The sequence below is a fragment of the Cupressus sempervirens genome, chromosome 7 (genome assembly GCF_028749045.1).
Source record: "Cupressus sempervirens isolate cs-2001-9-10 chromosome 7, ASM2874904v1, whole genome shotgun sequence".
NCBI lineage: Eukaryota > Viridiplantae > Streptophyta > Pinopsida > Cupressales > Cupressaceae > Cupressus > Cupressus sempervirens.
The window spans coordinates 275,029,551-275,173,729 of NC_143124.1; the positions used below are offsets into that span (position 1 = coordinate 275,029,551).

General features: G+C 34.3%; 3 pseudogenes across 1 annotated transcript; all 3 read left to right on the forward strand.

Annotated features, from left to right (window-relative positions):
* The first annotated feature begins 7,458 nt into the window (after positions 1-7,458).
* Positions 7,459-11,951, forward strand: LOC149546478 (L-type lectin-domain containing receptor kinase IX.2-like; annotated as a pseudogene).
* Positions 11,952-40,107: 28,156 nt separating this feature from the next.
* On the forward strand, positions 40,108-89,398 carry LOC149546479 (L-type lectin-domain containing receptor kinase IX.1-like; annotated as a pseudogene).
* A 37,850-nt stretch (positions 89,399-127,248) lies between these two features.
* Positions 127,249-130,150, forward strand: LOC149546480 (L-type lectin-domain containing receptor kinase IX.1 pseudogene; annotated as a pseudogene). Its single transcript, XR_016353737.1, has one exon. The product of XR_016353737.1 is annotated as an L-type lectin-domain containing receptor kinase IX.1 pseudogene (transcript).
* Positions 130,151-144,179: the final 14,029 nt, after the last annotated feature.

Consider the following 144,179-nt stretch of genomic DNA (forward strand, 5'->3'; position numbering starts at 1 on the left):
TTGTTATGCCAAAAAAAAAAATCTTTAAATTAGTTGTTTTCCTTACTTGGAATTAATGTAGGCTTTCAAGCCTTTTTATCTTATACAAGAAAGCATGCTATAAAAAATCTTGTCATTTCTTGCTTTGTACATTATTTCTATTGTTCTAAGCTCACTGTGATAAGAGCTAGTTATTTAGCCCTATCAGAGAAGTGTCTTTATAGCCATTTTGGATGAGAGGCAAATAGATATTGCTATGCTAAAGTAGTCTCCATATAATTTTTATGACTCTTATATGAGTACTAGGCATGAGTTAGTCATTGGAGGAACACCATGAAAGAATGTTGTGAATTGTTCTCATATAATCCTACCTAACCCGCTCTACTAGTACCTATGCATGATAGAATGACTGTGTTTTTGTCTTTTATTTTCTAGTAATACATGGATTTCTATTTTTCATATCTCTTTTTCCTATAGATATGTTACATATTTAAATACATTCTCTTTTAAAATATCTTATTTTATCTTTATACTCTACATTGAGATTTAATTTTAATCTTGTCCTCTTGAACAATACTCAGCCAAATCAACATTTTATCGTACACATCTACATAAGACAGGGACTAGAACAACACACAACCCTTGTTTTAGAAATGATGTGGTAGACATTGACATCTTTCCCATTTATCTCCACAACTTTTACAGTCCCTTGTTGCGATTTATTACCTCCTTTCATTTTCTATGATGAATCATCTCTAGTCGCCCCTCCCCAATCCATTTAAACATAATGGTTTTCTCTGTGTGACGATCATAAAGATTCATATTGGTCAATACAAATAAAATTAACTTTAGTGTAGGTAAGAATCTAAACACATCTTATTTGAAAAATCTTGAATTTCATTGTACTCAAGCTTAATATATAATAATAATAAATCTTAGAAATTTCCAAAAGAAATTCCTTTCATTTCAAAAATCATAGATTGCACGTGATAATATTTCTGTAAAAAAATCATGGGATAAAGAGTGAGTGTATTTGAGGAAACCGTGGGCTTCAGTCACCATTATAGGGGTATTGGACGTAGTGAGATTCAAGCTCAGGGTGAATGCTCTGCATTTTTCTAAACCAAGCCTCGTCTTCCTATGCTGTTGCATCCGAAACTATTAGAGGTCTGAAAATTTAGGCGTCTTAAAATGTCGGCAACGAAACATCACAATCTCGGAAGTGTGGAACGTTAGAGTACAACAATGAAGTAAGCCGATCTACTAGGAAATGTCTATACCGACATCAACACGGTGCGACAAGTTCGTGGTGAATGGTAGGGAATTTTTGTCTTTTTATATTACACAAACATGTTTTTCTTAACATCATCAACATTTAAAGAAAACAATTCATTCCATCCATATTTTGTCGATGTGAAAATTTTAAAGTAACACTATATTTTTCTCTCTTATTTGCATATACTCTTTCTTCTTCTCTTTCTCTTTTTTTTTTTTTCCTTTTTGTCTTATTTTGAATTTTTATTGTCTTTTTTTTTAATGGAGATTCAGCATTTTTGTTATCCATTGCAACAAATTCGTCGATCTAGGCCTCATCCTTTTAGATGTCAGGAGCCTTGCACTCAACAAGACTTGATCCCTGGTGGACTCTTTGTGAGCTTTCAACTTCACCAATAGACCAAGAGCCCTTTGACTTACTATCTAGTTTTTAATCTTTATGAATGATATTTTCATTACAAATCTTTACTTTTAAGGTTTGTGTCTATTCATCATGTTATATGGTCAAACACACAATGAGTAAATAAAAAACTTTGAAAAATAAATTATGATTTGATTTTTACATATAAAATTCTAGTGTTTTCACACTTGCATTGCTTTATAAATCTCATGAATCATTATTTTCAAGTACCATGCATTTATACAATTAAGATATAGTAAAATTAAATTTCTTAATTTAAACTTCTCTATAGTTAATCATCAAATTTATTTCTAAATGAAAATAAAAAGAACAATTTTTATTCATTTCACATATATTCATTTACTAAATAACATTTTCTAATTTAGACAAGAGCTACAACACAACCGTAAAAAAAATAAATTTTTTTAAATTTAAAATTTACTTATATTTTTATTATCACTAAATAAAGAGAGATAATAATAAGTTCAAGTTTTTAAAGTTCTTAAAATTAAAAAGAACTATAAATTATATAATTATATTAATTATGAATTTAATTAAAGATTAATCTATGGAAGTGAAACATAAAAATTTTACGGTGATATTTTAAAAATAATGTTTTATTATTTTTTAAATAATTCTGATTAACCAAATATATTTAAATTTTAAATACACATATTTTTTGTAATTATTAAGTAGAAAAATAATTACAATTAGTTGTTTAATATCTTAAAAGCTTTTTATATTTTGAATCTTTTTAAAGATCTCTACGTCATTATAACTAAAATTGAGCCTCAAATATTTTATAAAATAATGTTAATTATTAATTAAAAAATATATTTATCTAAAATTTAAAAATATTGAAGATTATATTTCTATAAACAAATACATATTTTTCTAAAAATCTATGCAAAGTATAGACATTCAATTTTCAAACTATTGTTTGAAAAGCTATGAGATCCCATAAACAAATGGTCATGAATGATCTTTTTAAAGTGTACAACATATGTTTTTCTTTTCCCTCATTTCAATAAACAATAATGTGATGGGTATAGTGGGTACATCTCTTCCATTCACAAACAACCTCTAATAAAATTAGGGATTCAATAGCCTATGGAGTCTGTAGCTAGAAAACTTGGAGCCCAAAAAAATTAAACTAATAAAAAAGAACAAGTTCAAAAGAAGCTGAAACATTTACAAAGTATTTTAACAACAATATTTTTCTACATGCTCAAGTTTGCAATCACATGCAAGTTGAAAAATCCTTTCGACTTTTATTGGAGGATACATGCACAAGTTCACAATCTTGGGGCAACAAAGTATCTATTCTAACTATTGATAGAGGTTGCATTAGGTTACACCCTCACCTTCTCTAAACCCTAATTAAGCTCAAAATTTTCAAAAAAATGCTCACCTTCTCTAACATGCTCTTCTATGTAGACTCAAGTAGAATAGATGGGTCACTGAACTACTTATTGCACAAAACAAAATACCCAATTCATTTCCATTAACATAACCAAGAAAAGTCCAAATGAAGTGCATTCATTCATTGCATTGCAAAACGTGAAACATCCAATTCATTATCATCATATTATGAAAAGAAAATAGTTATCATATCTCAAAACATTCTCCTAGCTCATGCTTGGCCCTTCCCTTCCTTGGCTCCTACTTAGCTCTTCTTCAAACACCATTGCAAATAATCTCACTTAAGTGCCAAAATTAATTATATGTAATACAATACTACTTACAATAATATTGCATCAACATTGATTTGTACTTTTTGGGAGGTCACCCATCCCAATACTACTCTGGCTAAGCTTGCTTAATCTGCAGAGTTCATGCCTCTCTGGTCTGAACCCTCCATAAAAAAAAAATTACCATATAGAGTTCAAGCTATAGACAAGCTAAAAAAAAATTATGTGTAGCTTGAAAATCACAAATCAATTGAAAAAACTCAATCAAAAATATTAACTCTATAGAAGCATGGACTAACAACAATATAAGGAGTGGTTTGGAATATTCCTTCCCCGTTGGCCCTCTTATTTGTAACAAACAAATTTTCTTAACTAAAAAGATAGAGCTATAGTATGAAATAAGAACATATATGAAAACAATACTTCAACCAATTTTCCAATGTGATCATCTTTAATTTCATTTCATGTGAAATTAACTAAATTAACTTTCAACTGAAAATCAACCACTTGAAATAACTGATTTCTATCATATTTATAGAAAGAACTTAATCATTAACATTAATTCTATGATATTCAATTTTTACAAGAGAAAGTAAATGCATAGTAAAGAATGGTATGAGAACATACAAAATCTAATTGGAGAGTCTCGCAAAGGTTGTGCAAGCCTTGACTTTTGGATAAGAGGAGAAGCATTAACTTAGGCTTAAACTCCCAACTACATATCATATCAATCCCCACACAATCTTTTGATAAGAAAGACCCTCCTTACACTAGGGCTAGGCTTGGGGCACTATTAGTCTAGTCATCTGAGCAATATCGGTGTTTAGAATGTCTGCTTAGTTATAGATAGACATGTTTGATTAATTGGCAGCACTGACATCGCGTGATCTACAGAAGGAAAACATGCCTTTAACAACCTTGGCCAAGGTTTTCGGATGGGTTTCTAATATCTGGTCACCACCGCTCGACTTGACAATAGGGTAATTGGATGGACATGCATGAGCTACTGAATAGTTCTTTAAAATTAATAAAATTATCATATAAAATTTGATTCCATTTTCTTGTTCTTGCAGAATTTCCTTTCCACCTCTCTACCCTCTTTCTTGGAAAACTAGCCAAGTGAGTCCTAGGTGTCTAATCATAGAAGATATCAATTCATTTGCTAAAACTCAGTTGATGGAAACAATATTTTGGTACTGGCATAATCCAATCCTTAAGACTCCAGAACTTCACTTATGAAAACTTCAGACGATTATATTTCAAATTTGAAAGACCAGCTAGAACAAAGAGGAAACCATAGCATGACATGTGTATTTGGTTCAAACGTGACATGGTGTGCTTTATCGAATGTGCTATTCAATAGACTTAAATTACATCAAAGCCAAGCATCATTATTTGAAAATCCTTGAAACTATTCTAGCATTTATACTTTTGAATGCAGTACATATACCAAAATAAGATTAGGAAAACTAATCACATAAGCTGATCAATGAAAGAAATGGATATTTTCTTAACTCCGAATGGCCAACTCTCAAAGTCTGATTTTCAAATGCAGATTTTAGATTCGAAGATGATTCAAATGATAAGAACAAAAGCTCGGATATTCTTCAATATCAGTTGCACGAAATAAGCAAAGAAAAAGGAAAGAGAGAATGCAATTAGAACTACAAAATCGAGTGATTGCTCTCCAATTTATGTTTGAGCATAAAATCATATAGAAATAATATAGAAGGCTTAAAGGAAGTTGGGACTCTTGGTAGTAGTTATAAAAAGATAATCAGCTTCTTGGTTGACCGATTTTAAAAGAAGATGCCAAGTGTACTCCTCATCTCTTATAGAGACTCATAATTATGAGGAAAGAATTCGAAGGCCTCCTAATCAAAATAATTATATATATATATAATAATGACATCATATTATTATTTTGTCCAAGGTTATACCTATTAGGATACATATATCTAAATACATGTATACTTGGGAGATTATTTTATCTTCATATCCTCCTAAGGTATACACATATTTATATATGTATATTAATAGAGATGAGCTTTATATATATTTCAAATAATGACATCATATTATTATTTTGTCCAAGGTTATACCTATTAGGATACACATATCTAAATACATGTATACTTGAGAGATTATTTGATCTTCATATCCTCCTAAGGTACACACACACACACACACACACACATATATGTATGTATGTTAATAGAGATGAGCTTGAATAATTTAATACTATGGTGGCACCATACTTTTATACTTATGTGCACACACACACACACACACACACACACACACACACACACATATATATATATATACACAATAAAGTGATAAGAATGTCAACATAAACCATTAAAGATATGTATTTTGATTATGTTAAAATGTTTAATGTTTTATTGATTGTCCAATAGCTCATATGTGTCCAATATATGTACCCTGTTATGCAGACGCTAGGTTCTTACCAAGGTAGTTGGAGGTCATACATATCAATTGGATAAATGGACTAAGGTAGTACTCCATTCCGTAAATCTCATTAAACAATGCTTCTTCACTGCTCTGCAACCACTCGTGCAATATTTTCTACAATAATAACAAGTTCTCATGATAAATCTATATCAACATATAATATAGATAGTAGAAAAGAAATTAGTTAATTACCGTTATTCATAAATAAGCAACTGCTAATTACCATCATCAATGTATGAGAAGTAACGTTTAACTACCTTCATCAACATATGACAAGTAACAACTAACTACTATCATCAATAAATGATTGTACATTGTACATAGTAATTGATATCAACGAATTTCATATCTAACTACTATGATCAATAAATGATTGTACATTGTAGATAATAATGTACAATTCATATGATATCAACCAATTTCATATGAAACAACTGTCACATATAGTCTTTTCAGATATAGAGGAAGAAAAAACATAACTTTAGGGTCAAAATTTTAGAATGTAACATTATTAGTTAGGATTCGGAATCTGTCCTTTTATATGATAGGTGAAATAAAATGTTACAGTGTGGCTCCTCTAAATTGCCCTCGACTTGCTACGAATACGTTCGTAACCTTTCCTTTAAAAGAAACAGGTCCAGCTCTTAAATAAATGTACAGACATTAAACGCTGAGACTCTCCTATGAAATTGTGGTTGTAGCCATAAATTTTTACAGTAAATTTGATAGCTTTTAATTTCTTCATTGCCGACCATCTAGAATTTCCGCCCACTCCTGACCATAGCCATTTTCTATTCATGACTCTTTTTTTTTTTTATGGAGGGTTCAGACCTGCGAGGCAGCCCAGCGAGGCACGAAGCCTGCAAGCTACCAACCAGCGAAGGCCACCATTAACTTTTAAGTACCCAATACGGGCCCACACGTACCTGAATACTGAACACCTCTTCGGCTAAGAGCCAAGGACTGAGGAGCATCCATGCTGCCAAATTCGCCTGGGGCACGATCCCGGCCCTTGGTCTATTGGTGAAGTTGAATGGCTCACAAAGAACCCACCAGAGATCAAGTCTTGCTGAGTGCAAGGCCCATAGACTGTTCATGACTTTTGACTGATGTACTATAGCCTAGTTTGATAAATCTTTATATCTTGCATGTTATATTTGCATACTTATTTCTAAATCTGTTCCGTCCACTTTTACAAATATATTCCTAAATAAAAAATTGTTGACAATTGTTCTACACCAACAAAGAAAGTTTTTCCCTTGATAGTCACAATTTGTGCTGTTATCGTTGAGGAAGGATCAGTGTTTTAGAGATGCCTAAAGTTTCCTTATTATAAGGGAAGCAGTTCTTGAATTTCAGAATGCATCTTTGATCTTAGTCAAGAAAATTCTGAATTTCTACCCACTGTACCTTAATCCACCCAATATCTATTAGTTGCTGCATTCATTTTTTTCAAGACCGGTCAATCTTTGAATGCACCTTTGGCTGTATCTTTGGAGTGTCTTTCTTAACAGTTTAAATCCTCTCCATTTGATAATAGTGGCAGTGTCCTAGGCAGTCATAAGGAAATACAGTTTCATCTTCTTGTAGAAGCACAATCCATTTCTAACAAAATTTCTAGATCGAAACTGTATCTTAATGGTTCTGGGTATGTCGAAAATACTAGTTGCTATATGTATAGCATCGCAGTGTCTTATATTACAGATCTCAGTTGCAGATGCAGAGAATGTGTCGTCCATAAGCTTCGAGCTAAATGGCGCAAACCATGTTCAGCTGGATGGCGATGCCGTCTTTGTGGGTGGAAATGTGTTCCAACTTACAGACAGCAAAAAGGGTCTAAACGGCGGAAGTGCAGGCAGAGTAGTATGCAATACCCCTATTCCGCTTGTTACTAATTCCAGCTTCACTACGCATTTTCAATTCAAAATCAACTGGACCCATGACAACGAAAATAACCGATCTGATATCGGTGGCGATGGATTTGCTTTCTTCATAGCGTCTCTTACATCTGGTTTTCACGTCCCGTACAGAGCAGATGCCGGATACCTCGGTCTCTTTAGTCCCGAGCAAAATGGTCATCTTTCCAACCAACGTATGGCTGTTGAATTCGACACATATAAAACTGACTGGGATTCAGATGACAATCACATTGGAATTGATGTGAATAACATTGCGTCTGAAGCCTCTGTTCGTCTGGATCAGAGATTGACTAATGCAAAGATATGGGACGCTAGGATAGATTACCGCGGCGAAGAAAATATGTTGAGTGTGTCTGCTCGATCAGAGGGCAAAATAGCAGGGCAATTGCCATATAACATAAATTTGACAAGATATCTTCCTTCAGATGTTGTGGTGGGGTTTTCAGCTGCGGCCCGTTACCTCAAGCGAGATTCATCGACTACTTTCTTGGAACTTCACGGCTAACTTTCTAGTGTTATCTCTGGTTCAACTGAGATAAAACCATCCAAGAAGAGTAAAGGTTTGTGGAAAGTAGGTATAGCAGTGGGCTCTGCCGTTTTGGCTTTGCCGATTTTGATGTTCCTCGTCATTTGGCGAATGAGGGGGAAAAAGCAGGGCATCGGAGAGGAAGAGCAGCTAGATATGGATATAGCACTGGAATATGTACCGCGGAAATTTACATACTCTGAGCTCAGTGCGGGCACCAGTGATTTCAGTGAGGAAAAGAGGCTTGGGCGAGGAGGATTTGGGGATGTGTACAAGGCCACTTTAGTACAATCGGATGAAATAGCTGCAGTGAAGCGCATATCAAAACAGGGGAAAAAGGAGTACCTTGCCGAAATAAGCACAATCACCCGTCTGAGACATAGAAATTTGGTACAGCTGTTGGGTTGTTGCCATGAGAGGGGCCAGCTGCTGCTGGTGTATGAGTACATGCCTAATGGGAGTCTTGACAATTTCCTCTTTGGCGAAAGGAGCGTGGAACTAGAGTGGAGCCGCAGATATAGAATCGCCATTGACATAGCCAGTGCACTTCTTTATCTGCACGAGTCATGGGATGAATGTGTAGTGCACAAGACATCAAATCCAGCAATGTCCTGCTCGATTCTGAATTCAATGCGAAATTGGGTGATTTTGGATTGGCTCGCCTTGGGAAGCATGATCATAGGTTTCAGACCAGCAAGCTGGAAGGGACATGGCACCGGCTACGGTGCGGATGCTTGTCCATCGTTTTGACATGTACATCGTATAGGTGTTTTTTACATCCCTCCTTTTTATTATTACAATGTTTATATTGTTTTTGTTGTAAATTGTAAACGTTTAAGTATGTTTATATATTTTTTATATATAAAATAAATTGAGAGATATCTTTCTTCGGGCACCTATTGCACAAGGGCAATTTATGAAAATAGGTGCTTCAAGAAGGATATCTCTGAGATTATTTTATATATATAATATATAAGTTTGTAGCACTCTCAATGGAAGAATGAAAGACATTATTGTTATTAATCTATAAAAATAAATAATAATTATTAAATATATTATATTTTATGATACATCATAGATTTTATATGTTCACTTCAAAAATATGCTTAATGCAATAGATTCCCTTTGAAATATTTAAAAAAAATCACCGCATAAATAATAATTAATAGGATCAAAATGTATATCTTTATTAAAGTAATTAGAATTAAACTTAGCATTGAAATTATAATTTTCATTTTCATTTTCATTAGTGTTAACATAAGTTTTACCCTTAAAGCTAGATTATTATTTGCAATAGAGCAAAGGTTACAGTGGTACCTTTTAAGGAAATCAAGAGTTAGAGAGTTATTAAGGCTTCAACTTTTATAATAAATAGTTTGTCTATTAATCATTAAATTAAAGTCTTAACAACTCTCTCATGTTTATTTATCTCTCATCCTTTGTACACTATGTCTCCCTCACGCCTACCACCCCTTCCCCCCCCCCACCAACACCCCCCACCCCCCCGCCCCCCTCTCCCCTTCCCCCCCTCTCTCTCTCTTTCCCTCTTTCTACCTCATACCTTCCCACGTTCCTCCCTTTCTCCTATTTCCACCTCTACTTACCATATCCACTCACAATCTATTCCCCCTATTTACCCACTATATCTACCCCATATCTTTCACTCATGTAACTTTATCTCTCAAAATATCTCTTGCATATGTCTCTCACCATATTTCCCCCTATCTCACTCTCATGTCTACCTTGTGTCTCTTATTATTACTATCTTCTCTCTTTGTTTCATCTCTCTCTCTCTCTCACACACACACACACCTTTTGAAATTCAACTATATGCATATGTTTAAAATGAATTTTTAAGATTGATTTTATTTGCATAGAACACTTTCTTGTAACATTCTTTTAAGTTTAATTTTATACATTTATCTTCATTAATTTAATTTTTTCCCAAATTTATAAATTTTAATCTTATTTTAGAATTTGTTATAATATCTACCATTTTGTTCAAATTTTTAAAATCTAGTTTAATTTCATTATTTTATTAGAGTTCAAACTTTATTATTTAATCTCTCTCTCTCTCTCTCTCTCTCTCTCTCTCTCTCTCTCTCTCTCTCTCTCTCTCTCTCTCTCTTTGGGCATAAATTATCCTCTTTCTATATTTACCTCTATCTCTCCCCACTCCCCCTTCTACCTTTCTTCCATCTCCCTTCCCCTCTTGCCATTTCTTTCCCTTAAATACTTCATATATCTTTACATCATGTCTCTTACTCTCTTTCTCTCACACATCTCTCTTTCCCAAACATATACATACATATATCGCCCCCCATAATTACTCTCTTTCCCTCTCTCCCCACACTTCTCTCAACATATCTTCTCCTATTTAACCCCACCCTCCCCCACTCCCCCTCCCCAACTTATCACTATTATCCTCTCTTCCTTCGTTCATTACCATCTTCATCTATCCTATGCCCTAATTATTATATTTATCCCATCTATCCCCCATTCCCTTTCTCATTCCCTCTCTCTTATTACCATATATCCCTAGCTCATGTCTCACCCTATGGGCCCTCTTCTCTCTCTTTCTCCCTCATATATCTCACATGAACTAATTACTCTATTATAAAGTCTCTCTCTCTCTCTCTCTCTCTCTCTCTCTCTCTCTCTCTCTCTCTCTCTCTCTCTCTCTCTCTGTCATGTCCCCAATTTTTGGTGACAGTTCAATTTAATTAATTTAATTAATGGTTGTCCAAGGACGACTAATTAGTTATTTTAATTAAATAAATAGTTATTAAAAGATAACTTTATATTTAATAAAGTTACTTGGAGTATTTAATAAAGTCACTTGAGGGATAAGATCAAAAAAGTTCTAGAAGTCTCTGGAGAGGATGGAGGGAAAAGAATAAATAGGCACCCCGGGGCTCCATTCGAATCAGGCAGTTGATTATCTCTCTTTGATTTTTTCAGATTGTGATTCAATCACGGGTGAATTGTGGAACCTAGGATTTTCGCAATTGTCACAGTTGGCCATTGAGAACGATAACTCTCAATTGGTTCGCAATTTTGAGGGTGTGAAATATCATCCAAATTATTGCAGATTGGAGGTGACACTTAGTCATTTCATCGGAGCGATCATTTGTGGCTTAAGGCCAACTTTAGGGTTTATGCATCACTATTCATTTAAGGATCAACAAGGATAGGGTTAGTCGATATTTCACAAATTATTGCAGGATATTGTTTGACATCAGATTTAAGGATTCAGTTTAATAGAGACCGTTAGCAATTAAAATATTGCATGAAGGAAGAGAACCAGGTTTGCCGCAGAAGGGGAACCGAGGCCAATTAGTAGCCGCAGAGTCTCGGAATCATTTGTGGAAATTGTAGAAGCAATTTGAAGTATATGTTTCATGGAATGCATCAGCTCAGGGAGTCGGATGGAAGGGTTTAGCGTGGCCAGATTTTATCAGCTCTAGGGCCCGATCTGAGGAATTTCATTGCAGATATTCTATATTATGACCGAGCAATATTCTTTTCTATTTCTCTATTGTAACTGAACAGTATTTCTGTTTACCTCTAGTAGTACTCATAATGAAGGCAGTTGTTGGAGATATCAAGTCTTGAGGCACTGCAGTGGTGCCTTTGAGTCAGTACAAGAGGTAATGAATGAAGATAAACGGTGTAATGGAGCGTAATTTCCAATATAATGCTGTCAGAATTCCATTGAGTATAGCGATCCAGCTTCGGAACCAGACTCCGCGCCTCTGACCTGCACATTATTTGCAATATATAAAGTCTTGAGCTCTCACCATAAATTTTCTAACTGAACTGCTCAGCTTTTGCCAAATTGGAAGTCGTTCATTTTACCTGTAAATCAGTAAGTGGCGGAAAATCTTCTTCCATCTTTACTGCAAGTGACACGCAGGCAACACATAATAGCGGCACCCAAAGGAGATTGATTCAGTACCGCTGGGCCACCCGATACCGGACCAGTTTCGCATTGAGCAGGGAGATATTTGGTCCAACATTAATCCTTTGCAATCCGCCAGTTTGGCATCTCCATTGGACGCACTTGACAATCACCATTTTGGAGAACGGTTTTAGATCGAAACCCGACCAGGATTCTCTCACCATTAGCCGTCGGATCACCATAAACATGGAGGACGCGGAATGTTGACCATAAGAACCAGTAACGACATAAGTAAGGGGACAGTCTGGTCTCAAGCTAGTGGACCATTGGGTGATGACTCTGAATCAAATCCTGTTATCCGATTACCAGGTTCTTCATTGCTCAGTTGTAATTCTTTTAGACTTTGTTATTCTTCAATTTGATTGTTAAAAAACAAGGGTGCTATATCTCTTGCAAATTCGTCATTCATAAGGGTTAGCTTTGTCTCATGTATTTGATGAGTAACTACTCTCTAGTATTGTTACTTTAGTGTCTTATTAGTAAGGTTCACTCAATGGTATCTAAGTTTGGCTGCAAACTGCTTGACAAAATGTCGGAATTCTGAAGTAATAAGTTTATTCTAAAGTATAAAGAGTTTTTTTATTTTGGTGCTGGAGTAAGCAATAACCTGTCAGGGTTATTTCAGTGGTATCAGAGCGGTTTTCTTGCCATCCTGTGGGGTGAGAACCAACTTACATGAGTGATCAGCACTCTACTTCAACCAAGATGGACAGGTACAGCACAAAGTCTCCAAGGACACAATCTCGGACAAGTAATAGACAGAGTATTCAGAGTCAGAAATGTGGAAAGGAGGACTATTCAGGTATTCAGGATGAGCTCAGAAAAATCAAACATAACATGTCTGAACTGTTGGTTAAGCACCACCATATGCTTGACAGGCTGTCCGTCCCGGCTAAGGTGAATAAGTCAACTGGATTTCAATTTGGCAAATCTTCTCACAAAGCGTTGACTGATACAATGAGAGATGCTACTAGGAACCTTAATGAGGAGTTCGAGAAACAAGTGTGCAACCAGTTAGAGGCTTCAGTTCGATCACAGGAAGAAGCGGTGAAGGACATTACGCTGATGGATAGTAACTGTCAACCTGACACTCAAGTTGAGACAGTTGAATACGAGCTTTCCAAGGGTGATGTCTCAGATACTCAAGGTAGTTTGGTTCCGACAAGCAATGATTACAGTAAGGTGAGTTCAGATGATGATGAAGATGTCATTGTGCATGGTGATGAGATACCTGGTGAAAATGAGCAGACATCGAGCATTTATGATTTTGCTGACAGAGAGTACCAGGCTCAGTTAGATGCTTCGTCACATGAGGATGAAATTGGTGGTACTTCACATGATTGGTCCAACCAGCTGAAGGTGAGCAAAGATAGTATTATGGCTTCTTTATCTCATCATGACAGGATGCGGGAGATGTTAGAAGAGCACATCCAGATGATTCAGTTACAAGGAAGACATAAGGGAGTTCAGGCAAATTCTTCCTGCTATGACTTACATGCAATTGGTGAAGGAATGGGGACGACGAAGCTGAGCTATTTGCATCTTCTATCAGACCGTGATCATCTTCTAAGCCTTACCAAAGATTATTCAGATGCCTTGAGGAGGAAGGAGGAGGAAGTTGTCAAGTTTTCTTGCGAGCTTGAGGACATTCGAGCAACTTTGGCATTACAGGACTGGGAGAGACATGGAAATAAGCATGGCATGGAGCTGGGCTTAGTTTCATCTTACATGCCTGACATTCAGCTCCCTGCAGCAGACGGATCATATATGGTAGCTGATAATGTTACGAGTTCATCTTGCATTCACATCCAGGATACAAGGACAATGGCAGACAGGTATGTGAAGTTAATTGGTATTGGTCACATTACTCAGGTAAGTAGTTTGCTTGAGTTACCAGCTATTCCTTGTTTACGGATATGGACTCAAGAATGTTTTAGCAACGTCTGGGATTCAATTGACTGGAGAACACTTAATGGTAGCAATGATTGTTTAAATACTATCATGGACTGGATTAGCAGAACACCCGGTGTTGTCTTTCTTCATGCCAGCAGCCTGACCGATGTTGGTATTAGTTTTTATGCACCGTTGTTGGGTTTGGTTCATATTTCCAGTCGACCATCCTTGCTGAAAGGTGTTGAAGGGTTTTCATATTTGGAAGCATGTACAGATGAGTCCCAGGATCGTTTTGACCTTGATGACATCCGAGAGAATGAAGTAAACAATTTTGAAGATTCAGCTTCCTTGACAGTTTCTTTAGGTACAGAAGAGCTTGACAGCAGAACTACAGATTTTGACACTCTGGATGTTGATATGAATTTTGGAGTTGATTCGCAAAATATGGATGGTAATAATTCAGAGACCAGTATCTTTGAAGATACTCCTTTAGACAATGTGTCAAAGGGAATTTATAGAAGACGGTATAGCCAGAACCATCATGTGATTAGCCAATTGAAAGTTAGTGAGCGAGACATTGCTATCGCTTGTGAGCATTTTGATACTGCTCATCAGTTGTTGGCGGTTACTGGTTGGGGTACTTCCATGACAGATGAGTCCAGCGGTGGTTACTTTTCTTTGGCAGAGATTCATGCCTTGCGTGAAGCTGTCCGGATTTTGAAGCAGGATTATTTACGATTGGTAGCCGACTGTGATCACTTGGTTGAGTGGGGGAGTACAGCCTATGAGGCACTCTTGGATCGTGAAGAGGAGGTGAGTGAGATTTCCCAAGAGCTCCTAGCAACTACTGAGGCATTAGAGGACACACAGCGAGATCTACAGAAGTCGCAGTTTCAGTTGAAGGAGGTGACCGTGGAGTTGGAGCATTTGCGGTCAAAACCAGCCCCAGACCCAGTTCATTTGACTACTGAGGTGGATGATGGTAAGTACACTTCCGCAGTTACTACTAAGGAGCATATTGTTGAGGCTGACACACATATTCAGGATTTGGTAGTAGCTGGTCCTAATGAGTTTGGGATACCAGTAGAGTCAAGTTTCCAGATTGATTCTTCTCAGATAGTTGATAGTGTGGCACAGTTGAGTATGCCACCCTTACAGGAGGACCAGTTGTGGTGTAAAGGAGAGTATGTTAATGTTTCCTCATATAATTTTTACTGCACTGAACCGTTCATGAAGTATTTGTTGGATAGTGCATGTGTTCAGTTGGACTCGCATAAAGTGACAGAAGGTGTTCTCGTCCGAGATACTAGTGTTATTCACGGATTGGTTGAGAAGATTATAGGGGCCCTTTCTACTATGCTACCTCACAGGGATCTCGAGGAGGGGTTTGTTGAACAGAATGCACGGGATCCTATCCAGCCTACAGTCACTTGGAGTCAGAAAATGGAGCCATCTGTTGATTCCCAGTTCAGTGAAGATGAGCCAGCAGCAGAGTTTGGAGGTTCTTACTGGCATTATACGGTAGGGTACGCTCATCATTGTTCTTTTGACACAGAGATAAAAGATTTTATTTCACGCAGATATAGATTGGCTCCAGTTTCTTATCATCCATTTGGGGATAGATTGGCACCATCTTTTGAAAATAAAACTGGTAGTAGCAAGTTACTCGGCCTGCAGGATCGACACACCTGGAGTAGTTTTTCAGAGATTGGATTTGATGGCAATGATTCAGGTACATATAGTTGTTGTCATATCTACAGTGCAGTTGGGTGCAAGTGTCATTCTGACGGGGGCTTGATTTTTGATAGAGTTGATGTTTCAGTTGGCTTGAGTTCCGCAGAATGGTTTCTTCTACTGACATCTACAGTTGGTTTTCAGATGATCTCATCAGAAGTGTCAGTTGTTTGGATGTTGAGTACAGTTTCTCAGTTACTGGTATTGATGATTTCTCCACGGGAGTATGATGCGGATTGGGATGATACACAGATTTACATTTGGGATCCAGGCAGACTGATTGGGTCATGGTTCAGCCATTGCTTGGGGACAAGCAATTTCAGGAAGGGCGGACTGTCATGTCCCCAATTTTTGGTGACAGTTCAATTTAATTAATTTAATTAATGGTTGTCCAAGGACGACTAATTAGTTATTTTAATTAAATAAATAGTTATTAAAAGATAACTTTATATTTAATAAAGTTACTTGGAGTATTTAATAAAGTCACTTGAGGGATAAGATCAAAAAAGTTCTAGAAGTCTCTGGAGAGGATGGAGGGAAAAGAATAAATAGGCACCCCGGGGCTCCATTCGAATCAGGCAGTTGATTATCTCTCTTTGATTTTTTCAGATTGTGATTCAATCACGGGTGCATTGTGGAACCTAGGATTTTCGCAATTGTCACAGTTGGCCATTGAGAACGATAACTCTCAATTGGTTCGCAATTTTGAGGGTGTGAAATATCATCCGAATTATTGCAGATTGGAGGTGACACTTAGTCATTTCATCGGAGCGATCATTTGTGGCTTAAGGCCAACTTTAGGGTTTATGCATCACTATTCATTTAAGGATCAACAAGGATAGGGTTAGTCGATATTTCACAAATTATTGCAGGATATTGTTTGACATCAGATTTAAGGATTCAGTTTAATAGAGACCATTAGCAATTAAAAAATTGCATGAAGGAAGAGAACCAGGTTTGCCGCAGAAGGGGAACCGAGGCCAATTAGTAGCCGCAGAGTCTCGGAATCATTTGTGGAAATTGTAGAAGCAGTTTGAAGTATATGTTTCGTGGAATGCATCAGCTCAAGGAGTCGGATGGAAGGGTTTAGCGTGGCCAGATTTTATCAGCTCTAGGGCCCGATCTGAGGAATTTCATTGCAGATATTCTATATTATGACCAAGCAATATTCTTTTCTATTTCTCTATTGTAACTGAACAGTAATTCTGTTTACCTCTAGTAGTACTCATAATGAAGGCAGTTGTTGGAGATATCAAATCTTGAGGCACTGCAGTGGTGCCTTTGAGTCGGTACAAGAGGTAATGAATGAAGATAAACGGTGTAATGGAGCGTAATTTCCAATATAATGCTGTCAGAATTCCATTGAGTATAGCGATCCAGCTTCGGAACCAGACTCCGCGCCTCCGACCTACACATTATTTGCAATATATAAAGTCTTGAGCTCTCACCATAAATTTTCTAACTGAACTGCTCAGCTTTTGCCAAATTGGAAGTCGTTCATTTTACCTGTAAATCAGTAAGTGGCGGAAAATATTCTTCCATCTTTACTGCAAGTGACACGCAGGCAACACATAACAGCAGCACCCAAAGGAGATTGATTCAGTACCGCTGGGCTACCCGATACCGGACCAGTTTCGCATTGAGCAGGGAGATATTTGGTCCAACATTAATCCTTTGCAATCCGCCGGTTTGGCATCTCCATTGGACGCACTTGACAATCACCATTTTGGAGAATGGTTTCAGATCGAAACCCGACCAGGATTCTCTCACCATTAGCCGTCGGATCACCATAAACATGGAGGACGCGGAATGTTGACCATAAGAACTAGTAACGACATAAGTAAGGGGACAGTCTGGTCTCGAGCTAGTGGACCATTGGGTGATGACTCTGAATCAAATCCTGTTATCCGATTACCAGGTTCTTCATTGCTCAGTTGTAATTCTTTTAGACTTTGTTATTCTTCAATTTGATTGTTAAAAAACAAGGGTGCTATATCTCTTGCAAATTCGTCATTCATAAGGGTTAGCTTTGTCTCATGTATTTGATGAGTAACTACTCTCTAGTATTGTTACTTTAGTGTCTTATTAGTAAGGTTCACTCAATGGTATCTAAGTTTGGCTGCAAACTGCTTGACAAAATGTCGGAATCCTGAAGTAATAAGTTTATTCTGAAGTATAAAGAGTTTTTTTATTTTGGTGCTGGAGTAAGCAATAACCTGTCAGGGTTATTTCACTCTCTCTCTCTCTCTCTCTCTCTCTCACACACACACACACACTCACTATCTTGGCTCCCTATCTACCATCTATATCTACCTCATGTCTCACAATATCTCTTGTTCACATGTGTCATTATCTTTCACAATCTCTCTCTACATTGACCTCATGTCTCCTATGGTATATCCCCTCTCTCTCTCTCATGTCCCCTTGAGTTGTTATCACCTACTTGCCCTGTCTCATGTATCTTTATGTTTCATTTTCTTTCTCTCTACCTCATCTCTATCATTCTCCTTTTCTCTGATATCCATCCTACTCTCACTATATCCTCTCCCTAACTACCGTATATATAGCCTTTGTCTCAAACCCTCTTTGTCTTCTCTCTCTTTATCTCTTCCCCCTAATCACTAATTACTCTCTTCCACTCTATCATCTCTCTCCTCTCACCAATCATCTCGCTCCTCTCACCAAGTGTTACCCTCTCTCCCCCCCCCCCCCCCCTCTCTCTTCCTCCCTCCCTTCCCCCATACCCAAATACATCCATGTGATTCCCCAATTACTATCTTTCTCTCTGACTCATCTCTCGCCCACCATGTTGTCTCTTTCTACCTCATCTCTTCCCCTCTTTTATCTTTCTCTTTTTTCCCACACCCTCTTAACATTTTGTCCCCTAATTACTATTTATCTCTACATCATGTCTTTCACCCTCTCCCTCTTATCTCCCTCTCTCTTTCTCCCTAATTGCACTCTTTAACTCTCTCCCCTCACTCCTCTCACAATATCACCCCCCTAACCTTTTCACCCTCTATATCTACCGCACATATCTCACCCCCTTTCACTCACATGGCTCTTTACCTCTCACAATTTCTCTCTCTTTATGTTGACCTCATGTCTCCTACCCTATATCCTCTTTTGTCACTCTCACACATATGTCCTCTCTCTCTCTCTCTCTCTCTCTCTCTCTCTCTCTCTCTCTCTCTCTCTCTCACACACACACACACACACACACACACACACACACACACACACACACACACACACACACACACACAATTTATCTCTCTTTATGTTGACCTCATGTCTCCTACCCTATATCCTGTCTCTCTCTCTCCCCCCATTTCCATCCATTCGATGCCCTAATTATTGTCTTTCTCTCCACCTCATCTCTCTACCCTACAAAGTTGTCTCTTTCTACCTCATACCTTCCCACGTTCCTCCCTTTTTCCTATTTCCATCTCTTCTCACCATATCCTCTCCTTTATTACCATTTATCTCTACATCATCTCCCTCCCTCCCTGCCTCCTTAATCTCTTTAAGTCTCTCCTCTCCCTCCTCTCACAATATATTCCCCCTATTTACCCCCTATATCTACCCCATATCTTTCACTTGTGTATCTTTATCTCTCACAATATCTGTTGCACATGTCTCTCACCATATTTCCCCCTATCTCATGCTCATGTCTACCTTGTGTCTCTCATGCCTTCGTACCCCCTCTATCATGACCCCTCTTATTATTTCTCTCTCTCTCTCTAGCTCTCTCTCTCCCCCCCCCCCCCTCTCCCTCTCCCTCTCCCTCTCCCTCTCTCTCTCACACACACACACACCTTTTGAAATTTTACTATATGCATATGTTTAAAATTAATTCATAAGATTGATTTTATTTGTATAGAACACTTTCTCATAATATTCTTTTGATTTTAATTTTATACATTTACCTTCATTAATTTAATATTTTCCCAAATTTATAAATTTTAATCTTATTTTAAAAAAATTTATAATATCTACCAGTTTGTTCAAATTAAAATCTATTGTAATTTCATTATTTTATTATAGTCTAAACTTTATTATTTAATGACTTTATCAAAATTTAGTTATACTAACCATCTTTGAGTTTATAATATTAGAAATATGAAAAAAATATCATAATCTTACTTTATTTAAGTATTTGTAACGAAACTACATCATCCAATTGAAAAATATAAAAACATCTTAGTTTTCTATATACTTTTAAAAATATTCTATAGACTTTTGAAACTATATATATGAAATGACACTTTTCTTATATATATAGAAGTGTTTTACTATTTCTAAACATCTTTAATTTCAATTAGAAAAGTAGGAAGTTTCTATATATTTACTTTGTGTCTTTAAATATTTTAACTTTTTAATATAGTTCACATAAATATTTCTCATTAGCAAAGTGTAAAAAAATAAAAACTTCTAAATAAAAATGCATTTTGTCAATATAGAAATGTTTTTTCTTAATTAGAAAAGTGGGATCTTTAAATGTTTAATATTTATTAAATTGATATTATAATAATTAAATTCTAAAGAATTCATAAAATTGATAGTGCAAATAGATATCAAAAAATATATTATTAATTACTACTTATAAATACATGAAAAATTCTAAATCATTTTGAATATTATGTGTGCTTGTAATTATTGCTCACTCATTCTTTCTATTACTAAGATATTAGTTTAGGTTTTAGAACACACATCAAGAATGCAAATTTAGGCCTGATTGAAAGATTAATCAACATCTAAAATAACTTGTCCCACATTCAATCTCTTTTTGATACAATTCACTTAAAAATCTAAATCAATTTATATACTTCAAACTCTACCCTATGATTCAGATCCTTATGAAGAGGAACATACTTCCAGACTTTGGAGCAAAATAATCAAATGTCTATCATCTTTATTTTGATTTATTTGAAAAATTTATAAAGAAGGAAAGAGAAATTTCCAATTTTAACTCTAAAATAAATAATAAATAGATAAATCCTCTGACCCAAACAACAAACCAGGCCCCAATATTTTACACTACCTTACCAACACCAGAATTGTTATTGCTACTACTTTGGTTGGATTGTATCTTTTCTCTTCTTTTTATACCGATTGTTCCATTGTAGAAATTATCTCTAGAACCCATGCTATTAACTAATATGTTGTGCAATGAATCGTCGTGTAAAGGTTCAATTTCAGCGCTGAATTTGACGTTACTGTCTGCCCTATCAAGAAGATCATAAGATACTTGGAAAAAATATAATGTGACTTCATATTGCCTTCATCCTGGAGATTTCTATCTCCAATTCCTGAAAACCCTCACTATACATGCAATGCTTCAAAATTTTCCTCTTGTGATGCATGTAAGATTTGGGCGGCAAGTTGTTGTACTATGTGCCAAAGGATGGAAAATGATTCTTTGAAACCCTTGCTCCTTCAAGTCAACGACACCACATGAGCTACTTTAAAGCAAAATTAGCCCCTGCAACCCTAACTTTTTCATGAAACCTGAATGGAAACACTTTCCAAGCAATAAAATTGACATGCATTTTTATCATATGAGGAGGACGACCTAACATTGATGATCGACAGTTGAAAATAAGGCTCAAGTTCTATAAAATGCTTGAAATCATTCTTTTTTCTTTGGCCATGACAGAGAATTTCAAAAGAGACAGTGAAGTGACATAAAGCATTATGCAATAGAGATGGAGATGATTAAAGGTGTTAGTGATAGAAGACAAAAAAAATTACAAGGAAAACAATTTGCGTACAAAATTCCATGTAAGAGAGGGAGAATTCACCATTTCCTGATCAATTTTTCATTGTTTGATATGTTTCCCCCACCTTTAGCCTCCTTCTATGTAGCCTCGCTAGAAAGATTTGCTTTTAAACACCGTAGGATTATGAGTTGTATCATTCATCAAGAATTTCAGGTCTCCATCAGAGAAGTGAATTGATATAAAGCGTTGCATGATAGAGATGGAAATGATACAACTCACGCACTAAGGGTCCATTTGGTTGCAAGCATAAGAATAGAAAATTAGAATGGAAATTTGAAATAGGAATGGAAATAGGGAATAGGAATAAGGAATGGGAATGGAAAAGAGAAAATCCCATTCTTGTTTGGTTTGCCTAGTATTTGATTGGGAATATGTTACTCCCTTATTGGGTTGTACAAAATTGGAATTGGAATACAGTTAAGTTTCTATTTTAATATATTTTAGTTGTTTTAATATATTATTAAATTTGGTTATTTATTTCAATATACAAGTTCATTTTCAAGGCCTTGTTCTTCGAATAGGAAGCAGGGATGTCATTGTGCATGGTTGTGTCTCTCAATCTTTATATAGGAGATTGTTAGAGTATGAAGTTCAACAGTCAGATGACTATTCATTCTCCCTCAAATTTTTATATTTGAAGAACTCTTTATAATGGATGTATCAGATATTTAATAACACATTATTTTTTTTCTTAAACAAATTCGCCTAACTACCATAAATATTGCATTATTATATTTCATCTTCTTTACTCTTTTATTTACACTATATGCTTGCAATTTTTGTTGAAAATATGTATTTTTAAATCTGATTTTTTTTTTCATAAATCCATATGTGAAGTACACAAAATCAATTTATAATATAAGTTAACAATACAAATATTATGTAACGAACATGATTCCTTTCTTTGCCAACAGTGGAAATATGTAGAAAGTTGACATTGTTTATTCATAAATAGTGTACAGAAAGGATTTTTGTATCCTAATAATAATATATCCTGTAAAGATTGTTATACAAATAACTCTTCAAAAGTTGTTCCCCAAATCAATAAGGCTTGGTTTTGTAGTTCCAAGATTGAATCCTAGGGGGCATTATTATCTCGTATTAACCAGTGTCATCGATGGAGGAGAAAAACTTCACGTATTTCAAACTCACATGTGCAAAGCCCACCCAAAATAATACAACTCCAAGATCGATTCTAGAAGTTGCAATAACCAAACTGGGTGGATTGATGGCCTTGTCAGGGAAAATTGTTGCTGCTCGCAAGTGAAATGCAAGAAAATAACCTTCACAACAAAGTTGATTTCGTGAAATGGTGAAAGAATGAGCGGGAGTTTTTTTGCGGACCCGATGAATTATACATTTTGCCAAATATTGGGAAAGCAAAATTGGGAATGGGATTGGCCCATTCTAATTACAAGTTTTTTTGAGAATGGATAAAAATCCATTTTGGGCTAAAATAGGAATTCAAAATCCTATTCTCCATTCCCATTCTATGCACCAAACAAAGAATTAAAAACATATTCTAATTTTGTAATCCTATTCACATTGTATTCCAACAACCAAATGGGCCCTATTCTATCAAGACTGTTTGTTTGAATTGTAATCATCAACAAATGCAATAGTTCTTTATAATATATAATTATTTCATGTTGCAAGACATGCAAATGACCATCTAATTTAATGAAAATGTCAAAAAGTTTACATTGATGAATGCTTCCATTGTAGAAAGCCTCTCGGCTTTATTTTTTATTTTTAGATAAACAAAAAGATTTTAGATATATATTTTTAATGTAAATTTTTTATTTTTAAAATATAGAAATAAGATAAATAACATTGATTTTAAATAAGTAAATTATTTATAACAAAATTTGAATATATTATTTAGAATGGGAGATTTTAAAAAATCAATAATTTCTTATATTTATAATCACACTATTATCAATATATTATAAAATTTAATAATTTTTTATATATATTATTAAATACAAAATACTTTACCAATAAGTATATTTTAATATATTTATGATTTCTAAAAATCTTTCATTTATTTTATAAAATTTAATTTATTTATTTTATTTTATTATATATTCTATGTTTTGTGTACTAGTGATTCTATGAGTTTTTTATTTTTTATCTTTATACTATAATTGTGCATCATCTTTAATTTTGAAAGATAATCATAATGTTAAGATATTAGATCATGACCATTAGGCATGTTAATTTGTTATGTTATTATTCAATTTTATTTTTAAAAAATTATAAACAAATTTATTTATAATTTTATTAAATAAAATTTTTAAATGTATGTTGGGCATATCAATCACTATAATTATTATTCTTAAACTCTAGACCTATTGTCTATTGCATTTATTGGACATGAGAGATTAATGAACACAAGCATAAAGTTTTTACTTTTTTCACATTTATTTAACTATATGTTATAGTTACTTCATGAATGTTCCACTTTAGATTTGTGATTCCTTCACTCATATCTTATTTTCATGTTAAATGACTTACATGAATTAGAGGAGTGGAAGTCACATTTTAATTCTTAGATGAATTAAATGACTTGGGTGAATTAGATGAATTAGAGGAGTGAGAGTCTTTGAATGACTTAGATGAATTAGATTAAATGATTAGGTTGAAGTCTCTTTTAAATTGAATTTAAGTTGACCTTTTCACACTAAAGAATGACCTTTTTTAATATTCATGAATTTCTCCTTTTTTAATACTCATGTTATTTAAAATGACTTTCACCTTTTGTATTAGTCATGTTATTTAATATGACTTTCACTTTTTCTATTACTCATGTTATTTAACATGACTTTCACCTTTTTTAATATTCATATTATTTTTTAATACTCATGTTGTTTAACATGACTTAAATGAAATAGAATTAGAGGAGTGATTATTCTAAAAGAATTGATCATGTTAAAGGAATTAAAGGAGTGAAATGAATTAGAGGAGTGAGAGTCCTCATCTTAAATGAATTAGAAATCATGTTTGTGTGACACATTATACGTTAAAATTGTTTCAAAGTTATAGTGTTAAGTTATAGCATTAGAAATATTAAAACTGTATTAAGTTCAACCACACCTTTATTTGCTAAAAAGGATTAGCAGACATGTAGAGATAAAGATATGCAAGGTCTAAAAGATTGTCAAACTTAAACTTCACCACTTGTAAGTTTATTAAATTATGTTTATAAAAAAATATTATTATGATGTTTGTATTGTTGTAAATTCTTAACGTTTAATATAATATTAAATTATTATTATTTTCAAAGAAGATTTTAGATATATTTTTAAATTTTGTAAATTTTTAAAATATAGTGATAGTATAAATTTTTTTTGGAGAAGTAATTTTCTTTTAGTGAAATTTAAGTATTTTAATTAGAATGGAAGATAGAGAAATTCAATTTAAATTATTGTTAATATATTATAAAACATAATGAAATAATTTTACATATTATTAAATTAATTAATTATAAATTTAACAAAATATATTTTAAAGAAGTATATAATATGAAAATAATTATTTTACTTTAGATATTAAAATAGATTATTATTATTTTTATATTGTTGTAAGTTTTGAATTTTTTAAAATATAGTAATTAAATAAATATTAGTTTTTTTAGATAAGTAAAATAGTTATAAGAAAAAATTATTATATTAATTAGAAGGGGGATAGATTAAATTCAATGATAAGGTGACTTTTTATTTGAAAATTTTAAAAACCAAGTAAAATATATCAATTAGTGAATGAAATATTAGAATTATTTTTTTAATATTATTGATATTTCAATCTCTTAACAGGTTTTGGACACTATTTAGAACATGCATAACTATTTTTTAAATAAAACCTTATCACAAATAATAAATGAAATTTTAGTAGCACACACTATAATTTATCATGAAAATAAGATGAGTAAAGGAATCCCAAATCTAAAGTGGAACAATCATGAAATAACTATAACATAATATAGTTAAATAAATGTTAAAAAAGTAAAAACTTTATGCTTGTGTTCATTAATCTCTCACGTTCAATAAATGCAATAGACAATAGGTCTAGAGTTTAAGAATAATAATTATAGTGATTGATATGCCCAACATACAATTAAAAAATTCATTTAATAAAATTCTAAATAAATTCATTTATAATTTTTTAAAAAATAAAATTGAATAATAACATAAAAAATTAACATAGCTAATGGTCATGATCTAATATCTTAACATTATGATTATCCTTCAAAATTAAAGATGATGCACAATTATAGCATAAAAGATTAAAAATAAAATCTCAGAGAGTCACAAGTACACAAAACATAGAATATATAATAAAACTAGCTTAGATATATTTATACATCCATCTAAAACACGCTGAGAGATATCAATCTCAAGGCGCCTATTTCAATAAATAGTTATTGAGAATAGATAGGTGCCTCGAGATTGATATCTCTTGGCATGTCTTAGATAGATGTATAAAGATATCTAAGCTAGTAGCATTTGCAGCGCAACATGTAAATCTAAAATCTATTAAATTTTTAATCAAAAATATTCTTTTTAAAGCATGACGCTTATCATATTCATTATGTTTTATAGTATTGAAATATAGTATATACAATGAATACAATTAATCTCTTTCCAGATATTTACATTCTAGAAAATATGAATGTGATAACTTTAAAAGTAATAGAATTTAAATTAGTAATCTTTCACAAACAAATAAATATTTCACAAACGAAACAAAATTAATTTTAAGGAAAACCATAGCCTTAAAAAACTAATATTTGTGCAAAATTATTGAGAAGCTCAATATAGCAAGAGGACTTTAAAAAGTATTGAGTCTCTTCATTGCCATGGAATTGAAGTTTTAAGAAGTTCAAATCACACCTAAACAAACTAGTATAAAATCTATATTAAAAGAAAATAATCCTTTGTGAGTTCCCTATTTGTCCAAACAATATATGTTGAATGCAATTTATAGATTTGGGAGAGATAAAGGATGAAATCGATGTTGAACATGACACCCCTATAGCTATGAAACATTGTTACAACAACATGGACACTATTACATCTATTACATTGTTACAACAATACATACACTACCACATTGGGAGAAATGAGATTGTGTGAAAAGTATTCTTCCAACATAAAAACATTGTGTGTGTGTGTGTGTGTGTGTGTGTGTGTGTGTGTGTGTGTGTGTGTGTGTGTGTGTGTGAAGTCAATATAAACATTTATACCCTTGTGTTTCATTTCTACAAAATAACCTTCCACCTTTTAATATAAAATAATATAAATCACTATTATATTTTATTATACTCTAGTTAAATTAAGTTAAATAAAATACACAAATAAAATATTTAAAAATAGAAATCTATATTTAATTGAGATTATTTGTTTTTTCTTCCCTACCTCTTTACATTTCACACCAACATTTCTAAGTAAAAAATCCCATATAAATATTGAGGTTGATATAATATTATATTAATGATTCTTATATAAAATTATGATCATTTTCAACAGATCTGGAAAGGTATTAATTGTTCAATTCAGTGATTGTGGATGGGACGTAAGATCTTAAAAAATGTAATCAAATTGTTTAGAGATTAAATAGTTTTTAGTCTCACAAGAAAGAGCCAAAGTTGAAGAAGAAGATACTTAACTAAAACAATTGCTCACGTCTACGCTTATGTCTTCACAGCAAGACACTCCATTATAACATTAATTAGAGTATATTAGCCAAGTAAACAATAAACAAAAGCTTAAGCATACCAATTTCTTATTTTTTCTGCTCTAAACTATTCTACTTACACATCATGATGAAGAAATCTAAATTTTTTTAATCGATGGTAGTTACTGATGAATAAGTCAATATTATCATGTATAAAAAATAATAGTTCATGAACTTTTTTTTAATGAATAAAGCTAAAAGAATAATATATATAAATGTCAATCAATAATAATTTGTGAACTTGGTTCAGAGGAGATTTGAGAGTCTGTGGATGCTTTAGTTATCATTGTTGAAAATTTAATGAATACAAACATCAATTCATATTGGCTAATGGGCCTTTGATTGGGAGATAGTATTATTAGAGTGACGTCTCTAAAAACATTCATGGAATGAGTTTAGGAATTGCTGCTAAATCTTGTATGCCAGATTAGTTTACAAAGACTTAGCAAAGGTTACTATCAGGTTGGACTTAAAGTTTTCTTGCTGTTAAAGTTTTTGCACCTGATGATCTCGATTTAAAGGAGAGCTAGAATTACCTGCTAAGCTAATTATGGTGGGCAGCTGTAATCTGTTGCTAGCTAGGCAAATTGAGTATACAGAGAAATTGGAGGAGCATGAGAAGCAGATGGAGTTGATCGTGTATGAGTGTAAGCAACGAGGTTTCTTTTCACTTCTTAAATGCATTAAAAAAACACAAATTTTCCTAAACTCTAAATTCTGAATTTTCCAACTCTTGTGCATGTATTCAAATAGATGTTGACCATTCAAGCACTACTTGCATCTAGGTTGTCCACATATTTATGCTATACAAAGGCATGCAAATATGGATATGATGTATCTATGGAAGACTCACAACTGTCTCCCCCACTTGTCTATTATAAAACAGCTGAAGACTTTTGTATGCATTCATACTGTCTCCCCCACTTGTCTATTATAAAACAGCTGAAGACTTTTGTATGCATTCATAATACGATAACAAAATGAAACAAACTGAAAACATTAGACACCAGTAATAATAAAACCATTAGAACATATATCGATAACTAAAAGCTCTACTTCTTGTGATGAAAACATTATCATAATAGGTTATGAATTATAGGCCAAAAAGTTTGTGAAATTTATAGACTATTTAAAATTATGATCTTGACTGAATCCATCAGTACTATAGACTGAGTCTTTGTTGGCATATGCAAATATATACGTGTATATTATTATATATTTATATGGATAAGTAATGTATGTGTGTGTATAGATAGGTACATACATAGATACACTTATACATACATATAAGTGAAGTTTCTTGAAGATAATTTTGGCACCTATGGAATTGATGAACACCATGTATATACCATTCTAGAGTCATATTTAGTCACAACATCTCATTAGAAGCAATATAAAAGTAAATGATTACTCAATCTCTAACACTATTCGTTTTTAAAATTTAAACTTTCTAATAAGTGAACAATAATTATTGTATTTAGTTTAAGATTTGATTGTATAACAGTTTTTGCTCCCATGTCATAGATTACATTATGTGGTGCATCATCAAGATGAATGAATATGTAAGAAAACCAAAAAACATAAAGTATTCTTTTATTCTAATAGTAGATCGCAGATTATAATCCATTATCATTGATACAAAAAACAATCATACAATTGATTTAGAAACATTTATTATTCTAGGTAAATTTTTTGGTAAGTAATAGAATAGTTTTAAAAAATTATTCTCAAGAAAATTGTAAATCTTATGATTGTAAGGCTGATTTCTTGGCTCCGACCATGGTGACTTCGATGAAACCCTAATTCTCTATCGAAAAGTGAAAGCCTGCTTCCCATAGATGATTTAATTGACTTTGGATATTCAATTAACTCGTAATCCTTTGGCAGGTCACATATGTCATTAAAGGAAGACATGTTCAAGAAAAGAAATGAATTTGTATTATCGATCTATTAATAAAACAGATAGACAAATCAAGTTCGAATCAGCGGCACTCCATCGTTTAGATGGAATTAACAGAAAATGACTTACTTTATTGTTTCATTCAATATTAGTCGACTTTAAATTTTTTAAAAGTTGACTCATTTCATACAATATTAGTCGTCTTTAAATCTTTAAAAAGTTAACATTAACACGGTCACATTACTTCATTTCCCTCATTCTGCCACTGTAGGTTACGCCTCTCAGTGTAATTAAATTAATAAATTAAATTATATAAAATAAATGAAATATTTTTAGAAATCTTAAATATATTAAAATATACTTATTGGTAAAGTATTTTTTTAATTATTAATATATTTTTAAAAATTATTAAATTTCATAATATATTGATTATAGTGTGATTATAAATATAAGAAATTATTGAATTTTTTTATCTCCCATTCTAATTAACGTATTCAAATTTTGTTATAAATAATTTACTTATTTAAAATCAATGTTATTTATCTTATTTTTATATTTTAAAAAAATTAAAATTTAAATTAAAAATATATATCTAAAATCTTTTTGCTTATCTAAAATAAAAAAATAATATATATTCTAATATTACATACTTAAATGTTTACAATTTACAGGAAAACAATATAAACATCATAATAATAAAAGAGGGACACCTATCTTGTCAGAAACGATGTACATGTCAGAATCGATGGACAAGGCATCCGGCCGGTGCAAATATGTTGCACCGTGGCTGGTGCTGCGGGGACATTGGGATACCTCGCCAAAAAAAATGTTGTCATTTCTTGTTTTGTACATTATTTCTATTTTTTTACGTTCACTATGATAAGAGCTAGTCATTTAGCCCTATCAGAGGAGTGTTTTTATAGCGATTTTGGAGGAGAACCAAATAGATATTGCTATGCTAAAGTAGTCCCCATGTAATTTGTATGATTCTTATGAGTACTAGGCATGAGTTAGTCATGGACGAACACTAATGGAAGAATGTTGTGAATTTTTCTCTTATAATCCTACCCAACCCACTCTACTAATATCTATGCATGATAGAATGACTATGTTTTACCTTTTATTTTCTAGTAATACAAGCAGCGTTTCTGTTTTTCACATCTCCTTTTCCTATAGATATGTTACATATTTAAATACGTTCTTTTTTAAAATATCTTATTTTGTCTTTATAATCTACATTGACACTGATTTTAATTTTAATTTTGTCCTTGTGGACAAGACTTTGCAGAATCAAAACTTCATCGTACACATCTACATAAGACAGGGACTAGAGCAACCCACAACCCTTGTTTTAAAAATGATGTGGTAAACATTGACGTCTTTCCCATTGATCTCCACAAATTTTACAGGCCCTTGTTGCCATTTATTACCTCCTTCCATTTTCTATCATGAATCATCTCTAGTCGCCCCTCCCCAATCCTTTTAAACATAATAGTTTTCTCTGTGTGGTGATCATAAAGATTCATACTGATCTATACAAATAAAATTAACTTTAGCACAGATAAGAATCTAAATATAGCAGTGAATTGTGAATATCTTATTTGAAAAATCTTGAGATTCATTGTACTCAAGCTTAATATATTATAATAATAATAATTAATCTTACAAATTTCAAAAAGAAATTCCTTCATTTCAAAAATCATAGATTGCACGTGATAATATTTCTGTAATAAAATCATGTGCTGTAGATTGAGCGTACTTTGAGGAAATCGTGGGCTTCAGTCACCATTATAGGGGTATGGGACGTAGTGAGATTCGAGCTCGGGGTGAATGCTCCGCATTTTGCTGATCCAAGTCTCATCTTCCCATGTTCTTGCGTCTGAAAATTTGGGCGTCCTAAAATGTCAGCGACGAAACATCATAATCTCGTAAGTGCGGAACGTCAGAGTACAACAATGGAGTAAGCCGATCTACTAGGAAATGTCTATACTGGCATTGAATCAACACGGTGCGACAATTTCGTGGTCAATGGTAGGGATTTTTTGTCTTTTTATATTACACAAACATGGCAGACAATCGGATCTACAATATGCGTTTCATTATACAATTTTGTTTTTTTTTAAATATCATCAACATTTTAAGAAAACAATACATGCGATCCATATTTCTTCAATGTGAAAATTTTAGAGTAATACTATATTTTTCTCTCTTATTTGCATGTACCTTTTGTCTTATTCTACTATCTATTTTTTAATCTTTATGAATGATATTTTCATTGCGAATCTTTACTTTTAATATTTGTGTCTATTCATCCGATTACATGGTCAAACATACAATGAGCAAATGAAAAACTTTGAAAAATAAATTATGATTTGATTTTTACATATGAAATTTTAGTGTTTTCACACTTATATTATTGAACCATTATTTTAAGTACCATGAATTTATACAACTATCACTTGCACTCAAAGGAGCAAGGGGTACGCCGATAGTGATAAAAGGTAGAGATCTATATAAGATGGTTTCTTATGCATATTTTTTTCCAGATATTTATGACATGAAAGGAATTTAAATAATGAAAAAAATTAAACATTATTAATTTGATATGGTTAATTATTAAATCCAATATACTTAAATTCATATAAGAAATGTAGGAGTTCAAACAAAAATCTAAGATAGAAACCATAATGTATATGAGTTACTTTATGATTAATTTTAAGTCTAAAGAGTCTTGTTAAGAGTGAATTCTTATTTGGATGAGGGTACTCATGTATTATTACAACTAAGAAACTTTTAGTTATTATCGTGGATGTTTTTTAATTGCTTGGTCAAACTTTGCATGTTCATCAGATTTTTTTTTTATAATTCAAAAATCATAACAATTGTTTTCCTTTATTTTATTTTATTAATTAACAATTCAAATGAATGTTAGTCCATGCATAAACATTGCATAAAGTTTGTGCCTTTCAGTTTGACATTCCTTTTAGTTTCATCAACTAGGTTCTTTAGGAAGTTTTTGCTTGGTTTTGTGAAATGTTAGAAGAAAGCTCCGACTTGTTAAAAATCACCAAGTTTCATCAGGTTACAATTAACACATTTGAAATTCAAGTTGCATAAACAAAGCATGCTATCAATAATTTCTCCATAAAAAATATATCTAATAATTAGTTTCATTCAAAAAATACATAAACGATTCCCACAATGTAATACACGTCTAATACAATACAAATATGGTAAACACAGACATTAATAGCTGACACTAGACATAAGCAAATATGCATAAATCAGTAAACTACATCACATTGCCACAAGAGGTTTCTTTTCACCATGCATACAACAAAAATATTTAATACATTAGGGAAATATGATACTGAAATGCATAAATGTAGCTAGTTAAAAATTTGACAAAGTATGAACAAATACCTCTCTGAACTATAATGAGAGTTGTTGCAATTGAGATGCTTCCTTTTTTTGATAATTGTATATGGATTGTTTTTCATTCTTGAATATCAATCGAAGGATAAAGGAGGCTCCATATGAAGGTTGTCTAGTGATTTAACTCTTGATACAACTATAAAAGTCAAACCTTGTCATTCTATTTTAACAATATCAATTGTTGTTTTTTGAAGCATCAATTCTTGGGATTTATGTATAGTGAGTGACCATTATATGGATAATGGAAGTTGCCTATGATTACCTATAGTTATAGGTAAACTTTTTGGGACATCTTCGTCCCAAGGTGGGTCATTGTAATCATCAAGTTGGGCAATCACATATACTAGTAGCTCTGGGGTTTTACAACTTAGTGTATACACAATATCTACCACCTCCCTAATTGATTCATTTATAAGGCCCATTTGAATCCAAAGGTTTTTTATTAACATTATTCATTGGACTTTCATAGCAAGAGTTATTTTGGAAGTCAATCAACATCACTATCAAGGTTTGGTTGTAGGTGTATTTTTACTACAATAATAAGTGCAACGGGAAGATTTAGTAATTTAAGTACCTTTTTGTTGTGTAGCCCAACTAAATTGTCTATAGAATAAAGATGCATTGACCAGTCAAATAGGATTTGTTCATAAACACATAACATTGTGTGTTTACATTGCATTAGTAATTCTAATCTTATTCAGTTGATTGTGCATTGCACATGTTTTGCAACATACAAAGAAAGTCAATTTGAGTTTGAGTGTCACCTAGTCCGTGAAATATGACTGTTAATGTTATAACTATTATGAATTGCTTCCCAAAGGTATTTTCCATTTGAGTGTGAGTTATATATTGATTTATCCATGACAGGGCAGTAAAAGCACAAATCTGTGTCACCTTTTAGGATACCAAAACCTATTTTGGTCAAATCTCATTTTTATATCAAAACTCAATTTTTTTCAAAAACTAAAAAAATCCTTTTATAGATATCAAATTAAAAATCATCATTATACAAATTTATGATTGTTTTGATTAGTTATAATATGTTATAATTTCAAAATATTATAAGTCGATATTTCAACATTTAAGAAGATGCTCCATCAAAAAAGGAAAAAAAATAGTAAATCATTTCAAAAAAAATTTAAAAATTATATTTATCTCTAGAGGAGGGAGTCCTCTTCACAAATATGTAATTTTTTTTCAAAAAGGTGTAGATTTGATAGGGAAGTTTTGATGGGATGAAAAATTTGTTGGACTATGATAAGGTTGACTTTGAGTACTTGTAACAAAGAAAATATACATAAAAAATAATTATTCCTTTTTTGGTTCCCTAGCTATACATGTCATCTATAAAATATTTTCAAACCAGAACAAAAAAATATGATTTACAGATACTTATTTGCGAGAACTACACCCTATATTTTTTACACTTAAAAAAGGGACTTCAAAATTTTAAAAAATGAATAAATTCTTACTCAAAAAAATTATAAAAATTATAGGCATAAAATTCATCCAATTCTACCCATTTCATTAGTTTACACCATCTTTAAATCCTAAATACAAATACCATTTTTTTGTCATTAAAGTTGAACTGTCACATTCTAATATCCTATTTCTTTATAAATAGGTGACACTAGTTTGTGCTTTTATATAGGGGGTTGTTGTGCCCATTGTTCCTTGTATGATCATGTGGAGGGGTTGTTTGGAGGAAATATCATTATAATATTCTTTAATAATGAAAAATGTTATTTCTTGTTTGGCAGATAATGGATATAGTGGAGCATGCTCTTATAACATGGAGTTGTCATCTCTTTCAGATGTCTTGTTTAAATACTTATGAAATTCTCTGTAGTGTTCTGCGACTATGGAGGTATAGAACATTCATCCCATATGTTGATAGCAACTCCCATTCATTCATTTGATTTGTATGGCTCACATCCACTTCACTTGAATCACCTAAATCCTCTTCATGGTCAACCTCTATATCTATCAGATGGTCCAAATACCAAACATGGTAGTTATTTAATTTCATTTGTTTCTAATTTGCAACAATGTTATATTTAGTGAGACTAATATCTATAGAGATGCTACGATAATGTGTGTATAAAAGAATCTCACTCCAAAAAAGCATCTCGAATTGTTTAGACTCCTCATGAGGAATACTATAGAAATGAGAAAAATATGGTAATTTCTTAATATTTTCTATCTTTCCACTTGCACCCTTTGCGAGTAGCCAAAAAACAAAAAATGATCTAGCAATTTAATTAATGGCACTAGTTCCATCCCAGTGGGTCATTCTATTTAGGAATGCTACATTACTCACTAGTAATGTATCATCACCTTGATTTATTTTTTTATCTGATGGAGAAATTTATCTCCACATTTAGTGTTATAGAAAGTGCGACTACAAACAAGTAGTAACTTTTGTAGCATATGCCATGTCTTGCCATCAGAATTATGATGGTGAAAGGCTGGGACACCATAATTGCGACATACATGTCGTCACAATTTGGAATCAAATGTAGTAGTGTTTCTTGTTTCTTTCATATGTGCATTAGCATATCGATACTACTCTCTTATTTCCTTTCAGCTTTTGATGTTTATTTTTTTATTTTTAAGAACATGCATTTTTTATATAACTTGTTGGTTATCCATATTAAAATCATATCTAGGTTGTGTATATTGAACCTATCATCATTCCCTATTGAAAATTTTTTTTTCTACACTCATCATGGACCAAGGATGAGCTAGTACTTTCAAACCAAGGGGCTTTGTAGTGACATTCTAAAATGGTACGTTGTTTGTGTAAGCATGTTGCTTCAATAAATTTTGGCTTCGGTAAATTTTATGTTTTTTTGTACATGCCTAATCAATTCTTCATTGTCACCACACATATCTCTAGAGAAGATAGAAGATGTTTCCAAAAAGTATCTTCTTGCAAAGATCGATGTCATGTGTTTCTTCTACCACATGGAGTATGAGGATTCCATGCATTCACATATTTTTCAAAGAATGACCTCCCTCATTATACTTCCTCATAATTCTATCAATCAAGTTTGTCCATGTCATGTGCACTAGGAATCCAAATGAATCCATTTATATGTCTTGATCCATGATGTTGGGCCATTCATATCTATACCTTCAATCTATCACACCAAAGATTTTTTTTTATTACTTATTCATAGAATATTTGGAACCTTTGATGCTAGAATAGTGAAGTGGTATGTGGGTTATTGATAATGTTGTTTGTGTGTTCTATTTTGGTTTGAAGGATAGATGAAAGGTCATTTGGAAAGAGTCATCATAATTCAAGTCATTTCTATTTGTTTCACTAAACATGAAGAAAATAGTAGGGGTTCCTATCTGGTTGATCATTTTTGAAATCTCAATGTGATGTTTACTCCAATACACATGGGTTCCCCTCAAGGAAGATCCAATATGCATCAATTCTTCACCCAATTGAGTGTTGCACAATTGTTGTATGTGCAAGCGAAAGATTTTAATGGTGGTTGGGATGCAGTCATCTAGATTTTTATTAACAAACATAGAAGAGACTCCCTGACTTCGATGTCTCATCATTAGATATAGTACAAAATAGTAGAGCCTTTGGTGGCTCTCAAATCCACTATCATGGTATCTCGTCAATTGCAATACATATTCATGCATCTTAACTTGTCAATAGTGAGATTGTATTGGTAATACAATACCGCTTGGGAAGAGTGTGGGTAAAGCCATATCCAGAAGTCCCTTAGTATTGTATTCATTTTCTAGAGAAGGATCAAGCTTTGGCCAACAAATAAGGGTGCCATTTTCATTCATTTATTTGATGATATCTATCTCACATTTTAAGTCATCCATAAATGATGATGAGAATGTTATGTCATTTTCATTTTGATCCTCACCACATGTATGTTTAAATTCAATTGAGAGATCATGTTCATTGTGAACATCAATAGTATGAAGCATGCTTCAAATGTCTATGCTTGTATCCAAGAGTTGTTGCAGAGACCGAACATCTATTAGGACATTCTTATAGTATGGGTCATATTTGATCATATATGTAATGTAGCCCTAACACGACTTATACTACATAGAGATCATAGTGACTTCCATGGGTGTGGACTCTTCTAACTATTAGGACATCCAAATCTATAATTCTGTGTGGGAGGCATTTTGCTAATGAATTAATATCTTGAGGAAATCTAATCATGTGACCACAATATTTGTATTGTCCACCACAAGCATGGGTTGCTTGCACTATTGTATTTACTCATGCTATGAGCATCTCTTAAACTTGGGTTAGATTTTTTAATTCATCTAATTGTTTTCATGGGTCCATATTATTAGACGTTGTGAATTGATGTCTCCCTTTATCATGAGCACATCTAATGCAAATAGGGACGCACTCTGTCAAAGAGGTGTGCATGCTAGGGTGACTTCATTGCATACTTTGCATGTTTGCATATTTGACAATGCATCTATCCTAGTGGAGAACTTCTTAGAACCTATTGTAAAGTTTGTATCCCTTTGCAACATGACATGGCTTGAATGAATAGTTGGTATCTTAGTATTCATTTCTATATCTATGTCACACTTTTTCTTTTTTTGTTTGTGTTGCATATGATGATGAATACTGATTTATTTTTTATGGTGAGCACAATAATTGCAATCTCTTTTATGGTGTTGATTTTTTTAGTTTTAATTGGTGAGAATGTTCTTTGACAATTTTGAGGGGTGGAGTTCATTATTTGCAAACAACATTACACACTTCATGGTCAATATCATATTAAAATGTCTATGTACAATAAGGCAAGAATAATATCGATGTACTAACATCACTTCTAGATTCAACCAACAATTTTTTAATTCAATTAATATATATCATAAAGAATTAAGTTGTTGCTAAAGATCCTTATTGGACTTTACTAAATGCAATCATAAATATTTAAATTCACCAAATCAATGTGAATTCAAAAAAGTAATAACCCATTGAAACATGTAGTATAATGAGAGGGTGTTGAAAGGTAGTAGAATCATCATCTCTAGATTCAATCACCAATATTTTAATTCCCTAAACATATATTGTAAATAATTAACTTGTTGCTAAAGATCCTCTTTGGACATAACTAAATGCGATCATAAACATTTAAATTTTCCAAATATACAGTATTTTAAAAATGTGTGCACATAGCATCAACATTGTAAGTACAATTATGTACTTGTATTATTAGAGCAACAACAATATAGATATATTTAAGAACTCTTATTTTCCATATCATCAATTTTCTTGAGCAAGAAAGCATTTTCTTTATCAAAATTCAAGGTGTCAACTTTGATGATTGTCAACTTGAAGTGACTTTGAACGAAACTTGAATCATATACAACTAAGATAGTGAAGAAGAACTCTTTGAAACATCCTTCTAAGACAAATGCACCTAGTAAAACTTAAAAAGTGCAAAACAATTTTAGATGAAGTGCAACAAACATTCTACAAATGTTAAAAGTAGCATTCCAAAACTTTAAAAGAAAAAAACAACAGAGAAAAATTGTAAAGAAGACAAAAAGTGGAGAAAGCACAAATTAAAAAAAAGAAAAAAGAGTCGACTATCTTGATAGCATCGGACATATGTTTCTGAATAATTAAAAGAAGATAGAAAGCATTAGCTATGATAATGTGTCACTATGTATTCACGTTTCTTGTATAACACAATTACAACGTTTTTCTTTTACTGATTCGTACAATGAGACGGTGTTTATAAAACCATTTACCACTTTAATAAAATTAATTTAATTAACTTTTAATAAAAAATAAATAACATAATATGTTTATGCCTTATTGGATTAATTTAATCTATTATTTTTGTTCAACAAATGATGGTGGATGTCATCAAAAGAAACAACAATGCTACCATTAAAGAAAAAGCGACTTGCTTTCTGCCAATGCATAATGAAAAATTTAGCATAGAGCACTTTGTAGGGTTAATTATGTTAATTCACAACTTTTAAAGCCTTGAACTAACAATCTCCAAAAATGTACTACATCAAAATGTTAATCTTTTTTTGTCACTTGAACCCATGTTCTTGCACATAATCAACAGTTTCTCATTTTTCAAAAATATTTATTTCTTTAATAAAATTAACTTAATCTACTTATGATTGGCTTATTTGATTAACTTAATCTATTAATCTATTATTGTTGTTCAACCAAAAAAACATCAAATGAACACAACCTACAACATGGACTAAAGAACAAATTTCTCAATATCCTTTAATTTCCCAAATCGGGCACACAAAGGATATTATCTACACATTTACACAATGGATATCCATTCTTCAAAATCTCTACCTTTTTACTTTCCAGCCCCAACAACTCATCCATCCAGTCATTGGCAAACAGCTCTTTAGGATCAAGCTTCTTAAAATTTCACTTTTTCTTAGCCAGTCCATGGAACAAATGGCCACCCAACTTCCCCCAGTGCAGATTCCCACCATAATTCTCAATCAACAATTTCTCAATCTGTTGGTATACGTCCATGCCGAACTTCAAACTATAAGCCTTTTGATCCCTATAGTAAATGACCTCACATGCCACCACATCTTTCAGAGGATCAAGAAAAGCTTCAGATTTCTTGATTGTGTGCATAATGATGCTAGAACCTTCGAGGGCACAGAGGGCATTGGGAACAGATGGTTTCTCTCTCAAGGGCATTTGATCTGGAAATTATGGTTTCTCTCTCGACGACACAAAGGGATTCAGACCTTTGATCTTTTTTCATGTGTGTCCCCTAATAATGGGTGGGAACCATCTTCACCATTCCTTCCCTTGTTTTTTTGCTTGGCGGTCGTTCTACTCTTCCCCCATTATAATAATGACACACACGATTGACAGACTCAAACTATAAAAGAAGAATTCTGCAAAGAAAATTGAGTATCTCAATTATTATTATGATGGACAATCTTACAAGAGGCAGCATGAAATCACTCATAACTATCAGACATCTCATTGACGCCTCCATTGAGAATGAAAAGAAGCAACACTGAAATGTTCTCAGAGCATCTGGATGTTTCAAATGGAAGAAAAATCAAAGAAATTTTACAGATAGGAAAGAAGAAGAAGAAGAAGAAAGAAGCATTTTGCAGCCTAAAGATTTCAGCGAAGAAGAAGATTCTGAGGAATTCTCAGATGCCCTATCTCATGCAGAGGCTTGAAGTCTGGCCGTTGTGAGTGACCTAAATAGCAGTGAAGAAGACAGATCTGACTTAAAAGAAGAGCAAGAATCTTAATGGAGTTTCATGATGGAGCGATTTCTTCCTGCAGCTTCCGCAATGGCATCAAAATCGCCTAATCAAACCAAAGAATCGATGTCTGTAAGGGATTGAGGGCAACAGGGGCTTGTGGAGGAATGGATTCTTCTAATGAAAGAGTGCAATATAAGGTCGCTTGTGGAGGAATTTTGACGTCAAGGTTGAAGAATGCCTTTGCTTTTGCTCCTTCCATGGCGTTTCTTTCACCGCAAAAGTTCGAGAAAGAAGGGGTTTTCAACCGGTCCCATCCACAGATCGACTACTTTTCTGCTGTAATTTTGTAATTTATAGAAGTCACCGGCGGCTAGAAGCATCTTCAATGTTGTAGACGGTGAATTAACTCCATGAAAAATCTGCCCGAATGAAATCAATCTACAGATTTCAGGACGATTAAAAAATCTTTCGAGATACATAAAGATAGTGGAGATCTCAAATATCTAATAATTCAATTAATAGGCCGGTGTTACAGATTTAAATAATATTTTCATTCATTGTTCGATGAGCAGTTTCAAAATACAACTTCTAGTTTTTAAGAATGGACAGGTTTTGTTCCAAATGCTCACTTATAATAGACTATCGACTAATTAAGATATAGTAAAATTAAAATTTGTAATTTAAACTTCTTTATAATTAATCATCAACTTTATTTCTAAATGAAAATAAAAAGAACAATTTTTATTCATTTCAAACATATTCATTTATTAAATAACATTTTCTAATTTAAACGAGAGCTACAACACAACGGTAAAAATAAAATAAAAATAAAAATATTTTGTAATTTAAAATTTACTTAGATTTTTACTATCACTAAATAAAGAGAGATCAATAAGTTCAATTATTTTAAGTTCTTAAAATTAAAAAGAACTATAAATTATATAATTATATTAATTATGAATTTAATTAAAGATTAATCTATGTAAGTGAAACATAAAAATTTTAAGGTGATAATTCAAAATTAATGTTATGTTATTTTTGAAATAATTTTGATTAATCAAATATATTTAAATTTTAAATATACATGTTTTTGTAATTATTAAGTAGAAAATTAATTATAATTAGTTATTTAATATCTTAAAAGCTTTTTATATTTTGAATCATTTTAAAGATCTCTAAGTCATAATATCAAAAATTGAGCCTCAAATATTTTATAAAATAATGTTAATTATTAATTTAAAAATGTTGACAATAAATTTCTATAAACAAATACATATTTTTCTAAAAATCTATGCAAAGTATAGACATTTAATTTTCAAACTATTGATTAAGAAGCTATGAGATCCCATAAACAAATGGTCATGAATGATCTTTTTAATGTGTACAACATATGTTTTTCTTTTCCCTCATTTCAATAAACAATAATGTGATGGGTATAGTGGGTCCATTTCTTCCATTCACAAACAACCTCTAATAAAATTAGGGATTCAATGGCCTATGGAGTCTGTAGCTAGAAAACTTGGAGCAAGAAAAAATTAAACCAATAAAAAAAAAAAAGTTCAAAAGAATCTGACACATTTACAGAGTATTTTGACAACAATATTTTTCTACATGCTCAAGTTCACAATCACATGCAAGTTGAAAAATCCTTTATACTTTTATTGGAGGATACATGCACAAGTTCACAATCTTGGGGCAACAAAATATCTATTCTAACTATTTGACAAAGGTTGCATTAGGCCACAGATATCAACAAACATTAGTTTCAGAACTACTTTGATAAAGGGGACTTCCTTAATAACATCAAACAAGCAACTACAAAACTTTTCATTCAAAATGACAAACCCCAATAGTTCAAATATTTCATCTGGTGTGTTGCCCAACTTAGCAAATCACCACTCAAGGAAGGAAAATTGTCACTCGATCCAACTCCCACTTTGAATCGCTCTTGTGAAAGTGCCCTCCTCTTCTACTATTTTTTGATAAACCTTGTCACCTCCATTTTTTGAGCATACATAGCACATAATACATAACATGGATAGAGAATATTTGGTTTCTATGATGAATTCTAACCATTGATATTCATGTGTGGTTGATGATTTTGATGCCTCATGCAAAGTTTAATGTTGTCAATGTCATACCATTCAGTGGATAGATAAAATTTATTGTTCTAAAAAAATATATTCTCAACAAAACATGATGAGTTTTGTTCAACTCTGACTTATTGGACTTTTAAACATTGTTTAGTTGTACGAAAAAATAACATGACAAGCTTTTAGGTGCATGTCATGATGAATTCCAACTATTATCAATTTACAATAGCCTGTCAACTAATTAAGTTCAAAATCAACTTAGAACTATATTATAAATTTAAATTTTATTATTAAAAATAGGAAATTGTCTTATTGGGATCATTTTTATGTTACCATACACATTTTATTATCTTCAATGCCTTCCTTCTATGGGCTTCAAGCAACCAAATGTAGGGAAACGTGGAGACTTTTGCATCTTGTGAGATATGGAACCAAAGCTTAGTGAAAAAGAGGATATACTTGGAGAAGAGAGCATAGAGAATATAATTCAAGTTTAAGTGAAGTGGTGAGAGTTTGAACATAGGTGGGATGGTTTTTCAAACATTTGGGGATGATTCTCAAACATTCATAGAGACGTTAATATCCTTCAAAATAGATGGTCAAGGGTCACCAGATGGAGAAGAAACACATGCCCACTAGCTACTACTAAAGTCTATTATTCTAGGAATATATAGTACAAGTTGGATGGTGATCATGGGGGTCCTCTACTAGAAACAAGGAGTTGCAACCTTAGTCTTCAAATAGGAACTCACATCTACCATTTTACAATCCTAATGTAAGATGGGATCACTAGAAGCAAGGTATAGAAATTTAGAATAAACTCTAGACTTTTCAAGAGTGGAAGCCCCAACTTCATTCATATTTTCCCAATGAAAAAGGAGAGAAGACCATATAATCCCCCTCTTTCAAAAAAAGGTCTAGTCACAAATGCACTAGGACATCTACAAGAAAAGGAAAAGAATCCTAAGAGGGGATAATAGAATATTATTCACAAATAACAAAGAAGGCAATTTTAAATTCAATTAGCAAAGTACTACATAATCAATAACTTGGGATCAACTCTAATGTAAGAAAAGGACTCAAGATACATAGAAGAAAAAACATAATACTTGAGACATAGCACCCACAATCTCCACTCCATCACAAGAAAGGAAAATTAAGTCCAAACTAACCATTACATTTTCAGAGGAATCTTTATTCAAGAAAGATATGGCCATCTCTAACAACAAGTTATAATTTGTAAGTTTTGAGACTCTAACATGTTATTTATAGAATTTAACAACTGGGCTCCTCAAAATTGGAAATAAATCTCTTCTATTGACTCTTTTAACTTAGATTTGGGTTTATTCATAGTTTACATTTCTAACCAAGAAAAGTAGAGATACGGTCTCTAAGAAAAAAAGGTTGGTTCTATAACAATGAATGACTACATATACAAATTGGAATCCTAACTTTGATAGTTAAAATTGCTTAATCATATTTATTCTAATGTGAATTTCTCTTTTTGACCTACCCATGGAATACAAGGAGGCTAACACTCTAGAGATTTTTGTAAACAAAATGGAGATTTATCTTTAAAACACATTTGTATTGACAAGGAAGAAAACACTATTGTCTACCTCCTCATGAACATGGTAATGGAATAGCCCAAAACAATCAAAATCATTTCCAAGTTTGGAATTTGGGTCCATGAGATCAACTACAAGCATCCATTAATTAATTATGAATCCAACATGGTAGATCAATCAAAGCTAAACAAGTGTAACAAGAGGTTCTTAAATCTAGACAAGGATTTAGTTTGCTTGAATCTAGATAAAATGAAAAAAGACTTGTTGAGGTCTAATATGCAACCTTTCTCTCTCTTCATCTTCCCAAAGATAGAAACAAAAATACAAAAAAATGTGGAATATGAATTGATAAAGGAAGATAAATTTGTACAAGAAGTTACACTTACACTTTGGATTATTTACTAGAAATTGATAAATTATTATCAACCTGAAAATAAAACATTGTCTATAACTTATCATAGAAATTTGAAGAATAACCAAATGAAGAATCAATATTGGGAAGTCAAAGGTGATTTGTGGCATAGAGTCACAATGGAGCTACCAGTCTTATAAAGTCAAATTCTATATCTAGTGAAGGTGTGAAATAGACTGATAATAATAAGGATTTTCAAGAGGTTAAAATATAGTATTTAGCTTATACCGAGTAGAAAAAATTTTCTAGGAGGTGATAGTTTAAAAGTGCATCCAAATTTCAAAGTGGAACTATTCAAAATCTTCTTAGTGAGGCTAATCTATGGACATAGAGCCATAACCATATATTCATCCAAAGACAAATGGAGTACTCTTTCTGAGATAGGTGTATGAAGTTAAAATAAAAATGATATAAAAAACTACAAACCAAGTTCCAACAAAAGATTCCATAGGGTCATCTCAATTAAGAAGTTGTGAAGGTCATACCTCAGGAGTGATAATGGCCACTTAGTTAGTTTAAATAATTGTAACCACAAGAATGGGATATGAAATAAGATCAACCTTCCCAACAAAGAGGGTTAGGAATCTTATACACCACTTTAGGAAGACGTAACACAAGAGATCTCAAATGAATCAAAGCACGTCAATAAAAAGACAATGATATTCATAAAAGAAGATTGTGTGATATGCTAAAGACAATGAAAGAAAAAAGGATTGGAAGGAAGCTTACAATAGAGACAATGGTAGAAAAAAACTCACTCCATCTCCCACAAAAATATTGGGGAGACCCCTACAAAATATGGAGTGGGTAATTAACACCCACAACATTCATAGTAGGCAAGTAGTGGATGTAGGAAATTCGCTAGAGTTTTGGAGAAAAAGAAAAACGACAGTTCCTGCTCTTAGGGCCATGAGTGGGCGTAATTCCTTTGAAATATCATTCAACAAACAAGATTCCCCAAGAGAGAGGAAATGTGAATTTTAAACTAATATATTTAGGAATGAATGGATAAATTCAGTACATTCCTTCTCTAATTCAAGAAGTCTATGACCTATTTGGTTTACCCCAACATCCAGATCCACCTCATGATGATTCAATTAGGGACCCAATGGTTGTGATAAATGTGGTAAGATCCAAGGCTACCCCAAATTGGAGATTGCATTCTCTTTTGGAAGTGGTGTTATCTTTGATTAACAAATATGAGCAAGTTAAAATCAATCACATCAACAACTTGAAGGGAATAGTTTAGTGGGTGGTTTAGCCAAGATGGGTGTGGAGTAAACCATCTCAAAAAAAAAAAAAATGGAGGAAGGAAGTAAGCTTAGAAGTTTGAAAATATCAACAAGACCTTTTGGACCCTACTCAAAATTTCAATCAACATCCTACAAAAAAATCACTAAGACTTAGCCTATAGTTAACATATATCATTATCCCCTACCCACAAATTTCTAGCAATGGAACATGTCTATAAAAATAAAGAAAATAAAACATTTTATTTAAATGGTGTTTTCTTTAACATTTAAATTGATAACACTCAACCTATAATTAACATATATCTTTTTTCACTACCCACAAATTTCTAGGAATACAACATTTCTAAAAATCAAAGACATTAAAACTTATTATTTAAATAGTGTCTTCTTTAAAATTTAAATTGATAACCCTACACTAAAACACAAATATTTCCATGTACATGTTCCTTCAAGCACAAATTTGGTAGATTGATCAAACCACAATTTCAAAGATACTTGAATATCTCTCTACAACCCACAATTTTCTAAATACGAAAATTGCAATATTGTAACAAACCCAAAACTATCTTAATAAATTATTCCCACCCAAACCCACACACAACCTATATCAAAACTACAAAAGAAGGATCACTAAAAGTCAACCTACATTATGTGTATCTTCAAATCATAATTGATAACCACACATAAATCCACCTTGTAATTAAACAAGAATCAAAACCTCATTTCATTCCTAACTTACCCTAAAAATTGACTTGACTTTCATTAACCCAACAAAACAACCATTTCTATAATTCCAAGTACAATATTGTGTATACAACTGCAAACCATTATTTTTGAAGGCTGATATACCATTATTTTTGAAGGCTGATATACTATAAAAGTAAGTAGATTTAAAACATTTATTTAACTTGTATTTCAATACAAAACTAATAGATGTTATGCAACCTAAAACCTAAACCCTAATTAAACTCATTTTTTTGGAAAACACCCTCACCTTCTCTAACATGTTCTTTTGTGTAGACTCAAATAGAATAGACAAGTCACTAAACTACTTATTGCACAAAACAAAATACCCAATTCATTACCATTAACACAACCAAGAAAAGTCCAAATCAAGTGCATTCATTCATTACATTGCAAAAAAGTGAAACACCCAATTCATTATCATAATGTCATGAAATGAAAATAGTTGTCATATCTCAAAACATTCTCTTAGCTCATGCTTGGCCCTTCCCTTCCTTGGCTCCTACTTAGCTCTTCATCAAACACCATTGCAAATAATGTCACTTAAGTGCCAAAATTAATTATATGTACTACAATACTACTTACAATATTAAATATTGCATCAACATTGACTTGCACTTTTTGGGACGTCTCCCATCCCAATACTACTCCGGCTAGGCTTGCTTAATCTACAAAGTTTGTGCCTCTCTAGTCTAAACCATCCATAAAAAAAAATTTACCACATAGATTTCAAGCTATAGACAAGCTAAAAAAAATATGTGCACCTTTCACAAATCAATTGAGAAAACTCAATCGAAATTATTAACTCCATAGAAGCATGGACTAGCAACAATAGAAGGAGGGGTTTGGAATCCATGCTTATCACTAAAATCTTTATATATATTAGGATACACATATCTAAATATAATTATCCCAAGTAGATGTGTGTGTGTGTGTGTGTGTATATATATATATATATATATATATATATATTCTCATAGTGGATAAGTGCACCAAGTTGTGGTGCCAAAAGGGGGGTATAAGTCGACACCTTTTTTCTGAAATCAGCAATTTCTAAACTTCAACAAGAATTTGAAGATAGTTACGCTCAAAATTTTAAAATATGACAAAACAAAACGTAGTAGTCCTTTGAATCTAGTTTCTAAACTACATTTTTTTTTTCAAAATGGTTTAGTTTTAGGTCCTCAAAAAAGGGGGCCATAGAAAGTGGTACTATTTATTCAAAAAAAACATAACACAATACAAAGTGTGGCCCCCCTAAAATTTTAACTTTAGGTATGTGCAGGATCATGGTGTGCTAAAAAGTGGCGATGTGAAAAAAAAAGAGTTTGAAGACGCCTAAAAGCGCTTCAAAATCCGCTCTGACTTTTTTTTACCTATCCAGGAACCAAACCTGGAAGGTTAAGCCGAGCCTTATCAGATATTCGATATCATATCGGATATCCGATTTTAAATCCAATATCCGACTAATAATTAAAATCATATAATAGTATGATATATTATTTAATATTATTATTTTTGATATAAAATAATAATAATAATATTAAATAATATATCATACTATTATATTATAATAATATTATTATTATTTAATATTATTATTATTATAATTATTATACTATAATATAATAATATTATTATAATTATTATTATACTATAATATAATAATATTATTATAATTATTATTATACTATAATATAATAATATTATTATTATAATAATTATTATACTATAATATAATAATATTATTATTATTATATTATAATCGTATAATATTATACTATAATAATATAATATAACATTTCATATATTATAATATATAGTAATTTAATATAATATATATATATAATATAATATAATAATAAAAAGTAATATCTTATAATATAATATATAATAAAAAAGTATAATATATTATAAATTATAATAATATAGTATAATAATAATATTTTATATTATAATATATAGTAAATTAATATAATAAATATAAAATATAATATAAAAATATATAAAATGTAATATATATGTTATATTATATATATGTCCCTAGGGGTCCTAGGACCCCTAGAGACATATATCGTCGTTTAATGGGTCAAGAGGGTCATAGGTCACCCTATGAACCCCTTTGACCCATATGAACGATTCGAATATGTCCCTAGGGGTCCTAGGACCCCTAGAGACATATGTCGTCGTTTAATGGATCGAAGAGGGTCATAGGTCACCCTATGACCCCCTTTGACTCATATTACCCATTTGAATATGTCCCTAGGGGTCCTAGGACCCCTAGAGACATATATCGTTGTTTAATGGGTCAAGAGGGTCATAAGTCACCCTATGACCCCCTTTGACCCATATGAACGATTCGAATATGTCCCTAGGGGTCCTAGGACCTCTAGAGACATATGTCATCATTTAATGGGTCAAAGAGGGTCATAGGTTACCATATGACCCCATTTGACCCATATTACCCATTTGAATATGTCCCTAGGGGTCCTAGGACCCCTAGGGACATATGTCATCGTTTAATGGGTCAAAGGGGGTCATAGGTCACCCTATGACCCCCTTTGACCCATATGAACAATTCGAATATGTCCCTAGGGTCCTAGGACACCTAGGGACATATGTCATCATTTAATGGGTCAAAGAGGGTCATAGGTCACACTATGACCCCCTTCGACCCATATTACCCATTCGAATATGTCTCTTGGGGTCCAAGGACAGCTAGGGACATATGTCGTCGTTTAATGGGTCAAAGAGGGTCATAGGTCACCCTATGACCCCCTTTGACCCATAATACCCATTCGAATATGTCCCTAGGGGTCCTAGGACCCCTAGAGACATATGTCGTCGTTTAATGGGTCAAAGGGGGTCATAGGTCACCCTATGACCCCCTTTGACCCATATGTACGATTCAAATATGTCCCTAGGGGTCCTAGGACCCCTAGGGACATATGTCGTCATTTAATGGGTCAAAAAGGGTCATAGGTCACCCTATGACCCCCTTTGACCCATATGAACGATTCGAATATGTCCCTAGGGGTCCGAGGACCCCTAGGGACATATGTCATTGTTTAATGGGTCAAAGAGGGTCATAGGTTACCCTATGACCCCATTTGACCCATATTACCCATTCGATTATGTCCCTAGGGGTCCTCAAACCCCTAGGGACATATGTCGTCGTTTAATGGGTCAAAAGGGGTCATAGGTCACCCTATGACCCCCTTTGACCCATATGAACAATTCGAATATGTCCCTAGGGGTCCAAGGACCTCTAGAGAAATATGTCATCGTTTAATGAGTCAGAGAGGGTCATAAGTCACCCTATGACCCCCTTTGACCCATATTACCCATTCGAATATGTCCCTAGGGGTCCTAGGACCCCTAGAGACATATATCATCGTTTAATGGGTCAAAGAGGGTCATAGGTCACCCTATGACCGCCTTTGACCCATATGAACGATTGGAATATGTCCCTAGGGGTCCTAGGACCCCTAGGGACATATGTCGTCGTTTAATGGGTCAAAGAGGGTCATAGGTCACCCTATGACCCCCTTTGACCCATATTACCCATTCGAATATGTCCCTGGAGGTCTTAAGACCCCTAAGGACATATGTCGTCGTTTAATAGATCAAAGAGGGTCATAGGTCACCCTATGACCCCATTTGACCCATATTACCCATTCGAATATGTCCCTAGGGGTCTTAAGACCCCTAGGGACATATGTCGTCGTTTAATGGGTCAAAGGGGGTCATAGGTCACCCTATGACCCCCTTTGACCCATATGAACAATTCGAATATGTCCCTAAGGTCCTAGGACCCCTAGGGACATATGTCATCGTTTAATGGGTCAAAGAGGGTCATAGGTCACCCTATGACCCCCTTTGACCCATATTACCCATTCGAATATGTCCCTAGGGGTCCTAGGACCCCTAGCGACATATCTCGTCATTTAATGGGTCAAAGAGGGTCATAGGTCACCCTATGACCCCCTTTGACCCATATTACCCATTCGAATATGTCCTTAGGGGTCCTAGGACCCTTAGAGACATATATCATCGTTTAATGGGTCAAAAAGGGTCATAGGTCACCCTATGACCCCCTTTGACCGATATGTACGATTCGAATATGTCCCTAGGGGTCCTAGGACCCCTAGAGACATATGTCGTCATTTAAAGGGTCAAAGAGGGTCATAGGTTAACCTATGACCCCATTTGACCCATATTACCCATTCGAATATGTCCCTAGGGGTCCTAGGACCCCTAGGGACATATGTCGTCGTTTAATGCATCAAAGGGGGTCATAGGTCACCCTATGACCCCCTTTGACTCATATGAACGATTCAAATATGTCCTTAGGGGTCCTAGGACCCCTAGGGACATATGTTGTCGTTTAATGGGTCAAAGGGGGTCATAGGTCACCCTATGACCCCCTTTGACCCATATGAACGATTGGAATATGTCCCTAGGGTCCTAGGACCCCTAGGGACATATGTTGTCGTTTAATGGGTCAAAGAGGGTCATAGGTCACTCTATGACCCCATTTGACCCATATTACCCATTCAAATATGTCCCTTGGGGTCCGAGGACCCCTAGGGACATATGTCGTCGTTTGATGGGTCAAATAGGGTCATAGGTCACCCTATGACCCCCTTTGACCCATATTACCCATTCGAATATGTCCCTAGGGGTCCTAGGACCCCTAAAGACATATATCGTCGTTTAATGGGTCAAGAGGGTCATAGGGTGACCTATGACCCCCTTTGACCCATATGAACGATTCGAATATGTCCCTAGGGGTCCTAGGACCCCTAGAGACATATGTCGTCATTTAATGGGTCAAAGAGGGTCATACGTTATCCTATGACCCCATTTGACCCATATTACCCATTCGAATATGTCCCTAGGGGTCGTAGGACCCCTAGGGACATATGTCGTCGTTTAATGGCTCAAAGGGGGTCATAGGTCACCCTACGACCCCCTTTGACTCATATGAACGATTCAAATATGTCCCTAGGGGTCCTAGGACCCCTAGGGACATATGTCGTCGTTTAATGAATCAAAGGGGGTCATGGGTCACCCTATGACCTCCTTTGACCCATATGAACGATTCGAATATGTCCCTAGGGTCCTAGGACCCCTAGGGACATATGTCATCGTTTAATGGGTCAAAGAGGGTCATAGGGTCCTTTGACCCATATTACCCATTCAAATATGTCCCTTGGGGTCTGAGGACCCCTAGGGACATATGTCGTCGTTTAATGGGTCATAGAGGGTCACAGGTCACCCTATGACCCCCTTTGACCCATATTACCCATTCGAATATGTCCCTAGGCGTCCTAGGACCCCTAGAGACATATATCGTCGTTTAATGAGTCAAGAGGGTCATAGGTCACCCTATGACCCCCTTTGACCCATATGAACAATTTGAATATGTCCCTAGGGGTCCTAGGACCTCTAGAGACATATGTCATCGTTTAATGGGTCAAAGAGGGTCATAGCTTATCCTATGACCCCATTTGACCCATATTACCCATTTGAATATGTCCCTAGGGGTCCTAGGACCCCTAGGAACATATGTCATCATTTAATGGGTCAAAGGGGGTCATAGGTCACCCTATGACCCCCTTTGACCCATATGAACAATTTGAATATGTCCCTAGGGTCCTAAGACCCCTAGGGACATATGTCATCGTTTAATGGGTCAAAGAGGGTCATTGGTCACCCTATGACCCCCTTTGACCCATATTACCCATTCGAATATGTCTCTTGGGGTCCAAGGACCCTTAGTGACATATGTCATCGTTTAATGGGTCAAAGAGGGTCATAGGTCATCCTATGACCCCCTTTGACCCATAATACCCATTCGAATATGTCTCTAGGGGTCTTAGGACCCCTAGAGACATATGTCGTCGTTAAATGGGTCAAAGGGGGTCATAGGTCACCCTATGACCCCCTTTTACCCATATGTACGATTCAAATATGTCCCTAGGGGTCATAGGACCCCTAGGGACATATGTCATCGTTTAATGGGTCAAAGAGGGTCATAGGTCACCCTATGACCCCCTTTGACCCATATGAACGATTCGAATATGTCCCTAGGGGTCCGAGGACCCCTATGGACATATGTCGTCGTTTAATGGGTCAAAGAGGGTCATAGGTCACCCTATGACCCTCTTTGACCCATATGAATGATTCGAATATGTCCCTAGGGGTCTGAGGACCCCTAGGGACATATGTCATCGTTTAATGGGTCAAAGAGGGTCATAGGTTACCCTATGACCCTATTTGACCCATATTACCCATTTGAATATGTACCTAGGGGTCCTAGGACCCCTAGGGACATATGTTGTCGTTTAATGGGTCAAAGGGGGTCATAGGTCACCCTATGACCCCCTTTGACCCATATGAACAATTCTAATATGTCCCTATGGGTCCAAGGACCCCTAGAGAAATATGTCATCATTTAATGAGTCAGAGAAGGTCATAGGTCACCCTCTTTGACCCATATGAACGATTGGAATATGTCCCTAGGGGTTCTAGGACCCCTAGGGACCTATGTCGTCGTTTAATGGGTCAAAGAGGGTCATAGGTCACGCTATGACCCCCTTTGACCCATATTACCCATTGGAATATGTCCCTAGCGGTCCTAGGACCCCTAGGGACATATGTCATCGTTTAATGGGTCAAAGGGGGTCATAGGTCACCCTATGACCCCCTTTGACCAATATGAACGATTCAACTATGTCCCTAGGGGTCCTAGGACCCCTAGGGACATATGTCATCGTTTAATGGGTCAAAGAGGGTCATAGGTCACCCTATGACCCCCTTTGACCCATAATACCCATTCGAATATGTCCCTAGGGGTCCTAGGACCCCTAGAGACATATGTCATTGTTTAATGGGTCAAAGGGGATCATAGGTCACCCTATGACCCCCTTTGACCGATATGAACGATTCGGCTATGTCCTTGGGGGTCCTAGGGACATATGTCGTCATTTAATGGGTCGAAGGGACCCCCTTTGACCCATTAAAGGACAACATATGTCCCTAGGGGTCTTAGGACCCCTAGAGACATATATCGTCATTTAATGGGTCAAAGAGGGTTATAGGTCACCCTATGACCCCCTTTGACTCTTATATATTAATAATATACATATATATTAATAATATATATATATATATATACATATACATATTACATTATTATATTTAATGAAAATATTACGTTATTATATAAATATATTAATAACATACATATTAATATAATAATATTTATAATATATATTATATTTAATATAAATATTACGTTGTTATATAAATATTATATTATTATACATATTAATATAATAATATATAATACATATTACATTTTATGAAAATATTACGTTATTGTATATATTAATAACATACATATTAATATAATAATATATAATACGTATTTTATATATATATATAAATTATGTTATTATATTTAGTAAAAATAATAATAATATATATTATATTTATAGATTGTAATAAGATTAACATAAGATATTATTATATATTACTAGATTATATCTTGTATGTTTACATTACGTTATTATATATATATAATATATTAAAATATGCCTTTACATATTAATATAAGTGAAATAATTTAAAAATAAAAAACTAGAACGTTTAAATCGAATTTTTCTCCAAAATTTGAAAATTTTTGGAATTTGACTACCGAGCCATATCGGATATCCAATTTGAAATCGAATATCCGATTTTGAATCGGATATCCGATCAGTTGCCTGGTCAACCCCAAAGACGTGTTTATAAAGAGTTTTAGTGATACTCAGCCTTCGGGTAGCCGTCTGACAATGTTATTTTGATCAAAATTGAATGAAACGAAATGGGTTTTTTAATATCGCTCTCTAGATTCCATCAATATAATTTCTGTCAAATTCTAAGTTCGATAAGTATTTATTAGTTAATTATCAATGAAGATTATTGTAAAGTGCTGATTGACATACTGAATGAAAAATAGCTATAACTTTCAAACGGTATAACATTTTTTAAATCTAAAAGTTGCGTCACATTCTATACTTCGCCTAGTATAAGAAAAAAATAAAAAAAGAAAAATTTGATCAAATTTTCTATTAGTTAGGGTGATCAGACACGGGACTTTTTTTAATCCAAAAAATTTTTGGTAGAAAATTCATATTTAATTATTTATTTGGAATAAAAATATCAAAAAATATGCGTCACATCCGGGCATGAGTCTAGTTTTCATATCTATAATTATATTAAAAAAATATTATGATTTGATTTTGATTAAGGTGGTCAGACATACACCTACTTTTTATTTTCGCCCTGAAATTTTCTTAGTACTGCATTAAAATTCAAACTTTTGACTAATCAATTATTTTTTTCTCTTGATAAGGCCTAGTAGTTTAGAAACTTCATTCAATTTTCTAAAAATTATTTTCTTACAACTTTTTGATATAAAGTCCATAACCACTTCAAAATTATGTGTCAAGTTGACATAAACCTGATTTGCTGATTTTTCACTGCCACTTAAGGCCATAGTTTGGTACACCATGATCTTGCACATACCCCTTTATTTCTTTGAAATTCTTTAATCACTCTAGTCAAAAGTTACCTAACACTATGTAGTTTATCCTAGATTTTTTGGGTAATTTTATAATATGAATTTTTTTAATGAATTTTTGGTTTAGACACATCCCAAAAACATGAAATATCTGTGTGCTCCCCCTAGAAATGATTGAAAACTAATCTAAAATCAAAACTTCTTTTTTTCAAATTGTGTGGAATGGAGTCTAGCTTCTAAAAAACTAAGTTTTTGTAAAATTCGATGAATGAGCTAAAATCTACAACCCAATTAGTACATGTTGGTTTTTCACAAAAAAAGAACATACATTCAAAAGAAATTATAGTTGAAAGGCTTGAAATAGCTTAAATTTAAAAAAAAAATTATATGGTTAAATAGCTAACACAGAGACCTACAATGTCATGTAACTTGATTTTATTGATGCTCAACCATGAGGAAACTTGAAGGAGAGAATGCAAGAAAAATTAATCATTTTTTGTATATTTGTAGCAAAACGCATCTCGGACTAGTTTAGAGACTCCAAACCTTTGGGTTGGATCCCCAAAGCAAAACCAAGCCTTAGGCTTGGTAGAATGAAAAGCTTTACATAGTGCATGCATGCTATAGTATGCATGCACTATTTAAAGGTTTTTAAATTTTGGTCTTAATAGAACGTGTGCACTTTAGTGCATATGCGCTTTAGTGTGCACACACTATTAAGACCTAAATTTGCAAGGAGAGAGGCAAAGTGAGAGTGAGAGAGAGGAGAGGGGGGATGGGGATGGGAGTGTGTGTGTGTGTGTGTGTGTGTGTGTGTGTGTGTGAGTGTGAGAGAGAGAGAGAGAGTAGGGTATGGGAGAGGGTAGAGAGAGTAGGGAGGGAGAGAGAGAGAGTGAGAGAGAGAGAGAGTAGGCAGTGGGAGAAGGAGTGGGACAGGGGGAGAGAGAAGGGGGATGGGAGTGTGTGTGTGTGTGTGTGTGTGTGTGTGTGTGTGTGTGTGAGAGAGAGAGAGAGAGAGAGAGTAGGTGGTGGGAGAGGGAGTGGGATAGAGAGAGAGAGAGAGAGAGGTTGGGGATGGGAGTGTGTGTAAGAGAGAGAGTAGGGGATAGGAGAGAGTGTGAGTGAGAGAGAGAGAGATGGGGGTGGCAGAGAGAGTACGAGATGGGAGATAGATTGAGAGTAGGGTTGGGAGGGAGAGAGAGAGAGAGAGAGAGAGAGAGAGAGAGAGAGAGAGAGAGAGAGAGAGAGAGAGAAGAGGAGGATGGGAGTGTGTGTGTGTGTGTGTGTGTGTGTGTGTGTGTGCATGTGTGAAAGAGAGATAGTAGGGGATAGGAGAGGGGAGAGAGAGAGAGAGAGAGTAGCCTAAGAGAGAGAGTAGGGGATGGGAAAGAGAGAGTAGGTGGTGGGAGAGAGAGTGGGAGAGAGAGAGAGAGAGAGAGAGAGAGAGAGGGGATGGGAGTGTGTGTGTAAGAGAGAGTAGGGGATGGGAGAGAGTATGAAAGTGTGAGAGAGAGTAGGGGTGGCAAGGAGAGTAGGGGACGGGAGAGAGAGAAAGAGAGAGAGAGTGAGAGTAGGGGATGGGAGAGAGAGAGAGTAGAGAGGGAGAGAGAGAGAGTGAGAGAGTGAGAGTAGGTAGTGGGAGAGGGAGAGAGAGAGAGGAAGGGGATGGAGTGTGTGTGAGAGAGATCTAGAGAGTAGGGGATGGAAGAGGAGAGAAAGAGGGGGGGTGGGACTGTCTGTTTGTGAAAGAGAGAGAGTAGGGGATGGGAGAGGGGAGAGGGAGAGAGAGACGGAGAGGGAGAGAGAGAGAGAGTAGCCCGAGAGAGAGAGAGAGAGAGAGAGTAGGGAATGGGGGAGAGAGAGAGAGAGAGAGTAGATGGTGGGAGAGGGAGAGAGAGAGGGGGGATGGGAGTTTGTGTGAGAGATCTAGAGAGTAGGGGATGGGAGAGGAGAGAGAAGGGAATGGGAGTGTGTGTCTGTGAAAGAGAGAGTAGGGGATGGGAGAGGGGAGAGAGAGAGAGAGTAGCTTGAGAGAAAGAGAGAAGGGGATGGGAGAGAGAGAGTGTGAGAGAGAGAGTAGGTGGTGGGATAAGGAGTGGGAGAGAGAGGGGGGATGAGAGTGTGTGTAAGAGAGAGAATAGGGGATGGGAGAGAGTGTGAGACTGTGAGAGAGAGAGAGAGAGTAGGGGGTGGCAGAGAGAGTACAGGATGGGAGAGAGAGTGAGAGAGAGAGTAGGAAATGGGAGAGGGAGTGAGGGAGGGAGAGCATGAGAGAGAGAGAGAGAGAGAGATAGAGAGGATGAGAGTGTGAGAGTGTGAGAGAGAGAGATTAGGGGATGGGAGAGAGAGAGTAGGTGGTGGGAGAGGGAGTGGGAGAGGGAGGGGGGGGGAGAGAGAGAGAGAGAGAGAGAGAGAGAGAGAGAGAGAGAGAGAGAGAGAGAGAGAAGGAGGCATGGGAGCATGTGTAAGAGAGAGAATAAGGGATGGGAGAGAGTGTGAGACTATTAGAGAGAGAGAGAGTAGGGGGTGGCAAAGAGAGAGTAGGCTTTGGGAGACAGAGTGGGAGAGAGAGAGAGAGAGAGAGAGAGAGAGAGAGAGAGAGAGAGAGGAAGGAGGAGAAGAGTGTGTGAGTGAGTGACATAGAGAGAGATTATGGGATGGGAGAGGGAAGAGAGAGAAGGGGGATGTGAGTATGTGTGTGTGTGTGTGTGAAAGAGAGAGAGTAAAGGATGGGAGAGGGGAGAGAGAGAGAGAGTAGGGTATGGGAGAGAGATACTAGATAGTGGGAGAGGGAGAGAGAGAGGGGGGGGAATGGGAGTGTGTGTACGAGAGAGAGTAGGGGATGGGATAGAGTTTGAGAGAGAGTAGGGGTGGCAAATAGAGAGAGTACAAGATGGGAGAGAGAGAGTGAGAGTAGGGGATAGGAGAGAGAGAGAGAGAGTAGAGAGGGGGAGAGAGAGAGAGAGAGAGAGTAGGGGATGGGAGAGAGAGAGTAGGTGGTGGGAGAGGGAGTGGGAGAGGAAGAGTGAGTGAGAGATAGAGTAGGCAGTGAGAGAGGGAGTGGAAGAGGGAGAGTGAGAGAGAGTAGGGAACAGGAGAGAGAGAGAGAGAGAGAGAGAGAGAGAGAGAGAGAGAGAGAGAGAGAGAGAGAGAGAGAGAGAGAGAGAGTAGGGGATGGGAGAGAGAGTAGGTGATGGGAGAGGGAGCTAGATAGATAGAGAGTGTGTAGCGGTGGGAGAGGGAGTGGGAGAGGGAGAGTGAGAGACAGAGAGGGGGGAATGGGAGTGTGTGTAAGAGAGAGAGAGAGAGAGAGAGAGAGTAGGGGATGAAAGAGAGAGAGTAGTCAATGAGAGAGGGAGTGGGAGAGGGAGAGCGAAAGAGAAAGGGGATGGGAGTGTGTGCAAGAGAGAGAGAGAGAGAGTAGGGGATGGGAGAGTGAGAGTGAGAGAGAGTAGGGGATGGGAGAGAGAGAGAGAGAGAGAGTAGGCAGTGGGAGAAGGAGTGGGAGAGGGAGAGTAAGAGAGAGAGAATAGGGGATGGGAGTGAGTAGGTGATAGGACAGGGAGTGGAATAAAGAGAGAGAGTAGTGGTGGGAAAGGAAGTGTGAGAGGGAGAGTGAGAGAGAGAGAGGGGGGGATGGGAGTTTTTTTTTTTTTTTTTTTTTTTTTTTTTTTTTTTTTTTTGAGAGAGAGAGAGAGAGAGTACAGGATGGGAGAGGGGAGAGAGAGTGAGAGAGAGAGTAGGGGATGGGAGAGTATTGAGAGAGAGTGAGAGAGAGAGAGAGAGAGAGAGAGAGAGAGAGAGAGAGAGAGAGAGAGTAGGGGATGGGGAATGGTGGAATAGGGAGAGGTTATTCTTCACATAGTGTGCACTTTATAGTGTGTATGCACTATATGAGAACACCAAAAAATGATCATAACACAAGTTTGGGTCCCTATTGATCCATATTCTACTTTTTGTCTATTGTGCATTCTGTAGTTCTAAAAGAAAACACGGGTTTCAAGTTGTTGGAAGTTAGCAAACACTATTTGAAGGCTTTTTGAATATTCTTTCATTCCATTTGAAGTTAGCAAACACCAAATTCAATCATTGGATACATTATTTAAAGGCTTTTTGAATATTATTTCTATATAAAAGGTTAGTGTAGTCCTTTTTAAATATTCTTTGTTGTTATATAGAGAAAATTTGATTATAATTTGACATGTTGTTGTCGGAATGTTCTAAATGGGAAGAGTACTTATGAGAGGGGGGGTGAATTAGAAGTACCAATTTTTATCCTTTAAAATCCTTATTAACACATAACTAAAAGTGATGTACATGCATGTAAACATATAAGCAAACATGAAAATGAAAGCATGCATCAACACATTACACAAAAATTTGGTAACCCAGAAACCCTCCAAGAATAAGAAGGTAAAACTGGGGTGGGGATGACACCCACAAAAATCACTAAAACAATCAATATTTAACCAGTTCTGATGGTCTACCCTGTTAAAGGCTTTACATTGTGTCAATAGTGACCTAGTTAGAGGATTTACAAACACTTACATGAAGTGTCACCTTCTTAAAGCATTTACAACAGGTTGTTAAACCCACCTAATACATAGGATTTTCAAGACCTTCTCCAAAGGTTCTCCTACCTAGTTGTTAAGCTAACCTATCAACATAGGATTTCAACCTCTAATACAATTGTGAGAGAGTATTTTTACATTTGACCTTATTATATGCAATCTCAAATTTCTAGGTACAAGTACTAAATCTGCTCCTCTTGTTCTGATCCTTGCTTGATCTGATCTCTATATGTGTTCCTTATCCCTTGTACTATTCTAATCAACTAGATATGAAATTGTAGCTTTGTTCCTTTAAGTCTTTTCCTCTTCACACTGAAATTTCACTATAATCTCCCCTTAACACTGTTCTCTTCGACACATGCAATGGGTTCTTGACTTCCTTATAAAGAATATGAAGACTTAGGGTTAGGTATGAATCTACGATCCATATTGAATCTCAAATTCTCGCTCATACCTTGGATTTGTCTCATTGGTTGCATGCCTTCTCCATTTTTCTGATTGGTTGCATGCAGATTTTATAGGGAATGTAAATGATTCGTCCTTATCCTTTTTCTCCTTAGAAATCTCTCTAAGTCAACTCCAAAAATGGTTTACATTTTAGTTTGTGAAAGCACAAACTCTTATGTTAATCCTAAGTTACTCGACACTCATTACATTACTAATGCTTGGCATGAACTAATTCCAAGATTACTTGGCATCTATTACTTTCCTAGTTTGCTCGGCACCTATTAGACACTGTATTGCTTGGCACATGTATGTTTTGTATTGCCCAACACCTAAACATTTCCTAGATCACTTGGCACATGAACATTTCCTGGATCACTCAGCACATACTATGTTCTAACTTGCTTGGCACTAACTGTGGCTCAACACCTATTGAAATTCGAGCTTCGCATACATTGTGCACTTAGCATGTATAGTGAAAATGGTTAAGTGTGTTGACACTCAATTTTCAAGACTATTCTTTTGACCAACAATCTCCCCCTTTTACATGAGTGTCAAAAACACTTAACTAAGCATTTACGAACTTAATCTTATTGAGTACATGTCAAACTTCAAAAATATTGTGAGTAACAATATACCTTATGATTCCCCCTGAGTTGATTATGCCTTGTCTATTCTTTAGACTGAAATTCTGTGCTAATGTGCCTGACCCTCTTTGTCCTTTGTCATGTTTCTTGACCCTATGTGCTATATCTGATCTGAAGTTCAAAATTTTGCATCTCCCTTTTTTTGCTTTGTTACTTGACATCTCCCTTTTTGGCTATTTACAAACTTTCCACTTTATCATCAAAATGAAAGAATGTAATCAAAAGAATGATTCAAAATTTGGTCGTAACTACATATATACATATCTCATCTTTACTTTATTTCCCCCTTACTTTATCTCCCCCTTTTTGACACTTATGTCAAAGGGTTCTATGGAGTAATACCAAGCTTAGCCAAAAAAGTGCTATTTACTTCTAGGAGTATCTTTAGAGCTACATCCCAATTTGCTAGTGCAATGTCCAATGACTTATGCTGGATGGCAACCTCTACTACTAGATGTACAAGTCCATCTGAGGTAGAAAGATATGAATCTTTCTTGAGGACTATTTTTGCATACATTTTCTCCTTATGAAGTACCTCCAAGTGAGGGGTTATAGAGGACTGAATTTGCATCAAGTTAGCTTTTATATTTGCCTCCTCTACTGTTAATACAGCTAATTCTCTTTGAATGTGAAGCGTTTGATTAAAATGCTTCTCACTTTGAGTTGGATTGGTGGGGAGTTGCATACTAGAAATCTTTAAATTTCTCTCCAAGCTCATTATTTTCTAGCTAGTCTCCTGTGTGAAGTTGGAAAAACCACACAACTTATTGTATAGGGAGAATATATTCCCAATTACAATTTTGATTTTATCTAATTTCTTAGCCAATTCAACTTGTGATAGTGCTATATCACCAGATATTTTCTCATTTACTTTTCCTTGAAACTTCCTTTCTGACCATTCCATTAATTTTGCATTTGTATCATGATCTTCATTTGTCACCTAGTCAACTATATCAGATAGTTTCTCTACTATTGGCCTTGACTTATCAAGTGTCTCCAAGTTGAAGGCATCCATAAAGATGTCCTTTATCTCATGTAGTGCTTGCCTATATTCATATTCTTTTCTCAATACATCTTGTCTTCTTCTTCTATCCAGTGCATTCTGTATTTCATTAATTTTCTCCTCAATGAGAGTACTGGATTCATAGTAAGGTATTGTGATTTCTTCATCAAGCTCAAGAGTTCCATAATGAAGTTTCCTGGATAATTTTGTTGAGCTTGAGCCTGGTGTTCTAATTTGTAATGCTAGTATTTCAGTGCTCAGCTTCTGAAGAGTTTGAGTGGGAGTACCTATTTTTGGTAATTCAACCAAAGTTTATATTGCAGATTGCTCCTCATCTCTTGTCTATTCCTTCTCTTCATCTTGTTTCTCCTTTTCATTTTTAATTGCTAGGGGTGTGCTTGTTGGCTATTTTGTTTTCTCTTTGTCTTTCCTTGCTGCTGCACTTGGCACTTGAAGTGCATCTATGACCTGTTTTGGTGGAGATGGTGGAGGAAGGAATAGGATTCCAATAGTTTGTATGGTCGAAGGTGGTTCTTATCTTTGCACCTTGACTTCCTTTGATTTTACTACTGCTTTTTTCAACTCATCAACACTGACCAGTATTGGGCTTGAACATAATTTAGCTACTTGTGTTGATTGGTCAAGGACCTTTGCTAGATCCTCTATAGTTAATGGATTGATGTTTTGATCAAAAGTGTCAATAACATCCTTAATCTTGATTATCTCTGCAGGTGTGATGTTAGTATGAGGAGGGCTAGGAGGTGATATATATGTGTCTTGCACACTTTTCTCTTGCTACTCATCTGTCTCCTTTTCTTCCTCTTTCTCCTCTTTATTCTCCTCTTCATTTTTCTTCTCTTCTTCCTTCTTCTCTTCTTCCACTTTCTTCTCTTCTTTAGCCTTCTCTACTTCCTTCTTATCTTCCTCCTTCTTCCCTATTTCTTTTGTTTCCTTTTTCTTGGCACTTGCTTCTACCTTGTATTCCTCATCAAACACATTATCAATTTTCTTGTATATTATTTTCCACAATCTTATGGATTTATTGACTACATCTTCAATTTTATTCTACAAAATACTGAATGCCGTATACTTTGGAGTAAACCTATTATTGTGCCTCTTGACTACATTAGTCACTTGACCCTTAGTCAAATCAGGAAACAATCTTGCTAAAGTAGACTCCCTTATTTCTTTTTCCATCTTCAAGCAAAAATACAATTTTTCTTCTACTATTTTGTACAACTACTTGGGCATTGAGCTATCTAGCTCTAGAGGTGTGTGCTTGTACTCAACCATCATAGCATACACAGATTTCTCTATTTTATTTTTCTCTTCCTTAGTGAGCTTATTAAAATCTAAATTCTTTAAATCTTTCAAGTCATCATTTCTAATCTTTGTACACAATTTATTAATTGACAACTTGGGTGGATGACTTACCACTTTGAACTGACTAATATCTTGTGACTTTGTCTTCTCTTCATCTGAGTTAGGTTGAGCTACATATTTTCTTCTCTTTCTTGGCTCCTCATCATTTTACTTAGTGGTTTTCTTCTTCTTTTTTTCCTCTTCTTTGGCCTTTTATGTTGTAGCTCTGGTGGTCGCTCTGGTAGTGGGCTTCTTTGGTGCAGGTTTTGTCACTTTCTTTGCTTTGGGTTAAGGAGCAAGTGGAGTTTTAGCCTTCCTTTTGGTGACTTTAGTTTTGATAGGTGCTTCCTCGGCACCTTCCTCTTTATCTTCACCTAAGCCTTGTGTTAATTGTAAAGGCTCATCTTCTTCATTGTCATTGTCATCCTCTTCTTCATTTGCCTCCTCTTCCTCTATTGTTCCTACTTCTTCAACACAAAATTTCTTCTTGATCTTCTTCATCAATTTGTCCTTCTTCTTTATTGTTGTGGTAGTCTTAAGATCTATCACCACCCTTGATTTGACAACATCATAGGTTCCAAAATGTTTTGCAGTCTCATCAATTTCCTCTGCAAGTAGAGCTATTATTGTTGTTGAGGCTTGGTCAATATCAAGTTCATAACCTAGTGGCCTAAGCCATCTAGGTATGACTACTTGTATATAAGTATAATCAATTTCCACAAGAAAACAAATATCCTTTTCATTCTGCTCAACCAGTGAGATTGGTATCCTCATTCTTTGTTTCATGGACTTTTTGAAGTCCTCACAGTAGCTAGTCATTTGGGCATTAAAATTCTCACCCATCTACTCAATGAATCCATTTATTTGATCAACAATGGTCTTATTTGGATCCCATCTCACCTTGCCTACTGAAGGGAATTCTTTCATAATATAGAAAAAAATGCAAACCCAAACTGAGCTAAATTTGCATTGAGCTCCCTTAGACTTCCTTATAGCTCCTAGATTCTCATTAATCTATTGTAACATGAGCTCTACAAGATCATATGTATGATCTTTCTTCACCAATTTATAGGCAACATCCACTACTCTACATGGTACACTATTTAGTCTACTTGACTGGTAGAATTTGTGTGATATGACTCACAACAAAATATAGTAAGGGTTCTATGATGGTGTCTATTGTCATTCCCCTGTTGTTCCATTTTGCACCTATATTCTTCTCTATGACTTCCTTTTTGCCACTCCTCAGGGTCTTTGGCCGATCTAGGGTTGGAATACTAGTAACCCTATGGATAGTTTTCTTTGTAAACTTTACTAGCCCTCTCTCTAACCAAAAAGCTCCATCATGGATTCTACTCAAAACTATGCATATTCATTCCGTTTTGAAAACAATAGGGAAAACTAGGGCTTTGGGCAAACCCTTCTTCTCCACTATAGAGAATTCATCTTTAAGTTTTCCATTTTCACACAGTTTATCAAATGCATTAAAAATCTCCAAATCTCCTATGGCTCCAATTTTACATTTATAACACTTTCGAACATCTTGAACCATGACAACTTTATCAGGAATTACAGATAGGGCACCAGCGGGATCATTCTTATAAGTGACTTTAGGGATGGGTCTAAACTTTGGTTGTTTGACTTTGTTACTAACTAGTTGAATTTCATGACTTTCCTTCTCCTTGGTAGATTTTGACCCAGATACCATTGTTTACCAAACTAGGGTTTAAAATTGAATGAACTTTCAAACTCTATATAGCTCGGCACTTGAATGAAATACTTGCGAATCGATGAACTAGAGTTGAATTGCTATTGGAATCACTGAAAATCATTGTTTGATCATTGTAGAATTACCTTTTCACTCTTCTTGACTTTGCTTCATTTTTGAATGATTCAAAAATGAGCGATATTCAACTTTATTAGGTTCAAAACTTAGCATTTATTGCACTTGTGATTACAACTATACACTCGGCTTCCAAAGATTTTATCAGCTCAACTTCCACTAAAGTTCATCTACTCGGCATCTACTGTCTTATTTCATTCATCATCAACTAGACTTTTCAATGCTTGGCAGTCACTAACATGTCTTACTCGGCATCCACTAGTCTAGTCAACTTGGCATATACTGGAGTTTTGCTCAGCAACCAAAGGTAGCTTGGCATCATCTTCTAACTTTTAACTTGACATATTTTCTCATGCATATTTCTTCTTTGTAGTACTTCTATGTTCTCATGGGCTGATGTATGATACATCTTTATATGTATCAGCCCCATCTATCTGTCTTGTGCTTAATTGAATGAGGTGTGATCACTTGACCTCTTGGGTGAAGTGATCTCTCCATTTGATGTGCTACATTCACCTTTCTTCTTCCATGTCTTTTTCATCTGTCCTCTTATTTGTTCAACATCAATCTTCTCTTTTCCTTTGTTGACTTTAGTCTTTGGTGCTTTTGACTTTGTAGGAAAGTTTCTACTAATATGACTAGTCTTCATGTAATTTGGTTTAGCCACCTACTGTAACTTACCTTGAAATGTGTCCTTATGCAATTTTTAGGAATGTGCCCATACTCCTGACAATAGTTGTAGCTATGCCTGGTATTATAATCCCAATTATAGTGATGCACATGATTAATTCCTCTTGCAGGCTAATTAAGTGTCCACATAGGCTTTGATCTACATTCAAATGCTTTATGTCCATACTTTTTGCAGTTGTAGTAGTGACCTTCAAATCTTGGTGTCCTCATGGTCTTGGTTCTGCAGTCTTGTGTTGAATGGCCTTTTTTTTTGCATTTGTGACAAAAGTTTTCATTCATAGGCTTATCATGTTGATGACTATTCTTGCTTCTGCATACGTTAGAGGTATGTCCCTTTTTACCACAAAAATGACAAGAAGGTTTAATGTTCTTACCTTTGTTTATTCTGTCTTATGCAGCCTTGGATGATTCTCCTTGTTCAGTGCTAATGTAGCCAAGTCCTGAAGTATCATTACTAGCCCTTGGTGATTTCAGCAATTGCTCAAAGTACTTGATGGCCTCATTGGGTTTGTTATAAATTTTAGCTATTTCCTTTTCTCTCTTCAATTCATTCTGCAATTTTTCATTCTGCATCTTCAAGGTGGAGATCTCAATGTCCTTCATGTTCATCTCATGATGAGCATTCGTCATCTGGCTTAAGGTGTCTAGCCGCATGTTTGAGATCTTTTCAAATTCAATTGTCTTCTCTTCCAGTCTATTGATGAGATTTCTCTTGTCATCTTCTATCATGGCCTTGTCTTAAATAACTCTATTCTTTTGTTCAGTCACTTCACAAAGCATTATGGCTTGTGATTCTTGTTCAAGCTTGAGTAATCTGATTTCTTTAGCTTGTGCTCTATTTTTCTCCATTAATTCTACTATTGCTACATCAAATTCCTTGGAATCTCCATTTGAAAACACTTGTGAGGTCTCAATCTCTTTGTAGTGTATGTCATTTTCAGCTATGGCTATCTCCTTCCTTCTTTTCAAGGATTTTCTCAGTTTCTCCCTAGCTTCCTCTACTTTGTGTAGAGCTAGTTGCACATCAATCACATGATTGTCAATGATCTTCCCAAGTTTGAAGACTTCCATCTTTTGATCTTTTTCTCCAAGCCGTTAGGCTTCTCCTTGTGAGAACCAACACTCTGATACTAAATGTTAGAATGTTCTAAATGGGAAGAGTACTTCTGAGAGGGGGGGGGGTGTGGGGGGGGTGAATCAGAAGCACCAATTTTTATCGTTTCAAACCCTTATTAACACATAACTGAAAGTGGTGTACATGCATGTAAACATATAAGAAAACATGAAAATGAAAGCATGCATCAACAGATAACACAAAAAATTGGTAACCCAGAAATCCTCCAAGAATAAGAAGGTAAAATTGGGGTGGGGATGAGACCCCCAAAAATCACTGCAGCAATCAATATTCAACCACTTCTAATGGTCTGCCCTGTGAAAGGTTTGCCTTGTTAAAGGCTTTACATTATGTCAATAGTGACCTAGTTAGAGGATTTACAAACACTTACATAAAGTGTCACCTTGTTAAAGGATTTACAATAGGTTGTTAAACCCACCTAATACATAGGATTTTCAAGACCTTCTCCAAAGGTTCTCCTACCTAGTTGTTAAGCTAACCTATCAACATAGGATTCTAACCTCTAATACAATTTTGAGAGATTATTAGAACATTTGACCTAATTATATGCAATCTCAAATTGTTGGGTACAGGTACTAAATCTACTCCTCTTGTTCTAATCCTTGCTTGATCTAATCTTTGTATGTGTTCCTTATCCCTTGTACTATTCTAATCAACTAGATATGAAATTGCTACTTTGTTCCTCTAAGTCTTTTCCTCTTCACACTAAATTTTTTCTATAATCTCCCTTTAACACTATTCTCTTCCACATATGTAATGGGTTCTTGACCTCCTTATAAAGAATTCGAAGACTTAGGGTTGGGTATGAATCTACGATCCATATTGAATCTCAAATTCCCACTCATATCTTGGATTTTTCTCATTGGTTGCATGCCTTCTCTATTTTTCTGATTGGTTGCATGTAGATTTCATAGGGAATGTAAATGATTCATCCTTATCCTTTTTCTCCTTCAAAATATCTCTAATTCAGCTCCAAAAATAGTTTACATCTTAGTTTTTGAAAGCACAAACTCTTATGTTGATCTTGAGTTACTCGGCACTCATTACATTACTGATGCTCGGCATCAACTAATTCTTGGATTGCTTGGCATCTATTACTTTCCTAGTTTGTTCGGCACTTGTTAGACACTGTATTTCTTGGCACATGTATGTTCTATATTGCTCAACACCTGAACATTTCCTGGATCACTGAGCACATGAACATTTCCTGGATCACTCGGCACATACTATGTTCTGACTTGCTCAACACCTATTGAAATTTTGTCTCGGCATACATTGTGCACTCGGCATATATAGTGAAAATGGTTAAGTATGTTGACACTCAATTTCCAAGACTATTCTTTTGACCAAGATTTGTTTAATATATAGTCAATTTATTAAAATTTGTATGTTTGAATGAATTGTTATTTGGAAATGGTTAGAAATTTGACAAGTTGTTTAATATATATTGTGTATTCATTGAAATAATTGTAATTTGTATAAGAATTTGAATGATTTGTAATTTACAAATTATAAGTAATTCAGATGTTTGAATAATTTGACATATAAAAATTATCATCATGCCAAGGAAGAAACCAAAAACTCAAACAACGGAAGAGAGGGAGAGAGATTTGGCAATTAAAAGAGATAAAATGAAACTAATACATAAACAAAGAAAATTGCAAAGAAATAATGAAGAATTGACTTTCGAAGAGGAACAAGAACCAACGATACAAAGAAACAAAAAGGAAGAATTGGAAAGACAAAGAGAACGAATGAGATTGTTACACTCAAGAAGAAAATTGAATTGTGAAGCTACACCATCTTCCAATGTTGGAGTCATATCATCATCTCATGCTAAAGAGATGCTAATTTTTAGATCCGACAATGTACACACTCCATCATGTCATATTGAAGGCACAACATCAACATATCAAGTAGGTGATATTCCATCTTTTGCATCTTATCGCCTTATCGCCAAGGCACATCATCTTCAGTTTAAGGTATGCAAACCACTCAACCTTATGTTGATGTGAGATTATAACACCTTCTAGAATTCATTTTAGAAGACCAAAATATTTGATTGATATTGATACTAACATTTTGAAATCAATACTTGACAAGATTGGCAAGTGTACTTGTCAAAGAAAAGTCAATTGTATGTGGAGATTATTCTTTGAAGAATTAAATATTATAGGTCAATGTCAATTATTTGTTGAAATGATGAGGAATTTGAACTTTAGGCCTATCATGAAGATTATTGAGCTAAGAACAATGGACGATTCAAATGAAAAAAGTATTATAAAGAATCTAATGTATGCTTATGACAAAGTGGGTTCTAAATCACACACCAAAGATAGTAATATCACAAGACAAGTACTTACATCAACAATAGTAAGTACCCAAATGAAAAAAGTTTGACTCATGAGAAATACAAGAAAAACATTGAACATTGGTAGAGGTACTCTAAGGAGAGCCGTGCTAAGGCATGCGAGATTGCAAGATCCAACAAAAAATGAGTTATGGACATTTAGCGATAGACTACCATGAAAGGATAAAGAAATTAGTGAAGCTTTGAAATCATTGATCGAAGATTTTTAGAAAAATAACACACGTGTTTCCCCTAATCAAAGAGATGTTGTAAAAAGGAGGATTGGTAACCAAAATTGTGACCCACATGTGAAACACTTTTTGGACTCAACTCAGACACATTTTTTTGCAAAATTTATTGGTATGTAACCTCAAATTTGAATAAGTAAATATTTTTTGAGATGGGCAAACCTTTTTATGTGAAGATAAATCACACATGCACAACTTGTTGTTGTAGGATACATATTGAATTTTCTAACCATTTTGATATTTTTAGGCACATATGTTTGTTTTTGCATTCTAAGCATGTTTTGCAAGATTGTGAAATGAATGAGCCACCAAGGTCTTCAAGGGAATTCATATCCAACATTTTATGTGAAATAGGGGACAGCCAACAATTTTACAAGACATCATGCTTGGATGGTACATGCTTATTTTGTGGTTCTTTGCAATGTTTATCAACTTTTGAACATATGGATAGTACACATGCAATTGGAAATGAAATAATAGATTATGGAAAATTAAAGATAGTGACATATGATCTAAAAGATGGGAAATAGGGAAAAAGATGTGATCTAGTCATTGAAAAGATTCTAGTGTATGAGTTCATGAAGATTTTTAATGAAAAGATTATTTACGAGTATGCAAGGCATACACATAGAGCTCGATGGTTGGATTTTCAATTTGAGTTGTGCAAGGATTCATTTCCACTGGATACCATTGTTTCAGTTGTAGATTTCGCAGAGAACTACACACTACAACCACAAAAATGAGGTGCAAGAAAAGTATTATACTTCTCAATAGGTTTCCATATTTGTTCATATAACATTCATGCATTCACCTACAATATAGAGGATGACAGGAAGATTTTGAGGGAGTACCATTTTTACATTAGCAATGATCGATTACATTCTACGTAGTTTGTACATGGTTATTTTCAACTATTTTATGGAGATTTGGCTAATTGGAGCATACCATATCATTAGCACATTATTTGGTCAGACAATTGTGCATCTCAATTCAAGAGTGCACAGATGTTCTATTGGTTGAGCAGGATACACAAGTTGTCTAGAATTCAATATATATGGAATTTCATAAAGGTTGGTCATGGAAAGGGAGAGCATGATGGTGCAAGTGCATGCATCAAAAGAGCCTTAGCTCATGAAGAACTAAAGTACAAAGATGGAGCAATATTGATAGATGCAAAATCTATCGTCCAATGGTGTAATGCTACAATGGGTCTAGGTAAGGAAGGTGAGTCTATGGTTCATAAATTTTTTTGGTTGATAGATAATACTAACATTGCACCATATGAGGATTGTTGCACACTAACAGGATCAAGTGAGTTGCACTCTTTTAGAATCTCTGATGCAGGTTCATGGGGTATCCACACACAAAAAATGGCATGCTATTGGCCATCATGTGCAGAGGAAAATTGAGATGACTGTGAGTCGACTAAATGGGTGGACAAATGGGATATATGAGTTTTGGACCCAATTGACACCTATTGGAAATGATTGAAATGATCATAAGATAGTTGTTGGAATAATATATGGAACTGGTAAATAATGTCCACAATCATTGTTTTGTCATTGATGTCAAACTTGCTACTTGCAGGAATGACAATTGCTTTAGTGATCCAAATACTATCAATTAGTTGATTGTCAAGGTGGTGGCAATCAATAAGATGTAACTAAGAACACCTAGAGAAAGGTTGAAGTTATGATGTTGTAATGAAGTACAAGGATCAGCTAAGCCATTGATGAAAGAGTGTATTTGATGACATATTACAAAAAATGGGCACACTGAAACATATCAAAGATTTATGGTTTTAGCTAAGTCTTTTGTAAAGCTCAAACTAAGTTCATTAGAGAGAAGGAGCTGAGCAAGCTAGTAAGAGCCAAGCAAATTTCTAGTTAATGCCGAGTAAACTTCAGACGGTGAGTGACACAGAGTTAACCAAGTGCCGAGTAGAACCAAATGCCAAGCAGAACCAAGTGCCGAGCAGGTATAGGTGCCGAGTAACACAGAGGTGTCGAGCACCAGTAACTCAATAATGCCGAGTTGCTGCATTATTTTGGAAATCGAAGATTCGCCAGATCTAAGCCAACAAGGTTGTTATCTAGAAGTTTGTGAATGAAAAGGAAGATAAGAATGATGAGTTGGTGGCACAAAACACCATGTAGAACATTTTTTCTTTTAGAGAAACAACTGGCAAAGTTTCTAGAAGAAAACAAGATATGGGGTAGATACATTGTATCCTACCTAATCCATTTTGAAACCCTAAAATTGGAGAGGGAAAATTGAGCGGCAAAGGAAAATTAGACTCCTATATAAGAAGACATAAGTTAAGGAGAAAAATGAGAGCGAGAAAGGAATAAGGAGAAAGAGGTGGTCAAGCATAAAAGCATGAAGTGTTGTAGAATGTGCGAAGGAGAAGAAGGCACATGAACTCTATTTGGATAGATGACCACAAGCATGATTGCATTGGCAAAATGAGTAAGAAGACTCAAGGAGATGAAGCTTGAGAGGGAGTCAAGCAGTCAGAGCTGAAGTGATTGAAGCCAAGCATAAGGATTGAATTGAAAGTGTGATCTGAAATCTGCAAAGTATGTTGTAAGTTATATCAGATCAAAAGACCATTATCGGTACTTTCTAGCAATTGTAACAGTAAGTTTAAACCCTATGGACTTAGGTTGGTTTAATAGCCATAAGATAAATCCTTTAACAGGGTGACATTCCAAGTGAATGTTCTAAAGACCTTTAACCAGGCCCATTCCTAATAGTTTGGTGAAATCCTCTAACAGGGTCACATTTAACAGTGTGTTGTAAGCCTTTAACAGGGCAGGCTTTTAACAGGGCATCACTTCAGAAGAGTGAAAATCAAGTAGCATGTTACTGGTGGTTTTTCCCAAATTGGGTTTCCACGTAAATCATTGTGTCATGTGTTGATTTTGAATGTTTTATCTTTGTATGTTGATTTACAGTAACTTGCTTATATGATTGATTTAAGTATTGGATGGATGAAAAATATATGGATTCATTAAAAGTAGTAAAAAGGTATTAATAGGGAATTTTGGACCCTGAATAACTGATTCACCCCCCCTCCTAGTTATTCTAAATAATTCTAACAACACCTATCATCCCCCACAAGCACTGGAAATGGTAGAGATGGATTCGTCCATTGACTTTTACCGCTTGTTTGATCTAGTGCAACCTCGTAATATATATATATATATATATATATATATATATATATATATATATATATATATATATATATATATATATATATATATATATATATATATATATATATATATATATATATATATCTTGGTAATTTCAATATGTAACTTTATAACTTTTACCTAAGTATTTTCTAAATTAATGACCGCATTTTGTACATTTATCACTATAGGCCATTTTTTTGTTGTTATTGCACCTAAATCCAATGAATAAGGGACAGATTATTATTTGTGTCATTGTGTCCAAGCCAAACAAAAATTGGATCACTCGGTTATAGATGGTGAAGGTTTAGAGTACCATATCAGTGCAATTGTTATAATCGGCACATGGCTTAGACGATATTCTATGAAGAACCCTAACTTGTGGTTATTTGAGGATTAGAAAACAGAGAGGAAGATTCTTCATTATTCAAACCTTGTTGTCACATCAAATGTCCACTTGATAAAATATGGTGGAAAACCACATAATAAGACTCTTTGGAAAGTTCGCGAGTTAGACCACAAGGCAATACTTGAGACATTAAAATGTAGAGCAAATCCAATTGTTTCGTTAGATTTAATAGAGAGAGAGAGGTATGGATTGGTATGGATGTTGGGACATGTGCCAATGACCCTAGGAGTAAGAGGGGTGAGTTACCTTTCATTTGCATTTTGTTTCATGTTTCAATCATTTGTAGTTTGCAAGTTATTCATGTTTTTTTTTACCTACTTAGGCTAGAATAAACAAAACTTTGATGAGGAGTCCATGGTTATCAAAGAAAGACACCATTTTGTGTGCTTAAGGCACTTTATGCAATTTATAAGCAAAAGTTGCTCATTAGGAAAATTCAAGATTTTTAATGCTTTTGGTCAAGAAATCCTACGATTAGTTTTTTTTAGTTGGTTTTAGTTAAGTTAGAACCTTTTTCAAGTCCTAGAAGTGGAATCAAGTGAAAAATGTAAAAATTGCACTTTTTGTGCAAAGTTGCATTGTTGAAAGTTGTAAAAGTTGTTCAAAATTGAAACTTAGTGGGAAAAGGGTTATAACTATTAAAATATTGGTTGTAACCATTAAAATAGATATAGTAGATATATATACCTCATTTGTGAGGTTTAGAGGGCATTAATGTACGGAGTGGAAGAAGTTGCAAAGAAAGAAATTCAATTTTGGAGTCATTTTTACAATTGTTTGCATGAACATTGCATGAACTATATAGACTTTTAGACTAGATGTGATGGATTTTTGAGATATAAATTTGAATCATCTTTCTTTTTCTTCTAGTCTCATCATTCTATGTATTTTCTAACTCAAGTTATTGCATTTTTAGTGAAATTAGGTTTTTAGGACAACATTTTGGTGCACACAGCAAAAGTGGGCCTCTAACTACAATATCCTTCATTGAAATTTCATGGCCACTTGGGAAATAGTAGTTAGTAGGGTCATTTTAAATATTCCATGGTTTCAAGACTAGAGGATGTGTTTTTTAATTTTTCCAATCAAGCCCTAGGTCAAGTACTATGAAGGATTTGACCTCTTGTAGCGTGTTGATTTGTGAATGGCAGGAGTTTGGGAATTGGTGAAGGAATGAGCATTTGGAAATAAGTTATTTTAATGTTTTCAAAACTTTTTGAGCATTGATTTCATTTCCACGACCCCGTTTCCTACTGGTTGCTTTGTAAATCAAGCCTAACTTGATAACTTAGTTTTGTGTTGCTTTGTGAAGGAAATGGAATGTTGGAGTGGAGCTAGAACTTGATGCTTTGGGGTTTGAAGTAACTTTGAAAAGGGTATTCAAAAACTTAATTTTTTTTGGGTCTTGTTTGAAACTTTGTGAAGTTAGATCCCAAAAACCATTTTAGGAGGGCTAAAAGGGGCTCATAGGGCTACCAGGCCAAATTGGGGTTTGAGGCTTTATGCAAGTGTATGATTCAAACTAGTGGTGTAGTCTATGGTAAATAGATTCCCTAAGATCATTTAACCTCTTAGAACCCTTGGGACAAACTTCTAGGGTGTTTTCCTAGTATTGACCTAGTTGTGGGAGATTGGTGCAAAACTCATAAAGTGGGCAAGTTTGGTTCTTTATCCTTGGATTCTTGGTGAAGTTAGAGAGCATGTTTCTTAGACCCATTGGAGGATTGGAGTGTGCTGAAAACTTGTAATAATGTTAAAGATTTGATAGCCAATTGGTTGATTTCAAGAGTGGGAAGCCCATTTGAAGCTTCTTAGTTGTGCTCTTTGCATTAGTTCCCTTATTAGGCTTTTTGAGAATCCTTATTTTTTAGTGCTTTTAAACTTAGGAAAACCTAGTGATTAGGTGTCCCAGCACTAAACCCTCTTTTTGGAAAATTTGAAGGATTCCAACCTTGTCTAATTTCCTAGTGGCTTGCCTTTTAGAAGCTTCCACCGTGCATTGCTGCATCACAACCTATCCTAAGTGAACTATCTAGGATCCTTGGGTGCCTTCTTTGATGAGTCTATAATGGGTGCTCCTACACCAGTCATCTACTTGACTGGGACATGTTTGGCAACTGACAATCTCCATTTAATGGTGGCAATGAGCTTTTTATTGTTCTATTAAGATCATTAATATATTTCAATGAGAAATTTGAGGGCTCATGCCCAGATTGAGTATCCTGGCTTCCCAAGTCCTATAAATGCAAGGCCATTAATGAATAGGCATTTCTAATTGAAACATTTGTGGTGCTAGAATGAAGTACTTGACAAGATTCTTTGCCTACTAATGAGCCAATTTGAGGCTTCACTTTACATTGCTTCATGGGCAATTCTATAGCACTTGTTACTTCTCTATCTAAAAATTTTGTAGCTGGTAGCCAATTATTTATTCATTTTCTTTCAATGTTCATGGGAAACTCAGGTATTTGATTACCTAATAGGTCCTCAGAATCTTAACTAGGGTCCTAGAATAGTCCTAGAATTTCCTTCCTTCTATGGGCTTCAAGCAACCAAATGTAGGGAAACATGGAGATTTTTGCATCTTGTGAGTTATGGAACGAAAGCTTAGTAAAAAAAAAGGGATATACTTGGAGTAGAGAGCATAGAAAAGATAATTCAAGTTTAAGTGAAATGGTGAGAGTTCAAACATAAGTGGGATGGTTTTTCAAAAGTTTGGGAAGGATTCTCAAATATTCATAGAGATGTTAACATTCTTCAAAATAGATGGTCAAGGGTCACTAGATGGAGAAGAATCACATGCCCACTAGCTACTACTAAAGCCTACTATTCTAGGAATATATAGAACAAGTTGGATGGTGATCGTGGGGGTGCTCTATAGGAAACTAGAAGTTGCAACCTTAGTCTTCAAATAGGAACTCACATCTACCATTTTACAATCCTAATGTAAGATGGGGTCACTAGAAGCAAGGTATAGAAATTTAGAACACAACTCTAGACCTTACAAGAGTAAAAACCCCAACTTTGTTAATATTTTCTCGATGAAAAATGAGGAAAGACCATTTAATGCCCCTCTTTCAAAAAAAGGTAAGGTAAAAAATGCACTAGGACATCCACAAGAAAAAGAAAAGAATCCTAAGAGGGGATAATAGAATATTATTCACAAATAATGGAGAAGGCAATTTTAAATGCAATTAGCAAAGTACTACATAATCAATAACTTGGGATCGACTCTAATGTAAGAAAAGGACTCGAGATACATAGAAGACAAAAAATAATAATTGAGAAATAGCACCCACAATCTCCACTCCATCACAAGAAAGGAAAAATAAGTCTAAACTAACCATTACATTTTTAGAGGAATCTTTATTCAAGAAAGATGTGGTCATCTCGAACAACAAGTTAGAATTTGTAAGTTTTGAGACTCTGACTTGTCATTTATAGAATTTAACAACTGGGCTCTTCAAAATTGGAAAGAAATCTCTTCTATTGACTCCTTTAACTCAGATTTGGGTTTATTCGTAGTTACATTTCTATCTAAGTTGAAAAGTAAAGATACAGTCTCCAAGAAAAAGGTTGGTTCTATAACAATAAATAACTACATATACAAATTGGAATCCTAACTTTGATAGTAAAAATTGCTTAATCAAATTTATTTTAATGTGGATTTCTCTATTTGATTGACCTATAGAATACAAGGAGGCCAACACTCTAGAGTTATTCATAAAAAAAATGGGGATTGTTTTAAACACATTTTTATTGACAAGGAAGAAAACACTATGATCTACCTCCTCATGAACATGGTAATGGAATAGCCCAAAACAATCAAAACTATTTCCAAGTTTGGAATTTAGGTCCATGAGATCAACTACAACCATCCACTAATGAATTATAAATCCAACATGGTAGATCAATCAAGGCTAAACAAGTGTAACAAGGGGTTCTCAAATCTAGATGAGGATTTAGTTTGCTTGAATCTAGATAAAATTAAAAAAGACTTGTTGAGGTCTAATATGCAACCTTATTCTCTCTTCATCTTTAGAAAGATAGAAGCAAAAATACAAAAAAAAATGTGGAATGTGAACTTACAAAGGAAGATAAATTTTTACTTACACTTTGGATTTTTTACTAGAATTTGATAAATTATTATCAAGAGAAAAATAAAACATTTTCCATAACTTATCATAGAAATTTGAAGAATAACCGAATGAAGAATCAATATTGGGAAGTCAAAGGTGATTTGTGGCATAGAGTCACAATGGAGCTATCAGTCTTATAAAGTCAAATTCTATATCTAGTGAAGGTGTGAAATAGATCAATAATGACAAGGATTTTCAAGAGAGGAGAATATAGTAGGGTGAGCCCACAATAATGGGTCCCACTTTTTGATTAATTTTGACACTAAAATCAGTATTTTTGAAATAAACCTAACACTTCGATGACTATGTCTCTAAAAGTATTAGGAATTTGAAGATGACATCAACTAGTGATTTATAGTACTTTTTTCCCTACTTTGTAACTATTGGTGTTTCAAAACTACCAAGCAAAAAAATAGTTGATACCAGGATAATGAAGAACAACTTATTCTAAGGGTTAGCTATTTCATATGTTCAACTAAGAAATCTTTAGATCTGGACCCAACTTCAAAAAAATCACAAGGATTTTCTACTCTTTAGGTTTTGCAAAACCAAGGCGGGTGCATCTGAGAGATAAAAGAGATCAAAATTTGATATTATCTTCACACTTCATTCACTCACTGATATTCTTTCATAACATTTATCCCTTATAGTAGATTTTTTAGCCATAATTCTTCTCAGCTTTAGAGGTAATTCTAGGTTACAACATGTAACCACAACACACATAGATTAAATGCAAACAAGTGCTAACTAGCTATTAAATTCTTCATACATTATAGTAAAATTGATTTAATTTTTGAAATTTTTCTTGATGCAAATCTATGATCTCTTCACATGAAAACTAAATAAATGATCAATGCCTCATCCATTGGCATTCAGAGTCTACCCAGCAATTTTGACCTATTCAATTGCATTACAATCAATATTATCAACAATTTACCCTAAACCTCATTCTTATGAATATCCTTCTTATTGGCTAGAAATCCTATCACCTTATTGAAGGATTTACTTAATTCCTTGAATTAAAACTGTTAGAAAATGGATATACAACATGTCCTAGTTGCATTAAATTGTATAAACCTTGCTCACACTATCTCAAGATAACCAACTAATAACAATGGAGACAAGATTTAGAGAAAATAGATATGGCTATAACTTTCATTTGTATTAATTTTCATTGAAAATCACACAACATTGATGTAAAACTCAAAACAATTCAAGATAAAACAACATGGTCCCTCAATGTTCATGTATTATCAAATTTGTGAAGTAAAATACATCACAAAATTAACATCAAAAATACTGGACCGAATGCAAGCTTGGCATAATACTAAAAGTTACATAAAGCTTGGACCCTTTCTCTAGCCTTGGGATCTCATTTATATAGCATGAGATGAAACAAGCTTCAAGCTTAGAGAAGAATGATAGCTATCCTTAAGAAAGAAAGATATTACAAACAAAAAGGTTGCTGTCATAATAACACAAAAAATTGTGCAACAGAATGTCTACATCATGAATCTTCTTTTTGTGGGACCACTTCTGTTGTAGCTTCTTGTTCTCATTTCTCTTCCAACTGTGGGATAGCTTGACCTGCATATGAGTTGTCGAGTTCTAATAGCTAAATTTTTATTACAACTCATTGATCTCCTTCCAAATCATCCTGAACTGACAAGCCAACAGTTACAATTGGTTTTTCTACTGCCACATCATTAGTTTGACTAACTACCTCTGCAACTAGTTGATCTTCTTTTGTCTCTTTTGGTGCATCTATTATTTGTAATTCATCTAGATCCACACCACTTTTATTAGTTTCTTCCACAGTCAATTGATTTGATTGGGGTAGATTTGCCATCCATTTGCTAAAAATTGTATCATCTAGCAATTGAAATTAAGAATCTCTTATTTTTTCTTTAGGATTTCTTCTCCCAACTTCTCAATTTCAACAAAATCCTTTTTAAAAGAATTAAAAAATTTGAACCTAAACAACTTCTTTAGTTGTTTTAGCAAACCATATGCAGCCCTTTTCATTGATGACTTTATTTAATCTAAGGCACATTAATTCATCTAGCTCCTTGGCCCATTCTTCTTTATCTTTCAAAATATCTACGACCTTGAGTGCATGAGGGAAAAGCTCAAAACTTTCATTAAGATACTTTGAGAAATAACTAATGATTCTCATCTACAATGCAACTCTCTTATTATCAAAATTAGAGAGGCCATTGGTCATGTAAAAAGTTTTCTCTATTTTCTCATAAGAAAGACCAATGACTAAACATCATAAAATTGTGACATCATTGTCCCTATTGTTCCATTTTTTGACAGTTGGCTTCAAGGTGGCTTAATTTTTCTTCAACTCATCCCATAGATTCATTAATTTTGACAACTTATCATAAAACATAGGCCATTTTATCCTATCTACCAGATACATAATGGAGTCTCTTAATTTATTTTCATACTTGACATCCAACTCCACATGTAATGACTAGATTTTACCCCTTTCTTCTTCAAGATCTTCACTTGTGCATGCTTGGAGTCCCTGTAAGGTAGTTGGTATTTCTACAAGGGGAGTTGACTTCAAAGGTTTAATAGGAAGATGAGGAGGATAAGTAATCTTGGGCTGGCTAGATTCTCCTACTTTTCTTTTTCCCAATTGCTTGTCCATTTGAGTAATCTGAGACTCCAAATGATGTATTCTACTTCTTCTTTCCTCATATGCCTCTAACAGCTTTTCAAATTTATCATTTAACTCCAAAAATTTGTTCTTGTCCTTGGCAGCAACTACCACTCCAAAATATACCATTTCTTTGGTCATCCTGACAACTTTATCACTATCCACTTCCTCTGCCCTGTAGATAACAAGGTTTCCTATGTGTTCAAAATCTGAAACTTCTTGCATTCTACCTTTGTCTCTTTTTTGAATGGATCACATCACTAAAGCCTAATGGTCATCACTATATTTTAACCCCTTATGGGCTTGTAGGACTTCCTCCTTAGTTCTAAACTGTGTGTCCTTTGATTTCCTTATTGTATCAAAAATATGACATTAGCAATATCACATTCTGGTAACAATAAAACTCCAAAATCCTTTAGTAGTTGTCTTCCCCTTCAGGAGTTATTTGTGCAAATTCCTCAATAAAATTGGCCTTGCCCTCCTCCTCAATTTTAGAGTCATGCCTACCAAGTTGCTCTGTTTTAAGTTTTTTGCAATTGTCTTCAAAATTATTTATACTTTTTCTCCACAAAATTTGAGCAAATTCTCTTGATTTCAAAAAAATCTCATCATCAATGAATTTCTTAGATGTGTGTGCAACTACATCATATATTTCTTTACCTCTAAAGTCTCCCATAGTGAGAGCTAATGTTGGCATAGGAGGTTCCTCAGGCACTCCTTCTATATATGTTGTTGTAATTACAATTTCCTTCTCCCCTCCCATTCATCTCAAATGTTCTCTTAAAGAAATTTTATCATCTATTCGGAGTGGATATTGGGTAGGGGAGTACTCTTCAACCCCAAAAGAGGATCCTTGTTCCAATTTCTATATCTTCGGAGCAGGTGCAGCAGGAGGGCTTTAAAAAAGTTGGATTTCGTAAAGAGGCACAAGTTGCACACTCTTTTCTACCACATACCCAACTTTTCTCTATAATGTATATTGGCCTAGGTTTACAATTAATTTATTAGCCAACTTATTTTCTACCTCAGTGGCCTTGTCTCGATAGGTTTGGGTCAAGATTTCCTTCTTTTCATTCAAAGTTTACATGCACCCAACAAAATTATCCATAAGCATAGCTATCTTTGCACCCCAATATTTTCTGTTAGCAAGGGGATCATATTCTAGCTCAAAAGCATTTATGAAATCAAGAACCTTGCTATATACCTTCCACTTTTCTTTCCTAACTTCCTGTTCTTGTAATGAAAACTTATTCCGAACTATATCTTCAAGAAAATATACAAGTTGCTTCTTGAATTTGGATTTTGTTCTTTCTTTGAATATTTCATAAAAACCCTCTAGGCTAATAAAGTGAGAATGGGATTGAGCCATCTAATATTTATCTAAACACTTTCCTATATGTCTCCATCCCTTCTTGATAAAAACAAAATTATGCACCCTTGTAATTTGAGGAAAGAATGTACCTTTGGAATTCTCTTTCTTCTAGTGATCCTATATGCCACAAGAGTTCTACGATTCCCACCTTCAAAGACACCTGATAAGGCAACACATGTCATTTTCCAAGGAAACCATATACCTTGACTACAATGGACACTTCATATGGGATGATATCTCCCCAATTGTGACTTACCTTCAATCCTTTTGCATGATCCTTTGTTCTAATCAGCTCTAATAGTGATTGAGGTATTCTAGGACTATCCCCGACTAGTAACATTCTGAGTCTGGAGAAAAAGTACCTATCAAATCTGACAAAACTAGCATCATTCACCTCCCATGTCATGTCTACACTCCACAATTGGATAGGAACCTTTTCTCCATCTCTCTCCAATTCCAATTTTATTTCTTTAGAGAAAAAGGTAACTTCCTTATACAAACATATGTACATTAACATAGAGTACCAATAGAATGGCTTGTCAACTTTAGCTTTAGCTATACCCATTAATCTAGTATGAATCTCTTTTGGCAAGAGAGTAGCAAAATAAAAAATAGAACTCATACCATACTAAAGTGTTTGAGCAATGATGAAAGCAATAGAGCTTGGGATGTGATCTTGTTCATCCATTTCAAATATTTTGCATAGAGAGAAATAGAGTGCTTGTGCTCTCAGATTGAAATATTTTCTCAACAATGGCTTTGGAGTATTTGGTGTAACCAAGGGTAATTGTCTTATCTTGACAAAATGTTCTTGTAGTGGTCCTCCCCTCAAATATACCCTCTGTGTATTATACCTAGCCTGAAGATCTTCCATATATATTTTCTCATGCACTACATGGTTATAGTTTAATTTGAAGACCTCACTGATCAATTCTGGTGAAACCCTAAAAAGATTGTCACTAGCATGATTCTTCACTATCCTAGTTATTGGATCATACTTCTTCAACATTACTGCAAGTCATCATCAAAGAAAACCCCTAGGATAATTAACTTGCCAATGTCAAATTCCCATACATTATTCAAGGGAATGTAAATTTTTCTTTCTACAAACCATTTATGAAACAACTCTAAACCCCCTACAGATGTCTCGGCATCTCTCAACTAGTTTTCTTTTTCATAGAAACCCTTCTTGATCAATAACCTAGGGTTCTTTGGTATGAATTCTTTTCCCCTAGAAAGTTCATTTATGGATTGTGGCATTTTTCTCTAAAAAATCATCATGCACAACCCTTTTTAGGTAATCTACTTTCCATGAGAAATCCCTTTGTGGAGGCATATTGAACAATTATCTTAATGTGAGTGTATTTTCTCAATTAACTAGAAATTCAGATACTTACCCAATTTTCCTATTTACTTCTCTTGAAAAAATGTTGGCAACAACTCGAAACCCTTAGAAAATACACCTTTAGCTCTGGATATCTTCATTGTATGAGAATTTTGCAACCTTAGTGTTCAATAATGAAAATTCAGAAACCTTATTGCAAATTTAGTCTCACGCAAAACAACATTGATCAAAATTAATGTCCCAATAGTCATATTTCATGTTGCACCGCATAATTTAAAATCCAATTGTTGATCTTCATAAATCAGATGACTTAGCTTTAAAACCAAATGATCGTGTTACCCTTTCGTGAAACTGGCCACACATCATCAAGGCACTTCCCGACATTTGCTAAAGTTCGAGTAGTTTCAAATTGTGGGAAAGTGTCAATTATTGATCTCCAAATGATCGACGATTATAAAAAACCTTAGTTGTTATTGCATTTGCCTTTAATATTCCAAGCCCACTAAATATTCAGCCTCCACCTCATTATACACACAATACTTCTTAGCAAATGAACATAAAACATTTGGCATATATTCCATCTTAGCATTACTTGGCAACCTTTGGAACGGTTGACCCCACATGGCCACAGGGCGTAAAGTTGCTTCCCCACTTTCTTTAAAACTTGAGCATCTTCATAAAGTGGAAAAGTGCCCATCGTCGATCTTCAAATGATCGACAATTTCACAAGATTCACTTTCTTTGAAACCAATCATCAACCTTATCCAATGAAATGAAGCTAACCTACCAAGTGTTCTGACACTTTTCTAACTATTCTAACACCTTTCCAACTTGGCAACCCACAAGCTAAGTGACCTCAGAAATTAAACATGTCATCAAGGTGCTTCCCCACATTCTTTAAATTTTTCTCATCTTCATATTGTGGGAAAATACTCACCATTGATCTTCAGATGATTAACAGAGCAACAAATTGTTTTTACTTTAGTCCTAGTTATCAAATACATCCAATGAAGTAGCTTCAAATTTCCAACGTGTTTTGACAACCCTAAGTTGTTCTAACAAGTTTATCTTTTGTGGCCCATAACATAGATGTCTTCAGCAAATCCACATGTCCAATAGTCACTTCCCCACATTCTTTAAAGTTTGAGAAATTTCAAATTGTGGGAAAGTGACGCTCATGGATCTTCTTATGATCAATGGTTAAGACTTAAAGCATATAGGGTTAAAGACTTTCACAGGAATACTTCGTAGGTTGACCCATGATCAAATCCATGGCTAAATCAAAGGTTAAAGTAAAAATATTTATGGAAAAATATTTTAAAATAAACATGGAAAATTTGGAATAAATATTTTCTAAGGCAAAAAAACTTCCCATGTATTTTTAAAAAGAACCAAAGCAACCCTATTTTTGGAAACCTAGGGCATAAATAATACTAAGGTAAACATGAAATTTGAGGTTTTTGTCTAGGGCAAACAAGTTTTAACACACACGACCTCTAATTTCAATGAGTCAACTAGGCTTTCACTGTAAAATACAACAAATTTTTGATGTGAAAAACTAGGCCAATAGTAACCATAATTTTTTTTTTAAAATAAAAAAATATTTAAGTTAAAAAATTATTCTCCCCAGAAAAGTAGTACATATGAAAAATCAATATTTTTAAAGAATGACAGTCATTTTGACAAGAATAGTTTTTTTTGCTACAAATGATAGTGAGGTAATTTTCTTGATGTTGGATCTGTAACATCAATAGCTAGAGGATACATTTGGTTTGATTCAATTTGCTTGCATATTGTATAGTTTATGAAGTTTAAAGTGACATCATTTGTAATTTAGACATACGTTCATTTTGACAAGCTTAACTTGAACTCAATATATCATAAATCAAATTTTCCTTTTTCAATAGAAAGCTAACTTTGTAACCTATTTCCTAGAGATTTTTCAAAAAATCTCAAAGTGTTGAACTTAGTCGGTGTTCAATCGTTAATCAACCTATAATGAGTTAAACTCATATTTTTGAAAGTCTTAATGAATATAATACCTATTAAAATCATAGTCATTAGAAAGATTGCTCTAAGAAACACAATTTAACATTTTTAGATTTATAGTATGAGGTCATTTGATCCCAATATCGAGGGTCAAAAGGCCATTTTTTTTGAAAAAGAACAATTTTTTTTTAAAAAAACATGTTCGTGTGAACACTCTATTTGCGTGAACATATAGTATATGTTCATGTGAACAAACATTCACACAAACATGTCTATCAAAAAAATATCAGTTTGAAGGAAAAAAACAATGATTTTAGATGTTTCGATGAACCCTAGGGTTCATGCAAACCATTCAAATATGTTCACATGAACATATAATGAAATAGGGTTCACACGAACATTATTTATGTGTTCACATAAACCCTAGGGTTTGCACAAACCCCCAAAATTTGATTTTGTTTTAGTGTTGCCAAGTTTCTTCATACCAAAAAGTGACACCCACTATAATGGGCTCACCCAGTATTTAGCTTATACCAAGTAGAACAAATTGTCTAAGAGGTGATAGCTAAAAAGTGCATCTAACTTTCAAAGTGGAACTATTCAAAATATTCTTAGTGAGGCTAATCTATGAACATAGCCATATCCATATATTCATCGAAAGACAAATGGAGTACTCTTATTGAGATAGGTTTATGAAGTTAAAATAAACATGATATCAAAAATTGCAAACCAAGTTCCAATAGAAGATTCCATAGGGTCATTTCAATAAGAAGTTGTGAAGATCATACCTCACAAAGTGATAATGGCCACTTAATCAGTTTAAATAATTGTAAGCACGAGAAGGGGATATGAGACGGGATTAACCTTCCTAACAAAGAGGGTTAGGAAGCTTATACACCACTTTAAGAATACATAACACAAGATTTCTCAAATGAATCAAAACATATCAGCAAAAAGGCCACACTCTCACAAGAGAAAGATGATATTCATAAAACAAGATTGCGTGATATTCTAAAGATAATCAAAGACAAAAGGGTTGGAAGGAAGCTTACGAGAGAGGCAATGGTAAAAAAAAAACTCACTCTAACTCTCCCACAAAAATATTGGGGGGACCTCTACAAAGTATGGAGGGGGTAATTAGCACCCACAACATTCACAGTAGGCAAGTAGTAGATGTAGGAAACTTGTTAAAGTTTTGGAGAGAAAAAAATGGTAGTTCCTACTTTATAAGGCCATGAATGGGTGTAATTCCTCTAAAATATCATTCAAGAAACAAGATTCCCAAAGGGAGAGGAAATGTGACTTTTAAACTAATATATTTAGGAATGAATGGATAAATTCAGCCCTTTCCTTCTCTAATTCAAGAAGTCTATGACCTATTTGGTTTACCCCAACATCATGATCTACTTCAAGATGATTCAATTAGGGACCCAATGATTGTGACAAATGTGGTAAGATCCAAAACTACCCCGAATTGAAGATTGTATTCTCTTTTGGAAGTGGTGTTATCTTTGATTAACAAATATGAGCAAGTTAAAATTAATCACATCAACAACTCGAAGGGAATAGTTTAGTGCGTGGTTTAGCCACGATGGGTGTGGAGTAAACCATCTCAAAAAAATTGAATATAGAAGGCTTAAAGGAAATAATACGAAAATAATATAGAAGGCTTAAAGGAAGCCGCGGCTCTTGGTAGTAGTTATAAAAAGATAATCAGCTTCTTAGTTCACCGATTTTAAAAGAAGATGTCAAGTGTACTCATCTCTTATAAAGACTTATAATTATGAGGAAAGAATTCGAAGGCCTCCTAATCAAAAGAATTTTATATATATATTTCAAATAGTGACATCATATTATTATTTTGTCCAAGGTAATACCTATTAGGATACACATATCTAAATACATGTATACTTGGGTGATTATTTTATCTTCATATCCTCCCAAGGTATACACATATTTATATATGTATGTTAATAGAGATGAGCTTGAATAATTTAATACTATGGTGGAACCATACTTTTATACTTATGTGCATATACATATATATACACAATAAAGTGATGAGAATGTCAACATAAACCATTAAAGGTACGTATTTTGATTATGTTAAAATGTTTTATGTTTTATTGATTGTCTAATAGGTCATATGTGTCAAATATGTGTACCTTGTTATGCAGTCGCTAGGTTCTTACCAAGGTAGTTAGAGGTCATACATATCGATTGGATAAATGGACTAAGATAGTACCCCATTCCGTAGATCTCATTAAACAATGCTCCCTCACTGCTCTACAACCACCTGTGCAATATTTTCTACAATAATAACAAGTTCTCATGATAAATCTATATCAACATATAATATAGATAGTAGAAAATAAATTAGTTAATTACCATTATTCAAAAATAAGCAACTGCTAATTACCATCATCAACGTATGAGAAGTAACGTTTAACTACCTTCATCAACATATGACAAGTAACGACTAACTACTATAATCAATAAATGATTGCACATTGTACATAGTAATTGATATCAACCATGAACCAACTGTCACATATACTCTTTTGACATATAGAGGAAGAAAAAACATAGCTTTAAAGTCAAAATTTCAGAATGTAACATTATTAGTCAGGATTCGGAATCCGTCCTTTTATATGACAGGGGAAATAAAATGTTACAGAGTGGCTCCTCTAGATTGGCCCCGACTGTCTACGAATACGCGTGTAACCTTTCCTTTAAAAGAAACAGGTCCAGCTCTTAAATAAATGTACAGACACTAAACGCTGAGACTCTCCTTCTATGAAATCGCGGTTATAGGCATAAATTTTTACAGTAAATTTGATAGCTTTTAATTTCTTCTTTGCCGACCATCTAGAATTTTCTGCCGACCATAGCCATTTTCTGTACATGACTGATGCCTAGTTTGATAAATCTTTATATCTTGCATGTTATATTTGCATACTTATTTCTAAATTTGTTCCGTCCACTTTTACAAATATATTCCTAAATTAAAAATTGTTGACAATTGTTCTACACCAACAAAGAAAGTTTTGCCCTTGATAGTCACAATTTGTGCTGTTATCGTTGAAGAAGGATCAGTGTTTTAGAGATGCCTCAAGTTTCCCTATTATAAGGGAAGCATTTCTTGAGTTTCAGAATGCATCTTTGATCTTATTCAAGAAAATTCTGAATTTCTACCCACTGTACCTTAATTCACCCTATATCTATTAGTTGCTGCATTTTTTCTTCAGGACCGGTCAGTCTTTGAATGCACCTTTGGCTGTATCTTTGCAGTGTCTTTCTTAACAGTTTAAATCCTCTCCATTTAATAATAGTGGCAGTGTCATAGGCAGTCATAAGGAAATACAGTTTCATCTTCTTGTAGAAGCACAATCCATTTCTAACAAAATTTCTTGATTAAAACTGTATCTTAATGGTTCTGGGTATGTCAAAATACTAGTTGCTATATGTATAGCATCCCAGTGTCTTATATTACAGATCTCAGTTGCAGATGCAGAGAATGTGTCGTCCATAAGCTTCGAGCTAAATGGCACAAACCATGTTCAGCTGGATGGCGATGCCGTCTTTGTGGGTGGACATGTGTTCCAACTTACGGACAGCAAAAAGGGTCTAAACGGCGGAAGTGCAGGCAGAGTAGTATGCAATACCCCTATTCCGCTTGGTACCAATTCCAGCTTTACTACGCATTTTCAATTCAAAATCAACTGGACCCATGACAACTGGATCTGATATCGGTGGCGATGGATTTGCTTTCTTCATGGCGTCTCTGACATCTGTTTTTCACGTCGCGTACAGAGCAGATGCCGGATACCTCGGTCTCTTTAGTCCCGAACAAAATGGTCATCTTTCCAACCAACTTGTGGCTGTTGAATTCGACACATATAAAACTGACTGGGATTCAGATGACAATCACATTGGAATTGATGTGAATAACATTGCGTCTGAAGCCTCTGTTCGTCTGGATCAGAGATTGACTAATGCAAAGATATGGGACGCTAGGATAGATTACCGCGGCGAAGAAAATATGTTGAGTGTGTCTGCTCGATCAGAGGGCAAAATAGCAGGGCAATTGCCATATAGCATAAATTTGACAAGATATCTTCCTTCAGATATGTACCTCAAGCGAGATTCATCGACTACTTTCTTGGAACTTTACGGCTAACTTTACTAGTGTTATCTCTGGTTCAACTGATATAAAACCATCCAAGTAGGTGTAGCAGTGGGCTCTGCCGTTTTGGTTGTGCCGATTTTGATGTTCCTCGTCATTTGGCGAAGGAGGGGGGAAAAACAGGGCATTGGAGAGGAAGAGCAGCTGGATATGGATATAGCACTGGAATATGTACCGCGGAAATTTACATACTCTGAGCTCAGTGCGGGCACCAGTGATTTCAGTGAGGAAAAGAGGCTTGGGCGAGGAGGATTCGGGGATGTGTACAAGGGCACTTTAGTACAGTCGGATGAAATAGTTGCAGTGAAGTGCATCTCTGCAGGATCAAAACAGGGGAAAAAGGAGTACCTTGCCGAAATAAGCACAATCACCCGTCTGAGACATCACAATTTGGTACAGCTGTTGGGTTGGTGCCATGAGAAGGGCCAGCTGCTGCTGGTGTATGAGTACATGCCTAATGGGAGTCTTGACAATTTCCTCTTTGGCGAAAGGAACGTGGAACTAGAGTGGAGCCGCAGATATAGAATCGCCATTGACATAGCCAGTGCAGTTCTTTATCTTCACGAGTCATGGGATGAATGTGTAGTGCACAGAGACATCAAATCCAGCATTGTCCTGCTTGATTCTGAATTCAGTGCGAAGTTGGGTGATTTTGGATTGGCTCGCATTGGGAAGCATGATCATAGGTTTCAGACCAGCAAGCTAGCGGGGACATTAGGGTACCTCGCACCCGAATGTGTAGTCAGGGGAATATTTAGTACAGAGTCGGATGTGTTCCGCTTTGGTGCAGTTGCTTTGGAAATAGCTTGCGGAAGAGCGGAACTAGATCAAAACCTGGAATGCCCAGAAACACGGCTTGTGGAATGGGTTTGGGAGTTGTATGGTGAAAGCAGGTTGCTCGATGCGGCAGACAATAATTTAGGGGGAGTGTTTGAGAGGGCAGAGATGGAATAGCTAATGATGATAGGATTATGGTGCTCTCATCCGGATCCTTTTACAAGACCCAAAATAAGGCAAGTTCTGCAGCTCCTCAACTTTGAAGTGCCTATGCCTCGTCTATCATGCACACTGCCTAATGCCACAGATTCTCTCAGTCCTCAAAATTTGTGCCTCCAGATTCGGGCTCTACCGATATACCAAGGTAAGACAATTGCTTCACCACTTCCACGCATGGACTGCCTTAGGCCTACACCTCCTCTACCCAGGACTTAGAAGTGGTAGTGTTTCTATTCAAAATATCAGAATTCCACAATTTATATATGTATTTATATATGTATTGATTTCGTGTTTGGGAACATACTACATAACCTAGCATCAAAATGTTTCCCTAAAGTTAAGAAATTCTGTGCCATGCCCTTTAAGTTTCGAGGCATGTTTCATGTTTCGTGTTTTATGTTTTTGGATGTTTTTCTTTTCTTTTTAAACTTAGGGTGTCTCTCTGATCTAGCCAAGTGCTTTGTAGGCTGAGGTGAGTTTGGGAAGACTAATATTCCCGATGCTCCTACTCAGCGATCAAACTAGGCCCTCATATTCAAATCTAAAAGCATAGAGAAATAACCCACAATCTTAAGCTTCCTCTGCTGATCAAACGGGCTTTGGGGTGAACCCATGCTTTTGGGTGTTAATCTTCCAATCTGGTGCACTGGGCTATGAGCGCAAATATATTGTAACCATAAGATGGAGAGATAGAAGCAAACTATTATCGACAATGGCATAGACTTGGCATATTCGCCGTTAAGATTTCACATTCCAGGCTTCTCTCTCCAATGTGAGGGATAATATGATGTAATTTGACCATTTACATTTGTGAAATATTATATCATATGAAGCTTTGAAAACAAGGGAAAAATAGAGCACGCCAAAAACTAAGAAGCACAAATTTAACACGAACACAAATTAAATCTTATTTATTGAACAAATTCATTGCATCTTTCTTTAGAGAGTACTTTTCCTGACTTACAAACTTTTTGTTCTAGTTTAATTACTCAGCAGCTAGTGATAGTTATAGAGAGTTTCATACAAAAACCGGTTCACATGCAAATCCCACAACCAATCCTTTACTGGGGTTTTGGGGATTGTTTGATGAGGGCAAGTTGTTCGAAGCAGCAGATAACATTTTGTTGGGGGTGTTTGACATGGCAGAATTAGAACTACTAGTAGTGATAAGGTTATGGTTCTCTCATCCAGATCCTTCTACAAAACCCAAAATAAGGCATGTTCTCCAGATTCTAAACTTTGAAGTGCCTATGCCTCGTCTACTCAGCACAATGCCCACATATTCTCCTCTAAAACAAGTTTTTTCTTTTCAGTCGTCAAATTTTGTTGCTCATTCAGACTCTGGGTCTAACAATGTAACAAGCAATCGTAGTTGGGCAGGTTTAAGCACTGATAATATTGAATTAGTTGTTAGTGTTTCCTTTTAGATTCTTGATACAGTATAATTATCTCTTTTCTTTTATAAATCTAATAGTTGTATTGGGCATTGACAAATCAAAATTTTGGTACAATGGCAACCCTAGTTTGTAATAAGTGGTATCAGAGCTTGGTTAATTTAAGGAAACTAATCTTGTGTTCTATAAATCTAATAATTATGTCTGAATTATATGAACCATCGACAGGTCAATTCCTTTGATGCAAAGGAAACCTTAACTTAGTAAACAAGTCAGCAAGTTGACTGCTCTAATGTTTTGATAGATGGATTATTTGTGCTCAATAAAATATCATAAAGTTCAAAACTATTTCTCTTCAAGGCTTGTTATTTTGTAGGGACAGATAATTTCTTCTTCCTTTGTAATGTTCGACGAAGATACTAAATTTTGAAATTTAATTGATTCAAGTTGCAAGCAGCTAGAGTCCTCGTTTCTTGAAAAACATGGGCTTCTATAGTCTTGTATGTATTGATTTGTCCTAAGGAAACTATGTGCCAACCCTCCTTCCTTCCACCAAAGCAATAGTAGGAGGGAGCGAACCGAAATGCATGGACTAGTTGGAACTACAATTAATGCCATTTCTATGTAACTATAATAAAGAAGGGGAGTGGACAGGATTGGAACTAGCAATTACTGGGTAAACAAGCTCCCTTCTGTCGATCTTACTAGCACATGCATGAGTCCTACTGAACCTATAAAGAAGATGGGGCTTTGATGTTGTTGATAGTGTTGATATTGTGAAGGCCAACAATCACACCTTTCTTCCCTCCAATAAGCGAGTCTCTTGGTTTCCTGAGACTTTTCATTTGTAATATTATTGAAGCCTTTTTTATATGTTGCTCCTACTCATTTGTAATAACCTTTTTACATATTAATTCAATACTCTGCAGTCTGGACATAGCCACTATTGTGGTGAACCAGGATAAATTTGGTGTTGCGTATTTTTCTTATTGCATCTATTTTATTTCTCTATTTAAATCCTTTCAATTGGTATCAGAGCATGAGGTGTGCAAATTGGGAAATCGGTGTTGAATTTTTTCGAAAAGATGGAGGATATGAAAATAGAGAAATTTATAGGCAAGAATTATAGCCTGTGGAAAGTGCAGATGTGCTCCTTGTTGGTTAAGAAAGACTTAGCTCTCGCAATCGAAGGAAAGTCTAAGAAACTGTCTACAATGTCTAATGAAGATTGGGAAAAGATGGATGAGAAGGCGATGGCATCCATTTTTCTCTCGCTAGCAAAAAATGTCTTGTTCAATGTCTCAAACGAGAAGTCAATGAAAGAAGTTTGGGACAAACTTCAAAATATGTATCAAATGGCGTCAGCTGCAAACAAAATCTTCATTATGAAGAAACTCTACAAACTAAAAATGAAGGAAGGGACTGCGATGTCAAATCATATAAATGATTTGAATACCCTATTATGTCAAGCAAGCTCGGTTGGTATGACTCAAGATGACGAAGTCCAAGCCATCATCTTGTTATGTTCATTACTTGACAGTTGGGATCTTGTAGTTACAACTGTAAGTACTTCAAACTCTACGAAGTCAAAGCTGGCCTACGACGATGTTGTTGCCACTTTATTAAGTGAAGACATAAGAAGGAGTAACAAAGACTCCTCATCCGGTGATGCTCTCACCATGGTCAGCACTGAGTGAAGGGGAAGAAACCATCATAGAGGTAATAACCATAACAATCAAAGGAAATCCAAATCACCCAATCATTCAAGGTCAAGAGGTAGGAATGGAGAATGTTGGTTTTGTGGTAAGCCTGGCCACATAAAGAGAAATTGTCGGGCTTACAAGAAAGCACAAGAAAATGTGAGAAATATTGAAGCAAATACAGCCTATGAGAAAGATGAAAGCGCTCTAGTTCTTTCTACAAGTGACTCAAAATCAGATTCGTGGGTGATAGATTCCAGAGCTTCCTTCCATGTCACTTCATGTACGGATTGTTTCACAAATTACCATGAAGGTCAATTTGGAGAGGTATTTCTTGGAGACAACAAATCTTGCGAAATAGTTGGCAAAGGTGACATTTTGTTATAGCTAGAAGATGGAGGGCAATGGTTGTTAAAAGATGTTCACCATGTTCCCAAATTAAAGAGAAATCTGATTTCCATCAGTCAACTCTTTGCACAAGGATATTATCCATCCTTACATCCGGATACTTGGAAAGTTACCAAGGGTTCGAGAATAATTGCCAAGGGAAATAAAGTTGGTAATCTTTATCTTCTTGAGAACCCTACTGAAATAGGGGCTGCTATGACAGTCATGGGTAGCGATGCAGCAATTTGGCATCAAAGATTAGGCCACATGAGCAAAAAGGGCCTTGAGGTAATGCTCAAAAGGGATCAACTACTGGGTCTCCAATCAGAAAATTTGGAATTTTGTGAACATTGCCTTTACAGAAAGCAAAAGCGGGTCAGCTTCTTGAAAAATGGATATAATCTCAAGGAAAAACCATTGGAACTTGTACACTTAGATGTCTTTGGTCCAGTTGAGGTAAGCACTTTAGGAGGTGCAAATATTTTTGTTACTTTCCTTGATAATTGTACTAGGAAAGTATGGATATATATGATGGAAAATAAATCTGAAGCTTTTTCTAAGTTTAAAGTTTTCAGAGCTCTTGTTGAAAACCAAAGGGGCCATAAGATCAAATGTTTAAAAATGGATAATGGAGGTGAGTTTTGTTGGCTGGAGTTTGACAATTATTGTGCAAATAATGGTATTTGTAGGGTGAAAGTTGTACCCTACACCCCTCAAGAAAATGGGGTAGCAGAAAGACTCAATAAGACAATAATGGAGAAAGCTCGGTGTATGCTTTCAAATGCAGGATTGAGAAAAAAATTCTGGGCTGAGGCATGTAATACAGTCGTCCATCTCATTAATTGGAGTCCTTCAAGGTTGAACTTCAAAATTTTGGAAGAGGAATGGCAAGGTAGAAGAATTTCTTACTCTCATCTTAAAGTTTTTGGTTGTCAGGCTTTTGTACATGTGCCCAAAGAAAAGAGAAGCAAGCTGGATCCTAAATCTGAGCCTTGCATATTCGTTGGTTATGGAGAGGATCAGTTTGGCTTCAGGCTTTGGAGTTTAACTGAAAAGAAGATCATTAGGAGCAGAGATGTCATCTTTAATGAGAAGGTATTTCCTCATTCTAAAGACGAGACTCCTAACAGAGAATTCATTCCTTTACTCGATATGATGAGTAATGGCACACACTCTCAACATGGAAATACCCAGTTGTTGTATCCCACAAACAATCTCTCTCCTACATCAGTTCTTGCTCCTGCCCTTGTCTCTTCCTCATAGGATACATGGCATACTCAGGCAGAAGATTCCCTCTTCAACTCAGGAAGTTATGACAATGAAAGTGCAAACTCAGAACAATTCACTACCATAAATCAATCAGATGCTCGGCCTATATCTTCACAACCTCAGGTCTGTGAAATAGAGCACATTCACTGCCAAGGTAGTTGCCTAGGAATAAGGCATGATGGCATAGACAAAGAAATTTTTTTGGAGTATAGACATGGGACCAAGTACTTCATCCATCACAACCCTGAAGATTCTGCTCATTCCTGCTTATGTTCACAACCAACAGTAAGTTCAACTCTTTTTGAACAAAATGTTTCCAATTACATGGGTGGGCCCTGCGCTACTATAGAACCAATAGACAAGTAGAGCCATAAAAGACAATACCAAGGAAAACTCACAGCTAGATAATCTGCAGGAACACAGACTACAGATTGAATATGTTCATACATATGCGTAGGGTAATCACATTAATGCACAGGGTAATCACGTTAATCCGCAGGACATCAACGATGAGGGTGTGAGTAATCCGCGTGGTCTGAGTAATCTGTATGTTGCAAAATCCAGTCAATGGACAAAGGTTGCACAAGTTAATATGCAAGAACCAAATTTTTTTTGTTAATCAAGCAGCCTGTGGTGCGATCATGGGACACAGTTTTGATGCCGATAAACTACCAATCGGCAGTGTCATTTATCACAGGGAGAAATCAGACCACGACTTGGGCCATGTAGGGAAAATTGTAGAGAAAAATGGGCATCCACTCAATGATTCCTCTTATCCTTATCATCGCAGGTCTAAGATTAACATGGATGCCAAAGAACTCAGACACGATCATGAGTGTGTTGAAATAGAGAGGCAGGGAACTATAAAATCCAGCCACATCAGTAAAGAGGGAGTTAAAAAATTGAATGGGAAAACCTCTGTCTCTGGTTCTCCATTCGAATTAATTCAAGCTCCAACAGAGAATGTTGAAACTCATTTAAGAAGATCCAATAGAGAAAGGAGAATTCTAGTTAAATTTTCAGACTATGAGTTGTTATTTGTTGAAGAGGCAAAGCCTTCAGCTTTGATTTCCGAATTCTCAGAACCCACCACTTATAAAGCTGCACTTAAAGATGTAAACAGTGAAAAATGGCAAGTTGCGATGTGTGAAGAAATGGATTCTTTACTCAAGAATCAAACTTGGGATTTGGTCTCTCTTCCACCAAATCGAAAACCACTCAGGAACAAGTGGGTATATCATGTGAAAGAGGAAGCAGAAGGCAACAAACGCTTCAAAGCCAAATTGGTGGTAAAGGGATTTGATCAAGAAAAAGGGATAGATTTCAATGAAATCTTCTCACCGGTTGTCAAGATGACAACTATCTGAACTGTTCTGGGATTAGCAGCAGCATGAGATCTTGAGTTAGAACAACTTGATGTGAAAACCATATTCCTACATGGTGATCTAGAAGAGGAACTGTACATGGAGCAGCCTCAAGGCTTCATAAAGAAGGGACGTGAACATCTTTATTGCAGATTAAATCGGAGCTTGTATGGCCTCAAATAAGCCCCAAGAGAGTGGTATGTAAAATTTGATCACTTCATGGTTGAGCATAATTTCACAAGATGTGAATCAGACCCATGTGTCTACCTCAAGAAACTTCCAAGTGGTGAGTTTTTCATTCTTCTTCTTTATGTCGATAATATGTTAGTAGCTGGCACAAACTAAAGAATAGTTAATGAGTTGAAGCAAAAATTGGCTAGCAAATTCGCAATGAAAGATTTAGGGGCGGCCAAAAAGATTCTTGGCATGTCAATCACAAGGGATAGGAAAAAGAGGGAAATCACTTTGTCTCAAAAACAATAAATTGACAAAGTTGTTGAAAGATTTGGCATGGCTAATGCAAAAGTAACTCCTATTCCTCTTGCTAGTCACTTTCGATTAAGTTCTGAATTATGTCCTAAAACACAAGAAGAAAAAGAATTTATGGATAAAATTCCCTACAAATCAACCATTGGTAGCATTATGTATGCTATGGTTTCTACTCGCCCTGACATTGCTCATGCGGTGGGAGTTGTGAGAAGGTTCATGAGCAATCCCGAAAAAGCTCATTGGGAAGCCGTCAAATGGATACTAAGGTATCTAAAAGGCACTTCAGATTACGTCTTATGTTTTGGCGAAAACAAAGTTTAGCTACAAGGTTACACTGATTATGATCTTGCCGGAGACTTCGATAATCGAAGGTCTACCACTGGTTATACCTTCACGTTTGTTGGAGCTGCGATCAGTCGGGCTTCACAGTTGCAACATTGCATTGCTCTTTCTTCAGCTGAGGTTGAATACTTAGCTCTTTCCGAAGGTGCAAGGGAAATGATTTGGCTTCAGCGGTTACTTGGTGACTTGAAAGTTCATCAAAGTGAATATAATTCATTTTGTGACAGCCGTAGTGCGATCTTCATGGCACATAATCAGTCATCACAACGTCACTCCAAGCACGTTGATGCACATGCACACTTTGTTCATCATGCAGTCGAAGAGGGCAAGCTAAAAGTTGTCAAGATTGATACCAAGATCAATCTGGCTGATATATTCACGAAGTTTGTTGCCAAAGAGAAGTTTGAATGTGCTAGAACTTCTCTTGGGCTTATGAAGAAAAGATAGATCATTCTTTGAGCAGGGTATTGGGTGATCAGTTGCAGCATTGGTTGTCCTTCATGTGGGAGTTTGTTGATATTGTGAAGGCCAACAGTCACACCTTTCTTCCCTCCAATAAGCAAGTCTCTTGGTTTCCTGAGACTTTTCATTTGTAATATTATTGGAGCCTTTTTTTATGTGTTGCTCCTACTCATTTGTAATAACCTTTTTACATATTAATTTAATACTGCGCAATCTGGACGTAGCCACTATTGTGGTGAACCAGGATAAATTTGGTGTTGCGTATTTTTCTTATTGCATCTATTTTATTTCTCTGTTTAAATCCTTTCAGATAGTGGGTAACATTTTCTATATATACCCTTCCTCAATACTTGATCTAAAATCTTGATTGCCTCTTCCAAATTGCCCTTCCCGCAAATCTTCATCACCCACATTTTGCACGCAACAGAATTCAAGTTGTGGCCTTTATACAATGCATAAGTCTTGGAGTAGATGGATAGGACCCTTGTCACAAACAAAGAACAAAACATTATCACATAGCCTTTTGTTCATAACTTCTGCAGCCTGCCCTATATTGCTATCTTTTATGTCCATGCCACAAAATCCACCCTCTTTAATACAAATATCTTTTTGACAAGTAATCAGTCGAAGACCTCCTCAATGCTAGGCACACAATTTATGGATACTATACAAATATTAACATTGTATTGAACATAAATATAAGGAAGATGGAAGAGGTTTAACATAAGGGTCTTTCTCTTCCTACTTGTATCCTTCACAACCGATTTCAATGATATTTTCTACACAACAGAACCATCCAAAAGAGAGTCCAATTACCATGCAAAGATCAAGGAAGAGAACAAATGATTATCTTTATTCTTACTGGGAAATGGAGAATTACAAGTTTTTTATGGTTTACGTAAGTGTGGCAAAATGAAAAGAATAAGGACAGTTACTTGAAGAAGTGAAGAGAGGCAAGAAAGGTTCACCATCTATCCTTGGCTAAATGACACATGAATGCCAAATGTGGACAGACATGCAAGACAGAGTTGTCGGTGTATTTTTGCAATGTTTTAGGACATCAACTATGCATCTGGATGATAATTTTTCTGAGATAATTTTATTGATAATAAAAAATAGCAATCGCTGATCAGTTAGAGAAAAATAAATATATTACATTAATTTATATATTAAAATTGTTACAAATTATTGTTTAAAAATTAAGAACTTTTTAATTATACTAAATGTCATATTTTGTAGAGTATTTTGTAGTTTACAATCTTATTTTTACATCTCAAATTACAATCTTATTTAAGCATCTCAATTTTTAGACTGTTTAATAGTGAAAATTGATTGTTTTAGAGAGGAAAAATAATTAGAGATTGGACATATTCAATTTACATTAGTAAATAGTAACATACCTATTTTCAGAGGAATATAGACATAACAAGTCAAAGAAATCATATTTATTTATTATTTCATCTATATAAAGTCTTAAGAAGATTTTTTTTTTTAAATAAAATTGAATTTGGTTTTGTAAAAGATCTTTTATTTTATGGAACCTCCAACTCTTTTAAAATAAATCTTAAAGTCCCTTGAAGATATTCCAATAATATTGGGCCTATTATGCATCCTATATGTTTTTTTCTTAAAGTGTGATGAAATTTATCTTTTTATTATATTTGTTTTATAATTTTACAAGTATTTGTCTATAAAGCAAATAACTAATGGTTTTAATAATTTCAATAATGATCTTAATAATTTTAATGGATTTGATACTAGTTTTCAATTATTATTTTTTATTAAAAATTAAGATCTTTACAAAAGAAAAGCTTAAATAATCAATAATTAGTAATTATAATTCTAATTCTAATTCTAACAATTTGTTTAACAAACATAAAACATTTAAAATAAACATTTACATGTATTATTTTTTTAGTTGAAAACTAGTATAGATATCTTAAATAAAATTATATAAAGAAATACCGAAAAATGTCAATTATAAAATAATTTAAATTTAATTTACTACACCCAAAAAAATTATAGTTGTTTTTGAGTATTGAATTGAGTTTTTATTTTTTAAATTTTATTTTTGATTATTTATATCTTCAAAACTTATAATTTTAGCAAATGTTAAATTATTTTTAAAAGTATATTATGTTTATAATAAATATTGAAATTGTGACATGTAGATGGTTGTCAAATTTAAGCTAAAAGGGTAATTTTTTAACGTTAACACACTCATGATCGCACTCCATCATTTCTTCCATTGTAGAATGCCTCTCGACATTAAAAATATCATGAAATTTAAATATTCAGACTATATTTGTATGTTATTATGTTTTCTTTCACTCTCTTTGTCAACAAGATTGTTCATTAATAAAATAATATAGAGACCATTGAATCAAATATTTTGAGGATAACTTTACTTAACACTATATATTTTCTTTCTTCCTTTTTAGATTATCCATAAGCAAAACTAATCCCTCATCTATCTAGGTGATGGAAATCATAGAACCATTGTTAAACTATTCATATTTTCACAATGGCGTCAACCTTATCAAGACTTGTCAACAAATTACAAAGATATTCTAGATGAGTTATCTCTATTTCATTCCCGTTATCTAATGTAGGACTGCTCTTGAGTGTTTTTAGAGATAGAACTAAATGTTCATTAGCCAAGCAGTTATGCATTGAAATGTAACGATCTTAATAACCTCGCAATGAGAAACACAAGTTTGGCTAGTTCATCTTTGTTTCCCATCACAAGGTTTGATTGTTTCATTATGATGTCCTTCAATTATTGGAGTTAGTTTTAAAATTGAGACTCTTTGTGATTGGTAGACATGGTCATTCCTTCTAGAAATGATTAAACGAGGCTTGAACTATGCTTTTTTTATAACATATTTTTAAAAAATATATTATTAATAATAAATTACTAAATGAGTTGTAATAATTTTATTTATATTTCATCTTTTTCTCTTTATATATTTAAGAAATAATTTGAATTCCAGAACTCTTTTATTCCACAATTTTAAATATGTTGCATATAATATATTTGAAGTTTTATATATTAATGTGCAACCTCTTTAGCCCCTAGTTTAATGTTGATTTATAAAACTACCTTGGAGTTGTTGAATTTGACACATACTATAAACTTCCTAGGACTAAGATGAAAATGGCATTAGAACAACTAATGATGATAGGATTGTGGTTCTCTCATCCAGGTCCTTTTACGAGACTCAAAATAAGTCAAGTTATTTAGTTCCTAAACTTTTAAGTGCCTATGCAATGTCTACCTAGTATATTGAACACATGTTCTTCTTTATTGTCATATTTTGTTGTTATTATTGATTCAGGTTCTAACAATATAGAAAGCACTTTGAGTCAAATGATTTCATCAATGAATTCAAGCACTAGCAATTCATTAAGTTGACCATTGACTCGGTGGATGAGTTATTTGTGCTAAATAAATTATAATAAAGTTCTTAACTTGTGTGTTCCTAACTAGTACAATCACAACCCTAGCCCACTAATATAGAATGAGAGGGAGATGGCATGTATGGATCCCTTAGAAAGAACCCCAAAGAGTGACTATTTGAGCATTTTTTTCATCCTACATGATATCCATATGATTTTTTTTTTGGACGATGCACATAATGTATATTGTTGATTCATGGATGTAGTCATTTTAATGGACCATTTATTGTAATTATATCTTTGATGCACTTTTGATATAGATATATTTGATGATTCGTAGGGATCATGTTTGTGTCTATATATATGTTTATGCTTTAATGTTGTGCATGTATGCATATCTATGTAGTTATGTACTGACATGTTCGTGATGTAGGATGTGATAATGTGTTAATTATATGATGTGATGTTTATGAGATATGCATGTTATTATAATTTGAATGCATTTATGATTATGATGTTCTTCTAACATGTATGATGCATGACGATGTTTTTATGATATTCACTAACAATATGATGATGCAAGAGAAGATGGTTTATTGCTTATGTCTAAATGATATGCATGTGTGTATAATGGTTTCAAAAATGTATATGATGATTTAAATGTTATGTATCTAAAATCTATATACCAAAAATAGGGTATACTTCTCTAAGACATTCTGTTCAAGGGGTCCAACAAATTAGCAACCTTGAATGGTGACTTATAGCTTCCTATCTATGATGTGCAAGAGCTATGAGATGGTGGCTCTCAAATGAACCTAGATTAAGAAAACCCTTGCAAGGTGCACCGTAGAATAGAAGATTCAAAGAGTAGAGACAAGAATGTTAATATCTAATAATCAATGAAGTGCAATGAAAATGAAACCTATTCTAAATGAAATGCAAGAGCTTAAAAAGAGACTTACAAGATCCTCCTAGTTAAGCTATGTGATCTAAGCTAAAGCATAAGGTAAACTAAGCTAACAAGTATGTCGTAATGCAAGTAGGATGAAGACTAGCCAAGAATGCAAGAATGCTCCAAGTGGTCCAAAATCACCAAGAAAACCTACAACATAACATAAGCATAAACTAGAGTGATATGAGAGAGTGAGGAGAGAGCCTCCTTATAAAGAGAAACGAACTATAGAGATTAACAAGAAAAATCAAGGGTGGAGAAAATGAGCCTTGAGTGATCCATGTACATAAAGATCTCACCTAAGAAAGATCAATGGCGGTGTTTAAGAGGAAAAATATTGTGGAGGAGAACGAAGATTTCACCCACCTTGGATAGTGAGCCCCTCATGTGAGACAAATATACATTTTCTTTTATTTTTAAAATAGGAATAATGTTTTTTCATCTGCACGTTTAGGATAAGAGGGATTTTGGGAACTTTATTTAATTAAAATGGAGCAAGTTCTTTAAATTAAATAAGAGACATAGGATAATGTGGTCAAATCATAGGTTATAATTGAATAAATAGAAAAAGTGATGATTTGATCAAAAATAAGCAATGGAAAAAATAAGCAAAAATGATATAAGGGGGATCATAGTCTAGATGGCTATTTTAGGGTGATTGCATTTTCTCATCTTTGATTAATGTGTGATTGATATGTGAACACATTAAGTCAAAGAATGAAGAAGCCAAGCTGATAGAGAAATATCACTCCAAAGAATAAAGCACAAAGAAATATTTGATCCTAAAAGCACAATTGATAGGCACTAGGAGTAAACATTAGGAGAGATAGATCCAAAGAAAATGGAAAGGTCAAGCGTATGCCCTAGAGAGATAGAAAGATCAAGAGAAAATAGATAGGTAAATTATATGCTCCTAATAAATAGGTAGATATGCTCCTATGAAATAGGTACATCAAGAACAAATGGAAAGGTGAAACATATGCTTCTACAAAATAGATATGGAAAAATCAATTTAAAAGGATGGAAAAGAAATGAAAAAGTATTCGAGCCCCTTGAGGATGAAAATTGAAATGAGATAGATATGATCAAATTGAGATAAGATATAGTCCATAATGAAAGATAAGTGATTAAGACCAAAAAGTGACCACCAAGTAGTGATGATAAGCCCCAGTTTGACTAAGTTTGACCAAGAAAGGTAAAGTGTGAAAAATAAGTCAAATGAAATGAATGAGAAGAGCGGAAGAGAGTAGAAATGATGATTGCCTTAGAAAGATTTGAAGATTAAACCTCAAAAAGGTCAGCCAAGTGCATAAAAGAAGGAAAAAAATTAAAATAAAATTTTGACTAATAAGATGAACCTAGATTTTAATTTTGATCTCGAAAATAGATCCAAGACATTGAAATTAGGTAAGGGTGCAACTTCTACACAAATCCAAGAAGTTCAAATTTTATGTCAAAAATTGATCAAAAGGGTATATAAGGGACACAAGGGATCATTTTCAAATCATTTTTCTTATTTTATTTTTTGGAGCTTAGAGCAAATAGACACACACACACAGATGGAACAAAGGAGGATTTTTGTTAAGAGGCATCGATTTGAGTTCAGTGAGTTGCACAACTAGCCCTAATAGTATGGTCCACCCATAAATATCAAACATTAGAGCTTTGTTTTGAAACTTTTTGATCATTTTTGCATGTTTTTGTTGTTTTTTTGGTACTTTACTTGAAATTTTTGTATGATACTTATAAAGTATCATATTAGTATAGTGCAAAATCTCGTACGATAATTTTGGTATTCAAAAAGTATTGCCACACTACATTATGCATTATCATATCAGACCCACCCATCAATCATGCGATCATGAATGAAGTATCATACTAGTATGAATTATCATATCACTGGTGTAGATGAAAGTATTGTATGATACTAGTTTATCAAAAAACAAAACATACTTATGAATTTTGTTATTTTTTGATTTGAGGACTTAGTTGATTGCTTGTGTAGCTGAGTAGTGAAATTTTTAGTTTCATCTTGGTTCTCATCCGACAAGTGTTGATAAATTTATGTGTTTTCATGATGAAGGAGGTGTTTCCACCTCTTGTTTTAATGTGGCAAGATTACATGCTTGCATTGAGACAAAATATCAAGATGGTCATAAGCTTGAACTCACAAAAATAGACAAGGACGTAATGTTGTAGATCCTAAGTGTCAAGTTGATCAAACAAAATTCTCAAGACACTTAAGATCTAACAAAGTACACCCACATACAAAAATCAAAGGAAAACATGCCCCCATGTCCCCAACCCTCTAGTTCATGACATCCTCAAGAAAATATTAGGGAGGGAACACTTAGCAAAGAGATCATAATAGACATCACACACAAAAAAAATATGCCAACAAGTCTCAGCCAGTTTTCAGTTTAAGTGCTTGTGTGAATGCCACATAATTGTCTTCTTAGGACTTAAGTCTATAGGTGAGAAACATCACAACATCCTTGACTGGAAAAATTATTTGATAAGTCTTGAAAAACACTCGATGTCTAAGGGAAAGTGTTGAAAAATAACTTTGTAGAGAGCTTCCAAATAAACGCCAATGCAAGCAAGTGACTTAGATAAGCTTAAATAGTTTTTTCCCCCCTAGATGTAGACAAGAGTTAGTTCCAAGTGAGGCAAGAAAAAGAAATGGGAGATGAATGGTTTAGAGTGCAAAACAAGGTGTTGATACACATAGATTCAAGGGTCTCAAGTAGCACCTATTTCTACGTTTTCACAACTTGGCATTTTTATTTTTATTTCTAGGAAATTATATGATTTTTTTGGATTTTTTCAGCAACATATATGATTTTTTGAGATTTTTTTCATAATCATAAGTATATACAAGCTTTGAGAAGCAAGAGAAATAAGCACATAATTTATTTAGATGTAGTATACTGATGGGATTGGGGATTTGTTATCCCTCAGGTGTAGAGATCTGATAATCACCAAGGCCAAAAATAATAGTGACGGTTGTGACTATTGCAAAATCTGAACATTTGTAGATGGTAGATAAGAAATGGGTCATGTTCTTTCAGATTATACATTAGTTTCAATGGTATTATTACACGTTAACTATTATTTTTTTACAAAAACTATTAAATAGATCAAATTAAATCACTTTTTAAACATAATTTTTTATATCACAGGATTGTCTCATTCTACAGAGTTGGCCACATCATTTATATCATTAAGCCAATAGGCTTCACTCCTTGAGAAACTTGAGTCGATTTGTTCAAAATTTATGGTAGTCTTACGCCAGAAAGAATGGATGACGGGAAAGGTGGAAACTATATTAAAGCCACTTCATGCCTACATTCCTTGATTTTAGTTTAGTTATGCTTTCCTTCGATTCCAACATAGGAAGTGGAGGACCTACTGCAGTCAATTTTGGACAACTACCACATATGAAGTTTAATAGGTGCTCGAAACACACTAAACACACTAAACTAAATTTCTAAAAATCTATTCAAAGTATAGACATTCAATTTTCAAACTATTGATTGATAAACTATGAGATAACATAAACAAATGGTCATTAATGATCTTTTTAATATGTACAACCTATGTTTTCCTTTTCCCTCATTTGAATAAAAAATAATGCGATGGGTATAGTGGGTCCATCTCTTTCATTCACAAACAACCTCTAATGAAATTATGGACTCAATAGCCTATGGAATTTGTAGCTAGAAAACTTAGAGCCCTAAAAATTTAAACTAATAAAAAAGAACAAGTTCAAAAAAAGTTGACACATTTACAAAGTATTTTGACAACAATATTTTTCTACATGCTCAAGTTTTCAATCACATGCAAGTTGAAAAATCTTTTGGAATTTTATTGGAGGATACATGCACAAGTTCAAAATCTTGGGGCAACAAAGTATCTATTCTAACTATTTGACAGAGGTTGCATTAGGTCACACATATCAACAAACATTAGTTTAAGAGCTACTTGTATAAAGGGGACTTCCCTAATGACATCAAACAAGCAACTAAAAACCTTTTCATTCAAAATGGCAAACCCCAACAGTTCAAATATTTCATTGGTGTGTTGCCCAACCCAGAAAATGACCACTCAAGGAAGAAAAATTGCCACTCAATCCAACTTCCACTTTAAATCGCTCTTGTGAAAGTGTCCTCCTCTTCTACTATTTTATGATAAACCTTCTCGCCTCCATTTTGTGAGCGTACATACCACATAATAAATAATGGATAGAGAAGATTAGGTTTCTATGAGGAATTCTAACCATTGATATTCATGTGCGATTTATGATTTTGATGCCTTATGGAAAGTTTAATGTTGTCAATGTCATACCATTCAGTGGATAGATAAAATAAATTGTTCTAACAAAATATATACTCAACAAAACATGATGAGTTTTGTTCAACTCCAACTTTTTGGACTTTTAAACATTGTTTACTTGTACAAAAAACAACATAGCAAGGTACATGTCATGATGAATTCTAACTATTTTCAATTTATAATAGCCTATCAACTAATTAAATTCACAATCAACTTAGAACTATATTATAAATTAAAATTTAATTATTAAAAATAGGAAATTGTCTTGTTAGCATCATTTTTATGTTAGCATACACATTTTATTATCTTCTATGCCTTCCTTCTATGGGCTTCAAGCAACCAAATGTAGGGAAACATGGAGATTTTTGCATCTTGTGAGTTATGGAATGAAAGGTTAGTAAAAAAAGGGGTATACTTGGAGTAGAGAACATAGAGAAGAAAATTCAAGTTTAAGTGAAATGGTAAGAGTTCAAACATAGGTGGGATGGTTTTTCAAACATTTGGGAAGAATTCTCAAATATTCGCAGAGATTTTAAGATCCTTCAAAATAGATGGTCAAGGGTCACCAGATGGAGAAGAATCACTTGCGCACTAGCTACTACTAAAGTCTATTATTCTATGAATATATAGAACAAGTTGGATGGTGATCACGGGAGTGCTCTATAGGAAACTAGAAGTTGCAACCTTAGTCTTCAAATAGGAACTCACATCTACCATTTTAAAGTCCTAATGTAAGATAATGTCACTAGAAGCAAGGTATAGAAATTTAGAATATAACTCTAGAGCTTGCAAGAGTGAAATCCCCAACTTTTGTAACGCCCCACCAAGGGATCCAAAAGAATTAACCTAAAGTTTACTAAGTTTGCGAAACATTTTTTTTTTAAAGTAAGAAGGTATAACTTCCACATCAAACACATAGTGTGGAAGCAATAACATGTAATCATCAACAAACATACCTAACAGATTACATTCCTTAAGGATCCCAAGATGTTGAGTCACATTTAAATTTAATTAATTCTTAGTCTATCAACTACCATATCCATATAAAAGAATAATGAAAAGTCCAATGTCCATTTAATATACATTTGTTTCGAATGCCTCTTGGAAAATTAATTTAGAATGCTCATTCATCCACTGTACATGTCACAAGGTATGAAAAAAAGAATATACATATGTAAAAATAAAGATACGTCATCCTCAAATCCATGATACAAAGTACAGTAAAATAAATGAAATCATTCACCATACATCCATAATGATAAAACATCCATCATAAAATCTAACCATCCATCATAACGATCCTTGAACAGAATGAAGGTAAATGCCAACCAAGAAAGCTCTAGCCACGGTGACCACGAATGGATCTCAATGGTAAGAGTAAAAAGCACTACCACCCGACCGTGTGGAACCTAAATGGCCCACTCCCATTGTGTTGAGGAGATAGTCTCAAGTCCCAAACAAGATATCAAAACACAAAACACAAGTACTCTCTAAGTCTGGGAAATCCTAAAAGTACACTAACTCAAAGGTTCCAACATAGATAGACATCTAGAGCCAGAGGCACACAAGACATGTAGGAAACCTACTATGCAAGTGAGAAAGTGTCATCGCAAAAGTAACATTGGAAGTTACCCAAGTAATCCCTTGGGAATCTCGAGTCCCCTATGATCTTGCGGCCACTAGTATCCTCTCATACTGATGAGGCATACTACAGAATGCAAGGTCGCAACCAAGCATTCTCTCTACCCCATCCTAGTCTATACTAGCACTCAAGACATGGGAGAGAACATATAATTATCTTATTAGGTTCATTTAAGTCATTATTTAGGTGAGATGTTTTCACTTATTAAAACAACTTACAATGGGTTTCTCCAAGCAGCGTCTTAGGGCCCCAACCCCCATTGCAAGCCACTTCCTAACACTACACATAAATAACCTACTCTAGGCTCATGACATCACAAATCAAAGAATCATAATAAAATCACCTCAGTCCTATACAAGCGACTAAAAGCACCATAAATATAATCCACAATAATCACATCAGTTCTCCACAAGCAACTAATAAGCATCAAATAATAATAATAATGATCACAACAGTTCTCTATCAGCAACTGAAGGCATCCATGATAAATCACAATATCCAAAGGTTCTCCAACAAGCAACCAGAAAGTATCCTAATAATAAATCACAATACTGATCGAAGACTCAAAAATGGTCAAGTCAAACATGTCACAACATGACATCATCAAGAGCATAGCAAAACACTTCAATCCCATCAAGGTGACTGGAAAGCAACCCAACTATAACTTATCGATGACTCAAAAATGGTTAAGTCAGGTAACTCAAATACATACACCTCAGCTTCTCACTAGGAAACTGGAAAGCAATAACAAACAATAAAAACATCCATCATAGAGCACTCTGATCACATCACCATGGTTGGGTTTAAAAGATCGAGATCAAATCATCATAACATCACAATCACATAACCCCCAAGCCTCTGGAAACAACCTAAACTGGTCAGTGTTAAGAAAAACCCAACACCCCAAAACATAAGCAGTATATAGACAACATCAAAGTCTCACAGTTAGGTTTGAGTGATAAAATATTGTTGAATTAATGTAAGATTCTAGTTTCCAGTTTAACGTATGTTTCAAGTCCCTTAGTTTACGCCTTTTAATTAATCCATTCTCGTTTATAAAAATCATATCGTACCTTAAAAGTGATGATATTCATTTATTATATTATTAAAAATAATAATGATTGACTATTAAATAAAAAATAATCCCAAACCCATTAATAATTGAATATAATTAACATTATTAGATAATATTCATCATTTATTCATATTAGTTCTAATATTCATTTATGCTATCAATTAATAATTAATAGTTATTTAATAATTATTAATTAATTAATTTCCAACAACTATTAACTGAATTCTTTAATAAACTATATATATATATATATATATATATATATATATATATATATATATATATATATATATATATATATATATATATATATATATATATATATATATATATATATATCTTCATTATTAACTTAATTAATAAATCTTTGAATTAAATCCCATTTAATAAATATTATAAAGCTTATCATTAAAATATTACTGAATAATAATTAAGTTAATGTGTTAAAGTTTATTAATAAAATAATAATTAATATTACAACCTTTTTTTAATAAATAATATTGATTCAAAAAATAATTAAAGTTTGATAAAATTTAAATACAAATTTATATCATTAGTAAAAAAAATCAAATTTCATAAACGATATAACCTAAGCGATTTAATAATCGCTACTGCAATTAAATGCAGCGCAGGGATTGTTGCACAATCGCTTGCCATATATATAAAGGGTGGGGTAGCAGGTGGTTAAGCCAGCCATCCCCGATTTCAAATATTTTCTTTTTAAATTATTTTAAAATATGTTATGAATGTTATCTATTTTTTTTTATAAATAGATTTATGCATATTACAAAACTTATAATCATATAAAATTAATTAATAATTTCTTATATATATATATATATATATATATATATATATATATATATATATATATATATATATATAATGAATTTTCACATTACTCTGATAGAGGAACTACTATCAACCATCCAAAAACAAATTATTTAGAATTCCATCTTTAAATTCAACCCATTTTCCAATTAAATCATATTTTCTTAAATCTAGAAAACAAGAGTTTCTAAGGACAAGCATTTAATAATTCACAATATTGAAATGTTTAAGCTTTCATCACAAGGAATTCAGATTTACAATCCATAAACACAAAGAAAATAGGAAAGGATAATTGCGTAATTAATCAGTGATCAAAACACAAGACCCTACCTGAGCTTGATGCTAATATGCAAGCCCCAAAACTGTAAGAGGATTCACTCCTCTTCAATAACTTTCTTCTGAAAATCTTTCCTAGAATTCTCCTTCCAAAATTCGCTTCCAAAAGTTGTCTTCCCAAAATTCCTGTCTCCAAAATTCACGGTCCCCCGATAATGAACCCCAAAGTTGTGATAAGGAGTTTTCTCCTCAAATCGGGGCACTAATTGTGCGTTCACTCAAGAGGACTCCTTGCTCACAAGACTCAAACTCAAAATTAACTTTATTTATCTTTGCTTTATCTTTTAATGCATGTTAAATGAATTATTAAATAACTTGATTTAATTTTCCACTTGACTTCTATTTTTAATCTTTATTACTTTTAATCCCATGTGCACTTTATGAAATTAAAATAACATTATTATTTTCACTTATTTTATCTTTTTAATTAATTTCTTTTATTTTCAACTCATGCTTGCATCATGCAATGTAGAATCTTTTAATAATTAAATAACTTTTTTTACTTTTAATTTATTTTAGAAACTTAATTGATAAAATATTTAATTAACTTAAATAACAATAATATTCAACATTTATTTAAAAATGAACTCTAAATATATTATTATTAAATTAAATAAATATTATCATGTTCTAAATTTATCCTAATAATTTTTATCTTCAAATTTAATTCTTTTTATTTAATTAATTTCTCAATTAATTAAATATAATTAAATATTGGAAATATCATAATAATTTTTTATTAAATTAAATCATTAATTAATCTTCTAATTAGACTTAATTAATAGAAAATACACCAAAGACTCATAAAACAACATATGAAAACCCATAATAGAAGAATACATACAAAATCAAACTAAAGGGCTATAATCACGAATTAATGTCATTTGACGCATTCGAAGGGTACTTGACTCAGATACTTGTCCTAATTATCAATTAGGACAAATGGCTAAAGGGTTTAGGATTTGGACTTAGAATTTATCTCCCCTCTCTTACCATTGAGATAATGCAATAGGGTACGCTCATCTTGGCAATTCAGGGAAGTTGATACTCAGTACCTGCAACTTGCATAAAATCCACGCATGTACAGACTCAATATTCTAAGCTAAACAAGAAATGGCAGGAAGTGGTGCATTGTGTAGATCTCGACTAGCAGGTGACTACGACTCCCTTCCTTAACCACATCAAAAATGCCATACATAAAGAAAACAAACACGTGCACCATACACATGCAGTATGGGGTAAGTATCCATAAGAAGACACATGTGATAATAAACTATCTAACTAATCATCATCGATAACTAAAAACATTGAGTAATCATCATGCATGCATGAAATACAGAGTACCGAGTAATCTCATCATATAATCAACTAAATCTAAAACAATATCTGAAAATCTCCATAATAATAGTACTAATCATCAAACGTAAAACTGGCCTAAAAGAGTTTGGCAATGATAACTAAAATGCGACTTAGGGGCAGGCACTACAACTTCGTTCATATTTTCTTGATGAAAAAGGAGGAAAGACCATTTAATGCCCCTCTTTCAAAAAAAGATATGGTCACAAATGCACTAGGACATCCACAAGAAAAAGAAAAGAATCCTAAGAGGGGATAATAGAATATTGTTCACAAATAATGGAGAAGGCAATTTTAAATGCAGTTAGCAAAGTACTACATAATCAATAGCTTGAGATCAACTCTAATGTAAGAAAAGGACTCAAGATACATAGAACACAAAACATAATACTTGAGACATAGCACCCATAGTCTCCACTCCATCACAAGAAAGGAAAAATAAGTCTAAAGTAACCATTATATTTTTAGAGGAATCTTTATTCAAGAAAGATGTGGTCATCTCCAACAACAAGTTATAATTTGTAAGTTTTGAGACTCTAACTTGTCATTTATAGAATTTAACAACTGGGCTCCTCAAAATTGGAAAGAAATATCTTCTATTAACTCCTTTAACTCAGATTTGGGTTTATTCATAGTTACATTTATATAACAATAAATAACTACATATAAAAATTTGAATCCTATATAACAATAAATAACTACATATAAAAATTTGAATCCTAACTTTGATAGTAAAAATTTCTTAATCAAATATATTTTAATGTGGATTTCTCTATTCGACCTACCTATAGAATACAAAGAGGCTAACACTCTAGAGTTTTTCATAAACAAAATGGGGATTTATCTTAAACACATTTTTATTGACAAGGAAGAAAACACTATGATCTACCTCCTCATGAACATAGTAATGGAATAGCCCAAAACAATCAAAATCATTTCCAAGTTTGGAATTTGGGTCCATGAGATCAACTACAACCATCCACTAATGAATTATGAATCCAACATGGTACATCAATAAAGGCTAAATAGGTGTAACAAGGGGTTCTCAAATCTAGATGAGGATTTAGTTTTCTTGAATCTAAATAAAACAAAAAAATAATTGTTGAGATCTAATATGCAACCTTTCTCTCGCTCCATCTTCCCAAAGATAGAAACAAAATACAAAAAAAAATGTGGAATGTGAATTTATAAAGGAAGATAAATTTGTACAAGAATTTACACTTACACTTTGGATTATTTACTAGAATTTGATAAATTATTATCAAGAGGAAAATAAAACATTTTATATAACTTATCATAGAAATTTAAAGAATAACCAAATGAAGAATCAATATTGGGAAGTCAAAGGTGATTTGTGGCATAGAGTCACAATGGAGCTATCAGTCTTATAAAGTCAACTTCTATATCAAGTGAAGGTGTGAAACAGATCAATATTGATAAAGATTTTCAAGAGAGGAGAATATAGTAGGGTCAGCCCACAATAATGGGTTCCAATTTTGATCAATTTTGACACTGAAATCAGTATTTTTGAAATAAACCTCACACTTGGGTGACTATATCTCTAAAAGTATTAGGAATTTGAAGATTACATAAACTAGTGATTTCTCATACTTTTTTCCTACTTTGTAATTGTTGGTGTTTCAAAACTACCAAGCAACAAAATAGTTGATACCAGGATAATGAAGAATAACTTAGTCTAAGGGTTAGCTATTTCATATGTTCAACTAAGAAATCTTAAGCTCTAGACCCAACTTCAAAAAAATCACAAGGATTTTCTACTCTTTAGGTTCTACAAAACCAAGGTAGGTGCACCTGAGAGATAAAAGAGATCAAAACTTGATATTATCTTCACACTTTATTCACTCACTAATCTTCTTTCATAATATTTATCCCCTATAGCAAATTTTTTAGCCATAATTCTTCTCAGATTTATAGATAATTCTAGGTTACAACAACTAATCACAACAAACACAAATTAAATGAAAACAAGTGCTAACCAACTATTAAATTCTTCATACATTATAGTATAATTGATTTTATTTTTTAAATTTTGCTTGATGCAAATCTATGATTTCTTCACATGCAAACTAAATAAATGATCAATGCCTCATCCATTGGCATTCAGAGTCTACCCAACAATTTTGACCTAATCAATTGCATTACAATCAATATTATCAACAATTTACCCTAAACCTCATTCTTATGCATATCCTTCTTATTGGCTAGAAATCCTATCACCTTATTGAAGGATTTACTTAATTCTTTGATTTAAAAGCAATAGAAAACTGATATACAACCTGTCCTAGTTGCATTAAATTAAATAAGCCTTGCTTACACAATCTCAAGATAACCAGCTAATAACAATGTAGACAAGATTAAGAGAAAATAGATATGGCTATAACTTTCCTTTGTATTAATTTTCATTGAAAATCACACAACACTGATGTAAAACTCAAAACAATTCAAGATAAAACAACATGATCCCTCAATGTTCATGTATTTTAAAATTTGTAGAGTAAAATACATCACAAAATTAACATCAAGAATACTGGACTGAATGCAAGCCTAGCATTATACTAAAAGTTACATAAAACTTGGACCCTTTCTCTAGCCTTGGGATCTCATTTATATAGCATGAGATGAAACAAGCTTCAGGCTTAGAGAAGAATGACAGTTGTCCTTAAGATAGAAAGATATTACAAACAAAAAGGTTACTACCATAATAACACAAAAATTTGTGCAACAGAATGTCTACATCATGAATCCTCTTTTTGTGGGACCACTTCTATTGTAGCTTCTTGTTATCATTTGTCTTCCAAGTACGGGATAGTTTGATCTGCATATGAGGTGTCGAGTTCTAATATTTGGATTTTTAATACAACTCATTAATCTCCTTCCAAATCATCCTAAACTTACAAGCCAACTGTTACAATTGGTTTTTCTATTGCCACATCATTAGTTTGACTAACTGCCTCTACAACTGGTTGATCTTCTTTTGTCTCTTTTGGTGCATCTATTATTTGTAATTCATCTGGATCCACACCACTTTCATTGATTTCTTCTGCTATCAATTGATTTGATTGGGGCAGATTTGTCATGCATTTGCTAAAAATTGTATCATCTGGCAATTGAAATTAAGAATCTCTTGTTGTTTCTTTAGGATTTCTTCTCCCAACTTCTCAATTTCAAAAAAATCCTTTTTAAAAGAATTAAAAAATATCTAAACCTAAACAACTTCATTCGTCATTTTAGCAAACCATATGTGTCCCTTTTCATTGATGACTTTAAGTTTTTTGCGTTTGTCCTCAAATTTTTTTATACTTTTTCTCCACAAAATTTGAGAAAATGCTCTTGATTTCACAAAAATCTCATCATCAATGAATTTCTTAGATGTTTGTGCAACTACATGATATATTTCTTTACCTCTAAAATCTCTCATAGTGAGAGCTAATGTTGGCATAGGAGGTTCCTCAAACACTCATTCTTCTATATATGTTGTTGTAATTACAATGTCCTTCTCCCATCCCATTTGTCTCAGATGTTCTCTTAAAGAAATGTCATCATCTATTTGGAGTCGATTTTGGGTAGGGGAGTGTTCTTCAACCCTAGAAGAGGATCCTTGTTCCAATTTCTATTTCTTGGGAGCAGATGCAGGAGGAGGGCTTTAAAAAAGTTGGCTTTCGTAAAGAGGCACAGTCTGCACACTCTTTTCTACCACATACCCAACTTTTCTCTATAATGTATATTGGCCTGGGTTTATAATTAATCTATTAGCCAACTTATTTTCTACCTCAATGGCCTTTTCTTGATAGGTTTGGGTCAAGATTTCCTTCTTTTCATTCAAAGTTTGCATGAACCCAACACAATTATCCATAAGCATAGCTATCTTTGCACCCCAGTATTTTTTGTTAGCAAGGGGATCATATTCTAGCTCAAAACCATTTATTAAATCAAGAACCTTGCTATATACCTTCCACTTTTCTTTCCTAACTTCTTGTTCTTGTAATGAAAAATTATTTCGAACTATATCTTCAAGAAAATATACAAGCTGCTTTTCGAATTTTTCTTTTTTTCTTTCTCTAAATATTTCATAAAAACCCTCTAGGTCGATAAAGTGAGAATGGGATTGAGCCATCTAATATTTATCTAAAAACTTTCCTATATGTCTCCATCCCTTCTTGACAAAAACAAAATTATGCACCTTGGTAATTTGAGGAAAGAATGTACCTTTGGATTTGCCTAATAATTCTCTTTGTTCTAGTGATCTTATATGCTACAAGAGTTCTGCAATTCTCACCTTCAAAGGCACTTGATAAGGCAACACAAGTGGTTTTCCAAGGAAACCATATACCTTGAATACAATGGATACTTCATATGGGATGATATCTCCCCAATTGTGACTTACCTTCAATCCTTTTGCATGATCCTTTGGTCTAATCAGATCTAATAGTGATTGAGGTATTCTAGGACTATCTCCAACCAGTAACATTCTGAGTCTAGAGAAAATGTACTTATCAAATCTGACAAAACTAGCATTAGTCACCTCCCATGTCATGTCTGCACTCCACAATTGGACAGGAAGCTTTTCTCCATCTCTCTCCAATTCCAATTTTATTTCTTTAGAGAAAAAGGTAACTCCCTTATACAAACATATGTACATTAACATGGAGTACCAGTAGAATGGCTTATCAACTTCATCTTTAGCTATACCCATTAATCTAGTATGAATCTCTTTTGCCAAGAGAGTAGCAAAATAACTCATACCATATTGAAGTGTTGGGGCAATGATGAAAATAATAGAGCCTGGGATGTGATCTTGTTATTCCATTCCAAATGTTTTTCATGGAGAGAAATTGAGTGCTTGTGCTCTGAGATTGAAATATTTTCTCAATAAGTGCTCTAGAGTATTTGGTGTAACCAAGGGTAATTGTCCTATCTTGACAAAATGTTCTTGTAGTGGTCCTCCCCTCAAATATACCCTCTCTGTATCATACCTAGACTAAAGATCTTCCATATCTATTTTCTCATGCATTGCATTGTTAGGGTTTAATTTTAAGACCTCACTAATCAATTCTGGTGAAACCCTAAAAAGATTGTCACTAGCATGATTCTTCACTATCCTGGTTATTGGATCATACTTCTTCAACATTATTGCAAGTCATCATCAAAGAAAACCCCTAGGATAATTAACTTGCCTATCTCAAATTCCCATACATTATTCAAGGGAGTGTCCATTTTTCTTTCTACAAACCATTTACGAAACAACTCTAGACCCCCCAGAGATGTCTCAACATCTCTCAACTAGTTTTCTTTTTCATAGAAACCCTTGCTGATCAATAACCTAGGGTTATTTGGTAAGAATTATTTTCCCTTAGAAAGTTCATTTATGGATTGTGGCATTTGTTAGAGTAAATAATTAATTATTTATTCTTTTATTTAATCTTACTTAGGTTAATGCATGTAGTTAATAGTTGTAGTGATGAGTTGTTGACAACACGGGAGTTTGTTCCCTTCTAGCATGTTCCACCTTTTTGTGGAATAGTGCTTAGTTGTCAACCTTATCTTCTACCTCCTTCCAACTTGTTCTACAAGCTTCCTTAAGGCCTTGATATTTAGTCTCTCTCTTATTGTAAATTCATACATTCACATAGCAATTTCATTTTCCTATTGTGAAATATTCTATCTTGCATTGTTTGCTTCAAGCTCTTGCTCCTTTGGTTTCTCTTCAGCAAGCTATTTGCATGCAGGTGATCTTGGCTCACTGTGGAGTTGGATTTTATCACCTCCTACATGGTATCAAAGCCTCCCTCTGCTTCTTGGCTAAAAGATTTTTGAAGCTGCGATTTGAAGACACAAACCCTAGTTTGTTTGTAATTTTTTCTTCAATTGAGAGGAAGAGCATTTTTTTAGTATTTGGAGAAAAAGGAGAAAGAGGGTTTGACATAACAAATCTGACATTTTTTAGGCTTTTTTTAAATTTTTGGAGGTGCAATGGTGGCGATTCAGAAAAAAACAACTACAGAGATTATTTTCAAATAGTGATATCTTCCTCATATGAACTCATTTTTTGGAGCAATTTTTTTTTGTTTTGGGGTAGAATTTCATGATCTACACATTGGTGCAGGAAATTTGACATCTCTATTCCTTAATTTTTTTGCAATTCAAAAATCCCATTTTTTGCACCTTCAAAGGCTCCATTCGGGCTGATATGGACACATATTCCTATTTTTTTAATTTTTTTTAAAGTGCATGATTTATTGTCTACTTTCCAGATCTGGAATCAATTTGAAGTAATATTGAGCTCCTATTTTTGGTGTTGAAGTAGAGGCTTCAGTTTCCTCCCTCTCTACATCTGAAATCTAGGTTCTTTTTTTAGTTTTTTCTTGCTTTCCATAGTTTCTCTTTTGTGGTATTTGAGGGATATCATTATCTGTTGTGGGGGGTCATTTTATTTTCTGTAATTTAATTTAGAATAAGACCCTTCTACTTCCGTCTTCTTCTCTCAATGGCGGATCCATCTGTGACCTGTCTCATGCCACACAACTCTCACACCTAGAAGGCACAAATGACCAAGCTTCTAATGTCAAGGGGCTTATGGTCATGTCTTGATGATAATCAACCTATTCTTACATGCCCTTTTGAGGTTCTTCAGCATAGGAATAAAATAGATGAGGCCATGAGATTGATTGCACTGAATATTTTAGACAGTCTACTATTTCACTTGGATGGTTTGACTACTCCATGGGCTTATTGGCTCAAATTTCAAACTTTGTTTGGCATAGTGAATGAGTTTTAGGCACTTCAACTTGATGTAGAGTTGACTTCTTTAACACCTGACAGCTTTCCCACCATTGAGGACTTCTTGATGAAATTGAAATCTTTGCATACACTTTTGCAGGGATGTGGGGAAACCAAGATAGATGATGAGTATCTTTTTTTAACTCTCAAAGTTGAGGGGACAATATGAGATCTTCTCTTCTACTTTCTACTCCACTATGGATGCCTTGGGTGACAGACACAGGATGCCTTCATTTGAGATATTTTGTGATTAGTTAACTCGAGAACAATCCAAGATCAATCAGCTAGATTCAATTTCAAGCTCACAGTATCAGGCATTGCTTGTCAAGGATACACAGGAGTAAAAGTCGAAGTAGGTATCAGATCCCTCTTCTACTAGTTCATCATCTTCTAAGAAGAAGAAGAAAAAGAAGACTGAGACTCCTACCTATTCCTATTGTTGAAAAGGATCTCATGATGAGGCCCATTGTTTTCAGAAGAGATTTGATGGCTATGAGAAACAAATTGTAGATTTGCAAGCTCTTCTTCAGAAGAACATTATATTTTTTCCATCCTCTTCTACCTCATAGGGGTCTACCTTTCAATCTTCTTCCACATCTTTGCCATCTACATCAGATCTTGGAAAGAGTCATGCATTACAAGTTTCCATTGCATCTCCTTCACAGGTTCCGTGGATATTAGATTCAAGTGCTTCTCACCATATGATATCTTCTCAAGGTGTCTTCTCTACTCTTGAGGCTTCTCATATTCCTTGTATTCTCATGGGGAATAACACTGCCCTGCCAATCTGTGGGAAATGTTCAGTTCGCATCCAGGATGGTGTATTCAATAATGTATTGTATGTTCCATCTTTGTTTGCCAACCTTCTCTCGATTTCTCAGATTACACATAGTGGATCAGGGAAGACAGTTGAGTTCTCTACTGATTTAGTTTTCATTTGGGATTGTTCCACAGGAGGCCTTATTGCTGTAGGGACAATTGATTCTTCCACCTATCTCTATACCTTCTTACACTTTTACCCACCATCTCAATTTTTAAAGCACATCTCTTCTCTTTCATAGGAGCACCATGTGGTGCAGTCCAGATACTTGAACCTTTGTATTGTTTCTGAGATACCTATTTTGACTGCCACACCACATCCAATTGAGGTCTTTTCCCCTCGGCAGGATTCTTCTTCTACTCTACTTGATCCTCCATTTTCATTCATTGAGACTCTAGGTACACTTGTTGTAGTGGACATTCATGACAGTGTCATCACACCTACCTTGGGGATTCCATTTCTAGATCCTCATACTTTTTCCTTTGGGCATTAGCTAGACCTTCTAGTTTCCCCTATCATTCAGGGGTTCCCTTGTTATGTGCCCTTGTTCCTTCCACATTGGAGTTTCATTGGTTCGATCATTTCTACAAGAGCTCCATCATTCTGGGGGTCTTTGGTGTCTATTCTCATGGTGGGGCTGGTTGTACTTATGGTTTTGAGAGAGTCTCTTGAAACATTTTCGGTGGAAATTGTCCTTGGGGGTTCTTGTTGAGGCCTTCCTTCCTTCCTTCCTTCATTTTTTTAGCATGTTTTTAACCTCTTTTTGGGGAAGGGTTTTTCCCATTAAATTTTCCCTCTTTCTTCATTTTCAGAGGTTGCATTTCTTTGCATTGTACATGGGTACCTAACATGGCCTTGTTGCCAAGACCCATTCTACATTTTCTCTTAGTTTTGTGAGCTTAAGGCATTCCCCTAAGTTGCACTTTAGGGGGGGTGTTAGAGTAAATAATTAATTAATTATTAATTATTAATTCTTTTACTTAAGCTTACTTAGGTTAATGCATGTAGTTAATAGTTGTAGTGATGAATTGTTGACAACACGAGAGTTTGTTCCCTTATAGCATGTTCCACCTTTTTGTGGAAGAGTGTTTAGTTGTCAACCTTATCTTCTACCTCCTTCAAGCTTGTTCTACAAGCTTCCTTGAGGCCTTTATATTCAATCTCTCTCTCATTTTAAATTCATCCATTCACATAGCAATTTCATTTTCCTATTGTGAAATATTTTCTCTTGCATTATTTGCTTCAAGCTCTTGCTCATTTGGCTTTTCTTCAGCAAGCTATTTGCATGCAAGTGATCTTGGCGCACTGTGGAGTTGGATTTTATCAACTCCTATAGCATTATCTCTAAAAAATCATCATGCACAACCCTTTTTAGGTAATCTACTTTCTGTGAGAAATCCCTTTGTGGAGGCATATTGAACAATTATCTTACTATGAGTGTATTTTCTCAATTAACTAGAAATTTAGATACTTACCCAATTTTCCTATTTATTTCTCTTGAAAAAATGTTGGCAACAACTCGAAACCCTCAAAAAATGTACCTTTAGCTTTGGATATCTTCGTTGTATGAGAATTTTACAACCTTAGTGTTCAATAATAAAAATTTAGAAGCCTTATTACAAATTTAGTCTCACACGAAATAGCATTGATCAAAATTAATGTCTCAACAGTCAAATTTCATGTCGCACCGCATAATTTAAAATCCAATCATTGATCTTCATAAATCATATGACTTAGATTCAAAACCAAATGATTGTGTTACCCTTTCGTGAAACTAGCCATGCGTCATCAAGGCGCTTCCCCACATTTGCTAAAGTCCGAGTAGTTTCAGATTGTGGGAAAGTATCGATTACTAATCTCCAAATGATCAACAATTATAAAAATCCTTAGTTGTTATTACACTTGCCTTTAATATTTTGGGCCCATTGAATATTCAGCCTCCACCTCATTGTACACATAATACTTCTCAGTAAATGAGCATAAAACATTTGGCATACATTCGATCTCAGCATTACCTGGCAACCTTTGGAACAGTTGACCCCACATGGCCATGGGGCATAAAGTTGCTTCCTCACTTTCTTTAAAACTTGAGCATCTTCATAAAGCTGAAAAATGCCCATCGTCGATCTTCAAACAATCGATAGTTTTACAAGATTCACTTTATTTGAAACCAATCATCAACCTTATCCAATGAAATGAAGCTAAGCTACCAAGTTTTTTGACACTTTTCTAACTATTCTGACACCTTTCCAACTTGGTAGCCCACAAGATAAGTGACCTTAGAAATTACACATGTCATCAAGGTGCTTCCCTACATTTTTTAAAGTTTTCTCATCTTCATATTGGGAGAAAGCACTACCATTGATCTTTAGATGATTGACGGAGCAACAAATCCTTTTTACTTTAATTCTAGTTACCAAATACATCCAATGAAGTAGCTCCAAATTTCCAACGTGTTCTGACAACCCTAAGTTGTTTTGACAATTCTATCCTTTTGTGGCCCATAACGTAGATGACTTCAGCAAATCCACATGTCGAGTAGTTGCTTCCCTACATTCTTTAAAGTTTGAGCAATTTCAAATTGTGGGAAAGTGACGTTTGTTGATCTTCTTATGATCAATGGTTAAGACTTAAAGCACATAGGGTTAAAGACTTTCAAAGGAATACTACACAGGTTGACCCATGATTAAAACCATGGCTAAATCAAACGTTAAGGTAAAAAGATTTGTGGGAAAATATTTTAAAATAAACATGGAAAATTTGGAATAAAGATTTTCTAAGGCAAAAAAACTTCCTGCATATTTTTAAAAAGAACCAAAGCAACCCTATTTTTGGAAACCTAGGGCATAAATAATACTAAGGTAAACATGAAATTTGAGGTTTTTGTCTAGGGAAAACAAGTTTTAACACACACGACCTCTAATTTCAATGAGTCAACTAAGCTTTCACTGTGAAATACAACAAACTTTTGATGTGAAAAACTATGCCAATAGTAACCATAATTTTTTTTTAAAAATAAGAAATTATTTAAGTTAAAAAATTCTTCTCCCCTGAAAAGTGGTACATATGAAAAATCAATATTTTTAAAGAATGACAGTTATTTTGAAAAGAATAATTTTATTTTCTACAAATGATAGTGAGGTAATTTTTTTTGATGCTGGATTTGTAACATCAATAGCCAAAGGATACATTTGGTTTGATTCAATTTGGTTGCATATTGTATAGTTCATGAAGTTTAAAGTGATGTCAATTGTAAATTAGACATACATTCATTCTGACAAGCTTTACTTGAACTCAATATATCATAAATCAAATCTTCCTTTTTCAATAGAAAGCTAACTTAGTAACCTATTTCCTAGAGATTTTTCAAAAAATCTTGAAGTGTTGAACTTAGTCAGTGTTCAATCGTTAATCAACCTATAATGAGTTAAACTCATATTTGAAAGTCTTAATGAATCTAATACCTATTAAAATCATAGTCATTAGAAAGGTTGCTCTAAGAAACAAAATTTAAATTTTTTAGATTCATAGTATAAGGTCATTTGATCCCAGTATCGATGGTCAAAAGGTCATTTTTTGAAAAAGAACAAAGTTTTTATTTTTAAAACATGTTTGTGTGAACACTCTATTTGTGTGAACATATAGTATATGTTCATGTGAACAAATGTTCTCGCAAACATGTCTATCATAAACATATCAATTTGAAGGCAAAAAAAATGATTTTAGATGTTTGTGTGAACCCTGGGGTTCGTGCGAACCATTCAAATATGTTCACATGAACATATAATGAAGTAGGGTTCATGCGAAAATAATTTATGTGTTCGCATGAACCCTAGGGTTTGCACAAACCCCCAAAATTTGATTTTGTTTTAGTGTTGCAAAGTTTCTTCATACCAAAAAGTGGCACCCACTATTGTGGGTTCACCTAGTATTTAGCTTATACCAAATAGAACAAATTGTCTAGGAGGTGATAGCTAAAAAGTGCGTCAAAATTTCAAAGTGGAACTATTCAAAATATTCTTAGTGAGGCTAATCTATGGACATAACCATATCCATATATTCATCGAAAGAAAAATGGAGTACTCTTGCTAAGATAGGTGTATGAAGTTAAAGTAAAAATGATATAAAAAATTGCAAACCAAGTTTCAATAGAAGATTCCACAGGGTCATTTCAATGAGAAGTTGTGAAGATCATACCTCACGCAGTGATAATGGCCACTTAATCAATTTAAATAATTGTAACCAAAAGAAAGGGATATGAGAAGGGATTAAATTTCCCAACAAAGAGGGTTAGGAAGCTTATACAACACTTTAGGAATACATAACACAAGAGTTCTCAAATGAATCAAAACATGTCAGCAAAAAGGCCATAGACTCACAAGAGAAAGATGATATTCATAAAACAAGATTGTGTGATATTCTAAAGATAATCAAGGACAAAAGGGTTGGAAGGAAGCTTATGAGAGGCAATGGTAGAAAAAAACTCACTCTAACTCTCGCACAAAAATATTGGGGGGACCTCTACAAAGTATGGAGGGGTTAATTAACACCCACAACATTCACAGTAGGCAAGTAGTGGATGTAGGAAACTTGTTAAAGTTTTGGAGAGAAAAAAATGATAGTTCCTACTTTATAAGGCCATGAATGGGTGTAATTCCTCTAAAATATCATTTGAGAAACAAGATTTCCAAAGGCAGAGAAAATGTGACTTTTAAACTAATATATTTAGGAATGAATGGATAAATTCAGCCCATTCCTTTTCTAATTCAAGAAGTCTATGACCTATTTGGTTTACCCCAACATCCTAATCTACTTCAAGATGATTCAATTAGGGACCCAATGATTGAGACAAATGTGGTAAGATCCAAGAATACTCCAAATTGGAGATTGTATTCTCTTTTGGAAGTGGTATTATCTTTGACTAACAAATATGAGCAAGATAAAATTAATCACATCAACAACTCAAAGGGAATAGTTTAGTGGGTGGTTCAACCACGACTGGTGTGAAGTAAACAATCTCAAAAAAAATGAATGAAGGTTAGAAGTTTGAATATCTCAACAAGACCTTCTGGACCCTACTCAGAGTTTCAATTAGCATCCTATAAAAGAATCGCTACGGCTTAACCTATAGTTAACATATATCTTTGTCCCCCATCCACAGATTTCTAGCAATGGAACATGTCTAGAAAGATAAAGACATTAATTTTTTTAAAATTTAAATGGTGTTTTCTTTAACATTTAAATTGATAAGACTTGACCTACAGTTAACATATATCATTTTTCACTACCCACAAATATCTAGGAATACAACATTTCTAAAAAATCAAAGACATTAAAACTTATTATTTAACAGTGTCTTCTTTAACAATTAAATTGATAACATTACACTAAAACACAAATATTTCCATTTACATGTTCCTTCAAGCACACATTTTTTATATTAAGCCTAAAATATTAATAGAACAAAGATCAACCCACAATTCCAAATATACTTGAATATCTCTCTACAACCCACAATTTTCTAAATACGAAAAATTGCAATATCTTCACAAACCCAAAACTATCTTAAGAAATTATTCCCACCCAAACCCACACACAAACTATATCAAAACTACAAAAGAAGCATCACTAAAAGTCAACCTACATTTTATGTATCTTCAAATCAAAATTGCTAGCCACACAGAAATCCACCTTGTAATTAAACAAGAACCAAAACCTCATTTCATTCCTAACTTCCTCTAAAATTTGACTTGACTTTCATTAACCCAACAAAACAACCATTTCTATAATTCCAAGTATAATAATGCGTATACAACTACAAATCATTATTTTCCAAGGCTAGTATACTACGAAAGTAAGTAGATTTAAAACTTTTATTTAACCTATATTTCAATACAAAACTAATAGATGTTAAGAAACTTAAAATTTAAACCCTAATTAAGATCAATATTTTCAAAAACACGTTCACCTTCTCTAACATGCTCTTCTATGTAAACTCAAGTAGAATAGATGGGTCACTGAACTACTTATTGCACAAAACAAAATACCCAATTCATTTCCATTAACACAACCAAGAAAAGTCCAAATGAAGTGCATTCATTGATTGCATTGCAAAAAGTGAAACATCCAATTCATTATCATCATATTATGAAACAAAAATAGTTATCATATCTCAAAACATTCTCCTAACTTGTGCTTGGCCCTTCCCTTCCTTGGCTCCTACTTAGCTCTTCCTCAAACACCATTACAAATAATGTCACATAAGTGCCAAAATTAATTATACGTACTACAATACTACTTACAATAATATTGCATCAACATTGATTTGCATTTTTTGGGAGGTCACGCATCCCAATACTACTTCGGCTAAGCTCACTTAATCTGTAGAGTTTGTGCCTCTCTAGTCTGAACCCTCCATAATAAAAAAAATTACCATATAGAGTTCAAGCTATAGAAAAGCCAAAAAAAAAAAAATGTGTACCTTGAAAATCACAAATCAATTGAGAAAACTTAATCGAAAATATTAATTCCATAGAAGCATGGACTAACAACAATATAAGGAGTGGTTTGGAATAGTCCTTCCCCGTTGGCCCTCTTATTTGTAATAAACAAATTTTCTTAACTAAAAAGATAGAGCCATAGTATGAAATAAGAACATATATGAAAACAATACTTCAACCAATTTGCCAATGTGATCATCTTTAATTCCATTTCATGTGAAATTAACTGAATTAACTTTCAACTGAAACAACCAATTGAAATAACTGATTTCTATCATATTTATAGAAAGAACTTAATCATTAACATTAATTCTATGATATTCAATTTTTACAAGAGAAAGTAAATGCATAGTAAAGAATTGTAGGAGAACATACAAAATCTAATTGGAGAGTTTTGCAAAGGTTGTGCAAGCCTCGACTTTTGGATAAGAGGAGAAGCATTAGCTATGGCTTAACCTCCTAACTACATATCATATCAATCCCCACACAATATTTTGATAAGAAAGACTCTACTTACACTGGGGCTAGGCTTGGGGCACCGTTAGTCCAGTCATCTAAGCAATATCAATGTTTGGAATGTCCGCTCAATTATAGACAAACATGTTTGATTAATTGGAGCCACTGACATCATGTGATATATAGAAGGCAAACATGCCTTTAACAACCTTGGCCAAAGTTTTTGGATGGGTTTCTAATATCCGATCATCACCACTTGACTTGACAATAGGGTAATTGGATGGACATGCATGAGCTACTGAATAGTTCTTTAAAAGTGATAAAATTATCATATAAAATTTAATTCCATTTTCTTGTTCTTGCAGAATTTCCTTTCCACCTCTCCACCCTCTTTCTTGGCTAACTAGCTAGGTGAGTCCTGGGTGTCTAATCATAGAGGATATCAATTCATTTGTTGAAACTCAAATGATAGAAATAATATTTCAGTAATGGCATAATCCAATCGTTAAGACTCAAGAACTTCACTTATGAAAACTTCAGATGATTATAATTCGAAATTGAAAGACCAGCTGAAACAAAGAGGAAACCATAGCATGACATGTGTATTTGGTTCAAACATAACATGGTGTGCTTTATCAAATGTGCTATTCAATAGACTTAAACTAGATCAAAGCCAAGCATCATTATTTGAAAATCCTTGAAACTATTCTTGCATTTATACTTTTGAATGCAATAGATATACCAAAATAAGATTAGGAAAACTGATCACATAACCTGATCAATGAAAGAAATGGATCTTTGCTTAACTCCGAATGGCCAACTCTCGAAGTCTGATTTTCAAATGCGGATTTCAGATTTGAAGACCATTCAAATGATAGGAACAAAAGCTTAGATTTTCTTCAATATCAGTTGCACGAAATAAGAAAAGAAAAAGGAAAGAGAGAATGAAAGTAGAACTACAAAATCAGGTGCTTGCTCTCCAACTTATGTTCGAGCATAAAATTGTATGGAAATAATATAAAGGCTTAAAAGAAGCTGCAGTTCTTGGTAGCAGTTATAAAAAGATAATCGGCTTCTTGGTTCACTGATTTTAAAAGAAGATGCCAAGTGTACTCGCCGTCTCTTATAGAGACTTATTAGGAAAGAATTTGAAGGCCTCCTAATCAAAAGAATTATATATATATATATATATATATATATATTTCAAATAGTGACATCATATTATTATTTTGTCCAAGGCTATAGCTATTATGATACACATATCTAAATACATGTATACTTGGGAGATTATTTTATCTTCGTATCCTCCCAAGGTATACGCATATTTATATATGTATGTTAATAGAGATGAGCTTGAATAATTTAATACTACGGTGGCACCATACTTTTTATACTTATGTGCACATACATATATATACACAATAAAATGATGAGAATGTCAACATAAACCATTAAAGGTACGTATTTTGATTATGTTAAAATGTTTTATGTTTTATGGATTGTCTAATAGCTCATGTGTCCAATATATGTACCTTGTTATGCAGTTGCTAGGTTTTTACCAAAGTAGTTAGAGGTCATATATATCGATTGGATAAATGGACTAAGGTAGTACTCCATTCCATAGATCTCTTTAAACAATGCTTCCTCCCTGCTCTGCAACCACCCGTGCAATATTTTCTACAATAATAACAAGTTCTCATGATAAATCTATATCAACATATAATATAAACAGTGGTAAAGAAATTAGTTAATTACCATCATTCGAAAATAAGCAAGTGCTAATTACCATCATCAACGAATGACAAGTAACATTTAACTACCTTCATCAACATATGACAAATAAATGATTGTACATTGTACATAGTAATTGATATCAACCAATTTCATATTTAATTAGTATGATCACTAAATGATTGTACATTGTACATAATAATTGATATCAACCAATTTCATATGAAACAACTGTCACATATACTCTTTTCACATATAGAGAAAATAAAAACATAGCTTTAAAGTCAAAATTTTTGGAATATAACATTATTAGTCAGGATTCGGAATCCGTCCTTTTATATGACAGGTGAAATAAAATGTTACAGGGTGGCTCCTCTAAATTGCCCCCGCAATTACACTTCATAAAACAGGTATAAGTTCATCGCTCGAAGTACTGGCTACGAATACGCGTGTAACCTTTCCTTTAAAAGAAACAGGTCCAGCTCTTAAATAAATGTACAGACATTAAACGCTGAGACTCTCCTGTGAAATCGCGGTTGTAGCCATAAATTTTTACACTAAATTTGATAGCTTTTAATTTCTTCATTGCCGACCATCTAGAATTTCCGCCCACTGCTGACCATAGGCATTTTCTGTTCATGACTTTTGACTGATGCCTAGTTTGATAAATCTTTATATCTTGCATGTTATATTTGCATACTTATTTCTAAATTTGTTCCGTCCACTTTTACAAATATATTCCTAAATAAAAAATTGTTGACAATTGTTCTACACGGACAAGGAAAGTTTTTCCCTGGATAGTCACAATTTGTGCTGTTATCGTTGAGGAAGGATCAGTGTTTTAGAGATGCCTAAAGTTTCCCTATTATAAGTGAAGCATTTCTTGAATTTCAGAATGCATCTTTGATCTTATTCAAGAAAATTCTGAAATTCTACCCACTGTACCTTAATCCACCCTATATCTATTAGTTGCTGCATTTTTTTTTCAAGACCGGTCAATCTTCGAATGCACCTTTGGCTGTATCTTTGGAGTGTCTTTCTTAACAGTTTAAATCCTCTCCATTTGATAATAGTGGTAGTGTCCTAGGCAATCGTAAGGAAATACAGTTTCATCTTCTTGTAGAAGCACAATCCATTTCTAACAAAATTTCTAGATCGAAACTGTATCTTAATGGTTCTCGGTATGTCAAAAATACTAGTTGCTATATGTATAGCATCGCAGTGTCTTATATTACAGATCTCAATTGCAGATGCACAGAATGTGTCGTCCATAAGCTTCGAGCTAAATGGCACAAACCATGTTCAGCTGGATGGCGATGCCGTCTTTGTGGGTGGAAATGTGTTCCAACTTACAGACAGCAAAAAGGGTCTAAACGGCGGAAGTGCAGGCAGAGTAGTCTGCAATACCCCTATTCCGCTTGGTACTAATTCCAGCTTCACTACGCATTTTCAATTCAAAATCAACTGGACCCATGACAACGAAAAGAACCGATCTGATATCGGTGGCGATGGATTTGCTTTCTTCATGGCGTCTCTGACATCTGGTTTTCACGTCGCGTACAGAGCAGATGCCGGATACCTCGGTCTCTTTAGTCCCGGGCAAAATGGTCATCTTTCCAACCAACTTGTGGCTGTTGAATTCGACACATATAAAACTGACTGGGATTCAGATGACAATCACATTGGAATTGATGTGAATAACATTGCGTCTGAAGCCTCTGTTCATCTGGATCAGAGATTGACTAATGCAAAGATATGGGACGCTAGGATAGATTACCGCGGCCAAGAAAATATGCTGAGTGTGTCTGCTGGATCAGAGGGCAAAATAGCAGGGCAATTGCCATATAACATAAATTTGACAAGATATCTTCCTTCAGATGTTGTGGTGGGGTTTTCTGCTGCGGCCCGTACATCAAGCGAGATTCATCAACTACTTTCTTGGAACTTCACGGCTAACTTTACTAGTGTTATCTCTGGTTCAACTGAGATAAAACAATCCAAGAAGAGTAAAGGTTTGTGGAAAGTAGGTATAGCAGTGGGCTCTGCCGTTTTGGCTGTGCCGATTTTGATATTCCTCGTCATTTGGCGGATGAGGGGGAAAAAGCAGGGCATCGGAGAGGAAGAGCAGCTGGATATGGATATAGCACTAGAATATGTACCGCGGAAATTTACATACTCTGAGCTCAGTGCGGGCACCAGTGATTTCAGCGAAGAAAAGAGGCTTGGGCGAGGAGGATTCGGGGATGTGTACAAGGCCACTTTACTACAATCGGATGAAATAGTTGCAGTGAAGCGCATATCTGCAGGATCAAAACAGGGGAAAAAGGAGTACCTTGCCGAAATAAGCACAATCACCCGTCTGAGACATAGAAATTTGGTACAGCTGTTGGGTTGGTGCCATGAGAAGGGCCAGCTGCTGCTGGTGTATGAGTACATGCCTAATGGGAGTCTTGACAATTTCCTCTTTGGCGAAAGGAGCGTGGAACTAGAGTGGAGCCGCAGATATAGAATCGCCATTGACATAGCCAGTGCACTTCTTTATCTGCACGAGTCATGGGATGAATGTGTAGTGCACAGAGACATCAAATCCAGCAATGTCCTGCTTGATTCTGAATTCAATGCGAAGTTGGGTGATTTTGGATTGGCTCGCCTTGGGAAGCATGATCATAGGTTTCAGACCAGCAAGCTAGCGGGGACATTGGGGTACCTCGCACCCGAATGTGCAGTCAGGGGTATATTTAGTACAGAGTCGGATGTGTTCAGCTTTGGCGCAGTTGCTTTGGAAATAGCTTGCGGAAGAGCGGCACTAGATCAAACCCTGGAAGGCCCAGAAACACGGCTTGTGGAATGGGTTTGGGAGTTGTATGGTGAAGACAAGTTGCTCGATGCGGCGGACAGCAATTTAGTGGGAGTGTTTGAGAGGGCAGAGATGGAACAGCTTATGATGATAGGACTATGGTGCTCTCATCCGGACCCTTTTACAAGACCCAAAATAAGGCAAGTTCTGCAGCTCCTCAACTTTGAAGTGCCTATGCCTCGTCTATCAAGCACACTGCCTAAAGCCACACATTCTCCTCTGCATCGAGGTTTCTTCTCTCAGTCCTCAAATTTTGTGCCTCCTCCAGATTCGGGTTCTACCGATATACCAAGGTAAGGCAATTGCTTCAGCTCTTCCACACATGGACTGCCTTAGGCCTACACCTCCTCTACTCAGGACTTAGAAGTGGTAGTGTTTCTATTCAATTTATCAGAATTCCACAAAATTTATATATGTATTTATTTCGTGTTTGGGATCATATTACATAATCTAGCATCAAAATGTTTCCTTAATGTTCAGAAATTGTGTGCCATGCCTTATAAGTTTCAAGGCATGTTTCCTGTTTCGTGTTCTATGTTTTGGGTGTTTTCCTTTTCTTTCTTTTAACTCAGGGGTGTCTCTGTGATCTAGCCAAGTGCCTAGAAGGCTGAGGTGAGTTGGGGAAGACTAATCTTCCGGGATGCTCATACTCACCCGTCAAACTAGGCCCTCAGATTCGAATCCAAAAGGATAGAGAAATAACCCACAATCTTAATTAAGCCTCCTCTGCTGATCAAACGGGCTTTGGGGTGACCCCATGCTTTTGGGTGTTAATCTTCCAATCTGGTGCTTTGGGCTATTAGCGCAAATATATTGTATCCATGAGATGGAGAGATAGAAGCAGACGATTATCGACAATGGCATAGACCTGGGATATTCTCCGTTAGGATTTCACATTTCAGGCTTCTCTCTCCAATGTGAGGGATAATATGATGTAATTTGACCATTTACATTTGTAAAATATTATATCATATGAAGCTTTGAAAACAGGGGAAAAATAGAGCATGCAAAAAACTGAGAAGCACAGATCTAACACAAACACAAATAAAATCTTATTTATTGAACAGATTCATTGCATCTTTCTTCAGAGAGGGCTTTTCCTGACTTACAAACTTTTTGTTCTGGTTTAATTACTTAACAGCTAGTGATAGTTATAGAGAGTTTCACACTAAAACTGGTTCGCATGCAAATCCCACAACCAGCCCTTTACTGGGGGTTTGGGTATTGTACGATGACAAGTTCGAAACAGCAGATAACATTTTACTGGGGGTGTTTGACAGGGCAGAATTAGAACAGCAGATAACATTTTACTGGGGGTGTTTGACAGGGCAGAATTAGAACAACCAGTGATGATAGGATTATGGTTCTCTCATCCATATTCTTCTACAAAACCCAAAATAAGGCATGTTCTCCAGCTTCTGAACTTTGAAGTGCCTATGCCTCGTCTACTCAGCACAATGCCCACATATTCTCTTCTAAAACAAGCTCTCTCTTCTCAGTCGTCAGATTTTGTTGCTCATTCAGACTCCGGGTCTAACAATGTAACAAGCAGTCTTAGTTGGGACAATATCAACAGGTTTAAGCACTGATAATATTGAATTAGTTGTTAATGTTTCCTTTTTGATTCCTGATATGGTGTAATTATCTCTTTTGTTTTATAAATCTAATTGTTGTATTGGACATTGACAAGTCAAAAGTTTGGTGCAATTGCAACCCTGGCTTGTAATAAATGATATTAGAGCTTGGTCAATATAAGAGAACTAATCCTGTATTTTATAAATCAAATAATTATGTCAGAGTTATATGAACCATCCACAGCTCAAATTTTTTAATGCATAGGAAACCTTAACTTAGGAAACAAGTCAGCGAGTTGACTGCTCTAATGTTTTGATAGATGAGCTATTTCTGCTCAATAAATTATCATTAAGTTCAGAACTATTTCTCTTCGAAGGCTTGTTATTTTGTATGGACAGAATATAATTTCTTCTTCCTTTGTAATGTTCGAAGTAGATACTAAATTTTGAAATTTGATTAATTCTTCACCTTTTGTATTGTTCCTGTATCATTTCAATTAAAAAAGGCTGCGAGCAGCTAGGGTCCTCGTCGTTTGAAAAACATGGGCTTCTGTAGTCTTGTATGTATTGATTTGTCGTAAGTAAACTATGTGCCAACCCTCCTTCCTTCCACCAAAGCAATAGTGGTATGGAGCAAACCGAAATGCATGGATTAATTGGAATTACAATTAATGACATTCCTTATGTAACTATAATAAAGAAGGGGAGCGAGTAGAATTGGAACTAGCGATTGGATGCAGCTATCTTTCTTATAAATTGTACTATTGATTAAATTTCGAAAAAAACAAAAATATAATGAAATTTTTAGCATATGATCTTTATGATCTGTATATTTTGTGATCGAAAACAATAAAGTTTTTGAAAAAATTTCAGTATATTTTTGTGAATCTGAAAAAAATCATGTTTTAACTTTTTTTTATTATTGGTATATTTTGTCTGAAGATTAGCCAGTGCCCTAACGATTACTGAATAAACAAACTCCCTTCAGTTGATCTTGCTGAACCTATAAAGAAGGTGGGGCTTTGATGTTGTTGATAGTGGGTAACATTTTTTATATATACCCCTTCCTCAATACTTGATCTAAAATCTTGGTTGCCTCTTCCAAATTGCCCTTCACGCAAATCTTCATCACCCACATTCTGCACGCAACAGAATTCAAGTTGTGGCCTTGAATTCTTGGAGTAGATGAATACTACCCTTCTCACAAAGAAAGCACAATACATTATCACAGAGCCTTTTGTTCAGAACTTGTGCAGGCTGCCCTGTATTGCTATCTTTTATGTCCATGCCACAAAATCCACCCTCTTTAATACAAATATCTTTTTGATAAGTAATCAGTCTAAGACCTCCTCAATGCCAGGCTCACAATTTATGGATATTATACAAATATTAACATTGTATTGAACATACATATAATGAAGATGGAAGAGGTTTAAGGGTCTTTCTCTTCCTACTTGTATCCTTCACAACCGATTTCAATGATATTTTCTGCACAACAGAACCATCCAAAAGAGAGTCCAATTACCATGCAAAGATCAAGGAAGAGAAAAAATGATTATCTTCATTCTTACCGGGAAATGGAGAATTACAAGATTTTTATGGTTTACAAGAATTAGAATAACGACAGTTGAAGAAGTGAAGAGAGGCGGGACATGCAAGACAGAGTTGTCCGTGTATTTTTGCAACGTTTTAGGACATCAACCACGCATCTGTAGGATAATTTTTCTGAGATAATTTTATTGTTAATAAAAAATAGCAATCACTGATCGATTAAAGAAAAATAAATATATTAAATTAATTTATATATTAAAATTGTTACAAATTATTGTTTAAAAACTAAAAACTTTTTAATTATACTAAATGTCCTATTTTGTAGAGTATTTTGTAGTTTACAATCTTATTTTTCATCTCAAATTACAATCTTATTTAAACATTTCAATTTTTAGATTGTTTAATAGTGAAAATTGATTATTTTAGAGAGGGAAAAAAATTAGAGATTGGACATATTCAATTTACATTAGTAATTAGTAACATACCTATTTTTAGAGGAACATAGACATAACAAGTCAAAGAAATCATATTTATTTATTATTTCATCTATATAAAGTCTTAAGAAGATTTTTTTTAAAAATAAAATTGAATTGATTTTGTAATAGATCTTTTATTTTATGGAACCTCCAACTCTTTTAAAATAAATCTTAAAGTCCCTTGAAGATATTCCAATAATATTGGGCCTATTATGCATCTTATATGCCTTTTTCTTAAAGTGTGATGAAATTATCTTTTTATTATATTTGTTTTATAATTTTACAAGTATTTGGCTATAAAGCAAATAATTAATAGTCTTAATAATTTCAATAATGATCTTAATGATTTCAATGGATTTGATACTAGTTTTCAATTATATTTTTTCATTAAAAATTAAGATCTTTACAAAAGAAAAGCTTAAATAATCAATAATTAGTAATTATAATTATAATTCTAACAATTTGTTTAGCAAACATAAAACATTTAAATAAACATTTACATGTATTATTTTTTTAGTTGAAAACTAGTATAGATATCTTAAATAAAATTATATAAAGAAATATCGAGAAATGCCAATTATAAAATAATTTAGATTTAATTTACTACTCTCAAAAAAATTATAGTTGTTTTTGAGTATTGAATTGATTTTTTAATTTATTTTTTAAATTTTGATTATGTATATGTTCGAAACTTATAATTTTAACAAATGTTAAATTATTTTTAAAAGTATATTATGTTTATAATAAATATTGAAATTCTGACATGTAGATGGTTGTTAAATTTAAGCTAAAAGGATAATTGTTTAACATTAACACACTCATGATCGCACTCCATCATTTCTTCCATTGTAGAATGCTTCTCGACATTAAAAATATCGTGAAATTTAAATATTGAGACTAGTTTTGTATGTTATTATGTTTTCTTTCACTCTCTTTTGTCAACAAGATTGTTCATTAATAAAAAATATAGAGACCATTGAATCAAATATATTGAGAATAACTTTACTTAGCACTATATATTTTCTTTCTCCCTTTTTAGGTTAACCATAAGTGAAACTAATCCGTCATCTATCTAGGTGATGGAAATAATAGAACCATTGTTAAATTGCTCATATTTTCACAATGGCGTCAACCTTATCAAGACTTGTCGACAAATTACAAAGATATTCTAGATGAGTTATCTCTATTTCATTCTTGTTATCTAACGTAGGACTGCTCTAGAGTGTTTTTAGAGATAGAACTAAATGTTCATTAGTCAAGTAGTTATGCATTGAAATGTAAGGATCTTAATAACCTCGCAATGAGAAACACAAGTTTGGCTAGTTCATCTTTGTTGCCCATCACAAGGTTTGATTGTTTTATTATGATGTCCTTCAATTATTGGAGTTAGTTGTAAAATTGAGACTCTTTGTGATTGATAGACTTGGTCATTCCTTCTAGAAATGATTAAAAAAGGCTTGAACTATGCTTTTCTATAACAAATTTTCAAAAAATATATTATTATTAATAAATTACTAAATGAGTTGTAATAATTTTATTTATTTTTCATCTTTTTCTCTTTATATATTTAAGAAATAATTTGAATTCCAAAACTCTTTTATTCCATAGTTTTAAATATGTTGCCTATAATATATTTGAAGTTTTATATATTAATGTGCAACCTCTTTAGCCCCTAGTTTAATGTTGATTTATACAACTACCTTGGAGTTGTTGAATTTGACACATACTTGAAACTTCTTAGGATTAAGATGAAAATGACATTGGAAAAACTAATGATGATAGGATTGTGGTTCTCTCATCCAGGTCTTTTTACAAGACTCAAAAAAAGTCAAGTTCTTTAGCTTCTAAACTTTGAAGTGCCTATGCATTGTCTACCTAGTATATTGAACACATGTTCTTCTTTATTGTCATATTTTATTGCTATTATTGATTCAGGTTCTAACAATAGAAAGCACTACTAGTCAAATGATGTCATCAATGAATTCAAGCACTAGCAATTCATTAAGTTGACCATTGACTTGGTAGATGAGCTATTTGTGCTAAATAACTTATAATAAAGTTCTTAACTTGTGTTTTCCTAACTAGTACAATCACAACCCTAGCCCAATGATATAGAATGAGAGGGAGATGGCATGTATGCATCCCTTAGGTAGAACCCCATAGAGTGACTGCTTCAGCATTTTTTTGTCCTACATGATATCCATATGACTTTTTTGTTTGACAATTCACATAACGTACATTGTTGATTCAAGGATGTAGTCATTTTTATGGACCATTTATTGTAAATATATCTCTAATGTACTTTCGATATAGATATATTTGATGATTCGTAGGGATCATGTTTGTGTCGATATATATGTTTATGCTTTAATGTTGTGCATGTATGCATATCTATGTAGTTATGCACTAACATGCTTGTGATGTAGGATGTGATAATGTGTTAATTATATGATGTGATGTTTATGAGATATGCATGTTATTATAATTTGAATGCATTTATGATTATGATGTTCTTCTAACATGTATGATGCATGACGATGTTTTTATGATATGTACTAACAATATGATGATGCGAGACAAGATGGTGTATTGCTTATGTCTAAATGATAGGCATGTGTGTATAATGGTTTCAAAAATGTATATGATGATTTAAATGTTATGTATCTAAAACCTATATACCAAAAATAGGGTATACTTCTCTAAGACATTCTGTCCAAAGGGTCCAACGGATTAGGAACCTTGAATGGTGACTTAGAGCTTCCTATCTATGACGTGCAAGAGCTATGAGATGGTGGCTCTCAAATGAACCTAGATTAAGCAAACCCTTGCAAGGTGCACCATAGAATGGAAGATTCAAAGAGTACAGACATGAATGTCAATATCTAAGAATCAATGAAGTGCAATGCAAATGAAACCTATTCTAAATGAAATGCAAGAGCTAAAAAAGAGAGTTACAAGATCCTCCTAGTTAAGCTATGTGATCTAAGCTAAAGCATAAGGTAAACTAAGCTAACAAGTATGTCGTAATGCAAGTAGGATGAAGACTAGCCAAGAATGCAAGAATGCTTCAAGTGGTCCAAAATCACCAAGAAAACCTACAACATAATGTAAGCATAAAGTAGAGTGATATGAGAGAGTGAGGAGAGAGCCTCCTTTTAAAGAGAAATGAACTATAGAGATTAACAAGCAAAATCAAGGGTGGATAAAATGAGCCTTGAGTGATCCATGGACATAAGGACCTCACCTAAGAAAGGTCAATGGTGGTGTTTAAGAGGCAAAAATATTGTGGAGGAGAATAAATATTTCACCCACCTTGGATAGATAGCTCCTCATGTGAGACAAAAATACATTTTCTTTTATTTTTAAAATAGGAATAACGTTTTTTCATCTGCACACTTAGGATAAGAGGGATATTGGGAACTTTATTTAATTAAAATGAAGCAAGTTCTTTCAATTATATAAGAGACATAGGATAATGTGGTCAAACCATAGGTTATAATCGAATAAATAGCAAAGTGGTGATTTGATCAAGAATAAGCAATGGAAAAATTAACCAAAAATGATAGAAGGGGGATCATAGTCTAGATGGCTATTTTAGGGTGATTGCATTTTCTCATCTTTGACTAATGTGTGATTGATACGTGAACACATTAAGTCAAAGAATGAAGAAGCCAAGCTAATAGAGAAATATCACTTCAAAGAATAAAGCACAAAGAGATAGTTGATCCTAAATGCACAACCAATAAGCACCAAGATTAAACATTAGGAGAGATAGATCCAAAGACAATGGAAAGGTCAAGCGTATGCCCTAGAGAGATAGAAAGATCAAAAGAAAATAGATAGATCAAGTATATGCTCCTAATAAATAGGTAGATATGCTCCTGAGAAATAGGTACATCAAGAACAAATGGAAAGGTGAAACATATGCTTCTACAAAACAGATATGGCAAAATCAATTTACAAGGATGGAAAAGAAATGACAAAGTATTCATGCCCCCTGAGGATGGAAATTTAAATGAGATAGATATGATCAAATTGAGATAAGATATAGTCCATAATGAAAGATAAGTGATTAAGACCAAAAAGTGACCACCAAGTAGTGATGATAAGCCCTAGTTTGACAAAGTTTGACCAAGAAAGGTAAAGTGTCAAAAGTAGGTCAAAAGAAATGAATGAGAAGAGCGAAAGAGAGTAGAAATTATAATTGCCTCAGAAAGATTTGAAGATTAAACCTCAAAAAGGTTAGCCAATTGAATAAAAGAAGGAAAAAAATTAAAATAAAATTTTGACCAATAAGATGAACCTAGATTTTAATTTTGATCCCAAAAATAGATCCAGGACATTGAAATTAGTTAAGGGTGCAATTTTTGCACAAATCCAAGAAGTTCAAATTGTAGGTCAAAAATTGGTCAAAAGGGTATATAAGGGGCACAAGGGATCATTTTCAAATCATTTTTCTTATTTTATTTTTTGGAGCTTTAGAGCATATATATATATATATATATATATATATATATATAGAGAGAGAGAGAGAGAGAGAGAGAGAGCAAAGGAGGATTTTCATTGAGAGGCATCGATTTGAGTTCACCCAATTGCACAACTAGCCCTGATAGTATGGTCCATTGATAAGTATCAAACATTTGAGCTTTATTTTGAATCTTTTTGAGCATTTTAGCATGTTTTTGTTGTGTTTTTTGTACTTTAATTGAAAGTTTTGTGTATAGTGCAAAATCTCGTACAATAATCCTGGTATCCAAAAAGTATCGCCCCACTACGTTATGCATTATCATATCAAACCCACCCATCAATCATGCAATCATGAATGAATTATCATCCCACTAGTGTAGAAGAAAGTATTGTATGATACTAGTTTATCAAAAACTAAAACATACTTAGGAATTTTGTCATTTTTTGATTTGAGGACTTAGTTGGTTGCTCGTGTAGCTGAGTAGTGAATTTTTTAGTTTCATTTTGATTCTCATCCAACAAGTATTATACATTTATGTGTTTTCATGATGAAGGAGGTGTTTTCACCTCTTGTGATTAGGGTGCCTAATGTTTTGGAGTTGAACCTTGTACTTTAGCTAGATGATGTAGAGAAAAATATGCTCAAAGCCATGGGATTTGGAGATTAGGTCAAATGGCCTATAGAAACAATGACTATATATTGCTATTTAGATGACTTCTTTATAATTTATTGTGATTACCCCACATCTAGAAAAATCATGGGCTCCTGATAGTGCTAGCAGGCAGGTGGCATAGAAAGCATAGCATCTTTCACCTACCTACTAGTGAGGCTACCATCACATTGGAGGATGTGGTTAGGATCATGTGGATTCCATGCACTGGGGAGCCTGTGAGTATCAATTTATCATTTGAGTTGTCATGTATACTTAGCTTCATGTTTATTATTTCTAATGTGAAAATGTTGTGTTGCAAGTATACTTTGATCAGTCCCCAAAGGAGGGTAGAGTAGCTCTATAGTAGATGCTTGAGGATGACACCATTTTGGACAGATACATCATATGGGAGCAAATGATAAAGTGCTATGGCAGTCAGTACTCAGTGACATGCATAGTGTGCTCCTTGATCATTCATGCCCTCATCACAAAAAAAAGCCATAAGATCTTCCCATGTGGTTGGAGAAGATAAGTGATACATCTAGTCAGGTGGCCATGATGCATGGCTTGGGGACTTGCCATCCAGAAGACATATATCACAAGCTCCATGATATTGTTTATAGGAGGGCAAAGAGTTGGGCGTGTGGGGCCATCCTAGTATAGATATGGGCATATGACCACATGGTTGTGGTGTGTCCCAGGGTACAACCATGAGAGAGGGATAGGCCTTATATCTACACATATTATAGCTTCATAGCTTAGCCATGTAGTGGGGACATTGTGTATTACAGACATGTTTTTGATGATCTAGTCTCATTTGAGTGGAGGCCATATGCAGTGTTTGAGGGATGAGAGGAGACACATGAGGAGCTAGGATACATGTTTCACAATAGGCCACTATTGGGCAAGCATTCGAGGATAGTGGAGTGATTTTCCATCAGTCAAGTATGGTGGCAATTCGGGGAAAGGAAGATAGTGTTCGTGTAAATAAATATTCACTATTTACACTTTACTTAAGTTTACTTAGGTCAATACATTATTTTATTATTTATTAGGTTGACACTTAGGAGTTTGCATACTTTTTATGATTTGTCATGTTGACAACACATAATTAAGCAACTCTAATTAAGCACATGGTGTCTAGAATATTATTTTTTGTGCTACACCTTTGTAGGCTTATCCTCTCATCATCGCACTTACTCCTATGCTTATGGAGGATAACCCACACCTAGTGGACATGTGCCTGGTTACAAGACTTATCATGTTGTTGACTCTTAGATATTCTAGAAGCATTCCAGAGGCCTTTATATATAGGCACTTCTAGTGTACTTGTACATTGAATTGAATATTATATTGTTATTCTGATCATACTCTGGTCTATTCTGTGCTTGTGCTTGAGTTCCTTGATCTTGGGTGAATTTTTTCCTAAGGAAAATTCTTACATGGTATCAGAGCAAAGGGAGCTTCTCTTCACATAGTCATTGGAGACCTTGTTGCTTCATCTCTCGAAGGGACCCAATTTGGATCCAAAGCATTTGCAATCATTGGGAGCATCTAGAGCCAAAGCAGACCTCACCATTACATCCAGAGCATCAATTCAATTAAATTTGACTATAAATATGTCTAGCCTAAGCTATAGTCGAATTTGAGGCAAAAAAAATTTGCAAACTGACACTCGAAGGCCCAATTAGTAGATTTGGTATGGTCATTATCGATCTATTCATTTAAGTTTCAAATCTGTCATTATTAATTTCTTTGCCATTTTCAGGGTATTTTTTCAAAAAGCAATTGGCCTATTCGGCTTGCAGAGAATTTTTTTTTGTAGGAATTGGGTAGTGAAACCTCGACCACCACAAAGAATATTCTCATAATATTCTTCATAAATTGGGCAAGTTCCTCACACCTATCGGTAGACTCAAATATTTCTGCCAACTACAACAACTACACATCGCAAATCCAGCAGCCGACCCATTTCAAAACTCGACAAGCACACATCTGGTGGGTTGTTCTTCAATCAAAGCTTCTACAGGTTTTCCTCTTTAAACCCAGTGAAAGCTTTTCCCATAGCAAATGTGGGAGATAAAACCCACACTATCGGCAGGGAACCTCACTGCCGACTAAAGAAATTCAGTGGTGTGTTTTCAAAATTCTAGCACAATCGTAGTTGCTAGCTCAACCCCCACATGGAGCCACAACACTATCTGAATAGTTATGTAAGCAACACATCAGCTACCCCTATGACACGTCACCAAACTTTGAATTGCCATGTGGTGATACCAAAAGATGTAGCATCCACTTGACCGACCACGTGGCAACCACAAAGCCCTCCACGCGGACAAGCCAATAGACAACCACATTCGTAGTCCCCATCAAATAGTGATGTCATCACTACATCACCCACCCTGTTAGCAACACGTGGACCTATACACGTCAAAAATTCTATACGACTGTCACGTTTCAATTTTGTACTACCACATCAGCTAAGGGACGATTTGTTGCTGACATCATCAAAATGCTATCTTAAAATTGATGACCATATGACCGTCATCCAGACGCAAATTTGAACTACTATGATGATTGTTTGGACATCAAATTTAACCTCATGTTTTCCTCTCTAGACTCCTTTCCAGATGTAGTTTTGATTTGATAGTCTGAATTTGGGAGGCCATATCTTAGTCATCCGTACTCCAAATCAAATGCAATTTTAAAAAATTTTGGGCAAAATTTTTTGAACTTTTTAGTGGTACATTTTTTTGGGGTTTGTGCATAGATTTGTCAAAAATAATATTTTTTGGTGACTGTACTTGTCTAATCTCGCATTTTGCAACTTCAAACACTCTCTGTGCGGGCTCATCTAGACTCCAAAATAGGTTCCATGTTTTTTGAAAGTGCATATTTTTTGTCTACTTTCCAAATTTGTAGTCAAATTATAGGCTTGTGTGGACAAAAACACCACTTTCAAAAATAGGTCATATTTTGCATTGTATTGCTTCAAAATTGTTGTATTTCTAAGCTACATTGTAAAGTTCTAGATTTAAACTCCAAGAGGATTTTGTAAAAGAAAAATTAGAAGCCCACTTTGTCCATTTTGACAAGTGGCCTATTGTAAACGGGCTACATATAAAGTGCCAAAATCTTTCATTTAGGGGGGATTTTTTGATTGAGTGAAAAGGGGGGGCTGTATTGTGTTTTTGTGTCTCCTTGATATTGTGCTCTTGCATTATGGGTTCTTTTTCAAAGTTAACTCCACATAATTATGCTACTTGGAAATAAAACATCAAGGAACCATTAGTTGAAAAAAGTTTACTACATTATGTAACTGGTGCAACAAAGAAACCTCGTGTTGATGCTAATGAGGCTCGAAAAGAAGACTGGGAATCCAAACAAGAAATGGCCTTAGGAACCTTGCTCAAGAATATCTCAAATCCTATCAAATATAATGTTAGGAAGCTTACCCGTCCAATAGAGCTCTGGGCTAAACTTGAAGCATTGTATGGGACCGTAGATGAAGATATGGCTTGCACCATTGAGGACAAACTTCTCAAGTTGGATCCTAAGAATTTCAACACCATCAAAGATTATCTTACCCAAGTAGATATGTATAGGGCACAACTTAAGGATTGTGGTGAACCCATCAAGGATGGAAAGATGATCAAACGTATAATGACTCATCTTCCACCTGAATATGCTCCTTTTGTTTCCAGTTATAATACTCACAAATTAACAATAGGTAGTGCCTACACTAAGCCTTTATTTGAGAAATTTTCAGAAATGTTGATCTTAGAACATGACAATTTAGTGAGTATGGGAATTCTCTAGTCCTCCAAGACAAAAGCCTTGGTAGCTAATGAAGGGAATTCAAGTGGTAAAAAATCCAACAAGAAGCAGAAGCAGTGGAAGGATAAGCCACAAGATGACACACAACAATTCTTCTCTAAACAAAAATCTTCCTCGCATCAATCTTCTTCCACTCAACAATCTTCCTCACAACAAGGCAAGTCTTTTTCCAAAAATAATCAAAAGGGGAACAACTCCAACAAAAGGGAGAATAAAACTTGTGCCTATTGTAAGAAGAATGGTCATGATGAACATGAGTGTAAGGATAAGCAGATTGATGAATTGGTAAACCTAATGAGGAAACATAAAATTGATGTACCAAATGCCTATAAGGATTAGGGATCTTCAACCACTTCAATAGGTAAGGGACAAGCTTTGGTTGCAAGTACAAACAATGCTTAGGAATGGGTTCTTGATTCAGGAGCTACAGATCATATGGGTGCTTCAAAGGAACATTTTTCCTCTTTGAAACCATCAAATGTACCTTACATATATGTGGTCAATGACACTCAAGTGGAAGTTGAAGGGAAAGGGAATGTTGAGTTAGACAATGGCATCTTCAAGGATGTTCTTCATGTTCCTAACCTTGGCACCAACCTTCTTTATATATACCAAATAACTCACCACGGATGTGGCAACAAAGTGGAGTTCCTTTCTGATACAGTTGTGGTGAAAAATCTCAAAGATGATTCTATAGTGGTGGTTAGAAAGGCTAATCATGAGACAAGACTTTACTCTTTTTCTCATTTTGTGCCTAAGTCCACTTCCCTTGCCTTGTTGACTCATTCCAATTCACAAAGTAAACTATGGCATGAGAGATTTGGACATATCAATTATCGCTACCTTCAACAACTTTGCAGCAAGGATATGGTCATTGGTCTACCTCAAGTCAAGTATTTAGAGGGTGTATGTCTAGGTTGTGAAGCAGGCAAGCATCCCAAAGAGAAATATGACAAGGGGAAGTCTTGGAAGGCTATTGTTGTTCTTGAATTGGTTCGTAGTGATGTATCTAGCCCATTTCCAGTACCATCCTTTGGTAAGGCTCGCTATGTTCTCACCTTTATTAATGAATTTTCACACTAAAATTGGTTCTTCTTTCTTGCTCATAAGAGTGAAGTATTTGATAAGTTTATCACCTTCAAAGCTCAAGCTGAGAAGCAATCAGGGAAAGCCATGAAGATTCTACGAATAGATAATGGCAGGGAATATGTCAATTCCAAGCTTATAGACTTTTGCACTCATGAGGGTATTGATCTTCAACATTCGATTGCCTACATGCCATAGTAGAATGGTGTTGCTAAAAGAAAGAATAGAACCCTTAAGGAGACGATCACTTGTATGCTTCAACATAAGTCTCTAGATCAAGTGTTTTGGGTAGAAGCCATGTGTTGTGCCAATTACATCCAAAATAGAATTCCTCATAAGGCCTTAGATGGAATTACACCTTTTGAGGCTTGGTGTGGTAGAAAACAAGCACTTTAAAGTTTTTGGTTGTCTAGCATGGGCAAGGATACCTCCACAAAAGTGAAAGGCATTAGAACCTCAAAGAAAACCTTGTATATTTGTTGGATATCCTGACCATCTTAAGGCATAGAAACTCATGAATCTAGAGACAGATGAATTTTTTTTTGAGAGGTGTGTTCACTTTGAAGAAACTTGTCCAAGTTTGGCTTCTTCAACTCCTCCTTCTTCCTCTTTCATGGAAAGTGATCATAGTAACAATAGTGACTCAAAAGATGAGATTCCTTCAACTTTGACTCACAGGACACCACCTTCGCAGGGTCCACAAATAGTTGAGGACATTCCTTCTTCTTCCACTAAACCTCGTTGGGCACAACAAACCCTTGATTCAATAGGTTCATTGGTGGGGAATCCTTTAGATACTTGGAGGACAAGGTCACAGCACAAATCATTTCCACATGCTTATATTTCCATTTTTTCAAA